The 144,179-nt window shown below is 35.9% G+C and overlaps 1 protein-coding gene across 1 annotated transcript; it reads left to right on the forward strand.

Annotated features, from left to right (window-relative positions):
* The first annotated feature begins 32,279 nt into the window (after window positions 1-32,279).
* On the forward strand, window positions 32,280-116,330 carry ITGB8 (integrin subunit beta 8). The gene is made up of 14 exons (XM_049641601.1): window positions 32,280-33,287; window positions 58,010-58,095; window positions 63,508-63,679; window positions 78,395-78,641; window positions 79,973-80,138; window positions 80,737-80,895; window positions 91,124-91,219; window positions 94,477-94,566; window positions 98,660-98,794; window positions 101,583-101,988; window positions 104,488-104,713; window positions 107,397-107,503; window positions 110,452-110,615; window positions 110,712-116,330. Exons 1-14 carry the CDS (start codon window positions 33,161-33,163, stop codon window positions 110,832-110,834), a joined length of 2,304 nt encoding a protein of 767 aa, XP_049497558.1. The 5' UTR covers window positions 32,280-33,160; the 3' UTR covers window positions 110,835-116,330.
* Window positions 116,331-144,179: the final 27,849 nt, after the last annotated feature.

A 144,179-nucleotide genomic window follows, 5' to 3' on the forward strand; every position in this document is an offset into this window, starting at 1 on the left:
AGAAAAGTAATGTTATTCATAGAAAAGCTTTATTCCATCTCCTATTGCCTCTGCTTTGTTCCTATTCTTATCCCTCCTATCTCTTAATTCTGTCCTCTGCTCCATTGTATAGAATCTTATCTTTATATCACACACATGATCCATGAACCTTTAGTAAGGCCAACATCATACCTGCAAAAACTTACCTCATCCAAAAACTTACCAAGAGCTTTGCAAATAAATTGTGTTCTCCATCTACTAAGCAGTTAAAAATTGCTCCGTCTTATCATGTGTATAATACATTGTGAATGCAGAAGACATCTTGCCTAATGGGGTCTGATATTTTACCCAGATCATAATCTGTTTAGTATTTGCCATTATCCAGCATTTTCTCTTACTACCTACCACTCATCTTAGATTTTATCACATTATCTTCCATCAAGAAATGGATGACATGGAGGAGAAAATATTTTCTGTTTCTTCCACGGAAGGAAAGGGGGATGAAATAGAGAGTTTGGGGTAAAACAAAAACCCAACTATACACTAGGTGACATCTGAGGCATTTTATAAATATTACCACATTCAATAAACTTCTTAATTGAATCTTCACAATAAATAAAGAAGGTATTATAATTCCTCTTTGTTCAGATGGGAATCCTAAGGCTGAGTAACTTTCTCAAGGTCTCAATAGCTAGTAAGTAGAATGGGTGAAGTCCACATTTATTCTGCTAAAATGCTGAATTACAGATTGGAATAGATGTGTAAGTTTTCTTTAACATCCTTTTTGTTATAGCTATATCACTCTTCCACTGAAATTCTTATCCTATTGACCAAAAGTGACCAAAAATTACACAAAGAAGATGGGCCTTAGGAAAAATTTAGGTTCATTACAGTCCCATGGAAAAGAATTTCATAAACTCAAGGTGTGGGATATCAACTGTTTCTACTAGAGATAGTAACAGGAGAAAGAGTTAAATTTTTACCTACTAAATCAGTCATTCCTTCATTGCTTTATCTGAATAAGCTCCTCACCTGATTTCAAAGTCAAGTTGAAATTTGAAACTGAACTTGGATCCTGTACTCTAACAAATGTGTGAGGCCTTAACATATTTTCCCAGATTTTTACCACTCACAGTCATGCCCCAGACAGAGGAAATGACTCATCTTTTTTAAAAACTGGAAGTGTAAAAGTTAACATAAAATATGCCAAGACAAATTTTTAAAAATATATGTTATAGGAAGTAAGTATTTGTGTTTTTATAAGTCTAATCCATTTGCATACCTTTGGTTCTTGGGTATCTATGTAAAATTCAGTCAAAGGAAACCCATAATTGAAAACTGGAATAATAGAAGAAATGGGTTCCTATTCTTGAGTTTAATTATATTTAATTATACCTATAAATTTCATATGAAATTTTAAAATTGTACTTATTTAAAAACATGCATTACTATACCTCCAAATGTAACAAAATTTCTAAAAATGTTGAAAAATCATGAGAAACCATGAAGTACTTTATTTGACTACAAATAATGCATGATGAATTGAAAATATGATGGTGCTAATTTTTCACTTAAAGACAAGTTTATTTAAGACTCAGTTTGAAAAGTCCGTTGATTAAAAGGCAGACTGTCTTCACAATGGACATTCAGCAGGGACAATCCATCAAGGATGTGTACCTAGCACATGGTATATATTTTTGATATGATAAAGCACAGCATCTCAGAAGATAAAGAGAACAGCTTGAGGCGCATGCCTCAAAGAGAAACTCAAAAGGAAAAGAAATCCATTTCAAAAGGAAGAAACAAAAATATGACATCTTGCTCCAAAAGAGAGATTTTGCTTTAAACTACTCAAAAAAAAAAAAAAAAAAAAAAAAAAAAAAAAAAAAAAAAAAAAAAAGAAAATGGCTGCCTGATATCTGAAGGTGAAGAAAACTTTGTCATTCTTGACCTTGGAAACCTTAATGCACGATACACATATATCACAAAGTCCCAATTCTAAGCCCCCATTCAAGAGGGAGGGATCATCCTGTGAAGGAGATGGTACATACATAAGACAACCTTTTACTGGAGGGGTGTTGGTACCAGCATCTGAGACACAGGGGTCCAAAGTTCGGCTAGATAGAATATTCCAGAAGTGCTCAGAGGTTAAAGCAGTTATATAAAGACCAAAGAAAATCCTGATGTTATGGCTAAGACCAAAGTATAGTAGGAACCAAAGGCATAACCTAGAATTAATGCCTGGCAGAACAAAGAGTAACCTAAGCACACTGTAGATGAAGCAAAGCAGTGAGAAGGCAAGCTTTGCAAATGAGGTTGTTTTTATGGCTTGCTTTTATTAGCTGTACAGTAGAGAATGTGAAGGTGTGTTGGGTACGACCTCAAAGTAAAGGGATATTGGAAGACAATAGGGTCTAAATAAACTTTGCTGGGCATTCAATAATAACAGACAAGGCACTTATTCTTGGTTTTTATTTTCCTTTGCTTTGCTCTGGCTATTTTCCTGTAACTCCTGTTTTGGTTAATAACACCCCACTCCCCTCTTTGAGCAACCCAAAAGGAAGGGAATCATCTTGATTCTTCTTCCTGATACTATACTTATTATTTGTCTTTAAATAGACTCAGCATTCATTTAACTTAAATGTATTTAAAAGGAAATCACATTATTAATTAAAAACCGCTAGTTACTAAAAGTTACTAAAACCATTGGTTTCTAAAAAAGAAATATATTTTTGAAAATTCGATGAAAAATTTTAAATGTCATTGAATTTTAGCAGAAATCTACTCCTTCTTTGTTAAAAGGACTGATTAGCAAATACCATTTAACACACAGATTGGTATGAATGTAAGACTTTCTCCTTAAATTAGAGAGATTAAAATATAACCGAAAATAAAAGTATTTTTTATTGTGTGATTTAATTATGATTTATGCTGCATCCTTGTACCAACAAAATGTCATCTATAGGCAAATCCCACACTTTGGGAAGCAATGAACTATGGGATAGAATCCAAACTCAATAGCCTGGTATGATCTCACTCCTGAATACCTTTCAAGCTCATTTCCTGCCACTGCACAAGCTACATATCCTGACTATATTTGGCTTCATTAACTTCCCCATTGTATCTGCTTGAAATACTCTTACGCCTCCTTCAAGAATTTCAATTGTGAACTCTTGAGAGACTTCCCAGGTCCATTTCTCCTTAGCACTGACAAGGATTCTTCCTTGACCAAACTCTAGTGGGTTCTTCTAAGTCCTCTTCTTAGCTATGCTTCCACCTATGAAGACTTAAATAAGCACTAATATAGTTTCTAACAGCTCAAGGCTGCATCTCTAGGATAACCCTAGCCCCCTTAAAGTCTGCATAAGAAAACTCGTGGCAGCCAAAAGAATTCACTGTTTGTTCCAGTCAACTTGAAAACATAGGGTTCCTGTCTCCCAGTCTCTTTGGGAGAGAAGGAGTCTAACTTTGATAAGTGCCAGCTAGCAAACTCAGATGGATTTTACATGGACTAAATCCTTCCTTCCCACTTTTTGTAATTTTTACTTCCCTGAAAAACTGTATTGAGCCCTTGCTTGCTTTCTCTACTGCCTCATTGTCTCTTTAAACACCCATCACCCATGTGGAAATCAAAGTTGAATTCCACTCATGCTGGACTCATTTCCCTATTGCAAAAGTTTTTACTGATTAAAATCCATCTCCACCCCTTTAACTAGTGTCTGCCTTTATTTTTATTTATTTATTTATTTATTTAATTTTTTTTGTTTAACATTTATTTTTGGGGCAGAAAGAGACAGAACATGAATGGGGGAGGGGCAGAGAGAGGGAGACACAGAATGGGAAGCAGGCTCCAGGCTCTGAGCCATCAGCCCAGAGCCTGACGCGGGGCTCAAACTCACAGACCGTGAGATCATGACCTGAGCTGAAGTTGGACGCTTAACCGACTGAGCCACCCAGGCGCCCCGTGTCTGCCTTTATTTTTGACAGCACTTCGTATCTGCCTCTAATTCTCTATGTTATTAGTACTGAACTATCCCTCTTTCTTACTATGTTGTACTCATGTGTGTACTCCAAGTGCCCAAATCAGTACTGTACAGCGTCTCCCACATTAGACATGGCAAACCTTTTTTTACACAAGGTTAGTCAAGTAAAATGGTTAAACAACGTTTTGTCAGATTTTTGCATTGTATGTGTATTACATATGAAACAACTAAATGATATCTTGTCACATAGATACTCAACCACCACTGTGGTGGTGGTAATTTCTTGAGAGCAATCTTTAGACTTAAATAATTGTGAATACAGAACAAGGGTACCAAGTTATCGAACTAGTGTGAACAGGACCACGTGGAGATCTAATATATTGCTTTAGTTTTTGTTCCAACTTATAAACCATAAGAGGGACATCAACACTGCATTCAGTTTAGTTTAAAAATAGTTTAGGGCCCCTGGGTGGCTCACTTGGTAAGTGTAAAACTCTTGATTGCAGCTCATGGTCATGGGATCAAGCCCCGAGTTGGGCTCCATGCTAAGGGTGGAGCCTGCTTGGGATTCTTTCTCTCCCTCCCTCTCAGCCCCTCCCCCGCTCATGCTCTTTATCTTTCTCTCTCAAAATAAATAAATAAACATTTAAAAATAATTTAAAAATCTTTTTCAGCTTATTTTCCTTCTTTCTCAGCTTTGTCAGTACCATTTTGTATTCCATCATTTTCTATAACCTCCCATCTTTCTCTTTTGGATGTCTGAAAGGGCGGACCTACGCCGGCCAACTCCATCTTGTTCTGTGTCCTCCACCTTGACCACGCCTCCTCCCCTTGAGTAACCTCCCGCTCACCCGTTCAAACTTCTCCATCAAAACATGCCCGGTGACCTGCGTAACAGGACTCCAACCCTTCCCCAGCCAATCGGTCGGGCCACGACCTTTCCCCAGCCAATCGGCTGAGGCGACAGCCATTACCTCACCAACTGCCCCTAGACCCCAATAAAATCTTTGTGCTTTTGAAACTCGCTCTTTCTCCCCGGCATCTCACTGCTGCGTCGGTGCAGGTAGGGGACTGAGCTCGAGCTAGCTCGAATAAAGGCTCTTTGCTTTTGCATCGGACTCGGCTCCCTGGTGGTCTTTGGGGGTCACGAATTCTGGGCATAACATGTCCACTTCCCTCTTAAAATATCAATTGCCTATTATCACTCCTATCTTTTGTTTTATATTAGTAATAGCACTTCTATAGCTATAGCACTGGGAATTTACATGCAAGCTGCAGCAGACACTGGGCTTTTACTTCAAAATTAGTTTTGTTTTATTTGCTTCTTACAGGTGAAAATGCTACTTTACAAAGAAGCCTATTTTATTTCATAAAATTAAATGAACCAAAACCCCAAAGTGCAATGAGACATACACACCATGACCACACTATTTCAGAAAGCTGAAGGGTTGCCAGTCCATTGATCTCAGACTTCATGAACCACAGTGCAGCTCAAATTGGTTCTCTGCAGAAGCTTTGAGTTTCTGCCAAAACAGCCAGTGCAGAACTCTGAAAACCACAAGGTACGGAGATGGCATCTAGGCACATTTTTTAAACCTGTTAACTCTTTCATTGAAGTTTACTTTGTTACTTTACTAAAGGGGCTAGTATCACATCAGACATTTTTCTTGCTTAAAGGCAATATGCAGTAATTGTTAGGATAGCATATTACTGAAAACATGAAACTAAATGTGGGGCCTGTGTGAGCTTCCTTCTTTTGCCAATGGATTACAAATGCTTCTTCCTGTATACAATAGTGCCAACATTAAACAATAAATGTAGAATTCCTATTGTGGGTTGATTTGGGGCATATCAAGTCTCTTTTTTTGTTTCCAATTGCTACCTGTAGCAGCATCACCCAGTAGCCTAAAACCATTCAGTCAACGCCCCACCCAGCCTCAGAGTCAATCCTAATGTAACCAGGCAATATATTAAGAGCTCCATCCACAATCATTAAATGGAATCTGAAATTAACTGCACATTCCTGGGTCCAGAATCCAGAACGAAGTGTCCTATGCATTCATACACGCAGTCAACTGCAGCCCCTCTCCCATCCAACAATTCTGTTGCCCAATCTTCACTGCTGGATGTCCGTCCTTAAAGACAGCCTCCACTCCTGGGTTGTAACTGATATCCTAAGCTAAACTACCACTGGTTTAACAGGGGCTCTGCCCCCTCACTAAAATCTGGGCTGACACCTCTCACCCTGTTCCTAGAACTGGTTGGAGCTTTGCTTCTAACTCAATGAGCTCTTTCCTTCCCTTATCTGGAGTGAAAACACTAGCACTGCCAGAAATGCCTTTTGCCATATCCTCCCCTAACTTGATTCCAACTCCTTGTAAATCATTCCTGGCTCAGGAGCTCACACCCCTTACTCTCAATAATGCGACTGGAAACGCTGGTCACTCACTTACTTTAGAACCTTGGTCCCAGCTCCGTTTTTCTTGCTTCCTTCTCTTTTCTTAACCTGAGGCCCAGAACATCTCATAGTAGGTGTATTACATGGAATAAGACAATGTCAGTGTGTAAAAAGTACTTATTATATAAAGGATATCTTGAAGGCATCTTTTTTATTCAATGCAAATAACCACCACAATCATTCTTTTTGGTGGTTTCTGATTTTTTTTTAATGAAAAATAAACCTTTACATTTTCCTAACGAGAAAACAGTATAGTTTCCTTATATTCCAAAATCTGATAAAACACGGGATCAAGTTATTCTTTTTGAGATGCTGTTAATGTTAGGTTTTGGAGAGCCCAACTAGTACCTGCATTAAGTAGTTAACTTTGTGTTTGAGCTTGATTCTTTCTATAAAGGTTTCCGTACTATCTACATTTTGTGCTACCCAGTTTCCATGGCAACATGTTTGTTCCCATGGAGAAACAAAAGTGAACACCTTAACAGAGTTGAAGATATAAAACCTCACTCAGTGGATAGTTTGCTCAGAGGTTATTCCAGAACAAAACAAAAAGATAGAAAAGCAGAAAATATATCCAGGTTTCAAATTCCAGCTCAAAACTAAGAAAATACTTCTGATTTTTTTTGACCTGCCAAGTAACAAATCATTTTGGTGTCCTTAACAGCAACTTCTTTTTTTAATATAATTTATTGTCAAGTTAGCTAACATACATTGCATACATTGTGCTCTTGGTTTCGGGGGTAGTGTCCCCTGATTCATCACTTACATACAACACTTAGAGCTCATCCCAACAAATGCCCTCAAGGCCCATCACCCATTTTTCTCCTCTCCTCCACCCCCTCCATCAACCTTCAGCTTGTTCTCTTATAGGTTTGTCTCCTTCTCTGTTTGAAACTATTTTTTCCCCTTCCCTTCCCCCATGGTCTTCTGTTAAGTTTCTCAAGTTCCACATGAGTGAAAACATATAATACCTGTCTTTCTCTGACTGACTTACTTCACTTAGCATAATACCCTCCAGTTCCATCCATTTTATTGCAAATGGCAGGATTTCATTCTTTCTCATTGCCAAGTAGTATTCCATTGTATGTATGGCTTAATAGCAACTTTAAACTGATTGTTTTTTCCCCAAAAGCACTTTTTAAAACTCACTACTTAGACAAAGAGCCTTTTTAATGGTGATTTGATGGTTTGTTTTATTTTGGCAATTTGGTTCTCATAGTAGCAATTTGCATTTACATATTTCAAGAATTTTTGAATTTTCATGAAACTCCCTAAATTTAAACCAACCTGATTGAAACAAAACAAAACAAAACAAAATAAAACAAAACAAAACAACTATACACTAAGGCAATGACATTCTGAGCAAATGATTACAAGGTTACTTTTTAATAAAAACAAATTCTTTTTGTTTTTTCTTTAATGTCCGTATCTTTCCTAGTGTATCTATTTGTCTGTATATGTCATTTCAATAGAGCCCGCAGACTGCAAATGGGTGGGAATTTGGCTGCTTTGATTGAATATGAAGGGAAGTTGGTAGCCTTAGTTAGGCTGCTACTATTATGCCAAATTCCTAACACCCTTACAGCAGGACTTTGGATGATACTAGTAAAATAATTCACACCCATTTGCAAGCTCCATTCAAGTGGCATAAACTTTACTTGTAAAAGACAAAGCAAAATCACTTGGCTCCAGTGGCTCTTTGCTGTGTCACCTCCCTGTCTCCTGCCTGCCTACTTTCCCTCCCACTTATAATCCAGACACTGCTCCCTTTCCATTTCTATCCCACGTCTTTGTCTGCTGTTCCCCCTTTGTGCTTTTTTTTTTTTTTTAATCTTTAAGCCTTGACCTCCTTTTCCCCTCTGTTCTGCTATTTCTACCCTACAATGTCATCACTTTTTCTGGCTTCACTCTTGTTTCTTATACCTTGCCCTCTTCAATCTTTAACTTTTTTTGGGGGTGGGGGGGGGATTATCCTTATTTGCAGTCTTCTCTCCTGCTTTTAGTCTACTTTTCATTCTTGACAGCTTTTCTTACTCTTTGTACTCCCTCTTCTAGAAGTTTGCACAAGTTGCTCTTTTAAAATTTTTAGGGATTGTACCCTGGCGATTTTTTTTCTCCCCTTCCATGTTTTTTTTTTTTTTCCTGATTACTTGAATCCCAGTCCCATGGACTTTGTGCAAAATATTACAACTGAAACAATTAAAATATTTCTTTCATATAATAAAAGTTAGAAGACAATCCTTAGAAATTACCATCTTAAACAGTAGACTGCTTTTGTTTTTTCTCCTTGTCCCCTCTGTAAGTTCACAGTGAATAGAATCAATGAGATTTGTCATCTACTAGATTTGTCTAGATCAGGCATTATTCACTTGAATCAAGTAGGAAAGAGCAGGACTCTGAAATCAGCTAGTCCAGCATGCTGAATTGTTGCCACTCAAGATAAAATAACTTTTGTACATTACGTGGTCGACTGACAAGGAGCAGAAAAAAGACGTGGCTCAGGATTAATTATAGTTTTTACGGCAATAGTTATAAGAAACAAGAACCAAAGGTTTTTCTCCTACTTATTTTCATATGGTATGGGGGTAAATGCACTTGGGCACTTCCATCATTTTATACTGTTTATTTCATATGGCAGATAAAATAATAAAAATTTCTTGAGTATAGAGATTTCTTCTGCTTCCCTATCATCAAAAGAGCATACAGTTTGAGTTGTTTATTTGTTTGTTTTGGGAATTGGATGTTCATCTTTCTTTTATAGACTTTCACCTAATTTCCAAAAGTATGCAATAGTGTATTGCATGTAAAGATAAGTGGTCCATTCAGGTTTAAATGCATTGCTTTATTTATTTTATTTTTTATTTTTTTTTAACGTTTATTTATTTTTGAGACAGAGAGAGACAGAGCATGAACGGGGGAGGGTCAGAGAGAGAGGGAGACACAGAATCTGAAACAGGCTCCAGGCTCTGAGCTGTCAGCACAGAGCCCGATGCGGGGCTCGAACTCACGGACCGCGAGATCATGACCTGAGCCGAAGTCGGCCGCTTAACCGACTGAGCCACCCAGGCGCCCCTAAATGCATTGCTTTAAACTAAGGAGATATATATCTTAATATCTGAATTATTCATGACCATATAGTTACATAAATTATATGAGATATACATATATAACTAAATCCATTAGCATAGTGGCAGATTCTTTATTTATGCTTTCGCAAACTTGTAATTAAAAATTATATAAAAATTTTATTACAGAGGAATTTTCCACATCTTCTTTTCTTCACTATTGATATAATTATAGCACCAACACATAGTCATGCATGTTGAGCATTGCACAATGTTAGGGGGCCATTCTTGACCTACGTGTGGGGCCCTATATACAGTGGATTCATTTTGCAATTCTCACTGAAACTATGCTGTGCTTTTACTTGTTAGATGAACAAAATTTTCTATATCAATAATGTTGAATTATATTTGGTTTTACTCTCTAAAAATCCTGAAAAAAAATGTAACATTTTATAGCTAAGAGGAAATGTACAGACCATCCACTTTTTCTCTTTCATGTTCTAAAGAAGAAAAATGTTTCCAGAGAAGTGATGTATCCTGACTATAATTTTATCACCATATATACCATCAGAATCATGTTAGAGCCAGCTCTCCTAATTCCTATCCTCAAGAATATCATTTTGAATATTCATGGTGACAAGAAGAATATATGTTTACCACATTAATCCCATAGGTCCAACTTTCTAGATTTTTAGCCTAACTTTACTCATAGACAATTTTACATTGTAAACTGCTAGAGGAATGAAGTTTGCTACGTAATCAAACAACATATGAAATGTTTTTTTGAGAGGGGATGTCACCTTGCCATTGACTAACATAGTCGAGAATATTTAGAATAAGAACAATTCAATGCTACTGTTACATCTATATTACTACACTACAGTTTTGGAATATGAACATTCAGTAATTGAAATAGAGTTTCTTTGGGATTAAAATGATTCCCTTCCCAATAATGCACTGGGAAATCACCAGTTTACTTATCTTCTCTATAGAGCTTTTCTTTATTAATATCAACCCACACTTTTCCTTCTTTTTTTTATTGCTCAACAATAACGTGTGGTTTTTGCTATAGTATTTTAATTTGTTTCTGTACTCTTATTGCATCTTGAAACCTGTCAACTCCATGTGTTCTAAGTTTGTCTTTTACTTGTTCTCCCTCCTCCATGATCTTGAGTGTGCATATATTGATGTTAAATGTGCTATTTAGGGGGACAAGAATTGAACTAGAGATACGTCATCACAGAAGTCCTGATTAATTGGAAACAAATATCCAAATTTAGTCTATCTTGCCAAAAGTGTTGTTGTCAACGTGTACATCATGAATCTAAATGCTAATAGATGAATCATTAATAATAACTTTAAGTGAAAATTACTACCAAGAAATTTCTAATAATGATGCTTAAATTTGTTTCTTCTGGTAGATTAAAGCATATTGATAAAAAGAACAAACAGAGAGGAAAACCTAGTGCATACCATCAAAAAATCATAACACTTTAAAATTATTTTTATTTCCCCCCTTTTTTCCTAGAATTTAAAGAGGTATATGATGGATTTGATCATCAACTTTCATTTGAGAGAGTAATGCAAGAGAAAAAGAACACAGTACTCCAAGAAGCCATAGCTTCTGGCAGATGTTGCAAGAATGAGTTAGATCATTGACCTTTTTTTCTGGGGCATTGTGTCAATTTTGAGTGGAGTTTCCAATTGCACAATAGCATCTGGACAGTTTTGACATCTTTATTACACTCTGTGAGTTCTTAAAATGCTACCATTTTGTTTTAAAGATGATTTGTTTCAAAATTAAAATAATTATTTAACTGCCAAGAGTAATTAATCCCATGACTGAATTCCAATAAAATTCTCTTCCCAGATCTGGCTTCCTAACGAATATTCATAATCAGAATACCCATTGTTTAATCAAAATCAGGATTTGATTAATGATATTAACACTCAAATCCATTTCTTTGAAGACCTAATTTTGTTTCTTGTATTTGCTTTGCACTCAATTACTGTGGTTTAAATAGTCTGTTTAACATGACCACTTTCAAACAAGATCATAAATTCTCATAAAAGCAGCCTAAGGAATTCATAATCATAGCTCTTGGCCGCCACCTAAAGGTTTCTTTTTTATTTTATTTTACATAAGACCTACTGTGCATTCCTTTAATAATAAAATTGTTGCCTGTATCATCACATATTTCTACATAAGTGTAAAGAGATCTATTTCAGCATGTTTGTTCACTTTTGCGTATTTGCATTAGAAGCCTACATTATTATATCTGCTTCTCAATCTATTTGGTACACAAAAGTAATTTAAAATAGATCCCCTAGGTGGTCTGAAATATTTCCATTCCTTCAAAAAATATAATTTATTTCTGTTTTTATTGTGTACCACTTCCATTCCTAGGCCCATCTTGAAAATGGAAAAAAAATTAAGTCATGGTATCCGGCTTCAAGAAGCATGCACCACTTATGAATGTAAGAAACCAACATCTTTTTTGTCATAATCTATATTAAAATTATCATTAATTGGATGCCATGGAGTAAATCTAGAAGCCTGAACAAAGATAAATGTATCTCATTTCCAACTTTACAAGGTAAATTCAATTAAACTCATGTTTATTGAACCATTACTGAATGTAATGTATATGCTAAACTCTGCAAATTCCATAGAGAACATTCATGACAGGTGTAATCTCTTAATTGTGCTTGAGGGTAAATGGGATACAGAATTAATAATTCCCAGCTTTGTATCTCCATATCCATAACCTCACTCCTTTTATTCTCTTCTGAAGAAACACTTGATTGAATCAGGCCAAACATTTCTAACACCCTACTTGTATTATGAAAAAGTCATGTTTGGAGAAGGGAATCAATACAATCTATAATATCACAGTGAGAAATTAGTTATGAACTCTACAAACTTCTCATCTCAAAATCCATATTGATAGAACATCTATGAATCACCTCAATTTTTCTTAAAGATGCAGAAAAGTTTATTAGCATACTCACCTGCCATTATAAATTCCAAGCATTTAGCTCTTGATTTATTTATAGGCCACTATTCACTTATTTATTATTTCAAAAAATATTTATTACACACCTACTATGTGCCAGGTATTCGCCATTATCAATGTTTAATAAAACAAACTGGTATTTGCCATCATGAGGCTTGTGAGGGAAACAAAATAAATAAGTAAACAAAATGCATTATGATACAAACTACAAAAGAACTTAAACACACTGTACTGTAATAAAGAATAACGGTGAGGAAAGACAGACCTGCATTAGGTAGCATAATCAAGAAAGGCCTCTTGGAGGGGGCAATACTCAAACTGACACCTGAGGAACAAGGGGCCAGCTCTGCCAAGAATATAGAGAAAAGGCATAAGGAATTGTCTATACAAAGGCCAAAACACTTAGTGAGGGCCAAAGGATCTAGAGCAGAGTGAGCAAAGGGGACTTTCGTGAGATGTGGAGAAGTAAGACGAAAGTCCATCATTCAGGATGGTGAAGGAGAAGCTAAGGGCTTTAGTTTTATTTGAAAAAGAATGGAAAGTCACAGTAATAGACTGGAAAAGGAACTGATTTGATCTGATGGCTGCATGGAGAAGGGATTGGGGGCAGCCAAGAGAAATGGGAGAAAGAAGCCTATTGAGGAAACGTAGGTGGGAGAAATGATGTGACATGGACAAGGCTGGTGGCAGTGGAGTCAGAGAAGTGAATATATCTGAAAGGAATTCTGGAACAAAATTCAATAGGACTTGGTGGTAGATTAGATGACTCCTTTGGTTCTTGTGTTGCTTCCCAGCTTATTAGCATTTGCTGATATGAATATAACTCTGAAATGTTGATATAGTTTATTAGATTTAGAATGCCATATTACATTTTATGTCACACCTAAGCTTTTATTTTTGTAAAAAAAATTAAGAAAAATCTTAATAGAATGAATTATTTGCATGTCAATAAGGAAACACTTATTATCTAGCACCTTCTACAAATGAGGCAATCTACAAAAAATAATTTTATACATAATGGAAGTTCATCTACTAAATCACCAAAGCTTATTTAATTTTAACCACTTAGAAGAAATTTTTTTCTCAAATTGTTAAATATTTTCCTGATCTCTTAAACAGAATATATTTAATATCAGTTAAGCTTTTCAAAAAGTCAGACTTACTATGATGAAAAAATAGTTGCTGGACCTCTGTACTAGAATGGTGCCCTTAAAAAGAGTGAGATATAAAAGTGGGTTTCCTATACTCTGAAAAACTACTCTGCTTTGAAATAATTAAATTTTTGTTGTTGCCTCAGTTCTACTTCTCATTGTGCCAGATTGTAGTCATTCACTTCTGACGCATTCTAACGTGATGTTTTTCCTTTGCTGTAAGGTGGGAACCTTGCTATCAGACTTTCATGCAAGTTAATAGCATGTAAACCAAGTAAAGTATAAACTTTTGTATTCTATTTTGATTGCACAGAGGCTTTTTTTACATGCTGCTTTCTCAAGTATATTTTAGGTCATTGAAGTTGCTTGATCAGCAAAGTTCAGGGAGATGTCTTCTACTAGCATTTATTTCCCACATATTTCATGAGGTTCCTGAAAATGGAATTCCCATCACCATATACATTATCATGTCAAGTTTCTACAAAGAATCCTTCCTTATGACACAAGTTCAACTACATCATTATAAATGTTGCTTTTTCTTTTGATGCCTAACATAAAAGCATATAAAATTTGATCATAAAACTAGACTTAAAAAAAACAGATTTCTTGATTGTGACTATAATGTAATCTCTTTCCTTTTTTTTTTTCCATTTTGACATGTGTGGAAACTAAAATCAAATGTCCACAAAACTCCAATCAACAACACTACTTTCAAAGTGTCTCTTGACAAGTAACATGTGCATATTACAAACACAAAGGCATGTCTGAAGTGATTCTTCTGGAGACTTACATTCCTCAAAGCTCTCTCTCTCCTCAAAGTATCACCACTTTGTTTCAGAGAAGAAAATGTGTAAATGTGTAATGGAAATGTGTAAATGATTAAAGCATCTGTATAAACAAAGAACATTCTTAACACGCATAAGAATTATTTTGAGGACTTCTCGAAAAACCAGACACCAGATGCCTAAATCTGATCTGCCAAATGAGAATCCTTGAGAGAGAGGTCCAGATATTGGCATTTAAAACAATTAGTAACCAGCTTATTGATATATGTGGTCCTTAGGAAAATCCTTAGATAACAGTGTCATAGACTCCAGATAACCAATTCTAAATGATTTGCCATTTCAAATTTGTGGCAGTTTGTATTTTCCAAAGATGACTATGGCAATACATACCATCTTATGTGCTCTTCCTATAAAGTGACATGGACATCTCTTCACCAAAAAATGGGGTTTATGTTTCCTCTTCTTGAATCTGGGCAGACTTTTGACCACAATGGAAGTGATGTTATGTGACTTCCAAGACCAACTCATAAAATGCAAAACAGCTTCTGCGTGGTTCTCTCGAGACACTTGCCCTTGGAATCCAGCCACCATGCTGTGAGAAAGCCAAGCAGCCACATGAAAAGGCCACGTGTAGGTCTTTCAGCCATAGCTCCTGCTGAAGGCCCTGTTGACAGCCAGCCATCAGCCAGCAGAGTTGTGAGTGAGTTTTCAGATGATTCTAGCCCCCAGTTTTTGTGCCACCCCAGTAGAGCAAAAACCACCTCTCTCCTTTAGCCCTGGCAAAATTGCAGATTTATGAATAAAATTAATGTTGTCACTATTCTAAGCCACTATTCTTTACATTTTTTTTTTTTTAATGCAGCAACAGATAACCAGAAAAAATCCCAAATAGTTCTGTGACTTCTTTGGATAAGAAGTAAAGCCCCAGATAAGCCTTTATGCATTCCAGTTTGCATTTAAGGATATCTAATTCTATCCAGCTAGATCCATCCCTGAATCATTGCTAGGTCCTGCTTTAGTTTATTGCCTAGATCTGTGGTTCTCAGCCAGAAGTGATTTTGCCCGCTAGGGGACACTTGGCAATGTCTGGAGACATTTAATGGTAGGCCCAGTTTGTGGGGGGGGGGGGGGGAGAGGTGGGTAGAAAAGAGAGGGGGGGGGGGGGGGGGGGGGGGAGGTTGGAAAGAAATGCAATTGGCTTCTAGTGGGTAGAAGCTAGGGATGATAGTCAACAGCCTACAATGTACATCACCGCCCCACTCCCCAACAATAGTTACCAAACCTAAATAGTGCAAAGGTTGAGAAACTCAGACCTAGATCTGCTTCAGCAGTGGGGTATTCCATTCTTACCCATGATTCTCTTCATCATCATATAAATCTGATGTTCTCAATCATGAGAAAATGGTGCATGTGTTGAGGGCAGGAGGAGTGCAATGAGTTAGAATATCAGGATTTTCAACCTATACAAGTGAGCCTGTGATGTTCAACTCTGGAAACAAATTAGAATAATTTGCCAAATTTTTACTTTTTGTTTTGAAATACTAACTCTGTTTAAATACCAGCTCAATCCCCAACTCTAAGGATTCTAGTTCAAAAAATTCTCAATGCCAGTAGTTTTTAAAAGTATTTTAGGTGATTCTAATGTGCAGCTAAGCATGAGAACCAGAGACACTGGCCCTTTTACCTGGAGACTGTGACTCTTAACTTGGAGAGAAATGTTTGTAGAGTCTAGAGAGTAAAATTAGAAAATTTCAATAGGTGATTCTGTTGGTACCCCTCTGCCCCTTCCTCCACTGAAAACCTTTGGCCACCATGCATACCTGAACTTAGCCTGCCAGGTTCAGCAAGAAAAAGGACCTATGCCAGACTCTCATTTCATTCTTCTGCACTTATCTGGAAGGGAAGCAAACCCTAAGGCTTCATTAATTCTTGTTAAGCCAGTAAACAGAACCATTTAGTAAATGCTGAACAGCCAATTCAGATTGAATGGGCTCGGTCTGCTATGTACCCCTCCACTGATAAAATCAGTTCTATTTACTGGATTTTCCATTAATTCCCTAAGGTGTATATAAAGACATCAGTCAATATTCTTAGAATGTTACTACTGGAGTGTCAAGCTAAATCAAATAATTTATATCAAATCAAAAATAATATGTATGATTTACATAGTTCAAGATGATAAAGTTCTTGATAAGTTTTGAACTTGCCTTGCTACCCCACCCCCCAAAAAACAACCAGTTACGCAAATACATTGCCATCTGCCTCAGATGCTAAGCAGATGAAAGTCTGCTTATTAAAAAAAAAAATGACTTGGGTGGAGGAGGGAAAAATGTGAAATAGCCTATTATTATAATAATTACCTTGGCAAAAATGTGTTATTTCATCATGGACAATAAGCTTTTCCAAACATGTTATTATTACATTACATTTGTGGTAAAAAGAAAAAATCAAAATTATGTTTTTCCTTTCAAAATCTATTTGTTGAAGGAAAACACCAATTTATTAATTCAATTTCTCAATTATTGCATTGTAACTTTTCTGTTTTTAACCCTTTCCTCATTAAAGCCAAAACCAGAGTCTTTAATGCCATACGTATGATCCTTATCTATAAAACAAAAAGCTGAATGTCTCTAACAGTTTCAAGTAATAATTATACAGTGTGCCTATATCTGGTAGAAGATGGTCATGATTAAAAGCATTTCCCTCTTAGTTAGATCACCTACGTTTAAATGCTAACTCCACCATTTACAAAGTGATCTTGGACATTATTTTAGCTCTTGTGACTAAGTTTCCTCTTCTCCAAAATGTAATAATAAAAGTACTGAGGTAATAACTGCCTTTGAAGATTAAAAGATAAAATGAATAGAAAGTGTTTAGCATAGTCCCTGGCACATAAGATGCACTAAATGAATGAGAATCAAATTTAACTGTGAAATATAACTAATGCTGGTTTATGTTACTTATTCATTGAGCAATTTTGATTAAATCACATTACCTTTCTACTACCCAATTTTTCATTCATATTATAAAAGGCTTAATTCCTAAAATTCAATTCAACAATTACCCAGTGTGCCAGGTTCCTTCTAGCTCTTTATGTCTAAGAATCTGGCCTCTAAAGCAGATCTTTACCTATTTTCCCTATATCAGAGTGTCAAACTTACACAAATATGTTTTATTTTGTCTGTTATTTTAATGATTGTACTGCAAATTCTGTTTCTATAGCTTCCATTTCTTATATCAAGTATGGCTTGAAATACAGGGGTGTTTGTATTTCCCTATCAAGTGTTATATATATTACTTATTTCCTCTTAGACTGAAATCTGAAATGTCAATTCCTACCCCCAGGAAGGCTGACAACAGATAAACTGTCCTACAGACATGGCTTATGTTGTAATACAAAACAAAAGTTTCCATATTGATTTTATAAAAATATGAATATGGCAGCATATGTAAAGATTCTTTGAGAAATGCAGAAGTTCCTGTCAGGTTATTCTGTCCTCTTTCATCCTCTTCTAATGTCAGTATCTCAAAAGATGTCTCCAACTTGTTCATGTAGTACAGTTTGGCTTCTAACTCACCCTTCACAGAGGATGCTCTCCCTGACAACAGCAGTGATCTCCTGGGTTCCAATCAAGTAGGGCATTTGAAGCCCTTATGAGAATTGACTTTTCTATAGCATTTGGCCTTCTAATCACTGCTTCCTTTTAGAAATGTTGCAGCTTTTCTTGGTTTCTATCAATGAATCTCTACTATCTTTGTTTTCCTGCCTCACTGACCACCTTGTCTCAGCCTTCAAGTGCTATTTCCCAGACTCCTCTTCTTGGCCATAAACTGTAATCCTTCTAAATATTTCCCCAAAGAATGTCCATGACTTCATATATCACCTAGAATATTTTTACTTTCAAATCTATAATAACAGTATATACTTCTCTTTTAAGCTTCAAACCTATATTCCCAACTTCCTCCTGGATATCTCCATCTGAAATTCCTACAGGCCATTTCTAAATTATCTTCCCCAGTATATCTTAGTTTTCCTCTTATATTCCTTAACTAATCACAAAATTTATCATAAATATCTCTTTTTTTAACCTCCTAAATATCTCTCAAATCTATTACCTCCTCTCCATCACCAAATACCACTTTCTTGGTCCAGGTCCTTTGCACATGTCACCTAATCCTGCTCCATTCTCATCCTCTGAAATTCACTCCCCACACTAACCAGAGTGATAAATCCAAAATGCAAGTCTAACCAAACCATCTGCCTGCTTAGAACTTTGCAATGACTCCCCATCATCTTAGGAGAAAGCCTAAGCTCCTTGGCCAATGGGGTGTTCCATGGTCTATTTCTACACACCTCTCTAGTCTCATTATTGGCTACTTCCTCCCACCATCAAACTGGAACCCACTACAAAACTTAATAGCTCTGGGCCCTTGCACATTCTGTTCCATCCACTTCATTACTCCAGTATCCATTCCTCGTTCTTCAAAACCCTTCCCAGACTTCTCTCATGTAAAGCCATTCCCAATTCTCTGATGGAGTAAACTTTTCACTTCCCTATACTACTCTATATATTCCAAACATATTGTTTTTATAATCAATATAGGATTATATTGTAGTTATATTTTAATTTTTTAAGTTTATCTATTTACTTTGAGAGAGACGGTGGACAGGAGGGGCAGAGAGAGAGAGAGACAGACAGGGAGAATCCCAAGCTGACGGCACAGAGCTCAATGTGGGGCTCAAACTCACAACCCTGAGGTCATGATATGAGCTGAAATCAAGAGTTGGAGGCTTATCTGACTGAGCCACCCAGGTGCCCCTGTAGTTATATTTTAAATGACTATCACCCTCAGTGTACCATGAAGTCCTAGGACACAAATACTATGTCTTATTCATTATTGTATCCTAGAATTTAGAAGAAAGATAGATGTACACCAGAGCTCTATAATGTTTCTTGATTTAGTAATAGAATAAAGATATAAATTGGTTCACTAATGATTTACTCGGTATAAAATGTATAATAATAAAAACCTAAGATAAATATTGTATTAAGGTTAAAATCTTACTTGCGAAAAAAATTTCAGTTTCATTGAGTTAATTGGCATACAAAATTATAACATATTTAAAGTGTACATCATGGTGATCTGACGTAGGTATACATTGTGAAAGAATTCCCCCCATCTAGGTAATTAACACATCAATCACCTCACATATTCATCTTTTTGTATGAGAATATTTTTCTACCCCCTTAGCAAATTTCAGTTATACAATACAGTGGTATCAATTATAGTTACCATGTTTTACATTAGACTCTCAGACCTTATACATTTTCCCAAAGCTCTTACTTTTAATTTGTCCTTACACTTTTCATTCATACCTGGCTTTTTATCTCTTACCTGCACTGAGGTACCACCTCTAATCTTCCTGACCCTGTTCACTCAACTGCTCTAGGTTCTTTTCCATCTCAGGATGACTGAGCCTTGAGAGAACTTCTTATGTTATGCTGAAAGGGCTTTAGTCACTTACTTAATCTAATATGTCCTACCAAGAAGTTTATCTCTTTGAATCCTTCTTAGTCTTAAGAATCTGGTTCCCTGTCAGCAAAAATTATTTTCCACCTTCCTCAAAACATAAAGATATATGTTTTCCAACATGTCTCTGAATCTTCTGTACTGGGGTCTAAAATAGATAAGAGAAAATGAAGACAGAGTAAGGTTGTTGGACTGATTTTTCAAGCTCTGTTGATCTTTTCAAGTAAAGTCATGTGGCCATTGTGCCTCCAGTTGTTATTTCTCTTCCTTCTTTAGACACAGATTGTTTGCTATTAGGGTAAAATATTTAAAATAAATCTTTAAGTTCTTCAAACTCTTGTTATCTTTTAACCTTCCTAATAATCTAAGGAGTGTTGACAAATAGTTCTAGGGCTAAAATCCTACTAAATATTTTATGCAAATAACAAAACTCGATATTGTTCAGTTGTATGTATACCTCTGCTTGAGCATCGCTCCAATAGCATCTTCAGTGTCCATAATGAAGAGTCATACTATTATTTAGTTTCAGGACTTAAAACCATCCGAGAAGTGTCTAATTTCACAAAAATAAATCTGTTTTAATGAGAGAAAAGCTATTATAATTCCAACCAACTTCCTGCAGGTCAGGTAAAACTCAGAGAGAAGAAGCATAATGGAAAGTGGTGAGGTCGAGGACACACAACAGGTAACAGGCACTCACTATTTGGTAAAAGGAATTGTGGAAACATTGCCAGTAATTTTACTTATGCCACATTCCACTGGTGATAATGTAGTTCCTGCTGCATTGAGATTAAATGGACATTTGATCCTAAGAAAATAAAGAACCGGAGGCTGAAATGGTCATTTGATCCTAAGAAAATAAAGAAATAGGAGGCTGGGCACTGCCTCCTTTGTCCATGAGTCACTAGTGCAGGGACCGCAAACTCCAATGACTATACGACTTGGGCATGGAACATATACGAACAAACCCAGCCCAGGTATATGAGAAGCAGTAACATGATCACGTTGCAAAATGATAACTGACTATCATAAACAGAGCAGGAGTGGTGAGGACTGTGGCAAAGTGAAGCGCCTGGCAGCTCCTTCTTAGGTGGTAGCAGATATACAGCTCCAGCTCAGTGCCTTGGAGAAATGTAGGTCCAGTTGTGTTCAATAGTCTGACTGGTCAAGAGAAGCTAAAAGTAGGATTTTTTGAGATCTCCTGGCTTTATAGCATCGGCAAAAAAAAATTTTAAACAATTAAATCACTCTATAGGCAGATAGTATGAGGGCCAAACAAAACATGTGTTCACATTTGATTCTGAAACTGTGTTTCACAGTGAATCAAGAAGATCCAGTGAACTCAAACAAATAATTAGGGGTATATCTAAGAGGAAATTGACTTTTTCTAGCATCCATAAAAACACTTAATAATTAGGCAGAGATGTGAAATGTAAAGGGCAATTTTCATGTTTCTTTTGCTAATCTTGCCAAGATAGTTTATGGCAATCTTAATAAAGCCAATCTCCTTTCCTTTGGCCATTTGATTGCCTTTGAATTAAACACATTGGATATTTTCCATTTACCTATCCAGTTCCCTCTCTACCCTCTTTGTCTCCCAGGAAACTGGCCAGTGTAGATTGCATTAAAGGGCTACTTTAATTCTGGTTTTCATTGGGTTTGGTCCCTCTGAGGCACGGTCAGGAGTTTGGACAGTAGGAATTGATATCAAGGTCTTTATTTGCCCTTCTTTTGCCCTGCTGGTTTACTAACTGGTTGGTTCCTTTCTTCCAGTCTGGAGGCTTTCTTTATACAGTTCCTTCATGCCCTTTGTGTGTGTTCCTTGAAATAACACCTCTTCTTAACCCTACAAGCCAAAGGTGCTAAAAATTCCTCACTGCTATCAGCCCCAGAAGACCACACTATTACTTGTTCCCTTCCATAAAACCTGCCTTTAGGCTTCAATTATCCAGCTTAACTGTGCTTTCCATTTCCTGCTGGGAGCCTCCCTTAAGATGCCATTTCCAAAGACACAATGATTTCCCAGGGTTGGGCTCTTCACTGGGCAAAACTTCTCAAGTCCTTTCATTCTTATTCTTCTGGGTCCTTTGGAAAAGCAAAGCTATTCGGCAGGAAGTATCAAGAGCCTCAAGAATGTATCTAATCTTTGACCCAGTAACCTTCACCTTGAATTTTCCTAAGAAAAGAATCTTTAAATATTTAATAATTTAAATAAATATTTATGCAAGTATGTTTATTATTAAAATGGTCAAAAACCATAAACGACCTACATCCCATCCTAAGGGTATGCCAGGTATCTTTTGCTTGCCCCACCAGCTTTCCACTCCACTATGTTGTCTGCCATAAGGGGCCAGCCTGCCTGGACCCTGGCTATGGCTCCACTATCCTCTTCTATCCTTCTATCCTAAGGGATAGGCTTCGCCCATGGTATGTCTTATAGGACACCGGAGAAGAGAAAAAGAATGAAGTGGGGGCAATTATTCTTCCTGTCCCTTCTATGCAGATGACCTCAGGCTGGCTGTGACTCTTGAATGAAGGTACCAGAACTTGTCACGTGATATCCACACACTCAATACCTCTGGGGTTTAGTAATTCACCCTTCTTTTACTCTTTGAATCCTAAGGATAGTGATGCATCTCCTCACTGTTTCTAACTCAAGAATACAGCATTGTCACTGACACTCTATCCCCATGTTTATAAATAGTCCCTTTATTAACAAATTCTCCTCAAATTATCCAGTTTGAGTAAGCTATCTGTTTCCCTGCCAAGAATCTGGTAGAATCAAGGAGCATATTTAAGTAAACTGAATAACAAACTCACTAGGGAATAATATATAACATAGAAAGATATTCATGAAGAATGCATATTAAAAACAAAAATGGTAGATCCAGTATGAAAAAAGCCACATAAAAAAAAGCAAATAAAATTCACCATGAAAATGCAATATATTCTTCAAATTTTCTAAAATAAAAACATGCTACTTTTTTAATGAAAATTTTTTTACAGATTACTAAAAACGAAAGATATTGTAGATTATGCCAAGAGAAATTCTGAAAGATTTTGTAGAAGTGGCATTAGAAATGATTCTCAACAATTAAGTTAAGGTCTCTTTCATGTCTTAGAGAAAGGATGGGGAATAGCATAAGATGAACCATAGAAAGGTTTAAGAAAATAATAACAAGTTTAGATTCGTATTTCAGAAGGAAAACTCCTATGGCATTGTGGGGATGAGAAGGCTGGGTGTTCAAGAGAAGGATTAGGAAAGCCTGAGCTGAGGCAGCAGTAAAAGCATTAAATAGGAAGGAAAAGATTATGGACATTTCACTAAAGTGAGATTAATATAATTTGTTAACTAATGAAAGACAGGTGTTATGTAGCATACATCTCTGAGAGAGAACAATAATACCTAGGGCACACTGAAAAACTTGATAATCTTCTCATTAATTTAGCTTGAAAAAGGTTCACATGGCCAAAAATATCATTTGCATTTTTTTGTTGTTATTGTATATTATACTGAAATGTGCATCTTTATAAACAATTTTCCTATATTTCTGCATATTTGCAGGACTAACTTCCCAGACATGAAATTAGTGTTGCACATATATCTATTGTAAACTAAATATTTTCTTATTGATTTGTATGAACACATGCTATGGTGTATGTTTTTTACCCTTTTATAAAGTAAGTATAAACACTTAGGTTTTAAAGAAATCATCATCAAATTTGTTGATTTGCTCTTTCGAAATTGGATTAACAATCTTTACAGTTTAGAAAGAAATTTTATTGTCAATATCAGAAAAAAAAGAAATATATAGTCTTGTAGTTTTACACTAAGCCCTTTAATCCATCCTGAATTTATTCTGGTATAAAGTAAGTTTCTAAATTAATATTGTTTTTTCCCAAATAGCAAAAATGATCCTGATACCATTTATTAAATTATTTATTCCTTCTCCATCAATTTTCAAAGGATATTTTGCGTTGTATTAAGTTTTTATTGATGTTAAGGTCTACTTCTGACCTATCCTATTTACCAACTCAGTCACCTTTTTTTATTATTACATATTATTTCCAAATCAGATTAAATAATATCTTTGAGAAAATGATAGGATTATCACTTTACACATAGCAAATGTTCAATAAATATTTACATATTTATTAAATGAATGTTGAAATTGAATATCCTGTGCCTAATTTACAAAGAATTTCCTTACTATGTGAAAAGGTCACATTCTTCAAGGTGAAGCATGAAGTAATTCTGAAATTGGAGAAGGGGGACAAGAATGGAAGCATTCCAAGTATAAAAATGCCATGTGAATCTGATTAGAATAATTTAAATTTTGTAGTGACTTCATTCTCCAGAGGCTATGTGATCATGAGAAAACTCTGAGAGAGAAAATGTTAGTAGTGGGCTTACTCTGAGTTATTGAAGTTCAGAAAGGCCTTTAGCTGTGTAATGACGTGCAAATCAGTCCACATACCATCAAGGCTCAACAGATGAACAATGTCAGTGGTGACATGTTGTCTTTTTAATATCTGCTGATACCTTTATTTGGGAGAACCAGCTGTGGATCCTTAACATTGCTATACATTTAGAGTACTGAGCAATAAAGCAATAACATTTAAAATATACTACATATACATATTACCCTCCTGACCACATATAAGTTTAAACGTTGGATTTTAAATAAAAGGCCGTATTAAGTATATTGCCCCTGTCATGTACAAATGAATGAAGCTTTCATATAGTCTTATGTCAAACTGCACAAGGATGACTTCAGGCTGAAAGACTGCAGAACAATTTTGTTTGCTTAAGGAGACTTAAAATGAGACCATCATATGGGGCGCCTGGGTGGCTCAGTCGGTTAAACATCCAACTTTGGCTCAGGTCATGATCTCGTGGTTTGTGAGTTCGAGCCCCGCATCGGGCCCTGTGCTGACAGCTTGGAGCCTGGAGCCTGCTTCAGATTCTGTGTATCCCTCTCTGGCCCTTCCCCTCTCGAGCTCTGTCTCTCTCTCTATTTCTCTCTCTCTCTCAAAAATAAATAAACATTAAAAAAATTAAAAAAAAAAAACTAGACCATCATAAAGAATGCTAGGAATACAGGTGTCTATATAAAAACATGCTCACTACATCCACTGATGTACGTAAAGAATTGTATAGTTACCAGAAAAGAGTTATGTATTCAGCAAAATCAAAATTTGGGGTGATATTTTTATGATAAGATCCAAGTCTTGAAATGAGTATGTATGTATTTTCAAAGTTGTTTATATTGTGAAGTTTAAATAATCTAAATTGCTACTGCAAAAACCCTTGAAATAATATATGGTGAATTCTAACATGTTTCATTTGTGACCTCTCCTTTGATTCTCATAATAATCTTATTTGGCAGGTGTGTGTGTGTGTGTGTGTGTGTGTGTGTGTGCGCGCGCGCGCTATATAAACTTGAGTATTTTTAGTTTCACTGCAAAAATGAATGGAAAATACAGAGGGTTCCCATATGCCTCCTAGCTCCCTGATACACACAGCCTTCCCCACTGTCAAAATCCCATATCACAGCGGTACACTTGAAACAATGGCTGAACTATACTGACACATCATTATCACCCAAAGTCCATAGTTAACATTAGGATTCACTCTTGATGTTGTATATGCTACAGGTTTTGACAAACGTACTATGACATATATCCACCATTGTAGTATTATATGGAATAGGTTCACTGCCATAAAAATACCCTGTGCGCCATCGATTTATCCTTCCCTTCCCCCTTACCCTACCAACCATCTTTCTACTATTTCTACACTTTTGCCTTTCCAGAATGTCATATAGTTAAAAGTCAGACATTATGTAGACTTTTCACATTGGCTTGCTTCATTTAGCAATATGCATTTAAGGTTCCTTCATATCTTTTCATGGCTTGATAGCTCATTTCTTTTTAGCACTGAATAATATTCTGTTGTTTGGATATAACCACAGTTTATTTACCCATTCACCTATGGAAGAGCATCTTGATTGCTTGCAAGTTTTGGCTATTATGAATAGAACTGCAATATACATCCACGTGCAGGTTTTTGTGTAGACATAAATTTTCAACTTCTTTGGGTAAATACCAAGGAGTGCAATTGCTGAATTATATGGTAAGAGGTGTCTTAGTTTTGTAAGAAATCATGAAACTCTCTCAAAGTGGCTCTACCATTTTGCATGTCATGCCAACAACGAATGAGGGTTCCTATTGCCCCATATCTTTGCCATTTGTCAGTGTTCTGGATTTTAGACATTCCACTAGAAGTACAGTGGGGTCTCATTGTTTTAATTTGATATTCTTGTAGTTATCTTAATTTTGTTGTGCATAAGTGAATAAATCAAGGCTCAGAGAAGGTAAATTAATTAATTAATTGCTCATGATTCCACAGCTACTAAGTAACAGATTCAAATTTAGATTTTTCAGACCTCAAAGCTCCTGTACTTTTTCTTCTGTGGGTTGCCTTATAGCTAGACAAGAATAAAATTCAAATTCATACATGGAGGAGTCCAGAGAGTGGTTTTTCAGGCTCATTTATTATTTTTCTTAGTTTAGGTTCCTCCAGAAGAGGACCCTGAGACAAGGAAATACTAGGGAACAGTGGAGAAATGAGGGAGGAAAAAGTGGCCAATGAAGAATATGTCTGAATACAGTTATCTCTGTGGACATCTGTGGCTTACTTCTATAGGGGAACCTGGGAAAATGGTGCTCAATATTGCTCAGAATGTGGTGTGTGATGGTACCAATGTCTGCACCTTCCTAGACTGCTTCAGGATAAAACACGTATAAAAAATAAAAGTTTGTATTGAGGAACTTTTATAAAAATTTGACATTTGGGTGGCATCCATTTTTCTAGTAATTCATTATGTTTTATTGTTTAAAGTACTAATCAATAATGGATTGAAAATTTCAAAACTGGTCCAAAACTAGTGTGAGAAGCACTAGTATAGAACACAAGTCCCAAAGTGATTCCATACAAAGAGCAAGGAAGCTAGAGTATTTATTTCTCCATTCCTATTAGGTCAGTCCTTGGTTGAGACAGGGGCCATGAGTGTTCAGTCCCCAGCACTTCTGGCCATGTGGAATGAAGTAGTGTGGCTGGAAGGACACAGAAAGGTCAACAATAGGATCTGCTATAGACTTGACCAATAAAGAATTTCACACAGCTCAAAAATTAATTCAAACATCATCATATCTCTATAACGATTCTGAGGAGTTAAAGGCTGAATAAGCATTAGTTTGCTGCATATGCTAAAGAAAGATAACAGAAAGCTAGGATTAGACTGTGCACATATAAAATGTTTCATTCACAAGTACTCATGAAGATAACTAATACCACTAACCAAAGCATTAGTTAGTAGGCAAGGTAGTTAAATTAAAGCTGCATCATTACCCAAAATCCATCTGTAATGCAAAGCAGTTGCCTGTGGAAGCCAAGATATGTGAGTGATGAGCGTTTGTCACTTTACAGGGCTCCCTTCATCAACCTAAGGCGGCTTCATGTCATTTTGATGGGAAATGGTATTATATTTTCCACTGAGGAAGCCAAAGGCCAAATATCCTCCCCACTGCCCTCTACCCCCAGAAGGCCAGGGGACTGGCATGTGACTAAAATTCTGAAAATTAGACATTCCCAACCAGGATTCTGAATGTGCAAGTTGTATAAAGATGAAGGACTGCTTAGAAAAGCATTCTTGTTTGCTGGACCCTTACTGCCATTGCTTATGCCTCCCTTGGTTTTTGACCTTGTTCAGTCCTGGTCACTCAGCCTCCTGCTGATTCTGTGAGCTCTCAAATTCCTTCCAATAACTTCCCTTTTCACTTATGGCAGTCACAGTCTGAGTCTGTTACTTGAAACAAAAAGTAATCACTGATATGAGGTGGTGGACAAGACCCAGGGCTCTGATTATGTCTGCTCAATAATTCTCTTCAAGAAGGTCGGTCTCCTCACCAATATGGTTCTTAGTTTCCACATTTATAAGATAGGATTCATTCAGCAGTGTGCTTTATGGAAAATTAGTCTGTGAAATGTTCTCTGAATAAAGGGTTCTTCTTTTGAATAATCCAGTTGCATTTTAGCCTGTATAAGTTCCCGGAAAATCCTCCCATAAAGGATTTAACTTTAACTCAGCATTTCCCAAACTTAGTCATGTAAGTCTGTTTCTGAAAACACTAACATCTCATAGAGTTAATCATCCATAGGATACCTTGAGAAGAGTCATTGGCGCCAGAAATTCTTGTGTCTTTGGCTTTGCCTCTGACACTGGAGTTTGTCTATAAGCACACGTGAGACCTTTGAGGAGTTTCTGTATTAATGCATTATGGCAGAGGTTCTTAAACCCCATTGCATGAAAAATCATTTGAGGATCTTATAATAATAAATACTGCTGGATACCACACCAGATCTGTGAATTCAGAATCTCCTGGAATAGAACTAAAGAATCACTTGGTAGGTAATCATGTTGTAGGCAGTCTTCAGTTCTCAGTATGAGTAACACTACCTTATGGAATATTTCAGTGAAAACTGTCTTGCAGTAGCTTATGTTCTTTATCATTGGAAGACGCTAGAAGACATGGTTACAACAATACATCCCACTTACTGGATCATTCATCATCTCCTAAGAGCTGTAGATGAAGCAAGCTCATAGATAATTTGTGAACTTCTGCTTAAAACATACTGAACATCTGATCCTAACTTCAGAAAGATATAATATTAAAATATGTATATGGTTTAACTGTAACCATGAGGTCAATAACTTGGACAAAATCTAGTCAAAGGTGGAACACATGACAAAAGAAGCAGTCTCTCTTAGGTCTCTCGCTGTTGCTATCCATCCATAGCCTATCCGTTGCTAGAAATCAAAGGAGCGGGAAAAAAACTGAATTCATCTAATTTTATGACTTTTAGCAACTAAAAGAATCTGATGATAGGAAGACTGGAATGAATAGCTAAAATGATATTTTTAGACTATCTGTGAATTTCATTTGCTCTCATTACCACAAATGATGAAAAATTAGCCGTCATAAATTTCAAAGCAAGACAGCAGAACATGCTAGAAACAGGAATTAATCAACTATCTTCTGGAACTTTTTTTCCTCTGTTAGAAGCCTTCAGGTAACATGATAAATATAACAATATTCTACTTCTTCACAGTATCTTGTATATTTTATTATAGAAAAAAAAGGATTAAGTTGTGGTTGACCAATGGTACTTATTGGAAATAAGCAAAATTTGTGCCTGGGTCCTAATTATTCTTATTGAAAGAAAACCCTACAGATGATTTGCAGGACTCAGGAGAATTCACTTATATATGTATAGCCCAGAATGTACATTTAACTTGTTTGTAAATAACCTGCTAGGATCCCGGTCTCAGCTGGGATACTGTTTTATTTTATTTTGATAACCAGAATTATAACCTCTTTACAAATAGGAAGTGTTGATAAATGGCACTGATATTACTCTTCAACAACTCCATAAAACTGGCATCCTGATATATATTTGCATGGGTTTCATATAACAAAACATGGAAGTCTTTCTTTTTAAATGACTTCAAAATCTCCTGCAACAAATTTACAAACTTTATTTTGTTCCTCTTGCTACACAGTTCTTTTGGCCTAGCATATAAAATATCTAGACATCTAACAATACCGGCAGTCCCTGACTTAACGATGGTTTGACTTAAAATTTTCTGGCCTTACAACAGTGCAAAAGTGATATGAGTTCAGTAGAAACCATATTCAGATCTTTTCCCAGGCTAGTGACATGTGGTAGGATACCTACCTCTCATGCTGGCAGCACCAGCGGGCTGCTGTTCCCAGTCAGCCACACAACCACAACGGTAAACAGTCAATATACCTACCACCATTCTGTACCCATACGACCATTCTTCTCACTCTCAATACAGTATTCAATAGATTGGATGAGATGTTCCATACTTTATTATAAAACAGGCTTTGTGTAACATGGTATCGCACAACTGCAGGCGAATGTACAAGTTCTGAGCATGTTTAATTAAGGTAGGCTAGGCCAAGCTGTGACATTCAGGTTAGGTGTATTGATGCATTTCCAACTCACAGTAGTTTCAACTTATTATGGATTTATGAACATGTAACCCCACCATACATTAAAGAAGATACAGAGAGAGAGTTAAAACTTAGTGCATACCTCTTTAATGTCACAAAACTATACCCATTATTTACATACATTTATATTTCATTTAATATTCTAATTTCCATTTACATTTCCAACACGAAGAATTAGATTATTAAATATGTCATATAACGCTGATGTGATAGTCACTTTACAATGTAGAGGGCACCTATACACACTTCCTTACAGGGGTTACGAACTGACTTTTTCTCGTCATTGTAGCACTACACGGTCTCAATGGTGGCTACATTCCTTGGGACTGTGAAATACTCTCTGGAAAATACACATGCTCCCCCACTGAAGAATTATTAACGGGAGTTAGAATATGCTCCTTTTAGGTTCAAATTTAATGTCTTCACACCATCCCAGCCAGTTTCCAGGCCTTTCCTTTAAGATCACCTAAAGCAAAACTAGAGCTGTTCAAACTTGTAACTAAAGAAAGAAAATAAGTTATGAAGCTGGGCTAGATTTAACTCTATCTATTTAGAGTACATTGCCTATGGTGAATTGTGTTTATAAGGATCATTTTTTCAGGTTCAGATCATTCATTCATTCGGTCTCTCAAAAGGACCCTCTTTGTAGATCTAGGGCAATTTTAATTTTCCAGCTGGGTTCTGGGTTTGCTTAGCTAATTCTGTGGGTCCCAATGTGCAGTCCACACCTGAAAAGGGGGAGTTTTCAATGCTGTGGCTTATTAACCAGGTACTTTCCATTCACTGGGTTAACAATTAGAAAACAGAAAAAAAAAAAGAGAGAGAGAAAGAGAGAAAGCTTCCTACTTGTTTTTTTACTCCAAATATGGAGATGGAAACTATTAAACAAATAAGAAGGAGGGGAAACTCCCACATATTTCACCTTGACCTGGCTAGACTGGTCTGATGTCTGTATGAGGTGGGTGCTCTATGAAAGACGTCGCGCAGGCTGCTAGTGGAAAAATGAGAGGTCAGACTTTACCACAGGGAACCACTCCTGCCGCTAGAGGAAAAAGAAAACCATCACTCTGTGTCTCAGAATACGAACAGTGCCTTGTTTTCAATCCGGGGGGACTGGGTTCCCTCCCTCGGTCTAGAGTGGTAGTGACAAGATCCGAGGAGGCGCGCGGCTTCTCTGACAGTTGCCCAGCTTAATACCCGCTCCCTTTTTGCACCTAAATTTCTGAACTTCAAGCAGGCGGAAATGCCCTCTCTCACCATCTCCTTAGCTTCTCTCTCCTGCTTCGTTCGCCGCACTTCATAACTTCTTTGTTCCGTTTATTTGAAAGGTGACGCTTAAGGTCAAAAGACTCACTGTAACTAGCAAAAACCCAGAGCCACCACCAGACCCTGGGAAGAGCAAGGCTGGACAGCTAAGGACTGAGGCTCCGCGAGAAGGAGCGAGAAATTTCAGCTAGCAGCTCCGGGTACAGCCTCTGCGGACTGGCCCAATTCGAAGTGTTGGGAAGATGCCGGATGGTCTTGGGGTGGGGTGAATAGTGAGCTCCTAAATCTGCAAGCGAAGTTGGCAGTGCGCACCCGCGGAACAGAGGGTGTTGGGGGCGGGGAGAGGCCCCTGTGTTCCACTTGGTACGCTGCAGCTGCCGGGCAGTGAGTATTTCGGAACAAAGAAGCGCAGAGTGCCCGGGTGAGAGGCTGGGATCTGCGCGCAGCTGCCATTAGTACTTATCAAGTCTCCACGCCGGCTAGGAGAGCGTTGGGGTGTAGGCATTCGGCGAGGAGGGGGAGAGGAAACAGGGCGAGCGATTCCCGTTGCGCAGCTACGCATCAGGAGCTCTGGTGAACGATGGGAATGGCAACTATCAGAGCCAAGGGGGAGAAAAAGAGCTGGAGTGAGCAAAACAAAGAGCGAGTGTGGGCCGCGGTGACTTCATGCCTCACCAATGTCCCGCCCACGCTGCTCGGAGCTGTTGCTGCTGCTGCCGCCGGAGCCGCCGCTGCGCCTGCAGGCGGCCGGGGCGAGGCGCCGGGTAGCGTGGGGCGGTTTCCTAGCAACTCGCGGCCCCGAGCGCGCCCAGCTATCAGCACTTCGGGAGCCCCCCCAACCCGGGGGCCGGAGCGGGACCACTGCTCCCCCGCCCCTCGCCAGCCTCGCTTCCCTCGCCTGCTCGCGGGGTGTACCCCGGAGTGCGCCAGCTGCCCGGGTTCTGGACGGTGGGACGCCTGAACCGCACACCGGGGCCAGAAGGACGAGGGTACGAAGCTCCCGCCCCGCAAGGCTAGGCTACTGCACCCTCGCGGAACCTCCTCTCCTGTGCTAGAGGCCGTGCGCTCCACTCCCGGCGAAGCGGGGAGCTGCTATGCCTCGCTCTGTGTCCGCGGGCGCCGGCGGGGGCTTCTAGGGTGCTGCCGGAGCCGGCTCCCCCAGCTACCGGCACCCCGAGCTTCCTCCCTCGCCAGCCCGGACGCTGCCGTTCTGACTTTGCCCGCCGCTCAGCTGACGAGGCTGCAAAGCTGTAACTAAGTGGAGTTGGCCTCCCTGCCCACCTGTGGAAGAAGCTCGCGCTGATTGATGCGCCATCGACTTTTTTCCCCCTCGGCCTCGCCGGCGTCCCCTCCCACAGATGCAGCATCACCCAGTGATAGTACTTTAGGCTGGTTTTTCCCCCCAGGCTTCGGGCTTTGTTTGGGTTTGATTCTGTTTGGCTGTTCACTAAGCTGATTTATGCAGCAGAAGCCCCATCGGCTGGAGAGAAACAAAAGCTCTTTTCTTTGTCCCAGAGCGGGCTGCGGAGCCTTCGCTCGCGTCGCCGCCCCGGGCCACTGACCGTCAGAGGAGGTGCTTCTCGCGGAGATCGCGGGACCGCGGAGCAGAGCTGGCAGGGCCGGGGGGGCCCTGAGATGCCAAGCGGTGCCGGGGCCAGCATACCTGCACCGCTTGCTACGAGCCGCGGGGTCCGCCTGCTGGGCCTTCGGGAAACGTCTTAGCGACACTTGGCCGGCGGGCCCCGAGGTGCGCCCGTGAGTCGCCAGCGCGCATCCGGATAGCAGCCAGGCGGCGGGCGCTGTGCGGGCTGCTTTGCATTATGTGCCGCTCCGCCCTGGCTTTCTTTACTGCCGCATTTGTCTGCCTGCAAAACTGCCGGCCAGGTCCTGCCCCATTCCTTCGGGCGGCCTGGGTGTTTTTAGTTGTTCTTGGACTGGGCCAGAGTGGTAAGTTGTTTTGTTTTCTTTTGTTTTCTTCTCTTTCCCAAAGGTCTTGGGCTGTGACGAAGCATATCCCGGCCAGGTAAGTGGCCCAGTGTCAGCCTCCTTGCCCTAAGAACTTCAGAAGGGCGGGTGCGTGGCAGCGTCCTCCCTTCAGGCGGCCTGAGGGAGGCCAGGTGTGAAGTGTTTCCGCCCCGGAGTGACAGCAATAACTAATTACACGAGGAGACTCTGTGTGTTGCTCCCGGTTTGGGGCAAGCAGTAATAGAATGTAAGTTTGGACGAGTGGAAGGCCATATTTACATAAGTCACTTTAGGGGTTCTGCTCCATCCTTGAAGGCATTCTTCTTTAAGTCATCTTTGAAGATGCCCCCATATTTCTGCATGTGGATCCACTAACCACTAACTTGCATTTGATTCAAGGCTGAGGATACATTGGTATAATGGGAGTGAGTTTTCTGGTTTTGAGTCCATGAGAAGATGGCTGCATACAAGTTGCTTCTATCATAGTGCTCAGCCTGAATGAATTAAATACACTACCGATATTCTTTAAGTCACCATTTTTTTTTTCAGCTTAAACAAAAAAAAAAAAAGTCCTAGCTGATTGATCCCTCAGTGAGATCAGCCCCTGAGACTGAAACACAGAGACAGAAATTTAAACCAGGATTGACTCCATTTAATCCAGGCAAGCCACCTCTATCAGAATTGTCTTGATTGGGAAAGGATACTTCTTTATAAAGTATATTGTCCTTATTTTACAAGTGAGGACAGTACCTCCCTCCCTAAATCACAAGGAATGCTCAAGTTGAATAGTGTATGAAAAGGTGTGGCACTTTTGAATTACATGCAAATTTAAGGTGGCTGTACTGGATTGTTGGCAAACAGTAAAACATACAGTAAGTAATAGTACTAATCAATTTGGGATGAGTTCTTCTTGGTTTTAAATATAGGCCAAACACTTTTGGTCATCAAGCCTTTAAATTCTGTTAGAGCCTTTCTCTGACCTCTACTGTTAAAGTAGGGTTGTAATTGTTTTGTAGACTAAAATTTTCTTTTATACTTTGAATTGATGTGCCATGTTTCCACCTGAAGCTCATAAAAACGATCAAGTCATAACCTTGTATGTTAGAGTTTATAATGGAAACATCCAGCTAGTTTCACTCATTTGTTGCATATATCATTGTCCAATATTTGTTTCAAAAAGAGATTTACCCAGTTATGTGAATGAGAGTAATTAGAGTAAATTTTTATCTTGTAGTTATATTTTGGTTAATATGTTTATTTCAAAATAAGTGAAATTTAAAGCAAAGGAAATAGTAACATTGTCAGTTATCTCTTCAGTGGAACATCCATTAACTGCAACAGATTTTCCACCAAGTATAATTCCATCTTCTGTTAATAAGTGACAAAGTATTTTTCTAGATTTAGTAAACACACACACACACACACACACACACACACACACACACTCAATAGTAAAATGACCAAGACTGTGTCAACAGAGTATATTTTGTCCCAAATACACTGACAAAGAAAAAAGTGCTACTTGCCTCTAGAATTTACTACTAATAACAATACTTTAAAAATATTCATGGGCGCCTGGGTAGCTCAGTCGGCTAAGTGTCCGACTTCAACTCAGGTCATGATCTCATGGTTCCTGGGTTCGAGCCTCGCATCTGCCTCTGTGCTGACAGCTCAAAGCCTGGAGTTTTCTTCAGATTCTTTGTCCCTCTCTCTCTCTGCTCTTCCCCCGCTTGCACTCTGTCTCTCAAAAATGAATAAACGTTAACTTTTTTTTTTCATGTGCTTGTAAAGATCAGTCAAGTTCTCATGTAATAGCATTGTATTTTCATCCAGTGCCTATAACTGGTTTGAAGCAAATGCTATGAATGGGCTCCCTTGCACCTGCAGTTGTGAAAAGGGAATGCTTATCTGAAATCAGAACAAGACATCCTTTTCCCAGTCTCTGTCAATATACAAAGGTTTCTGATGTATACTGGTTGGCAATGCAGTTAAAATCATGCAAAAAATTTAAATTATAGCCAGTACAACTCAGAAAATTAGAGATCGGCATAAACTGTTGTACTTCCATGATAGAGATACAAGTCTCAAATTATATGTCTTCACAGTGCAAATTAGATGCTTAAAGCAGAATAGAAATTTAGGTATCAGTTACAAAAGAAATCTTGTTCCCTTGTTCAGTAGTTTACACCAAGGAAATGTTTAGGGCAATAAAGGCATACACTAGGAACCATAAACTGCACAACAACATAACTCTGGGTTTAATTTTTGAAGTAGGGCTTATAGGTCCCACATACATAGTGGACTTTTAATAATGACTATATGGTGAGCAAGGGGATGTTGTTATAAAACCTGACCATTTTTCTAATCTACAAAAATGTTTTTCAACTTTCCCTGGTGGAAATCACCGACAATTGGAGAAACAATAACAGAATAAAATGGTTAATGAGTAACTGGAAAACACTAAAGAATACTTAGTAGTTAATATTTGAAGAGTTAATGTAGCAACACTGTTGTTTCTACATTTGCTCACTTTGCAAGGTTAAAAATCTATTTTGCCTAAATTTTTATACGGCAATATGAGTGACAAATTTCAGAAAGTATTTTCTTTAAAAAAAAAAGGTGTTAACTATTTTTGCAATGAAATTTTACCTTCGGCGCATAATCAACTATTCTTTTAAATAACAATCAAGTGGATTAGCATTATTTTGTAACTGTAATATTATTTTACCTTAGAACATATTTCATATCACAGGTGTTCTTAAATTTCTTTATGCTTACCTAAAGTAAGAGGATATTTAAGATTGTTGCACTATATGCTAATTTGGATGTAAATTTAACAAAATAAAACATAAAAAATAAAATTAAAATAAATAAATAAAATAAAATAGAAACAAAAAGAATCAAGGCTTCATTTTTAAAAGTCTAGTCTTCCAAATTATTTGCACAATAAACATCCAAATTAATTCTATCTTAATGCAACTAAGACACTTTCTGAGAAAAAAAAAGCTTGTGCTGTCTATGAAAAGTTTTTATGCTGTATAAGAAACAAACAAACAAAAAAACCTGATTATGACTTGGGAAAATTCCTGTGCCCCCAAATAGCTCCATCACCTGTTAATGAATGATCTAAAATTTCACCATTGTAATGGATTTCTTTGGATTAAGTGCAGTACTGACAGTAGGTTTCTTTTCACATTTCATATTTGGAAAATTTCAAACACATACAGAAGCAGAGAGAATGGTATAAGGAATGCCCATATGCCTATCACCAGGCTTCATCAACTATCAACGCAGGGCCCAGCTTCCTTCTTTCATCTCTTCTCCTACTCAGTTCATCTCCTTCCCCCAATAAGATTATTTTGAAGAAAACTTCATATCATTTTATCCCAAAATATTTCAGTAAATCAAAGTACTACTGGAGCAGAAACACTATCATTTGTTTCACAGCATGATTTTTTTAGCTGAAATTTCGGGCTATAGAAATGTTTACTATGTTTAAGGGAAGAAATGCAGAAGTGAGGGAAGAAGCAAAGATAAAGAGAGTTTGAACCATTTACTTTTCAGTGAGTCTGTTATGGCTGCATTAAAAATAGTTCTCTTAAAACTATGCCTATGTAACAGCTTTTTGGTATGCATGTATATGGAAAAGAAAAAAAAACAGCATGAGTACATCTACTTCCCCAGACAAACATCAATTATTTTATCACAGTGGAATCACAAGTGAGGAGTATTGCAGACAGAAAGAATGGACAACTCTTACAGGGCTTTTTGCTATAAAGGAGAATGAGAAATAGAAGACAAGAGGTATTACAACATGTATGGATATGCACATGCAATGGTCCAGTAGAGAGGAGAAAAACTCTCAATTGAAGAGACAGGAGGAACAACCCTTAAAACTGAAACTCAAAACAAGTTATACCTGAACTTTCTTTTCTATATATATATACTGGACTAATGCAGTCTTGGGTCTTAAATACCACTTGTATGCTAACAATTGCAGTCCTGACCTCTTCCCTGATCTCCAGAGAACATAGCAAACTGCCTCTTTGGCGTATCCACTGTATGTTTAAAGGCAAAACCCTAATGTATTCAAAACCAAATGTCCACTTTTCTCCCTCAAACTTGCTTCTTTAATACTCTTCCTCATCTCACTTTGTGATCAGCCATACTTCCAGTAGTCCAGTATCACACTTTGGTGGCATCCTTGATTTCTGTTTCTCTTACATTCCACAAGTCAGTTTACAACCTCCACTGCCATGGAGTAGTCCATGCCATTTTTTGCTTGAACTCTTGAATGGCTCTTAAACTGGCTTCTCTACCTCAAAGTGTAGCCAGGCTCACTTTCTAAAAATGTGCCTCGGGTTCTATCACTCCTCCCCTCAGAACTCTACATGTTTTTCATCTATCTCAAATTGAAGGCCACATCTTTATTTTACATGGCTTCCAAGATTCTGATGACTTCCTGACTTTACCTCCTAATCCTCTTTTCCTCTCTCACTTTGTTACAATAACGCTTGCTTGCTTCTTGCTATAGCTTGGATGTACCAAACATGATCCTACCTCCAATCCTGAACTCATTGTCCTGTGCCTGGAATGTGCTTCCATGAGATATATTTCTGATTCCCTCTCTCTCAGTTCTTTCAGATGTCTATTCAAATATCATCTTAAAAAGACCTTCCCTGCCTTCCTTATCAACACCATTTAGTTCCTTACCCTGCATCTTTTTTCTTTTATATATTTTAGCACCCTGATATATTATGTATTTGTTTGTTTTACTGTCTTTTAAAGCTTATGAGGAAGGTACTTTGTTCTTATTTTACTTATGGAAATGACAGCTACGTACAGGGTGCTAGGTACATATTTGTTGAGTGAATGAAAGAATGAATAAGTAAATTCTTCTTAATTTTTTCATCAGATTGATTATCTTGTTCACTCTAAGACAAGGCTTCATTTTTTTCCTATCAATCTCTAATCTTTGCAAAAAACAGATGAACTGAATAATCAAGTTCTACCACATTTACAAGACAATAACAGAATCTTCTTCCAGAAGAAAAATAAAGGTACTTCTATATTTAGTATAAACATGAAAAAATTGCCCAATGAGCCAATTTGGCTGTGATTTTTTTGTGTGTCCATTCACATTTGATAAAGTTGACTTAATATTGTAACCTCTTTTTTTTTGTTTGTTTGAAGTATACCATATCTTCAAGTAGAACCATTTATATAGGACTCTAAAAAATAGGACTGACCATGTATAAAAAAATTATCTCAGAATAATTCTGCCAGCTGATAATTTTTCCCAATGTATGTTTAAGGTTTAAAGGTAAATTATTTATTCATGAACATATACAACTGGTAAGCTAAAGCTAATTAAGCCTTGATTAGACTGAAAAAATTAGTTAATAATTTTAATGAATTCTTAAGGGGAGTCAGGAGATATTTTAATGAATTATTTGGGAATTATTTTAATTTTAATAAAGTATTAAGGGGAATCAGGAGATACTATTTAGGCAAGTAAGGGATATATTTGAATAGGTTTTAATATAGGTAATAACAAGATAAATATGATAATCAGTTTTCATTCCACTTTGATTTTTTTATGAGGCATGAGAAATATCATGATATAGCAACACCATATTGCCTTTTCAATTTTCCTGTTCACCATTTTGAAAGAACCTTCCTCAAAGCAAATAAAGTATTTGAGATAACCCAGTCTTTGTTGTTCAACAGTTTAGAGCCTTTTCTGCCCACCTGTGAAATAGCTGGGTGTTAAATTCCTCATTTTGTTCATCAGCACCAGCTCCCTGCAGTCATTTTACTGTTCACTAGCTGGGTGTCAGAGGGTATTGTTTTGATCTCAGCTTCTTTAGATGTTAATAAATAGGAGCCAATCCTTGGACTATCAGTTTTTTTGAAAAGTAATAAACTGTTTGCCTTGTTATGTAGCCTTTCGCCTGTTTGTATTTAATAAGTTCAGATGCTCAAAGTATCCCCCCTTGATAATACCTATTGTATAGCATTCTGCCATTTAAATGATGTCTTTGTGCTGGTTTCATAAGTCTCATTGAGTAACTGGCATAAAAATGGTATTACTTATGATATTATTGAATCTTACCTTATCTGACCTAAGGAAATAGTCTGTTTACATGTTCCTCAAATAACCTAACAACATCCATAACCAACTGTGTACTGTATATGATTAGTCCTTCTTGGTCCTCAATATTGGTCCCTGTTGCAGCCCAAGTCTATAAATTTAGAGTTTTGCCAGCATGAAAATGCTGAGCTCTATGTATCTTCTCTAATTATAGATGAAATATATTCTGTAAGCTGTATATTGATTATAAAAGAAGCCATAGGAAAAAATATTTTCTGATGATTCATTTTGCATTTTATTAAATTGAACAATTAAATACTGAGCTTAAGTAGGTGACCTAATCATTAATCTCTAAAAATGTCACTTTCCCAATTATATCCTAAAGAATTCATGTAAGTGTGGCTTCTATATGTAGTGGAAAGAACTCACATAATTTAACAAACTGTTGGGTAGCTCTTACTCTATATCATGCACTCATCTAAATGATTCACCATATTATTTTAATCTTCATACTAATACTATGAGAGAGGTAGAATTATTATCCTTGTTTTAGAAATGAGGAAACTGAAGCACAATGGAGATAAATAATTTGCTCCAAATCACTTAGCTAGTAAGTAGAAGAGATGAGATTTGAACTCTGTTATGTCGCCTCATACCTTCTTCAAAAGCTTCTGGATGTTACTCTAAGTTATACATTCAGTGTGACTATCACATGAAAGAGGACTTTCACATACTCCTTCTATGGGGATTCCTGGGTCCTGCCCTGTAACAATGTTACTAGCACAGAGTAACTACAGATGAGAGGATACTGATTTGCGAACTGGGGCAGGGTCAAAGCATACCTCCTGTGGAAGCCCCCAAACACTCTCAAGTCATCTTAAATATACCTTACAATGGTTAGTTTCTTATCATAGTGAGAATGAAGAGAAGAATGTGGCTTTATGAGAGTAACCTGGAATGTAACTCTGCCTTCTACAGGATCTCCAAAGTGTTACAGATGTGTATGACTTGTGGTTATGAGAGAGAACGAAAAAGAGACTAATCTACTAAATAGCTGGTTACCTGTTCAGCCAAAAGTGTTCAAAGGGACAAAATCATGGTATATGAGTCAGACTGTTGATTATCATAGGGCTTTGACATTCCTAGCTGCTTGGAGCTACTCTATTATAGCTTGATGCTCTATATTGTTTAATATATTCATATTACTTTTTCTCCATGAATTTTTACTGAAGTAAGTAGGCCTTCAGCTGTTAAATATCTGCGATGATTAGCCATGTCTAGCAGTATTGGTTAATGAGAGGATTTCCAATATATACTAGGCTAAAGGTATATAATAATATGCTTTCTTCAGGCAGAAGTTTTTGCTGTTGTTTTGTTTTGTTTATTGCAGTTTTATGACTTTGACAATCAGCAGTTAGTTTTCATCCATATTTACGGTCTATAGATTTTTGAAAGCTGTGACAGGTACATAGATGTACTAGAGCGCTTGTTTAGTGAATCTTCATCCTCATGTGTTCTGGACAACCAAATACAGATACTCTGTAGGACATTCCTTATTCCTTTGACTGAGAAAGCTCTGTTGAACCTGGTGTCGTTGCACACATCTGGAATTCCCTTCTCCTTGATGGCAAATTTCCAGGCACTCTTTTGAGTGCCTGAGGGGCATGGTTCTTAAAGCCCACTCCATGGATGCACTTGTGAATGCCCTTGGCAAATCGTTAGCAAAGATCAAAATAGAGACTTGGTATTTTTTAATCTACTTTTTACAAAGTTGTTTTCCTTTTGAATTTCTGTGATAATTATTTTCACTGCTGATAATTAAGTCTAAAAAGTAATCCTGATCCTTTATCCTCAGTGTGTATTTTAAAACTGATTTCTATTTAGATTATACAAACTGGAATTTATAATCATTTAACCAAATACCAAAAAAGATTTGAAGGGGGACTGTTCTAGTCCATTTAATCATTATTCATTCAGATTTTCTTAAGGCAAAAACAACTTTGTGTCAGGTACGGTTCTGGGTTCTAAAGTTAAAATAGTAACAATAGTTAACATTTGTGAAGTATTTTCTGTATGCCAGATACCCTTCTGTACATACAGAATAAAAATATGTCCTTGGGGGCACCTGGGTGACTCAGTTGGTTAAGTGTCCAACTCTTGATTTCGGCCTAAGTAATGATCCCATGGTTTGTGGGATCAAGCCCTGCTTTGGGCTCTGCACTGACAATGCAGAGCCTGCTTAGATTCTCTGGCTCCCCCTCTCTCTGCCTCCCCTCCCTCCTCTCAAAAATAAATAAACATAAAAAAACCCCACAACATATCCTTTAATGTTCACAGTCCTCTGAGGTATGTACACTGATCATTCCCATTTTATAGTTAAACAAATTAAAGAGATATTGAATAACTTCTTCAAGATCTCTTAACTAATAAATAAGTAATGGAACCAGAATTCACACCTGAGTGGACTGACTCTATACTCTGGATCATCATTACAGACTATCTTCCAGGAGGTGAGAAGAGTCCCTCTTCTGGCCCTCCCCAAAGGCAAGTTATCCAGTCTATATGACTATTCAGTCTTCAATCCCCTTTTAGATCATCTCCAGAATTCTCTGCCCAAACAGCCCCAACTTACTTTCAGGGCCATCCTGTGGGTAGACTGTATTCCAAACTCCAGGAGAGGGGGAGCAAACAGAGCTTGGAAATGTATGTTGGGAGTGTCCATGTTGGTAAGTGATAGGCTACTTGGCAATGTAGAAGAAAACTAGGAGTAAGAGAGAAGAGGAGCAGATCAAGCGCTGGAGGGGACAACACTTTACACACTGCCAGTTCCCAAACAGAAATCTAAAGAGTCAGAATTTCTAAATTCAGATCCAGCCTTGTAGAGCATTATCAATGCATATTTATCAAGATAGGAAAATAGAATTTAACTTTACTTAATGATTTCTTAGTCTGGGTTGTAACTTATTTGGTCATGTTATGCCCACCACTATTTTCACTCTTGCTTTTCACGCTAATGAAGTTAAGGACAGACTTGTCTACTAATTTATATATTACTATAGGAAAAGTAACAAACAAACAATGAAAACACCAGTGATTACTGCATAAGGAAAACTAACTCATGACAAGGTGCTTTTCTTTGTTAGTAACTAAATGCCTTTTGGTAAACTCAAAGATGTGAAGAGATTACACTGAATTCTATTTTCTTGCCAAGAGCATTATAGTAAGAGTCAAGTGTATGCATGTTTTTAGTTTTACTTTTTATTTCCCCTTATTAATTTAAAATATGTCACACACAGAAAAGAACATTTTACTGACATGAATTAGCCAAACTTTGTTGAATTAGTCAGCTGGCATATATTTAATATCTGTAAGTGAATGAATAGGTAAAATAAACATTTCCATACTACTTTCATGGACTAAAAGAACTATTTTTCATTTTAAAAATAAGTCTTGGGGCGCCTGGGTGGTTCGGTCGGTTAAGTGTCCGACTTCGGCTCAGGTCATGATCTCGCGGTCTGTGAGTTCGAGCCCCGCGTCGGGCTCTGTGCTGACAGCTCAGAGCCTGGAGCCTGTTTCGGATTCTCTGTCTCCCTCTCTCTCTGCCCCTCCCCTGTTCACGCTCTGTCTCTCTCTGTCTCAAAAATAAATAAACATTAAAAAAAAAAATTAAAAAAAAAATAAGTCTTAATGTGACCTCCTTTCTGTTTTCAGAGTAAGTAAATTAGCTTAATTTACATATCAGAGAAAAATGTAATGAAAGTCAAAATGGTTTCCATTGGGATTTTATAATTGAATTAACAAAAGTACTGGGATCAATTCTTGCTCCAAAACTACTAATATTAAACAGATTTATCAGAATTGCCTTCCCTAACTTATTTTTAAAAGCTCCCAATTATTTATTAGTTTAGGAGATAAGAATATGATCATTAAGTTAGAATTGTAGTGTTAAATTATAAGTGACATTACTGGATATATACTCAAGATGATTTTTAAAAATGTTTTTGAGTGCAGTTATTCAAAGTAATAAATGTTCATATTTTAAAACAGCTTATGCGGTCTTAAAAAGTGTCCTTTTCATGATAACCTTACCCATGAGCCAACCATCATTATCATAATGGTTTGGAGATGTCTTCTCTCTCATTCCTAGGTATTTTTGTTATTTTGTTTTACTTTGTTTTGTTTTAATCAGCAAACACTGTTACATTTGTCCAAGACAGAGTCTGTCGCCATTCCAGATCAGCACTGGTGCAGTTTCATTTAGAGAACTGCCCCCACCCCCCCAAATCACAGTCCCCAGGTTGTATGGAGTAAGGAATCAGAGTAGCTGCCAAGGACTAGTTCAAATCAAAGTTGATGGGAGAAACCAAGTTTAGAAATGGAGGGAAAGTCTAGTAATGAAGACAGGAGGATAAAAGACAAGAAATGTCAGCTCTAAAGAAATGGACCAAAGATGTCTTATTAGGTGTGTGATGTGGGCAGTGGCTTTTGGCCCAAGATATTTTGATGTTTTGCATGGTTTAGGGTCTACTTCCTTTTACAATGGAAAAAGTTGGTATTTCAAGATATGCCAGTGGTAAAATGCAGCTACAGTTGAGATACTGTTTGTTCCACATATACATATGGTACCAGGGTCCTATCCTAGGAATTGAACACAAACATTTTCCCAGATACAAGCCCTTTTCCTGCTCCCCAGGAGCATATATTTAGTACAATTCCCTAGTAACTGTTATAGATACTGAGTAGAGCAAGAAACTGGGTGGAAAGCTTCATCCTTATGGAATGAGGGATTATTGCTATGCTCCAAAACAGATTTAGAATATTTTGAGGCTGAACAAAGAAAAAAAATTAAAAGAAAATTTCAAAATTCTACAAGATTAGGCTGACAGAAGGTGCCTTAAGTAATGCCAAACTAGGAAATGTCTTTCCTTATTGCCAGCTTGCTAGGAGGCTGGACTGGCTATGTGGAGTGGTTGGTGTAAGGTATTATTTGACTGCAGTAGAACAAAGAATGCAAGCAAGTTTTGAGATGTGTAGGGATTGCTGTAGAACTGGCTGTTCTAGTTGGAAACAAAGAACTCATTATAGCAGAACTGTATTATTGGCCAAAAAAAAAAAAAAAGGAAAAAATGACCTAGCTGGTCTCTTTTTTAGTATAAGGCATACTTCCCAAGGTGTTGCTGTATTGTCTTTTTGTGCATTTTGGTTTGAACTTTTATTGAATTTATTGAGTTGAAGAAGAGTGGATTGTAATTGGCAAAAGAAACTCTCTAGAAATGATAGATGGGGCTCAAGTTCCAAGGGAATTCATTTGGAAGATAGTAACACGGATAAAAACACTCAAGAAGAGAGAAAGTTTCAGGCATTCTGAATTTTGATTAAAAAGATCCCTTTTGGTGAGTGTTTCAACCAAAACTATCTAGAACCAGAGCCTTAATGTGAGGGCCAATGTAATATAACCACATTGCCTAACCTCTGAGGTTGGTAAAGGAAACACAAGGACTAAATGATTATTAGTACCAGTTTCTAGTTTAGAGGATGTAGTTTGTTTGATGCCTCTTGAAGAATCCAAAGGCGCACAATGCGTGATGACATTTCATGGGACTATGATAGGATGAGAGAGGGGAGTGGGTTCCTCAGCATGTCCTGTGCCCTGCTGAAGGAAGCATGGCCCAGCTGGAGAATGAGGCCTAGTGTTCTCTGTCAGGGTGCACATGGTATTGGTCCAGGACCAATGGTTGGCTACTCTCGGAGGTCAGCATAGCATTGATGCCAGAGTTCAATGCTTTCTGAGAACAGGGCCACAGACTAGATTATCTGGTGATAGACATGTGGGGCAGAAATTGACTTCCAGGTGTTATGAAAAGTCAGATATTACTTTCATGATTTCATGATCCAATGGCCTCTCATGAGAATATACCTCATGAGAATTCCTTGCCACGGTCCCTGGCCCCAGGGATCACTAATGGTTCTGCCCAAAGTAGAGGTAGTGAGATATGTGGGTGATTTGGGTGATTACATGGGATCAGATGAGGCCAAAACCCAAAAGCAAGGGGTTGAATACATTGTAAAATTTAGGAAAGCATCTGGTAATAACAAAGATGAGGAGAGTCATATTGAATAAGAACTCTGGACTTCGAAAGAATAGAGGTTGATATTTTTGGGAGATGAGGAGGTAGGGAGTTAGGGGAGAGCCCTATAAGCAGGCAGTGAAAATGAGAACGTTAAAGCATTGGTTGAAGATTTACCCAAAGAAAGATGAACTCTGATAAAGCTGAGTTTTGATGAGGGAGAAGTAATAGCTGGGCCATTTGGGTACATATGGAGAATATGGAACAAGAATTTCATAGGACAATACAGACAATAAATTAGTTAGTTATATAGTATCACTATTAAATGTCCTGAATTCACCACCCTATGGTGGTTTTTATGGGGCGCCTGGGTGGTTCAGTTGATTAAGCATCCAGCTCTTGATTTTGGCTCAGGTCATGATCTCACAGTTTGTGGCTTTGAGCCCGGCATTGGGCTCTGCGGTGATGGTGCAGAGCCTGTGTGGGATTCTCTCTCTCTTTCTCTCTCTGCCCCTCCCCTGCTTGTGGTGTCTCTCTCCCAAAATAAATAAACAAACTTAAAAAAAAGAAGTATACACAAAAACTATGAGGTAAAGCCTTGTCATTTGACATACATGTATAAAGATGTACTTAGTCAACTTCCAGGAAATGAAGTTAAACTAGGCAATTATTAATTGAAATAGTTTAAGGTAATTGAAGTATTATAGAAGATTAAATTTCTATTCTATAGGGCAGGTGAAAATTTTCTCATTATAATTCAGAATTTTCTTTGTGTGAGCCCAAAAGTAAGATGAATTTTATAAAAGACACTCAAGTATTGAGGATCATCTTTGGCACTGAGCACAGAAGAAACTTTACTGTAGAGAACAGAATATAAAATATATTATTAGGGGTGTCTGGGTGGCCCTGGGTGAAATTAACTCTTGATTTCAGTTCAGGTCATGATCTCAAGGTTTGTGAGTTCGAGCCCCACAGTGGGCGCTGTGCTGACAGTGTGGAGCCTGCTTGGGATCCTGTCTCTCTCCCTCTCTCTCTGCCCCTCCTCTGCTCTATCAAAAATAAATAAATAAACTTAAAAAAAATAAAATATATTAATGTGTACTTCATGCTGTATTAGTATTATTAGCGATAATAGTATGAATTACTAAGATACTTAATTTTACATTTGGTATTAATACATTACTCCTTTCAATTTTTCATACTGATGAGGACTTATAAGAAGTTCCCAGTAGAATATAAAAACTCATTTTTGAATTGGAAAAATAATTTTATCATCCGATAACTGGGATCAGTCCATTTGAAAGAATATTAAAATAATATACCCCTTGATCTGAATAAAAATCATGCAAATCAGATAAGTACAGTAGGGATAAATGACTTTAGTTACCCACTAATGGACCTGTAAGTATCTGTAAGTCAAAGGATTTATGTAATATGTCATTGGCTTACTTTTTAAAAACCACATAATTTACTATTTTTGTATATACTATCAGGAAAGGAATATATTTCCTCACTGTGCACTGATTGTCCTTTAGCTAACAAAAAATACTCTGTCAAAGTTAATTTACAATGCTAATTTTAAATACGATGTATTGGCATAATTTACATCAATAAGCTGCATTTCTTTAAAGTGTCAGTGAGTTTTGACAGATGTATAGGCCTGTGGAACTACTGCTACAATCTGCATAAGGAACATTTCTATCCTTCAAGAAGATTGCATGTGCCTGTGTTCAAAGTGGTGAATGATTCTCTATTACCAGATTACTGATGGGCAACTGGATATACCTAACATACAGGGTTTGGGTGGCTTTTTTAAAATAAATCTTCCAGGAGTACCTGGGTGGCTCAGGTGGTTGAGCATCTGACTTCAGCTCAGGTCATGATCTCGTGGTCCATGAGTTCGAGCCCTGCGTCGGGCTCTGTGCTGACAGCTCAGAGCCTGGAGCCTGCTTCAGATCCTGTGTCTCCCTCTCTCTGTGCCCCTCCCCCACTCACACTATGTCTCTCAAAAATGAGTAAATGTTAAAAAATTTTTAAATAAGTCTTCCCATATTATAAATTGTATCTTAAAATATTCCCATAAATTAACAGGACTGTGCATGTTATAAAGCAAATGTCCTCTATCCAATCATGTCATTTTAACCCAGACTCTACATTTTGAAGTGTTTTTAGAGCACATAAAAAGGAGGAGGATTTTTTCTACTTCATCAGCAAGGAAGCAAAACCCCAGCAAAGTTAAATTATCAAGCCAAGGTCAGAGAATAGGCAGTTAGGACAAGAACAAGTTGCCGGCTTCCCTGTTCCAGATTTGGCTTCCAGGGCAGAACTGGAAATTCACAAATGGAAATAGCAACTGCAAACACCATCTCAAGTGCTTCTGCCTAATTAGCATGCAGCCCAGAGCTGTCCCCTGGCAAGAGGTTGGGGAAACACGGTTGTAAAAGAAGTTCTCCCTTGTGCTGAAAAAGTGCCAACCAATCTAATTTAGGCACTCAGCACTCAGTGAGATGTTCAGGCTGGAGCTTTGGTATTAAAACTCAAAGTCTCCTTGTGCGTGGAAATAAAATGAACTTTGAAAAGAGCACTGTAGTATTTAGGGAGGTCTTTGGTACTGAGGACAGAAAATAATCCTGCTGGGGGAATCTAACATCCTCATCCCGAGAGTGGGAATAATAATAGGAAAAATAATGACATACTACTTCTATGAAAGAACCATCTTGAGGTACATAGGAATTATTACTGAGTCATCACTTAAGGACTAATAATAGTTCAATTAGTGAGAGTTTTAAGTCATACTTTGGTATAACTGTCTTTATGTTATTCTCTATTCCATATAGGACATTATTTAAGAGAAAAGCCTCTATAATCAGAACAGGGTTCAAACTTGGTCTGTGTACTCACTAACTGTGTGACTTTAGGATGAGATTTTTCCCTAAGTTATAGTTCCCCATCTGTAAAATAGGCATATTAATGATTTCCTTATAGGATTTTTCTAAAGTTTCAATGAAATCATACACCTATTTTTGGTATTGTTACGTAGAAGAACACCAACTGGTAGAGGACCTAAAACAGTAATCACTTAATAAATATTTATTCTTTTTTTTATTTTCCCTAATTTATACAGTTGCATATATAGGTTTGCTTTTTTAAGTGACAGAGTAAAATATAAATACCTTTTTGGTCTTTGAAATGTAATTGCAGGAAAACCAAATGCTAAATGAACTAAATTTCACTTTGGGCTTTATTTTTTTTTATTTAGAACAAAATTGTTCACGATATAAAGTGTTTCTTTGCTGTTCTAATCAAGTGCATACCTGCAATGTGACTTCAGGTTAAAAAAAATAAGGTATAAAATGCATTCCTACTATTCTGGGGCATTCCTTTTACACACTTGAGTATGGCATTTGAGGTTTTGATGTGAATAGCAGTGTGATTTTTTTTTTAAGTGGGAGAAAGGAAATTCATACCTTGGAGAGGAAAATAGGAAGAGCCCCTGGAACTCTAGTGTGTTAGATTAAAAACATTATTTAGAGGAACAGAGTGGGAAACCGGTGAATATTTTGGCTTTTATAAAAAGGGAGTGTGCCTCATAAACAGGACAGTTGGAATGTATGGAAAAGTTCCAGTTAAAACAAGGCACAAAGCACATGACTAATATTGCTTTTCCAAGTTAGACAAATGCAGCTTTAACCAGAATATGCCTCAGAGGGGCCTCTGGAGCCCTCCCTGAATCTTGAGATTTTTGATCCTTGCTCAAGTTCCAAGTCTGAAGAAGAAAAACTATACTGAGAGATGCTGTGCCCTGACCCCTATCTTTCTTCTTGACTGAGTGTCTCTTACTTCCTCGCAAATTTCCCCCAGATGAATAAGTGTCAGAAGACAAACTGATGTGCTCAGGTAAGAGAGTGATTGCAAAAGTGAATTTGATCCTCTTCAGGAAAAATTCTTGTTACACATTGAAAACCTGCTTGGACCACCAAGAGAAACTTCCTGTCAAGAAAATAATATGAACTGCAAAGTCATTTTCAAGTGCAAACAAGTATTCTTCATATTCTTTCATCTCTTTCCCACATCTAAGAATATGTCAAAATACATGAAATATAAAATATAAACATATATGTTTATATACACATAAGCATATAAACATGTGTGTGTGTGTGTGTGTACACACAATCTAAAAACAATCACAATTTCAACAAGATTGCTGCATTGCACCTGTCTGGTCCTCCTTAATATGAAGAGATTACTTCATCACTAACTCATGGCATTCTCTTTCTCCTGACATTTTCTGTCACCTTAGCATGGATTTCCTTGTATATTGTTTTTATTTCTTGTTCTGCACCACCAAACTCAAGTACATTTAGGATGACCTTAGACTTCAGCTTACCTGAGAAGTTCCAATTTATACCCATTGCACCAGTGTACTTAATAGTGGCCTCTTTTGTGTTAAAAAGTGTTCTGATGTAGAGCATAATTTATACGATCACCCACTGTAAGCTGCAATAATTTTTTCAAAGCTAAGTTGACTGAAGTGTGTGTATATGAATCACAATGAAACATCAGTGATATGACCTCACCAGACCACCCTTCTTGTGATGGCCCATTTCAACACAAATGAGTGTCATCAGTGGCTTCATGATGGTTCTTCTTGTAAATTCCATCATGAACTAGCATTTTCATTTATGCCATCCCAGCCAACTTTAAATTCTGACTCATGATGGGATTGCCCCAAACAGGGCAGGGCAGACAAATGGAATGTGTAGTATTGCCCTAACATTTCTTAACCTGCCTGGCATTGAACATGGCTTTCTCCCCACTTTTGTTCTCCAAAAGTCTTTATGCTAGCATAAAACCCTATTGAGGTCACATGAATTTTTCCTGTGTAATGAGGGAGGTTGAAACTTGTCCTTGAAACATAAAGATTACAATAAAAACCTAATAAACCTGGTTAACAAGAAGAAAAGATTAGTGCTATTTCATAACATTGGCATTACAAGGAAATTCTGCTCAGTAAAAAAATACTCAACTTTACAGGGGCAAAGAACATTTGCCTAATTGAAACTTGATTTAGATCTGAGCCATAATGAAACATCAAGCGAATCTGGTGGTTTTGCATCTGATAATGGTAGCAATAAAAATGTGACTTCAATTCAGTATCATTCCCTTGACATATTCAGAATTCTTTTAGAAACTACCCTTGCTTTAACATAAATTAACAGAACTGTACATTATCAGAAAATTAGATGTAAAAAATTTGCCCCTATATGTAGGTTCATTTTTTTTCACATTTGAAAACATCAAGATGAGTTCATCCAGATATGTATCATTAAGTATAATTATATTGCCTTTTATAATAAATAGGTTTTAGAAATGAAGATTTCTTTAATGTAAATAATCAAGAGCTATAAAAGCCTCAGAAATTAAACTACCAGATCAACCTCCACTTAGACTAGCATTTATTCATCACACATTTACTGAGTGTGTATCAGATGCTATACTTGGATTTTGGGGATAGAAAGAAAATATATATAAGCACCTGCCCTCTACAGTCTAGTAGTCTTACTTTTCCAAGGGAAAACAAAATGTATCTCTTCAGAGTGGATGGTCTATGTCATGTAAAGTAATGTTATGCCTAACATTTCTAAAAAAGCATTTACATTAATCCTGCTCAAGTCTTTCTTCTATTATCTTTCAAACCCAGGTGAATTTTCCTCTTACTTCAGAAACAGCTCTGAGAGACAACCCAGAATGGGGGCAGCAACTCCATGGTGCTGTGAGGGGCTGGACCCTCTTTAACTTTGCCATTTAAAAAATTTTTTTAAATTATTTTAATGTTTTTTTTAAATTTATTTTTGAGAGAGACAGAGCACGAGTCGGGGAGGGGCAGAGAAAGAGGGAGAGACAGAATCTGAAGCAGGCTCCAGGTTTCGAGCTGCCAGCACAGAGCCTGACACAGGGCTCAAACTCATGAATCATGAGATCACTACCTGAGCCAAAGTCAGACACTTAAGTGACTGAGCCACCCAGACGCCCCTACCTTTGCCTTTCTTACCCTTGGCTTCCATTAGAAGGGTTCCCTCAGGGCTCAAGATGGCTGCTGCTAGTCTAGACATCCTTTTATAAGACTGGGGCACCATGCCCAGCTGCTCTGAGTTCTGGCCTGTTAACAGTTCACAGTTGCCACGTTGGTGGAAAATTGGCTTCCCTCCATCAAAGAGAGCCACATCCCAGCAATGTGTAAAGGTTAAGCCACCCCAAGTCTCAGCCCTCTCTGGACTGACATCAGTCAATGACTGACTTATGGGAGGGTATAAAAGCCAGACCCACTCCTTACCTCAAAGTGGGACAACTTTGGGGTATCATTTGTGCTCCAAGTTCTGGGTGGAATCAGGCTAAGACCAGAATTTGACTGCAGCGATATCTTTGTGCCTGGCCTTCCTGACCTTACCTTACTTCCCTTCTCAATAAATCACTTTCCAAGAACCTCTAGCTCAGGTTCTTTCTTTGGGGAGCTAATACAATTATTTTTCTCTTATAATGTCCTCATTTCCTCACCTTTTCTCTTGAGTCACAACATACATATTGAACATTATTGAACATATTGAACATACCATGACCTTTTCCTCCAAATATATTTTGAGACTATCAAACCTAATCACTGGAACAGCTAACAGTGAAGTCAAGAAAGAAAGGAATCCAAGCTGATTTTCACCAAATAAAAATATGGGTATATTTTTTAATTGCAAGTAGAAGCAAAATTATTTAGACAAAATGGTTTTTCCCATAAAGATACTCATTTTCATTTCCATGGCTTGAATGCTTGTTTGCTACAAGTTTGAAACAAGCAATATGGTAAAGGCAAAGGAGAGAGAAAAATGCTCTAGGTTGGGTATTATTGCTGCTAGACAATAGTAGTATTTTCTGAATGTATAATTTAGTACCAAATTACAAAGGTTAAAGTGAATTTTTCTACCAATTCTATATGAGTACGGAACTATGAACTATGCATTTGTTGCATAAAAATTATTGCAGTAAGCTGAAGTTCTGGCACAGATGCATTATTTTAATTTTTAATTATATCTGGTTCTTTGTCTATTCAACAGTAAAGTTATGTTTCATATAGCCTAAATGCTAAGTTAAAGAACAAATGCAAAATGTTAATAAGTAATGTGGTTCTGTATTATATTTATATGAAATCCAAGGGAAAAAAAAAAACAAAAAGAAAAATACAAGTACTTGTACTATTTCCTTGCTCCCTCTGTTTTGCAGTACTCCCTTAGTCACTAGCTTCCTCATGATACATCTCTAGCTCTTCAGAGCTTCCTTACTCAGATCTACCAAGAGCTTCCCATGCTTCTGCCTTTTCTTCCATGCCCCTTTACCTAATCTCTCTTAAAATTAAACTGACTTTGGTTTTGTTTCCTGTGCCTGATTTTCAAAGAAGTAGTCTTAACCACCTCTTCCCTCCCTATATTTTTGTAGGGTCATTTAAGAAACAGCACCTCAGTCAAAACTTGGAATAACTAGGTAACAGCAAGTGATTCAAACACTCATCTATTGCTTCATTTTTATTTTTACATCAAATGATAGCGTGCTAAATTTCTGTGCAAAAGAGAACTTTCAATAATCACGTAATATATTTTGAAGACATCTGTAACAATTACATGGCCATGATATACATCTAGAATAAGCAAACTCCAAAGTTCTATTCCAAACTTTATTCTATGTGTGCTCAATTTGTCTGGTTTTGACTGCTATCAAAGTAGAGTATGTATTCATTGTAACAGTGTTTATTTTTTTTAAGGAAGTAGCTTTAAATAATTATCCAAGTTTAATTTAATTTGTATAGTAAATGCAATTAAGAAAAGGATACTGCCTGGAAAAAAATGCATTTCTACATTCTTCACAAATCATTCTGTCTATTCCTAATAGGAGAATCTAGAATAATTGATTCTGAATTTAAAATACTAAAATCTGTATCAGTTTTAATTGTTGGTTCTTCCAGATAACTTTGGGCATCCTTTAAATTTTGTTGAAATTTTGTGGTGTAGACTGTAGAGCAGAAAAACATTAGAAATGTTTCCTAAAACTTTCACTTTCTCTGATCACTTGACTTACAGAAAGATCCCAATGTAAACATTGAACCTTATGTTCTTTTTTAGTTACTTTTTTGGTCCATTTCCCTTCTCTTCTTACTTCTATAGATTTAACATTCTCAAAATAATATGAATAAACGTATCATCCAAAACAAAGAATACTTAAGTGACAGTCACAAATATGTAGTTTCCTGATTTTTGTGTACTTTATCCTGTTGTTGATGGATATTTATTACACTTTATGACAGACTGTTATAAAGGTCATTTCACATGCGTCAGAAACATTTAATTCTGGGAAATAATTAGAAAAATATTCAGATTAAGTCAAGGTACCCTTTGAAGAATGTGAACAAAATGAAGGTGTTGTAAGAGATTTTCAGTAACCCAGTATAGTTATGCCAAAATTGTATTTGTAACAGATTGGATTGATGTGTGTATATTTGACTAAATTGGCTTTTAAGAATCATCTTAAATAACTAAAATAAAAGCAGTAGCTTTTTATTTTTATATATTAGCTATATTTTTAAAACTGTTAAAGGGGCACCTGGGTGACTCAGTCAGATAAGCATCTGCCTTCGGCTCAGGTCATGATCTCATGGTTTGTGGGTTTGAGCCCCACATTGGGTTCTGTGCTGACAGCTCAGAGTCTGGAGCCTGCTTCGGATTCTGTGTTTCACTCTCTCTCTCTATGCCCCTCCCCTGCTCATGCTCTGTCTCTCTCTCTCTCTCTCTCTCTCTCTCTCGAAAATAAACACTAAGAAAAATTTAAAAATAAGTAAATAAAAATGTGTTCATGACCCAAAGGACTTTCATTTGAAAGATGATTAATTACATTTATGACAAATTTAAAGACATAAAACACCTCCCTTTTCTTTGAAGCTGGATCTAAATATGCATACAATATATGTATACACATATAATAACTTACACATGTAAGTTATTATAACACTAATTATAATAACATTGCAATAAGCCCTTTGCTGAGTGTCTATTATATCCTACACACTATGCGTGGCATGCTTATGCTTGCTCATTTCATCTCATATCAGTATTTTGATATAGGTATAATTAGCTCTGCATTACAGTGGAGGAAATGGAAGCCTCAGAATTTAGGTAACTAGCCTAAGAACACATCGCTGTTGAGTCACAGTGCTATGGAAATTGGGAACTTTATTTCTAGTGACTATTTAGCAATGGTACCTCATCACATCTGTTACCTCTAGTTGTAACATGAGTAAAAGTAAGACTCTCAGCCTATGCTCAGAGATCAAGGAATAGAAATTTTCAGAATGTACACACTTACATGACATTAAATTCTTTGCTAATTTCTGTTTTGGTAGCACACTTTTTAATTACATGGGGTTTGTGAGGCAGTTAGGAATAAAGCAAATGAGCATAAAAGAGGGTTCTGAAGATACATGGTATAAAATATGATTCTGCTTCTATTGTCTTTCCTAATTTCCATTAGGATCCACAAAAAAAGTGTCTTTAATAAAAACACAATGCTAAAGAATACAGTGCTATGCCACATCACTAGATGGGCAGCTACCACTCTCATAGAGTGGGAAGAAGAACCACTCAAGCACATCCTCTAATAAGGTGTCAGTGCTGAGGACTGCTAGGAAACCTCCACTGGAAAGCAGCCTCCTGTGATGTTGCATCTGTAATGGGGCAGCGAATGGACTGAGTAGACCTAGAGGCTGATGACAAACTGCTTATGTCTGTAAACAGCACTCATGCATTGATGTGTGTTCAGTGTAATATTTCTACTTACATGAAAGTGCCTGGCAGACACACACACACACACACACACACACACACACATCCCTTTAGCACACATTGACTAACTGCCTCCCTAGTAGCATGTCCATTCAGTGTAAAGAACTGCTTTAATTGGTGTGATATTTGCATGTTAGGTATTCCCTTAATGTGTATTTAAAATTAAAAAGAAAAATCCTTAAGATTCTGCTTAGCAGAGTGTGTCTGGTTTGTCTTCTCTAAAGTCTCACCATGACACTTTCCGGCAGTTAACATTTGACATTATTCCCATGGAGTTCAATTTATGGCCTTCCTCCAGTTCTGCAGAATCATAAGGCCTATGCCATCCATATCCATTTATGGGATCATTTTACCTATAATTATATAGACTGAGAAATGTCAACCCTGGAACCTAAGAAGTATTGACAGGACCAAAGTTTGTAGCCCTGTTGGTCATCATTCTTAGGTATCTGAAGTTTGAGAACAGAAGTTGGCACTAGAACTTTTTTAAACAAATGGTCAGAAGGCAGACTGTAAAGAAAACAGATTTTTGCTTGTAAACTCGTTATTTACAACTTGTGTCTTGGAAGTAGGAGACTGACCTGACCTTGAATCTGGGTTAACTTAGGACACAGTCTAACAACTATTAGAAACAAAGACTATAGTCATAGAAGCTTCAGCTTCCCTTCCAACAGAGTGCAATCTTAACTGCCAACGTCCTACCTATTGAGTGAAAGAGCTAGTCAAGTCTGAACTGAAATAGACTTAATTCCACATTCCAGTCAGGTCAAGTTTAAGAGTTAGTGAAGGCTAAGTTAGGTCTGCAAATGTGCTTGATTTCTTTCTGAGAACAAAACTAAGAAGGTTACTTTCTCCTCTGAATACTTCAGAAATAAGCACCTTTTATAGGTTGGCAGGCTAAGCCAGATGGAAGGATTTTAGGCTATGGAGTTTTCATAGTTAGGTGGCCACCCTAGTAGTAAAGGCAGCCCAAACATCAGTTATTTTAGCTAGGCCAGGCTGGGACAGATCAGTAAAGAAGTTCTAGATAATGTTTATTAAAAGCTGGTATAAAGCCAAGGACAAAGGCTGCAAGGGGACACAGAGAGGAGATAATGGAACTGCCGTTAAGTGTTCAGGAAGGACAGTTTTGGCTTAACCTGTTGGTTGTCTGGGGAAATACAGAGAAAGGGTGCTCGCTATTACCCCATTTAGTACCTCTCTGCTATATTTACTCTCTTGGAGTTTCTCTTTTTATCTTCCCACTGCCAAAGCCCACCACATGCCACCTCTAGGTCACAGCAGCTTTAATCCTGTATTGTAGAATGTTGGGGCAAGTTGAGAGAGAAGAAAAAGAAAAACTGATTGGATGGGGACAACCAGAAATTTTGTGGGTTCCATCCCTTTTCAAACTACCACATCCCTGTGTGATTGTATATACACACACAAACACACATGGCCCTCTTTCATTACATTTTTTAAAAAGATAAACACAGATTAGAAGAAAAAAAGTGAAATGTCAAAGAGACATACTAGATATCACTGCCTTTATGGAGTCATCCTTAAACATACCCTCTCCCCCCAACCCCTATCCTTCCCTCCAGAGCAGAGAAGCCCCTAACTGTGTGCCCATAGTGCCTTGGTGATATCTCTCGTTGTGCTTATCACATTGTATTTTACTGTTTGCCTATATAGTTATCTCCTCACCCAGACTGTGAACTACTTACAGCTAGAATGTCTGTGTTATTTACTGTATGCCTGTGGGTGAGATGAATAAAATGCTGTGATTTCCAGTGTCTAGTGATTTCATAGTAAAGGCTGGACTGTAGGAAGTATGTGATTATTCCACTAAAAACTCACGGTAAAATAATTTATGACTCATGCTTTATTATATTTTATGTGTTTAAGCTCATAATGATGAGCCTCCTTATAATGATACAAGTAGTTAGTGGCTAGGGGTAAAGGTAAATAGTTTCCAGGCACAGCCACGTTACTAAAATGTCACAGCCAAGTGGGAATCTATGGACAAGTGAATTGGTCACAATCTGGAAGTGATCTAGTAAGAAAAATTACATTGGGTAAACTAAACTCATTCAGGTACTTTGTATCTAAAATGCTGAGTCATGCTGCTACATTTGGTTCTGATATTCATCAAGCCAAAATAATCAATATTAACACAATCAGAATCCCCATTTATTCTATATGTCATCATTTCTCAAGAAATCAAGATCATTTTTCAGAAAGTTAATTTACTATAACCCAACATGGATTGACATGTTCAGATTGGGGTCAGTGTATGACTATTTTTACAGGGAAAAATTCTAGTTCCAAAAATGCCTCATTAGTTCAGATAATATGAAATATAGTGAAATTTTAGCACACTAAAAAAATGTGGATCGTCTTTACTATTGTAGTAGAATTCAAGCCAAACCCCAAACCTACCTAAATTACATTTTAATCACCCTACTTTTTTCCAACCTTATAAAACCAAATAGTAACTATCCAGGAAATGTATCTGTTAATTGTTATGTAGTTAACCTTACCCCTTCCCAAAGAAATTATGTATTTTTTAGTGTCATGTACTTAAAACTATTGGTCAGCTTATTTCGGTTTTCAAGATACATTTGGTTTAGAATTGTATATACTTCTCAATATGAGAGTAACACCTCATTTTATCCTCCATTACAGAAGACAATAGATGTACATCCTCGAATGCAGCTTCCTGCACCAAGTGCCTTGCTCTGGGTCCGGAATGTGGATGGTGTGCTCAAGAGGTGTGCCTTTTTCTTTCTTATTTTCTTTCTTCTTTCTTCCTTTCTCTTCTCTTCTCTTTTCTCTTCTTTTCTCTTTCCCTGTTCTTCACAGTTGACTTCTCTAGGCATGATTTTATTGCCCTAATATTTTGTGCTTTGAAGGTGCATCAGGAAAAAGAAAGACACTGCTGAGCATCAGGAAAATTTTATTTGGTTGTATGCTTAGAAACAGCATATCTGACTAACTATAAAATAACCTTTTCATTAGGAAAATTATGGTAATTTTGAAATGAAGTGCAAGCCATTTTATGTTTTCCATCTGTCCTATAGAGAGAATTGGCAAACACAGATAGTGACTTTTGATAGGTCAGTAGGTTTTGTGTGAAATTCTTGCTACAGCTTGGGGCATTAGGTTATATATCCTAGTTGGATTGTAGTCTTGTACTTGCTTATTAAAGAAAAGCAAGTTAGTTTATAGGGCTGTTTCATTTGTTTTTATTTGAAATACTTAAAGATAAGTTATTTACTCCATTTCATAACATTGTATATCAATTCATTAGTTACTTATGAAAAATGGGATGCTTTTCCTTTGACATGTGACCCTGTTTGTGTGATACTGTGTACATTTAAATTCTGTGGAATGGAAAATAAATCAGAAATCTTTTATTGTTCAAGATTAGTGTTTTTATATTCTAACAAGAGAAACGTACCCCAATAACAAACTTCTTAGTAAAACAAATATAATGCATTCCTTCTTTCCTGGCTGTGAAGTTGTTTTGTGAATTTTTTCTTTTGTTGATATTCTTCCATCAGAACTACTTTACATAATAAGTTGCAATGAAGAAGCCATCTATAATCTGGGGTTCTTTTGTGAAATTACAGAGATAACTTTACATTTGTTTATGTAGCTCTTGGGAATTGGAACAAAGAGATATTTAATGACCTTTTGCTTGCTATGAAGATCTCTAGCTTTTGCCTTCTCTGATTTTGCTCAAAAACTGCACCTACCATCATCTTTCCAACCTCTCCTGTTACTACTTGCCTATAACTTATGCATCTCCCAGAAGGAAAAAGAAAGCTGAAAAGTAGCAAAGGATGGTGGACATTACTTTCTTCTAAAGCAAGTCAGTAAAGAGACAGAGGAGGGGTTCACAAAGTAGTCTTAGCCATGTCTGAAAGTGTCTCCTACTGACAACCCAAAGGCTTCTTGGATATACTCTAGCCTTTACCAGTGAGGAATCAGATGTCACTCGAAACTAGGCAGTGCTTCACCAGAACCCATGGAGTGTGGCAATGTCAGAGAGAGGACAATTCCAGAATTTCTATGACAAGTCCCATCACCTCCTATGAGCCAAATGACCAGACAGAACTCACTCTATTCTCTGAGACTACCTTTCCTCATTTCTATAACCCTGAGTTTGGAATTTACTTCTAGGTTTTTCTGTCAAGAGTGTTTCATGGCTTTATATTTCCTGACCCTAGGCCAATACTCCATTTTAGATTTTCACTAAGGAAGCCATGAAGTTTGTGTCAACTTGATGTCAGCTGCTCAGAACTTTAGTAAGTGTAGCTTAGAGGAACTCTCAAAAGATGATTAAGAAACCCAGCTGTCAGCCAAATGTAACATGCCAGCCATATAAAATTCCAAGTTCCAGAGAGACCCCTTTATCTGATATCGCCGCTGGCACAGAAAATCTGGAGAGGCTCAGTTATGGGAATAGCAAATGTCAGTCCTGACACAAAAGGAAAGATGTTGAGTATTCAGAGAAATTGGTGGCCAAATGTCAAGAGGTAATCCAAGGAGAAATGTGAGGTGGCTGCCAGAGCACAGGAGGCAAACCCATGTCTGCTGTTGATCAAATATTTCAGAAGAGGATCTCAGAAAACATTTGGAAATCACTTGGCTGTTTGTGTTCCAGAATATCCTTCTTGTAGTACAGGGTCATCTAATTCATGTGTTGAAAATGCAGGCTCTGAAATGAGGTCAACTTGGGTTCAAATCCCAGGACCATCAGTTTCTAACCATATAAACTTGCATACATTACTCTAACTACTCTGAACCTCAGTTTTCCTTAGCTCTAAAATGGAAATAAAAATTGTACCTATGACATACTATTGTGAGGATTAAATGAAACAGTATGTGACAAGCATTTGTCACAGGCATTGCTTAAGAAATGGAGTTGTTACTAAAAGAACTTGAGTGAGACTCCAAAGCAACTCATTCAGGTTTAGGAAACCAAGAGGACTGTGTTAAGAACACAACTTAGGGGGAAGCAACCAGTGTTAGGACTCAGCTACTAGCCACATCATTAACAGAAGGAGCTGTCCACTCCCTGCAGGCTGACCTGACATCCTTGAGAAGAAGAATACAATGATTAATTTTGAAAGATTACCCACCATTAGACAACTGATGTCTAGAAAATTTGGACAGGGTATATTCAATTTGCCTACATTCTTGTATAGCATGTTAACCTGATGTTCTAGATGTTTTGCCTGCTCTTTCTCTCCATGTTACATAAAAATAATTGTAAAATAATTAGGATGGAAAAGACCTTATCAGTATTGCCTAGTTTAACGCATCAAGCTCCTTTTTAACATATGTAAAAGACTTGATGAGTTTTGAAGAATTCTCTTCTTCTTCTGCATGCTATGTCATACACAGATTGTGATCACATAGTCAGAAGTTCAGAGGGCAGCCTTCGAACATAATTATACTAAAATGCAACACAAAGGTATTCACCGTCAAAAGGAACATGATAGAGTTCTTTCATTTCCGTGCAGATTGCCATGTTTGGAAATCAGAAAGACTCAGAAATAAGAAGAAAAAACTTTTCTTATTTTTTCCACAAATAATTATATTGAATGGATAAAAGTAACAAATGATGAAAAGCTACCTGAGGTAACTTCAAACCTGGGCTTTCATTTACAAATGGGATTTAGATGCAGAAGGAGTATGGTTTTGCTTGTGTATTTCGTGTAGAAAAAATAAAACACAAGCATTAGAAGAAATTAAAATGACACAAAACACCACAAATTAAAAGGGTGTGGTTTCAAATTCTTTTCTTTTATACAAAGTGGAAAGTAGGCCGCAGTGGGCAGGGGCAGCATTCCATTCTTTATTTTGATGTCACGGTCTTTTCTTCCCTTCTCAAACCTAATTGTCAAATTGGCAGTGCTTTTCTAACTCAGTTTTTACAGCAGAGTAAAAACAGCCATGCTGATTCAGACATTGCAAAATAATTGAGACTATTTTGCCTATTTCAGCAAAATGATTTGACATTTAAAGGTCAAATGGCATAGCGTGATGTATAGTTGCAGTGAATTAACCGTACTCCCTTCTTTTCCATTTCTGTGTACACAAATAACAGAATCCCTAGATGAAAAGAAAAATCAGAATTACTTGTATTTTATTTCTTTTCTTGATTTGAAGTCTTGGTGTTTTTACATCTATTAAATGCATGTAGCCCTTTGTCTGTGGCCTGTCATGAACATAGAGGTACCAAGTCTTAAGTACCCTCAATATTGCTCAAACTCTAGGACAGGAAGGATCCTCTCATCTATCTTGGAGCTTTCTGAAGGAAAGTGATACATATGATAGCAATATATGCCATCGTTCTTTGAGCTTAATCTTATATTGAGTACCTCTAAGTTTTATCAATGGACAGAATAAATTTGGATACAAGAAATTAAGGCTTTGGAGATTTTTAAACATCATGATAAAAATCTGGGTGTATGGTCAATAGCAAAGCAAATTGAATTTTTCTATTCCCATGAAGCCATTTACCAAATGACAGCTGGAAATCTTGATTGAAAAGAATATATCCTCTTAATATATCCTCTTAATATCTCTTAATATACTTATATTACAAGGGTGCTTCACACTCTAATTCAGGATCAGTACTGTAAATATCAGTACAGTAAATATTTTTTAAGTTTTATGGGCCACATACTGTTTCTCTTGTATGTTCTTTTTTAATTACTTAACAGCATTTTTTTAAAAGGTAGAATGCATTTTTTTTAGCACTCAAGGAATACAAAAACAGGGCATGGATTATTGTATTTGTACCACCATGCCTAGTTTTTGAACCCCTGTTCTAAATTAAGAGAGGAATTAAAATCTTTGTGTGAATGTTTTTATATTGCCTATCACCATCCCATCTAATACCAGTGCCACAGATGTTACTATTCATAATTAGTGATCTAATATTCAACTAATAGTGAACTTGATAATTTCCTTCTTCCATAACCCTTTGAAATTCTATGTTTCCCCTAAATCTAATGCCTATAATAATTACATTTACTTGTTTAATGGCTGGATTCATCAATGGCCTATTGACACTTTGACAAGGTCTCTGTCTTCTTCCATTCTGTATCTTTAGCACCTAAAAACTACTGACCCTGTGTAAGTATTCAATCTGTATTCTTTGATTGAATGATTAATTGGAAACCCAATTCCCTGGATCAGCTGAACTAAAGGAGGAATGACTGAATGTCAGATCATAATAGCCACTGCCAGTAAAATCACTGAGCAAATAATCTAGCTACTGTGTAAGCAAATGTTCCAAATAATTCAGGCCAACATTATATATAATAAAATATATTTCTATACTTTTTAATACATTTCCTGTTCTTAGGGGAAAACATGAATGGTTACATGAAAAATAAAAATATCAAATTTTTTCTCAGGATAAGTTAAATTTTAAGCTTGTTCCACTAATTCCAAGTTTCTTGGATGGCTATTGAATAAAGATCAACTAACCAATGCTGAATGGTAATAAAAGTTCTAGATTCACTTGCAAATCCAGTATAATTTTAGCTCCAATTTTCTATCTTCCAGCCTCCTTATGAACATCTTTCTTGGTTTATTAAATTATTTATAGGCTATTGTGTGTCTAAGATGGGGGATTTCGTGGTCTAAGAAATATACATCTCCAGTTCATCCTTTTGTGAATTTTCAGTACCTTACATTGGGCATGTGACTCCTGAGGACCCTCTCTCATATTCCGAACATAAAAATTTATAATGCATACACCAATTGGGTTATTTGAGAACTGAGACTTACATTTGGAATGAATGAATGGTCTATTTTGGATAAATTTTCTTTTGAAGCAGTTTTTGCAATGTAAAATATTTAGAAAGAATTAAGTTGGAATGATTTTACAGTGATCAGTTAACAATATTTAAAGTACTTGGTTTAAATCTCCTCTTTAATATTCATTTTCTTCTTTTTAGATAAGATTTAGGAATTAAAGCTTTATTTAAGACAAATTTTTTTAGTATTCTTTTTGGAAACAAGCAGATATTTTGAATAGTTGCATAAGTTTTGTGACATTGGAAGATGGCTTCTTTACAATATTTGCTGTGTGGTTTTCTTTGGTTATAATTGAGACGGTATGCACTGAAAACATCAGTGATTTTCCTTCTTTTAAACAGGATTTCATTTCAGGTGGATCAAGAAGTGAACGTTGTGATATTATTTCCAATTTAATAAGCAAAGGCTGCTCAATTGATTCGATAGAATACCCATCTGTGCATGTAATACCAAGTGAAAATGAAATGAATACGCAGGTGACACCAGGAGAAGTGTTGATCCAGCTGCGTCCAGGTTTGGTGATTTTCAAATAAATCTTGATGATTCAGACTTTAAATTACATTTAGCTTTATTTGCTTATATTTAATATTTTGTGAAAGGCAATATTATTGTAGTAGAAATAACAGTGGGCTCAGAATAAAGAAATCAGAATTCTGATCTTTTTTTGTGCCTACAGCTAGCTAGCTGTGTGGCCTCGGACACTCTGCAAACCTGACCACATTATATTATAATTATGTGTTTCCAGACTTGATCACATTGTAGTGTAATTGTGTTCCAATTCCATTGCCAGCTCTTGAAGAAAGAGAACATGTTTTATTCCCCTTTTTCTCCAAAGCCTCACAGAGTGCTGGCTTTTAGTAAGCACTCTGTAAGTATATGTTGACTTGATTAGTTGATTAATTAATTAGTAAGAGATGTAAATTAAGCTAAGTCCTTAGAGCCTTTGTGATAAACTTTTAAACACAAAACTACAATTCATAATTATCATAATTGAGCTGCTTTGTGATGGCTCCTGAGAGTAACACATAGTTCTCCTATACCTCTCTTATACTTGCCATTTCATCACATTGTATTACACAGTTTGGCACATGTAGTAGTCCACCGGAAATTATTCATTTTCTTCCACTGCTAGAAAATCCCAGTGTACAAGCTACATATGACAAGGTAATTTCAGGTACATAGGTATGCATCAGTCAATTAGATGCATTTAGATTTAAGCAGTATGCAATTGCCTTTAAGTCTTCATTATTTCATTCTGGGTGGTCTTGTCCTGGCATTAAATTTTTAAATAACCATTATTGATACATGACCTCCCTTTTCCAAAGCTGAGCTATTTCTCCAGATTCTTCAATTACCAGAAAAACAAAGTGTATTTCTTTCTTGGCGTCAGGCATATTCCCAGCTTCCAATTAAAACTATGCTCTTCACCATATAAAACAATTATACAGCCCAGTATGGACATATACAAGCAACAGTTGGAAAGGGATACACAAAAATGAAGGTAATTAGGTTGGTAAGATTATGCCATTCACCATCTTCTATTGCTACCATAATAAAATTGTGTACACTAGGGGACGTAAATGACAGAAATTTATTTTCTCACAGTCCTGGAAGTTAGAAAGTACAAGATCAAGGTACTGGCTGATTTCGTTCCTGGGGAGGGAGAAAAAGAGACACACAGAGAGAAGAAGATGGAGATGAAGGTCTCTGGTGTCTCTTCCCATAAGGGCACTAATCTCATTACGAGGGCCCCACCCTCATTACCTCATCGAAACCTAATTATCTCCAAAGGCTCCATCTCCAAACAACATCACATTGTGGTTTAGGGATTCAACATGTAAATTTGGAGGGAACACAAATTGGTCCATAGCTCTTGATATATAAAATAACATTTTCAAAGGCCATGGAGTAATTTTAGATATTAGTCATATTTTAGGCAAGAATATTTAATTCCAAAAAGCGAAAAATATTTTTATAGGTCAATATGTGTGTACATTGTGCTATAATATTTGAAGTCAGTATAAGAGAATAAACAAATATTAAATAACAAAGAAAAGTTTCTCCTAAATAAAGTCTGTCTCCAAGAATAAATCAAAACTCTAGTCATAGACCATTTAATAATAACAATAACAACAACTGACATCAAAATACATGGGATGTTGGGCACCTAGGTGGCTCAGTTGGTTAAGCATCCAACTTCGGCTCAGGTCATGATCTCACAGTTTGAGTTCGAGCCCCACGTCGGGCTCTATGCTGTCAGCTCAGAGCCTGGAGCCTGCTTCCAATTCTGTGTCTCCTTCTCTCTCTGCCCCTCCCCCACTTGTGCTCTGTCTCTCTCTGTCTCTCAAAAATAAATGTAAAAAAAAAATTAAAAAAAAATACATGGGATGTGAATAAAGTTGCTCCCAGAAAAATTAAGATCTTTAAATACTTTTATTATTAAAGAAGAATGAACAAAAATTAACTAAGCATCCAAATTAAGATATAGGAGTAAAAAAAGGCCATAAGGAAAACAAGGGGAAGGAATTAATAAGTTAAGAAAAAAAATTAACAAAATGAAAAAGAGAAATAAAAAAAGAAAATGAATGTATAAATCCAAGAGCTAGTTCTTTTTAAAGTCCAATAAATAGACAAATTGCTGGCATAGCTAATTAAGAAAAGAAGAAAAGAAGTAAATAACCCAGTTATATAGATCATAGCCAGAGAAACAAATATTAAGGGAAAAAAGCCATTAAGAAAAAATTAATCACAAAAATCTGTGGTAAAATGTATAAATCTTAATAATATAGGTAATTTTAAGGAACATATGCATGACTAATATTGACTCAAGAAGGAGTGAGCCCTAAGAAACCTAATAAAAGATCAAAGAAATTAATAACATTATAAAATTATAAAATACTCACATTAGGTCTAAATGTTTTCTTCAGAATAAATGATTTAATGTTCACCCAAACATTAGGAAATGCATTATCCCTGTACTACATAAACTCTTCCATTAGTTTTAGAAAAGCCCTAGAAGCTACTCAGTTTGTACAAGGTTAGCATAACCCTAGTATTAAACCCTTAACATATTAGGAAATCACATTAAACCATATGTGATAAGAAAAACAATGCCAAAAGGAAAAAATACATGTTTTGTTATCTCAACAGATGCTGAAAAATTATACAATAAAATTTAGTGTCTATTCTGCCAAAATAAAAATTTAAGAATAGTTCCTTAATATATATTAAAATCCTTCTGGAAGTTTTATGTAAAAGCAGTTAGACAAGAAAACCAAATATGAGTTATAAATATTTTTAGAAGATAAAGCAAAATTATCATCATATGTCTATCTCATAAATCCAAGCAAATCAACCAAAAATAATTTTTAAAATAGAAAACAAAAAATAGGTGCACCTAGCTGGCTCAGTCCACAAAGCATTCAACTCTTGATCAGGGCCATGAGTTTGAGCTCCACCTTGGACCTAGAGTTTACTTAAAAAAAAAAAATGAATAAAAAAAAATACCTCAGCCTTTGTTATATAAATAAGGTATGCATATTAAAATAAATATATAAATATGCACATTAATTAATTAATTAAATGGCAGGTTTTTTAAAATATTCAAATCAATGGATTTCTTACATAATATTAAATATAATTTAAAAAAGGATAAACTCCTAGCAGCAACCTAAAACACAAACTGTCTAGGGATAAACTTTAAAAAGAAAATGTATAAGATCCACTGTGCTACCTAGAAGATATGAATAAATGCAGAAGAATTTTATGTTGCTGATTAGGAAGACAATATTATGGCAGAAAGAGTTAAGATGCCAGAGTAGTAAGGGGATCCTGGGCTTCTCTCTTCTCTTGAACACAGCTAGATCAACATCAAACCATTTTGGATACCTAGGAAATTGATCTGAGGATTAACAGAACAATCTTCGTAATTTGAGAGAAAGAACGTGGCAGCTTCTCTTAACAAGCAAACCAAAACACACCTAGGATCTAGGACCTAAGGAATTATTTTTAATTTTTTAATTTTTATTTCATTCTATTATTACTGTTGTTGTTTCTTCCTCCAAAATGACAAGATGGAGGAATTCCCCTCAAAAGAAAGAACAGGAAGAAATTATGACCAGAGATTTAATCAATGCAAATGTAAGTAAGGTGTCAGAACTAGAATTTAAAACAATGATTTTAAGGATAGTAGCTGGGGTTGAAAAAAGCATAGAAGACACCAGAGAGTCCCTTCCTGCAGAGATAAAAGAACTAAAATCTAGTCAGGCCAAAATTAAAAATACTATAACCAAGATGCAAACCCAAATGGAGGCCATAAAAATGAGGATGGATAAGGCAGAGGAGTGAAAGAACAATAGAGAAGATAAAATTATGCAAAATAATGAAGCTCAAACAAGAGGGAAGCAAAGATCAGGGATCATGAAGACAGACTTAGGAAATTCAGTGATTTATTAAAATGTAATAACATTTGTATCACAGGAATCCCAGAAGACAAAAAGAGAGAAAAAGGGGCAAAAGTTTATGTGAGTAAATTATTGCTGAAACCTTCTGTAATTTGGGGAGGGTGACAGACATCAAAAGTCAAGAAGCACAGAGAACTCTCATTAAATGCAACAAAAGCTCATTATCTCTAATACATATCATAGTCAAATTCACAAAATACACAGACAAGGAAAGAATCCTGAAAGCAGCAAGGGGAAAAAAAAAGCCCTTAACCTACAGGGGAAGACAGATCAGGTTTGCAACAGATCTGTCCACAGAAACATGGCAGGCCAGAAAGGAGTTGCAAAAGATATTCAGTGTGCAGAATGTGAAAAAAATATGCAGCCAAGAACACTCTATCCAGCAAGGCCATCATTCAGAATAGGAGAAATAAAAAGGTCCCAGACAAAAACTAAAAGAGTTTGTGACCACTAAACCAGAACTACGATAAATTTTAAGGGGAACTCTGAGTGGAGGAAAAAAAAAAAGCAACAAAGACTAGAAAGGACCATAGAGCATCACCAGAAATATCAACTCCATAGGTAACACAATGGTACTAAATTCATATATTTCAATACTTACTCTGAATGAAAATGGATTAAATGCTCCAATCAAAAGACATAGGGTATCAGAATAGTTAAAAAAAGAAGATCTGTCTTTATGCTGCCTGTAAGAGACTCATTTTAGACCTAAAGACACCTGCAGATTCAAAGTGAGGGGATGGAGAACCATCTGTCATGCTAATGGACATCAATAGAAAGCTGGAGTAGCCATACTTATATCCGACAAACTAGATTTTAAAACAAAAGACTGTAACAAGAGATGAAGAAAGGCATTATATTGTAATTCACGGTCTATCCATCAAGAAGATCTAACACTTGTAAATATTTATGCCCCCAACTTGAAGGAAACCAAATATATAAACCAATTAATAACAAACATAAACACACTGATAATAATCCAATAATAGTGTGGGACTTTAACACCCCACTCACAGCAATGGATAGAACATTGAAGTAGAAAATCAACAAGGAAGCAATGGCTTTGAATAACACACTGGACTTAACGAATGGACTTAACAAATATATTCAGAACATTTCATCTAAAGCAGAATACACATTCTTCTTGAGTGCACATGGAACATTCTCCAGAATAGATCGCACACTGTGTCATAAATCAACCCTCAACAAGTACAAAAAGACAGAGATCATACCATGCATGTTTTCAGATCACAGCACTATAAAATTTGAAGTCGACCACCAGAAAAATTTGGAAAGCCCTCAAATATATGAGGTTAAAGAACATCTACTAAAGAATGAATGGGTTAACCAGGAAATTAAAGAAGAAATAAAAAAAAATACATGGAAGCCAATGAAAATGAAAATACGACAGTCTAAACCCTTTGGAATGCAGCAAAGGCAGTCCTAAGAGGGAAGTATATTGCAATTCAGATGACATGATACTCTATGTAGAAAACCTGAAACCAAAATTTTCCAGAAATGTCCCAAATACATAGCCTAACCTTAGGCTATGTAAAACTAGAACAACAGACAAAAATAAAAACAAAAAACTATCAAATAAAGTCGAAAGCCAGCAGAGGAAGGGGAATAATAAAGATCAGAGCAGAAATAAATGATATAGAAGGAAAAAAAACACACAACAGAACAGATCAATGAAACTAAGAGCTGGTTCTTTGAAAAAATAAACAAAATTAATAAACCCCTGGAAAGACTTATCAAAATGAAAGAGAAAGAACCCAAATAGGTAAAATCACAAATGAAAGAGGAGAGATCACAACCAACACCACAGAAATACAATTAGAATACTTTGAAAAATTATATGCCAACAAACTGGAAAATGTAGAAGAAATGGACAAATTCCCAAATACTCACAAACTACCAAAAATGAAAACTGGAAGAAACAGAAAAACTTGAACAGAACCATAACTAAAAAATGAGAATGATTCAGTAATAAAAAAAATCTCTCAACAAACAAGAGTCCAGGGCCAAATGGCTTCCCAAGGGAATTCTACCAGACTTCTAAAGAAGAGTTAATACCTATTCTTCTCATAATGTTTCAAAAGATAGAAATAGAAAGGAAACCTCCAAACCCATTCTATAAAGCCACCATTACCTTGATTCCAAAACCAGACAAAGACTCCACTAAAAAGGAGACTTATAGGCCAAAATGAATAAGGATGCAAAAATTCTCAACAAGATACTAGCAAAATGAATTCAACAGTACATTAAAATAATTATTCACCATGATCAAGAGGGATTTATTCCTGGGCTGCAGGACTAGTTCAATATTCACAAATCAGTCAAGGTGATACATCACATTAATAAAAGAAAGGATAAGAACCATATGATCCTGTCAATAGATGCAGAAAAAGTATTTGACAAAATATAGTAAGTGTTCTTGATATAAACCCTAAACAAAGTAGGGATAGATGAAACATACCTCAACGTCATAAAGGCCATATACTAAAGACCCACAACTAATATCATCCACAATGGGAAAAACAGATCCTTTCCCCTATGGTCAGGAACAAGACAGGGATGTCCACTCTCACCACTACTATTTAATACAGTACTGGAAGTTGTAACCTTTGCAATCAGACAACAAAAAGAAATAAAAGTATCCAAATCCACCAGGGAAAAGCCAAACTTTCACTATTTGCAGATGACATGATAACTCTATGTAGAAAACCTGAAACCAAAAATTTGCTAGAACTAATACATGAATTGAGCAAAGCTGCAGGATATAAAATCAACATGCAGAAACCTGTTGCATTTCTATACACCAATAAAGAAGCAGCAGAAAAAGAAATCAAGGAATAGATCCCATTTGCAAATGTACCAAAAACAATAAGATACCCAGAAATAAACCTAGCTAAAAAGATAAAAGATTTGTACTCTGAAAACTACAAGAACACTTATGAAAGAAATTGAAGAGTACATAAAGAAATGGAAAGCATTTCATGCTCATGGATTGGAAGAACAAACATTGTTAAAATGTCTGTACTACTCAAATCAATCTACACATTAAATACAATCACTATCAAAATACTAGCAGCATTTTTCACAGAGCTAGAACAAACTATCCTAAAATTTGTATGGAACCACAAAAGACCCTGAATAACCAAAGCAATCCTAAAAAAGAAAAACAAAACTGGAGGCATCACTATTCCAGATTTCAAGCTATAATACAAAGTAATAGTCATCAAAACAGTATAGTACTGGCACAAAAACAGATACATAGATCAATGGAGCAAAGAAGAAAACCCAGAAGTGGACCCACAACTACATGGTCAACTCATCTTCAACAAAGCAGGAAAGAATATCCAATGGAAAAAAGAGTCTCTTCAACAAATGGTGTTGGGAAAACTAGAGGGCAACATGCAGAAGAATGAAATTGGATCACTTTCTTACACCATACTCAAAAATTAAATCGATGAAAGACTTAAATGTGAGACGAGAAGCCATCAAAATCTTACAGGAGAACACAGGCAGCAACCACTTTGACATCAGCCAGAGCTACTTCTTATTAGGCACATTGCTGAAGGCAAGGGAAACAAAAGCAAACATGAACTATTGGGACTTCAGCAAGAAAAAAAATTCTGCACAGCGAAGGAAACAGTGAACAAAACTAAAAGGAAGCCTATTGAACGGGAGAAGATATTTGCAAATGATATGTCTGAAAAAGGGTTCACATCCAAAATCTATAAAGAACTTAACAAACTCAACACCCAAAAAACAAATAATCCAGTTAAGAACTGTGCAAAAGACATGAATAGACACTTTTCCAAAGAAATGGCCAACAGATACATGAAAAGATGCTTAACATCACTCATCATCAGAGAAATACAAATCAAAATCACAATGAGATACTATCTACACCTTTCAGAAAGGCTAAAATTAACAACACAAGAAACAACAGGTGTTGGTGAGGGTGTGGAGAAAGGGTAACCCTCTTACACTGTTGGTAGGAATGCAAAGTGGTACAGCCACTCTGGAGAGCAGTATGGAGGTTCCTCAAAAAACCAGATATAGAACAACCTTACAGTCTAGCAATTGCACTATTAGGTATTTACCCCAAAAATACAAAAATATAGATTTGAAGAAGTACTCAAACCCCAATGTTTATAGCAACATTATCAACAATAACCAAACTATGGAGAAAACCCAAATGTCCATTGACTGATGAATGGATAAAGAAGATGTGGTGGTAAATATATATATATAGAGAGAGAGGGAGAGAGAGAGAGGGAGGAATATTACTCAGCCATCAAAAAGAATAAAATCTTCCCATTTGCAAGGATGTGGATAGAGCTAGAATGTGTTACGCTAAACGAAATAAGTCAATCAAGAAGGACAAATTCCATATGATTTCATTCCTATGTGGAATTTAAGAAACAAACAGATGAACATATGGGGGGCAGAGAGAATAGAGGGAAACAAACCACAAGAGACTCCTAATGATAGAGAACAAACTGTGGTTTCATGGAGGGAAGTGGCTGGGAGATGGGCTAGATGGGTGATGGCTACTAAGGAGAGCACTTGTGATGAGCACTGGGTGCACTGCATTCTACTTCTCAAACTAATATTGCCCTGTAAGTTAACTAAAATTTAAATTAAAAAAAAAGGAAGACAATATTACAGCAATGGCAGTTTTCTATAAACATACTCTATAAATGTAACAAATCCAAATGAATCAATAAATAAGACAATCCCAATCCAATTTGAATGAAGGTTTTTAAAGCAAATCTTCAGTGATACTCATTATGCATGTATCTTTGTATAAAATAGAATATTCATATAGGATAAATTCTTATAAATAGATTTACCTAAATTTATTTAGGTTCCCAATGTATATTATCAGGTTATTTATAAGAAAAATGGATGTCCAGTTAAAGCTTTCAGAGTCAACCTTGCCTTTTCATTCTTTTTAATCTCTTAAATTTTTACATGTAACTCGTCTGTTAGCTGTTTTCTTTTCCCTTTATCCTAGAATTAAAAAGCTGCAACATTTTTCCTAAGCTTATTTTAACCATCTTTAGTTCTTTTTGTGTGTGTGTGATTTGCCTTTCATACAAATTTTCCTGTTTTTCTAACTGAACATTAATTTTCAGTAGCTTATACATGAAGCTTATCATATATTATTTGCCTCAAATAAATATGACTATATCCTCTCAAAATGTCTTTCTCTGTTTTAAATACTCGGGATTTGAAAATTATAAGGTGAATTTTTTTTCTATTATTGTGTTACACTTAAATATATACATTTAAATGAATTTAAATTTAGTTTGTTCCTTTTTGTATATATAATGGTGGTTGATTCTTCCTGAGACTAAAAATTAACAGTTCAGAAGGTGGGTAACAGTTTCAGTGCTATAGATAAACAATGATAGTAATGGTGATGAGGCAGGAGAAAAATGGACAGGCATGAGAGATAATGTCTCTCATTAGCATGCCCAGGGGTTGGTGATTGATGAGCAAGGAGACACTGGAGCTGTGGCTTAAGTAACAAGGTGAGAGGTATGGCTGCCTTCTGTGGAAGGTTGGTACTGAGTTCAAACTGAGACATCTTAATTTGAGGTAGTGACTTACTGTATTTAAAGCTGAAGTTCAGCAGGAGGTACAGGTTGGATAAAGATGTGGGAGACCTCAACGTGAGTTCTTAACTAAGGTCACTGAAGGCAGTATGGGGAGTAGAAGAGTGAAAAGAGACATGCTTAATGTCTATGTCAATCACTATGGGGCTTGATTCTGTTTAGTTTCCCACTACTATTTGGATTTCTGTATGCAAATTAGTGTAATTGTCTAATGGGTGTAAGCCATCTTTCCAACATAGCTATGACAGAACTCTGTATTATAATATACATATACAACAAGTAGTTATTAAATTACATTTAATAAGTTCATCTAAAAAATGCATATGATGGGGCACCTGGGTGCTTTAGTCAGTTAAACATCAGACTCTTGATTTCAGCTTAGGTCATGATCTCACAGTTCATGAGATTGATTCCCACATTGGGCTCTGTGCTGACAGTGCAGAAATAACCTTTAAAATAAATGCACATGGCACCAGTTGTTTTGTTTTGTTTTGTTTTAAGTTCATTTATTTATTTTGGGAGAGAGCTCAGGGGAGAAGCGGAGGGAGTGGGAAAGAGAATCCCAAGCAGGCTCTGTGCTGTCAGCGCAGACCCAACTCAGGGCTCAATCCCATGTCTCTGGGATCATGACCTGAGCCAAAATCAAGAGTTGGATGCTTAACTGACTGAGCCACCCATGCACCCTGACATGCCAGCTTTGAAGCATAACATATAAAGCTACACTTTACCAACTCCAGATATATAGAAACATCACTCCTCATGATATGAAAGTCCTCTCTACCATGACACATATAATGCATACCTAAGTGTAAAATGAATTTATCCCTTAATATTGATATTGATTTGATTTATTTATAATCACTTATTCTTATCTTATAAAATTCATTATGTTCAATGTAGCATCTATTAAGAATCTAAAATTTTTTTCATGAATACTTCTATTATATCATATACTAACTAAACTTTTTAAACAATGTTAGGATTCTATTGTATATTTAATATATGTAATATATATTATTGAATCTTTAAAATTTTAAAAATTTAAAAGTGACACTTTCTTTTACTTTTTACTTCTTAAACTATACTTTTTTTCTTATTTTTACCTATCAATCTTATGGAAAAATAGTAACAGAAGCTACTGATCCTACTTGATGTTCCCTAAGAACACTGAAATGAAATCTTTAGGAAGGTAGGAGAGAGAAAGAAATCCTCTAATTCTACTTCAGAAGTAATATAATGTATATGATAAGGATAAGTATAATCTATACCTCACTAACTTAAGAAAATGTTTCAACATTAATTTATTTTTGTATTGTAAAAAAAAATCCCTTTAATTTAGTGTAGCTTAATTTAAAATATAAGATTTTTCAGGTATTCTTCTTAAATTAAAAAAAATTAACCATAAAAAATATAGAAGTCATTCATTCTTTTCCCCTCTACCCCTTGGCACAATCCCTTATTTTATCCCCCACAGAAATTCAGAAACGTGCTGGAGTCTGTGCCTTGATGTTTCAAACCCATCTCATTCTGGGGCCTTCTTCCCCCACCCAAGTACAAGAAATTGGCTCTTCTTTCTTCCTGCTAGTTTTCCACATTTTCTTATAGTTTTTCAATTTCATCTTATGTAGAACGTTTTTAGTTATCTTTTCTTAATGTCCCATCATGGTTGTTTCAGCCAAATCTTCCGAGATGTTAACACCATTATTTGAGTGATTTAAAACTCATTCTCACTACTTTTCATTCTTTGAACTATTAACACCAATACTGGCAATAGCTCTAAGTAGGTCTCAGCTTTCCCCCAAGTCCTATTTCTTATTCTATGTCACAGACTCACTTCTTCCCTTTGAAGTTAATTGACAGAAGAAAGGATCTGAGCTTTTAGAATCTCAAAAGGTATAAGAATGAAACTTTCTTGGAAATAATATAAGTAGTAGCATAAACATTTGGGGCCAGATGATATTCTTTCCTCCTCTGTGGGAAAGAAGTCATAGATATTAGCATCTCAGGAAGGTAAATATGTGGACCTTTTGAAATGCTGTATCAAAATGTGCTTCAGTGTAGTTTAGTTAAACACATCTATGAGTGCCTATGCATGTACCAAATCCAGAGGCTTCAGAGATAAATGAATAGTTTTTACCCTAATGAGGCTTATAATTTAGTAATAGTAATAATGATAATTACTAATGTGTGTGTGTATATATACACACACACACACATATATATATATATATATATATATTTACATTGTACCAAATACTGCAGTAAATATTTTATGTAGATTATGTTACTTAGTAGCTCTTAGCCACTAAAAGAACCCACCTCTCTCAGAGTAGCATTTATGACATTACTGCCTACATTGATAACCTCAAAGCAAAGATGATCACAGATACCAAATCTTATTTTTACATGTGTTTCTTTCTCATCCATTATATTCAAAATTTCTAATGTCATCTGTCTTTTGAGCCCTGTGTTGGTGGCACCCCAGTATGAACTGAGTGGAGATTTTATATGGGGACACAGTATCCATGTCCCCATGAAAAGGTATTTCTACTACCTCCAAGAGAATGTTTCTTCCTCCTATATAAATGAAGCCAAAACCCAGCTAGAAAGCATATATGGAAATATCTCAAGCTTATGGGAAAAACAATAATCCAAGCATGGCCCCTTCAGTCTCCTCCTTAACATACTTAAATACTTAAATTTGGGATTAGTCTATCTAGGGCTGCCTACTTGAGCTGACAACTAGAACCTTACAGGAACCTCAAATGCCTTGCAGTTTAAAAGGGGTAATGTTTGTTTTCTCCAGCAATGACTAAAAAGCCTGTGCGTGGGAAGAGTCTCTTTTCCCCTTTATTAGAAACTTGTCTTACTGAGGCCTCAGCCCAAGCTGAGGTCTATATACTTCAAAATCAAGCTAGAGAAGCCTAAACCCTCCAGCCCTGACCATTTGGCAAGGCTTCTATACAGCCATCTTCTCTGAGGCCAGTGAGACCACGATTTGCTTGCAAGGCTAAGAGCAGCTACTGTATGCTGAGAGCTCTTGTATGGCTAACATTTGGTTGGACCTCCCCTAATATCTTAGTCCTCTAAGGAACTATGCCTTTGCAGATTCTGTTGGCTAAGATAACGAACCAACTTTATAACAACCTGCACAATACACTAAATATCTAGGGCATTATTCAATAACTCCATGAAAACACACAGACTTTCATCTTTAGACAGAGACACAATAAACTGTAATGATCACCAAGATGAAAATACCATGTGGTCAGTGCCTAAGGTCTTCAGCTTATACCCAAGTCAACAGTTAAAAAACAATTACACAACTGGTAAAAAATAAAAAAAAAAAAGGAAGAAGCTGATCCACACATTAAACCACATGAACCACACTCCCCACTTATGTTCCATTTCTATTTCTTATCAACTTGGCTCTGTCTAGATTTCTGACATTCTCCTGAATTGAACCTCTCCATCCAAAGAGCAAGACATTTCCACAGGGACAGGCATTCTCGCTAGACATTGGGAAAGCAGAGCTGAATATACGCTCTTTGGAGGCAGCCCAGCTCCTAAAGGGAAGGAGTGAGGGAGTGGGATGGGTGGCCTTCACATGCCAAATTCTCCTTCCAAAAGCTTGGACCCAAAATAAGAGTGTTACAGTAAAGGGATTTCCAGCATATGCAGGCAAATTAGTAATGAGTAATTTCTCCCATCATTATTATTACATGCCAGAAAAACCTTATTATTTTGAATACATTCTGTAACTGACTTGAAAATATCTGACTTATAAAATAATTTGCAAGAAATTATTGCTACTTCTGAAAATATGATTTGATAAATTAGAGGATTCTTTTGATAGGTAGATCAGGCTACCTATTGTATTTACAAATTGGTGTTTATTAAAAAAATTTTCTGCTCAAATTATTCTCCACTGATACTTAATGACTTACAAAGCACTTACTTTATTGTTTAAAAATGTAAATTCACAAATTACCTGTATTTAAATTGAGGACTTTTTACCATATACTTACAGGCTTCCAATTATGGGATGAATAAGTCATGGGAATAAAAGGCACAGCATAAGGAATACAGTCAATACTGTAATAACAATGTAACAGTACGGATGGTAGCTACACAGCATAACATAAAAACTTGACAAATCACTAAGTTGTACACCTAAAACTAATGTAACATTGTGTGTCAACTATACTCAAATAAAATAAGTAAATAATAAATAAAAATAAGTTAAAAATAATTACAGAACTACCAACTCCATAGAGTACTATATCCTTATATACAATGATACAGATCCTTGTAGCAAATGATAATGGATAGAGAATTAAATAAAATTGCACTGCAGACAGTTGTTGGGAAGCTCCCACATTTCTCCTCATGGTGACCCTCTCCTCTCATCTAGTTCCTTGGCCTCCATGATCCCTCCTCAACATATGTTTATCAAGTATCCACTATGCATTAGACAAATTGTGTTCCCTACATTGCCCAGGTGCCCAGTGGGGCACTGCTGGGTACCATTCTTTAGATCACTGTCTCGTTCCTTCTCACGATTAACTGTCGGGAAGAATCTCATTATCTAATTCATAATGACATACTACTTATTTTGAATAGGTTAACATACTGCTAAGTACTAGAGTTTTCACATCTCATATGTAAATATGCCTTAACCCAAAGGGATAAATTTGCATCTGCATACAGTGAGAGGTAACTTTTCTTAAGATGCCTTTCTAGTTTCCCTCAAACCAAAAGCCACTTTCAAACCAATACAGCCACCTACTCTTGAGACAGAATGCTACTTGCTATACTGTGCTATGCTTTCCTAGATACTAAGGGAAACACAGGTTCATGTGGCAATATATTTCCTATTGCATTTATACTGGCCCATATGTTATTATCTCTGCACTACAGAATTGTGACAAATCCATCGTAGAAGCTGGAAACAAATAAATTGATGAAGTTTTCAAACTGTTTTAAAATTATTCCAGGATGTTCCTAACTTCATTCATTATGTACAAATTTGTGGTAGTTGTTCTGTATATAAAATATAACCGGTTCATTGAGAGCTTATCCTGAAATGTTTAAAATGAATATTATATGACGTTTGTGTTTCTTTGAACTAGAAGCGGAAGCTAATTTTATGCTGAAAATTCATCCTCTGAAGAAATACCCTGTGGATCTTTATTACCTGGTTGATGTCTCAGCATCAATGCATAATAATATTGAAAAATTAAATTCCGTTGGAAATGATTTATCTAGAAAAATGTCATATTTCTCCCGTGACTTCCGCCTTGGATTTGGCTCATATGTTGATAAAACAGTTTCACCATACATTAGCATCCACCCAGAAAGGATTCATAATCAATGCAGGTATCTAGAGGTTGATGTGAATTTCACAATGCCAAATTAATTTTTTTCTTAGAAAATCTATTTGTTTTTATATAAATGACTTACTAAATTTTATATTTGTTTTATTAAGTGAGAAATGAAAATATTTGGAGAGGAAGTATGTTTTTATCCGAAAACTTATGAGCTTATAACTTGGGACTTCTTGTTTTATGTTTTTTCAAATATGATTCAGTTTTATCACAAAAAAAACCCTACAAATAATATTAGTAATTTTAGACAAAACCCCAATATTCAGGCTACTATGTATAGCAATACCTGTTTGAGAATTCTGTTTTTGTCCTTTTTGATTGCTCCAAATTTGTTAAATGAAGGTTGGTCAAATTTAAAGTGCTTATATTGCCAGTACTGCCACTGTCTTTCCTTTACTGTGTTGTGACTAGGTTTGTAATTTTGTTGTTTAAGATGTGACTTCAAAGAAAGCTCTGCTGAAAGAGCCTCTTTTCTTATCATTTTGAAACTCTGATTCTAAATAGCATATGCTCCACTATGAAACAAGAACTAACCTTAAAAATAAAAGTTTCTCACACAGTATCCTAATTATCCTGTCGAGTGCTGAGAGAGAAATATGTTCAGTTCTTCGTTAATATAACATTTCATTTTAACATCTTTCCTATTTCCATAATCTGCCCAGATCACTTTAGAGTGTACACTCTAATCTGCCCAAACAACTCTGCTAACTGTTGTAATGGATGCATCTCCTCATGGAGCTGTGTGCACCTTCTCCTGAACGTGCATGTGCCTGAGAAATTGTTCGCACTTTGGGGGACATCATGGGATTCTCAAAACAATTTTAATAAACTTTCATGATTCATTGATACTTTCACCCCAATTATCACTTTAAAAACTAGCATAATATTTTAAATATCAAACAATGGTATAATGTTTTCACTAAGTTCCTAAAAAAACATTTCCCAAAAAGTGTTTTTCAACTATTCCATGGTCAAATATGATAGGAAAGCACTGCAAATTCTTATCTCCTCTTAAAAACTAGCCATGCATATTAGCATAACAAAAGCTCTGTAGGTGTCCTATATTGAACACGTTTAGTCTTTAGTTTTTGGATACCAAACCATTATATTCCTATTTCCTACTTGCAAAGAAACATCCAACAGTATTGAACTTTTCTGTGATTTTATAAAGTACTGCTTTTCTCTAATAAAAGTTCCTTGGCAAAAAAATTATTCTATGTTCTTTTTTTACACCAAACCACACAATTTTACTGTGAGTAGTATTTTGGATCTTTGAATGAAGCATAGCAAAATAGAATTTGCATTTCTTCTTTTTTTACACAGCGACTACAATTTAGACTGTATGCCTCCCCATGGATATATCCATGTACTATCTTTGACAGAGAACATTACTGAGTTTGAAAAAGCAGTTCACAGACAAAAGATCTCCGGAAATATAGATACACCTGAAGGAGGTTTTGATGCCATGCTTCAGGCAGCTGTCTGTGAGGTAAGAAGTTTCATATCATTTTGCTCAGATACAAAATTCCCCAAGAATTTAATATTTTTTTTTCCTCTTTGGTGTATAGAGTCAGAACATAATATAGAAGAATACATTCTTCTGACTCTTACTTGTCACCAGTGTTATTCATTTTGGTATGTGTTCAGGACAGAGGGGCTAAATTGGGAGAGGGAATAATAGGGAATAAATAGGAAAATATAAAAGGGAAAGAATAACTTACACACTTGGAAAATCCTTTCCAAAAGGGCTACTCTTTTTCACTTACCACTTTCCAAAGAAGAGCCCGAAATAGCCTGTTTTCCTACTCACATTGTGTTGGTGCTCTGCACTTTGTAGCCCTGGCTTGTTCTTCCTCTGGGGGAGTGCCAGAAATCTCTAGCTGTGAGATGTGCAGTCAAATGGCTATGGTAAAATAGAGGGTATACAAATAAAAGGTAGTGCTATTTAGGAAACAGCATTGTATTTACACACATCATTCTAGCCTGACTTAATGTTTGTTAAATTCCGAACTTTACATTTCTTGAGATCGAGACCACAGTACAGATCTATGGTATGGTACAAGATCTAATTACATGTTTATTTTAAGAGTCATATTGGATGGCGAAAAGAAGCTAAAAGATTGCTGCTGGTGATGACAGATCAGACATCTCATCTTGCTCTTGATAGCAAATTGGCAGGCATAGTGGTGCCAAATGACGGAAACTGCCATCTGAAAAACAACATCTACGTCAGATCTACAAGCATGGTAACATAGCAATAGATTCTTAGTAGTTATGATTCTTTTGGCCAAGATATAGGTTTAAATTGACAATTCACCTGTTCTTGTACCAAGAAATTACCTGAATGGGCATGATCCAGAGTTAGGATACACCATGAGAGAAAAGTTATGTAATAATGCAATCGGTAAATGCTGATTGATATATTAAGACTAAAACACTTTAACAACATCTAGTAGCTGAGTCTCTGATATGCTAAAATGAAAGTGATATAGGAGCTTACTGTGTATGGAATTAAATAACATTAAAAGGAAACGTGTGTATATGTATGTGTGTGTGTGTGTATGTGTGTGTGTGTGTGTGTGTGTGTATACATATATATGTATACACTTTTTGCTTTATATTAAAAACAACTGGATCTGCATAGTGGGTATCTAAAAACAATATTAAGGATTGGTAAGAAAAGTGTATTTGGCCTGAAGAATCCTCACAGTATAATAGGGAGAACTAAATACAGACTAAGAAAAAAAGGAATAAAACAAGGTTGGCTTTCAATATTCTGGACCTCACACCTTCCCTCTGAAGCTTATCTATATTTAGGGGATCTTTTTTTAAATCAGTGGATAACTGGATTGCTTCCTGAGGATTAGCTTCAGCTCTGAATCATATACTTAATACAATCTCCTAGAACCACATCTTTCCCAGCATTAGCTACTCTACATGTGGAAAATCAACTGTATGAAGCATCATTTATTTCTGATGCAAACTTATTTATACACAATGTTAGAACAGAGCTTCCAACTTACTCAGATCTTGGTATCCCAGTGTCTACATATTTTTTTCCCCTGGTTTTATAGGAAAAAAAATCCGACAGTTCTGTTCATTAAGTAGTTAGATCCAAAAAACTTAACTATTTATGTCCTAAGAACATAGTAGCCAATTAAAAATAATATACATGAATCATCAAAAAATACATGTGTGTATATTTATGTCATTCGTAGTAATGAACTTAAGAATAGAAATCTGCCAAGCCTCAGAATCAGACTAGACATCACCACCCTCATTTCCTGTTCCACATTGATTTTCATGCTGCCCAGTTTTGAAAGATACGATATCATCTAAAGGAACAAAGCCAAATGTAATCTTAAAAACACAAACTACCTCCAGCTAGTAGTTCATGGCTACCTGACAGGTGTCAAATTATCACCTTGAAATTTAAAGATATTCCAAGGCGCTCTGGTAAGTGTACCGTAGTGCTCCAAGGCACCTCATCCTCAAACACACTTTGGGAATTTCAATATTAGAAGCATATAAGTTATGTAGAAATTTGTGTGGTTCCCATGAGTCAAATTTAAATAGTTTAAATTTAGTTAATCTGGAGCATCTTACCAGACTTACTAAATATCTAGAGGAGCAAATATTACTGCATAGAATAAGTTCATCCCTTGGTTGGTTTAGCCCTCGATAGCAGCCTCAAAATTTAAAGATTTTAAAAGGTAACTAGAGTTTGAATTTTAAAATTGGGGATTTGGAATTATTCCAATAATGTCTTTCCCTTTTCTAATTCTCTTCTATTCAGTCACATTTCACTTTGGTAGACCCACCCATTTTAATTTAGTCATTTCTTATCTTTCCTTCCTTCTATTTAACCTTTTAAATCTGAGATAGAGTTCTAATTATTTACCAGGGAGTGGAGGAGGAGACAAGAGTAACTATTCTATTGTGAGCCAAGGAGAAGCATTTTTTTAAAGAAAAAATAATAATCACATTATTCTCAAATTGCATTGCATTATCCTTTTGAATTTTTGCCAAGTCACTGAAGTCATGTCTTTATAATTATATTTAGAGGGTGCTGCTGTCCATCTTGGAAAGATTCCTTAAGGCAAAGAAATGCTCTCATAATTTTAGACATATACCATGCCATATAACCTTATGGAAATTAATTATAATTCTGGTGGAATTTTGCACCGTGTTTGGGCTCTTATGACATCAGGAATTTGGATAATCTGTCATCAACTGCATTTGCCTTCTTGAACTTTGTTCCACCTACTTAACAGAATGAAACTTCCACATGTCACTGATGTATATTGAGTAAACCAAGGAGCAGTGTGTTTGTTAATACCTTAGAAGAATATATTTATCTCATTTATCCCAGGTCTTTGTTTTAAGGGATCTTCTTCCTAAGAATTCTCATTCCCTTCATTTCCAGGGACACTGCCCTAAAACAAAAGAAGTTGAAGCATATTGATTGATCCCTCGACTATGCATTTATATCTGCAAGATGTGCTACTGCTCTGAACCTTCCTATATCCAAAGCTACCCTGAACCTGACTCTAAGCAGATTTACCTGCTTATTTTAAAATGATCTCCATCTCTCTCCTATTTGGCCATTATAGAGGAAATTAAAAAGGTATAAGTTAGACAAGCAATTAAACACTTCACTTACTGGCTCTACCTCCTGCAGCCAACACCAGCAACGTTGAATGGTATCTGGGCTTCTTGGTCTAAGACTCTGGTTGTTTTATTTATAAAAGGAAATAACTGATAAAAGACCTTTTATATGACTAAATAACATGGGCCAGAGTTCTGCTACTTGTACACATAGCTATTTCATGAGGGTCAATGTGACTTCCAAAATAACAACAACTACCATGTTTGGGGTATTTATTAACTGAAACCACTATAGCAAACACTGCATACAGCATTGAATTTATCTTTACAGCAACTGTAGAGTAGTCATAATTAGCCTTTTTTTTTTTAACAAACAGAAAAACTGAGGGTAGAAGTACTTAAGTAAGTTGACTAAGGACAGACAGCTAAGAAGTTTTAATAAGTAGCAGAGGTGGGGCTCAAGTAGCTCAGTCCAGTTCAATCTTAAATTAAAATCTGTATTCTTTGCCACAGTGTCTCAAGGGAAAAGTACAAGAAATACAGCAGTGAAGTCCTTGGTGTAATTTCTGATCTAATTTCCTGGTTGCAGTCTTACTTATGAAAGACATAAAGCACATAATTTGGCTTACATGAATAAAGAAGACAGAATTAAAAATAGTTTCTATTTACACATTATTAAAATTAGTATATGGATATTGGAAAATAATATCATACTATTGAATAAATTACATTTTCCACTGCTTTTTCTCTAATTCCAGAATGAAAACTTGAGTAATATAGTTTTATAATTTATCCAGTAATAATGGCTGTTTAAAATATGGCATTCTTTCTAAAATAGTAGGTATTAGTATAAAAATCATTAATGGTATAGAAGAAAGTTATTAATACTGGGTCTAGAATTTCAACCTGTTTCTCCACCCAGCTCCTCCAGGATGATTCTCAGCCTCCCTCAGAGACTTCCTTACAGTATTCACCCCATGCTTGGCAGTGGCCAAGAATAACACCAAGGTCTACAGTAACAGTGAAAGGGAGCTGAGGAGCAAAAGTTGGAAGAGGCACACCAGCCATGCAATGAACCCTTCCTTATTCGTGGATTTTTAAAGGTTGTTATGACTGTCTGTTCTGGATGGAGATATGCAAATTGGCAAAAATCCTACCATAGTCCTAAATGTATTTAGTAGCTTAGATTTGGTGTTTCTTTTTCTATCCAGCCTTTTTTTTTTCTTTTTTTGTCTCATCATATTATGGTTCAGGGATTCTTCATCTTTCCTATCACATAACTCCTCAGAATCCCCTTGCTTCAGGATTCATAGTTCATTCCCTCCCCTGAAGCCTCAATTGGATATACTCACTGCTGAACTGGTCACCATCTTAGAGGACAGAAGCTGAACTGCAGAAGGCATATTAGGCATTACTAAAGAGTTTTGCTTCTTTATGGGTGAAAACGGTCAATATTCTGCTTGTGATTTCTCATGTAACTTTATTTAACATGTTATTCACTTATAGTAAGCCAGTTAGGAAGGCTTTTTTTCCTCCATGTATCTCAACTACTTGGAATTATATTCAGTTTTTCCAGAGCTGCTGCTGAAGATAGGGAGCCTGACAAGATGCTTGACTAATTTAATCTATAACTTTGTTGAGTTAACAAAAGTTAAAGTTATTATATTTATTTGTGTTCCTATTTTTCTGACAGGGCTATTTCTGACATTTTCAAATGTCTGAGAGCGTCATTTATAATTAATGCTATTATATAGCATTCCATGTAAGGAGACAATATTAATCTTTTAGTAAAGAGACTTTTTACTTATTTTTGCTGCTCTGTGACTAAGAAGTAACTTAGAAATAACCTCAGAAAGTGTTAAATGTTTCCCTTTTTCTGCTTCTCATCTTCTTTGTCTCAGACACATATCAATAAAAATGCTAATTCATTGAGCACTTATTTTATGCTGGCACATTGTTGAGCATATTGTTTATGCTATCTCATTCATATCTCTTCAACCCATTTTATAAACAAGGAAGCTGAAACTTAGAGACCTCAAGTTAATTTATGCAAGGTCACTGAGGTACTACAAATATCAGTCAAGATCCACACCTATGCTGTCTAATAGCAGAATCCATTGCTGTGCTTATGCTGACTGCCTCCATTTATTACCCCCAACCCTAAGCTCTATGATCTATCTGCTGGACCCTCCACATACCTTAGCTCATTAAATCTCCGAATCAACCCAACAGAGTAAGCATCATATACCCATCCACAATGAAGTGGAGAGGGAGGGCAAATATCTTGCTCTGGGTACTTGATTCTCAGACCTCTAGCTTGCCCCCTATACCATAGTCTTCATACTGAGTACTGACTGCTTTTCAGAAGACCAATGAATGTGAGTAATTTTGGTGACACTGAAAGAAACCTAAATTAGGAGTCATTTAAAAAATAGTTTTAAGCATATTCAACCCTGAAGTCTTCCCAAAATAATTATTCTAAATGTTTTGAACACCTAAAAATATACTTTCCAAGCCTAAGTTTATACAATAGTCCTGATTTTGCATGATACTGAATGCTGTTTCTAATGAAAAATAAATCTAGAATAACCCCTAATCTTCTACCTTTTGTCACAGACTGAGGCATAACAGCACAATAACTATTTAAAGTAAAATGGAGAGACTGTCTAAACCAAAACCATCCTTTTAAGAGCATTAGTATCTATTTAGTCGCAGGGAAATTACCGATTTGTAATTATGGGAATAATAATAACAGTAATTCTAATATGGCTCCACTAAAGCATGTAATAATACTTTTCACCTTATTTCTTACTTTTTTCTCTGTGTTTAAAACTACCTAAAACTATAACTTCTAAAATCAATTAAAGAGATAAGACCAGTTTAAAGTTTTTTAGCACCTTTGGGCTTTACGAATATGCAAAATCAGGAAAGTAAAGGAAATGTCACCTGGGCAGAATGCACCTAGAAAATTTTATATCCTGTTTTAAGTCCACGTGCAGTTGAGTTTTTTTTAAATAGTGTTAAAACTTTTAAAACTAACAAAATGCCTCTGTTCAGCTTACTGCTCTCTTAACTTTTAAATTATAAATGCCATAAGAACAATAATGACTTCAATAATAACTTTAGAATAGATCTAATCTGAATGTTTCTCATGCTCAAAGAAAAATAGCCAGAGAATGATCTCTGCAAACAATATTTAGTTTTTTTTTTTTTTTCTTTTAAATTGAAAGCAAAGGCTGCACACAGAAACACCTGGGTTAGGCTTAGAGTAGTCTGGCACTGCTTTTATAATGGCTTTGAAAATGAGCTCTGAAAAATATAATGGTTTGCAAAAGTGGCACAATAAAAATAAAATGTGATGAAAATATTTATGAAATAGAATGTTCCAATTAAATGATATGTTTCAGTTCAATCATGTTTAAGCAGAAAATTTTTATTACCACTCTTCATTGAAAAGCTTACAAAAGTTATCAGTCCATCCCCCTCCTTCAGTAATTGGGATAGCATGATTACAATGATAGTGTGTTTGCCAAGAGCCACAAATTCAAACATTTGAGGGGCCAGGTACAAAGGCAAAACCAATGAAGCAAATGAAGCATAGCTTATCCAAGCATAGCCCACTATCTAACCTTTAGTAATGTCCTCCAAATGGCTTTTACTAAGCAGTATTTTCTTGAAAGCTATCTTTTATTAAGTCCTATGGTACTTGTCACATTACGTTATATAACATCACCCAACATCATAGTGAGATAGATATTGCTAGTGCCTCCATTTTATAAATAAGAAAATGGGGGCACTATAGGGATCAGGAATTAGTCTGTGGTCACACAGCCTTATATATAGTAGTGCCTACAGTAAATGCCATGAAGTGTCACATCAGGACATGAGTTCCTATTCACCATTAATCTGAATTTAATAATTACAGAATGGTAAGTAAAAGCCTTTATACATATTAACTCACGTAATCCCCACTGTAACTATGAAGGGTAGGTACTAATATTCATACCTGTTTCATAGATATGGAAACTGGATCACAGAAAAGTTACAACAGTTATCCAGCATCACATAGCTAGTAAATGCAGAACCAGGAATTAAAGCCCAGGTGGTCTGTTTCCAGAGCCCCTGCTCTTGGTACGGTTCTCAACTGGAGTGATTTTGCCCTCCAGAGGACATGTCAATCTCCAGAGACATTTTGGTTGTTACAAACAACTGGGGAAGGCAGGAGATACTGACATCTAGTAGGTAGAGGCCAGGGATGTTGCTAAATACCCACAGTACACAGGACACCAGTACACCCACAACACGGAATACATAGCCCAAAATGTCAATAGAGCCACTGATAAGAAACCCTGGTCTATGTGATTACTACTGTGCAACTATGCAAATGGAAAATAGGCTATTGCCAGAGATGGAGATTGACAACACATAATTTAAAGTCTTTATCTCTAAATAAATCTCTGCTATCAGAGTACTTTCATTTTATCTCTTTCTTCTAAAACGTGAACTGTAAAAATATAATCCAGATAATTGCGTACTTTATTTAACAAGACATTGGTCTTTTTTCATCTTATGATGATATTCACTACTGCAAATTCTCTATTAGCTTATAAAAATTTTTATCATCAAGTTCAGTTTTATGAAAAGAATCTTAAACACTTCTCTTTTTCGTCACTATTTATGCACATTATTAAAATTCTCCCATACACTTCTACACAACTATCTCTTTAACTGGAATTGCTCCCAATGAATCTTTCTTACCTCCTCTTTCCTTCTGACATTTATAAGTTATTTCCCACAAGTCACAGCGAAGGTGTTGGTGAAGAAGAAAAATGTGAAAGGAATCCTTTTGCCCTTAATTACTTAGCAGCTGTCTTGGCACATTGCTTTCCCTTTTCCCTTTTGCCCCTGAAATGCCTGTTATCTCTATTAATTATTTTCAGAGTTTAGAGAAACAATATGTAATGGGTTGGACAGAGGGGGAGTTAGAGATGAGGAGCACTGACGTCACCAGAATTGGACATCTGGCTGAGAGGGAGTGTTCTGTTAGTGAAATACAAGACAGAAAAGATAAAATATTTAAAAGATAATATGCTTCATGGAGGAAAGGGGAAGGGGCTTCAAAAGCGGCCATTAATCCACAGTTCTCCTGTCAACAGTGGTTTATTTAAACATCTGTTAAACATTTGTAATTTTAACAAATCTACCTCGAAGTAGCTGGAATTTTCTTTTAAAACAGATTTCTTTGTAGGGTTCAAAAAAATGTGTCTTTTAAACTTAAAATCCAACTGACCTCTTAATGAGCTTCTGACCAAGCTAGAACCTTCTAGATTTAAATTTTGTGTACTTTTGGTCAATGTGACTTCCTGTTTTTGAAAAGGGAAAAAAGATTAAGAAGGCTCCAAAAGCTGCTTACATTTGGAACTGTTCTTTAAATATTGATTTTATGTGAGTTAAGTATAAACTGGTTAAAAACATATGGATTAAATTATCCTTAAAATATGAATGGTTTCAAAAACTAAGGGGGAATGCTTGGCAAACTGGTTATTTTTTGTCAAAGTGAAACTATTTCAAAAGTAGTTGTTACCATTAAAAAATATATTCCCAATACAAATAGATTTGTTGTTTCCTTCCTGGACTTGTTCTCTTTAATTCACTAGCATTATGGAAATTGTCAGAAATGTATTTTAAGAGTATACATAGTATCAACAAGGCATAAGAATTTATCTAGCAGAACTTATATTTTGGGAATTGTTTTTCTATTAGTTTACAATTATATTCTTAAGAATTGCTCTGCGAAGAATTTTTTTCTGATGCAAATCCATGTGGTAATACTTCTTAAACCTCTTCATAAATTAGTTTCATATCACATTTAAATGAAGTTCATGTAAATTTGATTTGTTTTTTTACCACAATAATAGGTTATATAGAAATGAGATGTATTTGTTATGGTTATTATCTTAGTCCATTCTGTCTGCTGTAACAAAACACCATAAACTGGGTGACTTGTAAACAATAAAAATTTATTCCTCACAGTTCTAGAAGGTTGGGATCTAAGATCAAGGCACTGGCAGATTCTGGGATCTGGTGAGAGACCCTTTCCTAGTTCATACATGACACCTTCTATCTGTAATGTTTTCACCACCTCACATGGTGGAAGGGTCTCCAGTGACCCTCTTTTTCTTTTTTTTTTTTTTTTTAAGTTTATTTATTTTGAGAGAGAGGGCACATGTGCGAGCTGGGGAGGGGTAGAGGGGAACAAAGAGAATCCTAAGCGAGTGCCATGCTCTATCTCACAACCATGAGATCATGACCTGAGCCAAAATCAAGAGTCAGATGCCCAAAAGACTGAGTCCCCCAGGCATCCTATGGCCCTCTTTTATAATAGGACTAATCCCATTCATGAGGACTCCACCACCTTCATGATCCAATCATCTCCCAAAGGCCCACTTCTTAACACTATCACCTTAGGGGTTAGGATTTCAATGTATGAATTTGGAGAGGAGGACACAAATATTCAGATCATAGCATGTTAGTGATAGTAGTTTTAACAACAAGGCTGTTATCTTATATCTATGTATGTAAGTTTAATATGTGGGTATCAGCTTAGGCTATAAGAGAAACTGGTCAAATTAATTCTTTTACTAAGTTCACATAGTTTGCCAAAACACAGAAATGTTAACCAAGATGGTTTAGCAAAATCTCCTCTTAAAGAAAACACAATTAGCATTGGAAGGTGAAAGGAGGAGTAAAAACTACAGAGGAATTTGAATTTGAATCACATGATATGTATTAGGTTCAGCCACATGATCCTTAGTTGCAACTTAGCTAATGCAACTAAGTACCAACGAACAGGTGAAGACCACTGCAGATGAAGTTTGACATCATCCCTCTGAGAACTGTCTAGTTATGAAGTTGTTATTTGAGATCATCACTTTAATTTCTGGAAGACCATTTATATAAAGAAAAAATAAAGTACTATGTCTAACTGTATAACTTTAGATACCATTCGATAGTTGGCAGATTTCTCATATTTACTAAATTGTATACCCTTTCTCCTACTCTTCCCCAGCTTTCTCACTAACACAAGAATAAGTATAGCTCAGCACAAGTTTTATTTATCAAAGTAAAACAGATTTATCATATATCACATGATGAAAAGGTTAAGTGTACTGATAAGCTGAGAGATCTGAATACCTCTTGTACAAGCTGCTGGAAATAAAAAATCATAACTGCTATTAGTTTTGAGTACCTATCATATGTAAGAAGCTGAACTAAATAGATCACATGCAATTGGTATCTTTTTAATCTTGCTTGCAATCATGGAAGGCAGAAACCACTGACATGTTACAGAGGATGGACTTGAGATAGAATTTGTACCATAAAGTGACAACCTGGGATTTGAGTGCAAGGTTTTCTGCTTTTGTACTATGTTATATATCAATTATACATGTATTTATGTTTATACATGCATATATTTGTATTTCAGCACTTGTTACTAAATTTCAGAATGTGACTGTCACTAATGTGTCTCTATTTCTGAATAGTACATTATCTTTTAGTGATAACACTGTGAGACCAAAGTTAATCTAAAGAGGTGCTGAACACACTTTGCATAATGTTGATTTAACCTTCTTCATTTTTCTGACTTACAGGTTTATATAGGGCTTTTATCTAGAAAATATCCTTAATATGTTGATATTGATCTTATTTTTTTTAAATTTAAACGTCTCTAATAAAATCTTAATCCTTCCCAACACAATATATTTTTATGTCAGTCATATGGTTTTCCTCATAATAGATGTTTGGGTATGTATGGGATTGAGCTAATAAATTTCAATCCCTTCTTTTTTTCATTATCTTTTTCAGGAACATCCCTCACTAGGCCAACTTTCTGAGAAGTTAATAGACAACAACATTAATGTCATCTTTGCCGTTCAAGGAAAACAGTTTCATTGGTATAAGGTGCGTGAATTCCAAAATATAAAAACTAAAATGTTTGCATTGGTAGTTAGAATACTTCTTGGGTCCCCAGGTAAGGAGTCTGGAGTTATTATACTTTTTACTATCTGAATTTTATAAAGTAGTAGCTAACGTATACTACACAGTGTCTTAAGTAAACATTTATGTATAAATTCTTTGTTTACAACACTTAGAACCAAGTGTGGGCACTGATACTTAATGTGTTACTGTGACATTAATGGAGAAGACTTTTATCAGGTAAAAAGTGGTTCACATTCCAACTGCACCTTTCATGTATGGATTCCTGCTTCTATTCAATCCCTGGGCATATTCTTATAATAGATTAGGTTGGGGAACATCAGCTTAGTTTTCACTGGTAACAACATACCTAGATTTGGTCTAGGCCTCCAACAAAGGAACAAGAGGAGTCACTGAAGTGGCTGATCCAGTTAGAGCTTTCCTATTGAAGAAGAATCTTGGTTTTGTCCACAATCCTTCAGGCCAGATCAGACCCACAAACAGAACAGATGTTTGGCAAAACCATGTCACTCTGGCAGCATTGTGGGACCCACCCCCAACAAAAAATTGCTTCTGTGACCCTGCTGTCATATTCTTTTCACAGTCTTTTAGGTTCTTTTTTCCAGAAAACTCTCTTTTCTTCATTTTCATGATGTGACTCCTTGATTTTCATTGCACGTGTCTGTTCACTGGATCTCCATCTCCTTTGTTATCTCTGCCTCTTCTTTCCACTCTCACTGTCCTTTACTTATTTCTTTTGTAAAAAAAATTTAATGTTTAGTTTTTTTGAGAGAGAGCATGAGTGGGGGAAGGGCAGAGAGAGAGGGAGAAACAGAATCCAAAGCAGGCTCCAGGCTCTGAGCTGGCAGCACAGAGCCCAACGTGGGGCTCGAACTCACGGACCACAAGATCATGACCTGAGCCAAAGTTGGACGCTCAACTGACTGAGCCACCCAGGCACCCCTACTTATTTCTTTCAATACTTCAGAAAAACTAAATATCCTTCGGTTTCAATAAATGCTTGAATCAATTTGCATTAGCCACAAAGCTGGTATTCCCTCCACCAATTTCCCCAATACCTGACCACTTCTATGTATCATCTGAAAGCACTACTTTAATCATGCCACTTCTTCCCTTAGAAATCTACAGTGAAACTTTAATCAATTCCCTGTTTTCCCAAGCTGATACACCATGGAACCCCTTTTTAATGTGACAATTATTAATAGTCACAGAAGTAGGGCTCTACTCCAAATTAAATGCCCAAACTACTTTATTAACAATAGTAACAGATTCCACTTACTGAGTTCTTACTATGGTATGGCACTGAGTTTATTAACATGAATTCATATAATACTCATAACAACAAGGGAAGTATTACTAATTTAAAGCCCACTTTAAAGTTGAGAAAACACATTCAGAGAGGTTACATATTTGCCCAAACTTTCCTAACAGCTTAAATCCTGTGTTCTTAACCTCTAAGTTTAATAGTTGAATTTCAAATTATCGTGTAGCTTGTTACTGCTCTAGCCTCTTCCTGCTTTGCTACGGATTACTTAATACTTGCTGCTCTTATTGGCTTTAGCAGTTTCTCCCTACTCCTTTAAACAGATTTTCATTGACTGATAAAACCATAAAACCAGGTTTATTATTAATTGAATTCTGTGCAAAGTAGGATCTGTGCAAAGTAGGAATCAACAGGCTCCAGAAGCCGGATGAGTCCTGTGAGGAGGCCTGTGTCTACCCTTGGAGTCACCTACTTTGGCTGCCCAGACATATTTTTATCAGTCACTTCCATCTGGGTTGTAACAGCCTCCTAATCCATGTCGCACATTCATCCTCCACTTGGCTGCAGAATGATCTATTAAATCACAATTGTGACCACAGTTCTCCCTACAGCAAAATATTCCAGTGGTTCATTCTGATTTAAAGGATCAAGTCTTTAATGTGGCATATGAGCTCATCTCGTTCCTGCTTGCCTCTGTGCACATATACTCACCCACTCACCAGGCTCTTTCTTTCCTTTGTGCCTTTGTTCTTGTTATGTATCCCCCATGCCTGGAAGTCTCTTTCCCTCATTACTTGGCTCACTCTTAGTCATCCTTTAAGATACAGCTCATGAGTCACCGCCTCCAGGTAACAATCCCTGACAACTTTTGCAGCCCTCAAATACTTGCTGGGTATCCCTCTCCTTCAGGTCTCTGCATATCTCTATTACTTCATGTGTACATTGTTTTTTGAAGTTGTCATTTATATACCTATGAAATCCTTAAGGATGGAAACTCCAAAGTGGTACATAATAGGTATACAATAAAGGTTAAATGATTGGCTTTTAAAAATCTGTAAGTGATAAATTTTCCCTATGATCTAAGATAACAAATTGTTAATGTCCAAGTAGTGGCTGGCATATGGCAGGAATTTAATGATATTTGTGAATGGTAAAATGTGTGTATAAATGGATTTCAAGTCTTTCTATAATCTGATTCCTTATAAATATGCAGCCTTCACTCCAGTCAGACTGGTTTCTTCTCTTTTCTTACTTCATCTAAACCAGTAAACCTTTAAGCCTTCACTAATTCTCACTTTCTCACTAGGAATACCTAGAGTTTTCTCCATAATTGTTAAATCCCATCCATCAAGAATACCCACTCCATGAAGGCTCCACTTGTGACAATGATTTTTTCTCCAGTCTGGGACAACATGTCCTATAGGTCACTCCACAAAATAGTAGTTCTGCAAAATATTTATATATGTTACATGAGAAAAAGTTTTGTGACTTAAAAATGTTGGAAATGCTGCAACAAATGCTGCTAAATTATTTCCAAATTGCAGGACTTCTCTGAACCTTTACTTTGCAGGTGTGCATTTTGAGTACTTAAAGGGAAGAAACCATATGAAGAACTTTCCAAACTTACTTGCCCTCAGAACCCTTTTGATAACTATGTTTCATGGAACATGAGAAATAATTTGGGAAATGCTGGTCTGTATTTGATTGGGTTTTTAGATCAATATGTAATTTGTGCATGCATACAGTCTCATGCATATACACATACACACACTCCCATTTCAGATGTATGTGTTTTGGCTGCCCTACTTGGTTGCTCACATTTTTCTTGTATCTTATATTTTGTTTCATTCATGTAATGGCTCAACTTCCACTAATAACTATAAAAATGTTTAATATTTGTTGATTGCTGAACCACCATATACCACTGTCATGTAACTGCTATTGGTATGTTTTCTAGGACCTTCTACCCCTCTTGCCTGGCACCATTGCTGGTGAAATAGAATCAAAGGCTGCAAACCTCAATAATTTGGTAGTAGAAGCCTATCAGGTATGTATATATTAAACACTATTTTTTTTCATGTAAACTCTTAACCCCAATTTCTGCAGCAGGATACAAATTAAGGCCTTATCATCTTGAGAGGAATGGTGGACAGAAAATCAGGTTAAAAGTTAGGAATTTTAATTTAGCCCTGGCTCTACTACTAACTAGTCATGAAACCTTGGGAAAGTCAGTTCAGCTTTCTGTACCTCACTGTCTCATTGACAGTAAACGCGGGTCAGGCTAGAGCCTATCTAAATTTCCTTCCAAATCAAATGTTAAGTAAGTCACTAAATCACGGCTATAGAATATACTTTATTACCATAAATGTCACAATTTCCTATGTTGTAAAGGTCAAGAAATCCACACTATTTAAAGCAGCAACCTGTCAGGTTGAATAATCTGGGATATAGAGATGACTGAGAGGACTCTGTTGGGGTTTCCTAGGTCAGTCACTTGATTGTTTAATCAGTTATTTTAGCAGTTTTATCAAACTAATTTGATTAAAAGAATCACCTTAAGAGGTATACTATTTTATTGAATTACAGTTGTATGCTCTTCCCAGTCTAACGAAGAGTGAGTACCAAATGTAAAGTTTTACAGAAACATCTGCTCTCAACACAGGTCATTACTGGATACAATAATCATTGTTAAGATGTTGTAATAATTTTGATTGTTACTTTAATACCACTGAGAATCAGATACTTTCCATACATGACCTCATTTAATCCAGACAACTGATCCATAAGCGAGATGTTATACTCCCATTATGTATTTATAGAACCTCAAAGAAGGGAAGCAAGCTAACCAAAGGTGAAACAAGCAGGAGAAGCAGGATCAGAACCCAGGTCTTCCTTAATTCTAGTTGCCAGGTGCTTCCTTCTGTGTGATACCACCTGTTTTTCTTTCTTCCTTCCTTCCTTCCTTCCTCCCTCCCTCCCTCTCTTTTCTTTTCCTTTCTTTTCTTTTTTCTTTTCTTTTCTTTTTTCTTTCCTCTTCTCTTTTCTTTCTTTCTTTCTTTCTTTCTTTCTTTCTTTCTTTCATTCTTTCTTTCTTTCTTTCTCTTTTTTCCAAACTATCCAAAGATAGGCTTATTCTATCTTGGATTTATGGGCCATTGATAAAGTCTCACTTCCCAAATTCTCTGATTCTCTTCCTGACACATAGAGATGAATAATGTTAATAGTAGCTCAAGCATTATAAGAAATCTCAGGCTTCTCATTTTCTCCATGAAGCATCTGTCTTCAACTTGAGCACAGAAGGTAAAGTCAGGAAGCAGGCACATGATAGAAAATGACTGGTTTAAACTTTTTTCTTTTAAAAATGTTTTTAAATGTTTATTTTTGTGAGAGAGGAGAGACAGAGAGAGAGAGAAAGCACACGAGCAGGGAGGGGCAGAGAAAGGGAGACAGAGGATCCAAACCGGGCTCCTCACTGACAGCAGAGAGCCCAATGCAAGGCTCAAACCCACAAACCATGAGGTCATGACCTGAGCCCAAGTCAGATTCTTAACTGACTGAGCCACCCATGTGACCCTCAACTTTATTCTTTTAAAAGAAAAATAGGTGTGCCTGGGTGGCTCAGTCGGTTAAGCGGCGGACTTTGGCTCAGGTCATGATCTTGTGGTCCGTGAGTTCGACCCCACGTCAGGCTCTGTGCTGGCAGCTCAGAGCCTGGAGCCTGTTTCAGATTCTGTGTCTCCCTCTCTCTGACCCTCCCCCGTTCATGCTTTGTCTCTCTCTGTCTCAAAAATAAATAAACGTTAAAAAAATTTTTTAATTAAAAAAAAGAAGAAAAATAAATCTTGTAAGACTTTTTTTTTTTTTTTTTTGCCAAGGAATTGTTCTATGCCTCAAAAATACATTGGATGAAATAAGGAAGACCATCTTTAATTATTTTTATTTCTCACTATTACAAAAGAACATTAAGTCTGGGGAAACTTCTCATCAAGGAATATCAAACATATACAATTCATTCCCATCTGCAGTTTGTTCCCAGGAATAATCAAAATAAGGAAGGGATTTACAGTGTTAGAAATCACCCCAGTTTTTATAGTATGAACACATTTGCTAGTCCAAACAAGAAATATAAATTGACAAACTTGCCTGTGTGTCAGACTATGCCAATAGAAAGGGAAACAGCAGCATTTGGTTTTATATTCTTTATTTACCAAGGTTAGGTATCCAATGCCTTAGCAAACTGCAGTTCTGACTGATCTTAAACAATGGGAAAATACTAGCAAATCCAACGAGACTCACTCTGGCTAACTAATCTCCTTTATGTTAGGATTCTATTATTATTTTATACATTTTTATAATTTTCAAAATTCTTCTGAAGTTTTATTTTGTCTTCACAGTCCAACAGAAATAATTCACAATGCATTGAAGAATAAAAATACTTCACTCTAACTTTTAAGTTTTTGCATTTCCTTTGTAAGAATTTTATAAAATTTACATACAAATTTAGTGTATGGTGAATGTGACCACAATTTAATTTTATCCTTTACAATAGCACTGCCATTAGAGTTAAGATTAAATAAAAATCATGACTATAATAACTTAAACTGAAATTAAGATATTAAAAATAAGTTATATTTAATACAAACAGAATTAAATATTGAAAAATAAATTCTGCCTCTGTATCTATTAGATATTAAAAAGAATCTTGATATTGTGTTTGGAACCTAATTTCTAAATCTCAAAACCGGGCAAAATTTTAGATATTTGTCTTCACACCTTGCTTAAGTGAAAAACATTAGCGTAACAAGCTTAACTTTTTAACAGAAAGAATTTCAGAAGAGCAAACTGAGAACACTCATTATATTAGGAATGTCCTTCTGATCTGTCAAACCATCACCATATCAACACCATTTGTATACCATTAGAAGTCTCAGTTAGTTTGCTAAGCATGTCCAAGTAAGTGATTACAATGGATGAGCTCTCTGGGAGATTTAAAAATTTGGCTGACACAGTCTTCTCTAATCCAAATAAAATTTACTAATTTGAAAAAGTATCTTGTTCTAGATTTACCACTGTGGTCAATTATTAGTAAGTATACATCTCTTTATTGATTATACAGTTGAAAATTAAAATTTACTCAAGTAAAAAATTAGAAGCCTTTGGAAAAATTGTCTGTCTTCATATCTTGCTGTTCATCTTTCCTTAGGTATATATTTCATCTTTTCTCCTTCCTTTTGTTTACAAGTATAAGTTAAGGACTTTTTCATGTGGTAGACTGTTTTATGAGATCAAATACACACAGATCTTTAGTACTTATTTAAGGCAGCTAGAAATGTTTGTAACCAAAGATTTGTGATGGAAGAAATTAGTGTGTGCTTGATACATGATAAGCATTACATAAACATTTTTGAATAATTATATAAATGAGTGAATAAATGAGTGAATGGTTTTCCTGTCTAGTAAATGTCCCCACTGTCCCACTTCAGTATCAAGGATTAGAACAAATTTGATTAACACAAGTAAGCCCCAGGGACTTGGCAAAATTCCTAGGGCATGCTTGGAAAATTTACAGGACATATCTGGCAGGTAATTCTTAGGCCTACAGTACAGAAATGCTCTCCCCAAAATTTACCTTTGAATTCTGTATCAGTAAGGTGTTTTAAGTTTCATGATAGCCTAAAGTGTTTGAAACTGAAATATTTATTTATATATACCATAAATGTCAGGAGTGTGTTTCAGATTTTAAGCTGTTAAGATTTACCCTCTGTGATGATATATGTGTTCTCAATGTTTTATTCAAATTTTGTCACAAAATATAAACATTATTGGATTTAAAATGATTATTTCTGTAACACAGGCTGAACGAGAAATGTCTCCAAAGTGATCGAAATGCATAGTCATGGAAATATGTGAAAAAAATAGAACAATTTAAATGCATATGGTCTAATCCTTCAGTATTTCTTATGTATATCAAATATAATTGGGTCATTATGTGGAAACAGTATATTTATTCATCCTTTCATAGGGAGAGACTCTTTGATTTAGCTAAAAATTAAATCTAGAATCATTTAATAAGCTTGACTGTTTAGTTGTTTACATTTGAAATTTCTATGATATACAATTAAAAAATGATGTCTCTGCAGAAACTCATTTCAGAAGTGAAAGTTCAGGTGGAAAACCAGGTAAAAGGAGTCTATTTTAATATTACTGCCATCTGTCCAGATGGGACCCGAAAAGCAGGCACAGACGGATGTGGAAATGTGACAAGCAATGACGAAGTATGTGGGTGTGCATTTTTCCCATTTTAAAATAAACTAAGTTGTTTGGCAAGTTTTCTCACAGAAAAATCAAACCATTCTGGAAAACTTTATTTACTACTGACTCCAAGGATCATATTTATATAGTTCAAAGTAATTTTTATTGTCTCTTTATAAAGTTCCTACTTGTTTTAACTCCATTTATTTGTCTTAAACTCTCAAATTAAGTAAATATATATTATATTAAATACTTATTTAATGATAATAACTTTAAACTTCTGTGTCACAGCCAGTATATATCAGTAAAGCACATCTTTTCAAACAAGTAGTGTTTACACTTATGATGATGATGATACCTACCTTTTTGGTTGCAAATCTCAGAATAAATTTGAAATTGAAGGTAATAAGCCACAAAAAGAATGAGAGTGATGGAGCAACTGATAAGGGCTATGAATTCCAAAATCTTTCACTGTGCTATTGTCCCAGTACTCACAATGATCTAGGATGAAGTGGGGACATTTATTAAGAACAATAGGGGCGCCTGGGTGGCGCAGTCGGTTAAGCGTCCGACTTCAGCCAGGTCACGATCTCGCGGTCCGTGAGTTCGAGCCCCGCGTCAGGCTCTGGGCTGATGGCTCGGAGCCTGGAGCCTGTTTCCGATTCTGTGTCTCCCTCTCTCTCTGCCCCTCCCCCGTTCATGCTCTGTCTCTCTCTGTCCCAAAAATAAATAAAAACGTTGAAAAAAAAAATTAAAAAAAAAAAAAAGAACAATAAAAAAGAAGTGTCATTTAATTAAAAAGGGATAACCTGGAAAACAGAGGGTCCAGATTATTGCAGTGTTAAGAAATAGGACCAGGGGTGATAGGAATTCTCCCAGTATCAGCACAGTAGAGGGTAAACACACAGAAATATGCTCTTCAAGGGAATTCTTGTTAGATGAAGTGATTTTCAGTGAGCCACCTTGAGGCATCAGTTGCCTAATTTTTAAATGAACAGATTACAAAATTTAGAATCCCTTTTCCTTTCATCTCTAAAGTTCTATGGTGTTGTTATTTTAGTGTCATGCTGTAGTTCAGAAGTATGGTAGTATGGTTGCTCCAACAAGCTAGCTATTTGAAATCAATTATGGCTAGTTTCTAATTCTGTAGGTCCCTGCATAATCACTTTTTGGATTTTGTTAAAAAGACATTATATAAAAAATATATATTTGGTTTATAAAATATACAATTATAACATATAATTTTCATATAATATATAAATATATATTTGATTTCCATTAAATATAGAAAAACTGTGCTAGCAAAAGTTTCTGAGAAAGGGTTAGCCTTTTAGAAGTAGTTCTTTCTTTCAAAATCAGTTTTGGCAGAAAGGTTTTCCTTCTTACATTTTTTTTTCTTTTACTTTGTCTATAATCCCTTTTTCACCCTCACTTTCAACTAAGCAGTATAAACAGTTTGACTCTCAGAAAGAGTCATATGACCTCTTAATTATATAAACCCCAAATTTTGCTTTATTAATATTGGCAATGGCCACATTATCCTACACATCTGTTAATCCTTAACATTCTTTAAGACAAAAAAACATTTCAAGTAAAATACCAACTGCATTAATTTTAATATTATGAAACTGATGTTAATTTCTGATGCATATATGTAATATAAAAGCCTAAACTTAGATCTTTCATACCTTGTGTGTGTGTGTGTGTGTGTGTGTGTGTGTGTGTATTTGTGCTAGGCTTTTTGGTCAGAGTGAATTTATATATATGGATATATCCCCACCCACATATATTCATCCCAACAAAAAAGGCTACCACAAATTTTTTAAGTTGTAATGGATCTTAATCTAAGATGGAAAAAAAAAACATACAAGCTTATTTGCCAAAGTACCTGAAAATTATAAGGTAGGCTAACAAATCCAAAAAAGGCACATTAAACCAATCATGTTGTGCAAAAAGAAAAAAATAGAGAGAAAGGAAAAACTTGGCAGGATCTGTTGTTTCACAAGGGAAACAAACTCCTGCCAACCCAGATCTTTAGTTGTATGCTCATGTCTCCACTGAGACAAATGTAGGACCCTGTATTGAGATCTTAAGATCTGAGAGAGTCCTAAATCTTATTCCCTTAAGTAGCATCAGAGAAAGCCTCATGTTTTCCTTCATTAACACCATGTATAAACTAAAATTTAACCCTGAATCTTTACTTGGGGTTTATATATATTATATATTATTATAAGTAAAAATAATTTATTATAAATAAATTTATTTATGCATTATGTATTGTTTATATATTAATATTTATATGTCACATATTTATATATTTATATATTATAAATAAAAATTGTTCATCTGAACATCCTAATTCAAGGTTTAAACCAGTAGAGCAGTAGTCCTTTAGTTTATTTGATCTCTCCCTTGTGCCAAATATTCGTTAACCCCACATTTTAAGGACTTAATTCAGAAAATGGTCTATTCTCTCTCAAATTTGCTAAGAAATCAATTGAGAACATCAGTTAGTCATTGGAAGTGGAGTAGATGTTTCAAATAGACTTAAACCCATGTCCATTTAATGGTACAATATAGACAAGTAGCAGTCATTGCAACTTTTGACTCTCTGGTTCATTAATTAGGAAATAAATGAAATGGAAAAGGGATGTTACATCTATATATGAAAGAGTGCCTGTGTAATTTACAAGTGTTATAAATTTCTATAAGATGGTATATTATTGATTCAAAAAATCATTCACACATAAAGAGTGGTGATAAAAATAATCAAGACATATAAATATATTTTCTTTCTCTCCCTCCATTTAGGTTCTTTTCAATGTCACAGTTACAATGAAAAAATGTGATGTCACAGGAGGAAAAAGCTATGCAATCATCAAACCTATTGGTTTCAATGAAACCACTAAAATTCATATACACAGAAACTGCAGCTGTCAGTGTGAGGACAGCAGAGGACCTAAACGAAAGTGTATAGATGAAATTTTTCTAGATGCCAAATGTTTCCAATGTAATGAGAATAAATGTCATTTTGATGAAGATCAGTTTCCTTCTGAGAGTTGCAAGTCACATAAAGATCAACCTGTTTGCAGTGGCCGAGGAGTTTGTGTTTGTGGGAAATGTTTATGTCACAAAATTAAGCTTGGGAAAGTGTATGGAAAATATTGTGAAAAGGATGACTTTTCTTGTCCATATCACCATGGAAATCTGTGTGCTGGTAAGTGTAAGTAAATGTATACATGTAGTTTTTACTAGTTACTATTAAACTAGCATATATATCAAAGTCTCTTTAAGTCACATCTTTATAATTACCAACCCTGAATCTGAATTTAATATTCAAAATTTCAAAGTCTATGAAATTAGGCCATGGCAATGCATTTATGGCACATGATTCTGCTATTTATATTTTAAATTATTTTTGTACAGAAAATAATTGAAAATAAAAACCAAAAATTAAGTGTTATTCTCAACCATGCCTTGATTTTATAAAGATAAATATCAGAAAAGGAAATTTCTGATGTCTGGCAGGTTGTCTATAATCAGAGTATTCTTCTAGAAAAGACTTGATTCATTCTCATAAGTAGTCACTCCCTCTAGCTTTCTCAAAGGATAGTGAGCTTTAAAAACACAGTTTCCATTCATTGGAAAATTCTTAATGCATTATTATAGATGGTATTATAAATTTGTAATAATTTAAACCTATCCAGTTTATTTTTGGAACAATGCAAGCAACAGAATTATCAGAGGACAGCATTCTTCAAGAGAATACAGGTTTTGTAAGTAATCTAGAAGATTAGTACCAGAGGCCACACACAGACCACGTTTAAAAATGAAATAATTTAAAATAAAAATATCAAAAGTACTTTTTGGCTAATTCAGTTTACTGCCACCTAGAGGTTAGATTCTAGAAAATCTATGCAACATTTGAAATTTAATACAAAATACTGTTTTCAAATGAATTAATTTTTCTATGACAGTGTGCCAAATCCACTTACTGTTACAACACCATTTTAAAAATGTTTGCATTTTGGTAAGCAAATATTAATTAAATTATTAATGAACTAAAATATTTCATTATCATAACCATATGGAAAAGTAACAAGCCTATACAAAATGAATTTTCTATTCTTGTGTCAGCTATAAATTTGCCATATATCACATAAATATGCAATGAAAAATTGACTTTTTATTCTGTTATATACACAAAATATTTTATATGCCAAACATGTATCCTGCTATATCTTGTATCATTGGTAGAATATAGATAAGAACAAGCCAGCAATTATCTTCTAATATTTAGAACTAATCCTATTTGGAACAGGGAAGAGGAAGAATTCTGATATCCCACAGATATTGGGATAGCAGCTTGAAATACATTGGGAATCTCAGTCTCTATTTATAGTAAACTATTAAAAATCAATATACTAGCTCTTCTGTATGACTATTCTACCAGCCCACAGGCAGTTGAAAATCTGCTTTGAATTATTTGTGTATAAGTTATAAGTGCAAAATGTAGCTGACAAACATTTTCTTCACTAGTTTCCTTTGAGAATAAAAACATATGTTCACAGGTCAGCTGGCTAGGATTGGGCGTGCAGCCTACATATAGGGAACAGGGTCTGGCAGGCATTTGTTTGGCCTGGACCTCATTAGTTTTACATTTAGCAATTGAGTTGATCCAACAGTAGACTCTATGGAGCAGTTACCCTGTGAGGTGCTTGCAATAAGGGGAGAGAGGGAAGGAGGGAGGAAGGAAGCCAGGAAGCAAAAGAAGGAAGGAAAGAAGACTCTGTAGCCAAATAAGCTTGAGAAACACTGCGTAACCCTGTAATATATACTCCTTCTTGAGGATTTCTAATCCACATGGGCATATTAAATTTTGGATGCTTCCTGAAGTCTAAAACCCATTTAACTACATATAACCAATGTTTCTCCTCAACTTACTTGTCTACATGCATGCCCCCAACCCCAACACACATGCACACACACACACACACACACACACACACACACACACATGCACGCACACACATGCACGCACACACATGCATGCACACACATACATACATACATACACCCACACTCCACCTTGCTTTCTCTCATTTACCACCTAATAACAACTCACAGCATACTTTAGGACATGCCTCTCTAACCTGCTAAATAATGTCTTCAAGATGTGAAGAGATCAGTTCAACTCCGCCAGAGATCTTATCTTTAAACATGGCACTAACAGAACTGAAGCACTAGAAGGGTTTGCCTTAACAGACCTTCAAAAGTATCCCAGGCCCTTAGCAATAATGAGAAACTAAGAGAATGATTATGGAAGCTATTAATCAAATACCCCTGGTTTTTGGATTTCAAGACTGACAATTAACATTACTTCAGCCTTTGTAGCTTTTTTATATTTGTGTGCTTTTAATTTAAAACTGAATGCACAGCGACCTTCAGGTAGTCAGGCAGCCACTGCAGTGGGGCATATGTCACAACTGTCAGCACAAGAGATTAGCATCATGGGGTTTATCTACAACAGAACAGCTTCAAAAATAGACGCTCCTAAAACCTCTCGTTGTTTATGTCGGACGAATAGAAAACGATGCTGTTTCCATTCAGTTGACTGTCAGTGTGTTTCCATGGATATGGGAGGGGAATTTATGTTTGGAAACACTGCACAAAGTCAGTGGCTCCAATAACTTAGGTCCTGGAGTGTCTGTTGCAGGGCATGGAGAGTGTGAAGCGGGCAGATGCCAGTGCTTCAGTGGCTGGGAAGGAGATCGGTGCCAGTGCCCATCAGCATCAGCCCAGCACTGTGTCAATCCAAAGGGCCAAGTGTGTAGTGGAAGAGGCACATGTGTATGTGGCAAGTGTCAGTGCACTGATCCCAGGAGCATCGGCCGCTTCTGTGAACACTGCCCCACGTGTCACACAGCCTGCAGCGAAAACTGGTATGTGTTCTCCAACTCCAAACATACATGAAGCAGTCCTTCACCATAGCTATGTTCATCCTTTTATTTTGCCTTCCTTAATCTTAGAAGTTGCTGGATCTTCTCTACCAGATAAATTTGTTATCATCATGCTAAAAAGGAACTGAATAGGGACTTTAGGAACAAGAAAACTTAGATTCTAACTTTTGGCCACTAGATAGCTGTGAAAGCATTGGAATTGATCTAGGCATTCACTGCTTTACTCTTTTTTTTTTTTTAACGTTTATTTATTTATTTTAGGAGAGAGAGAGAGAGAGAGAGAGCGAGCGAGCACATAAGCAGGGGGAGGGGCAGAGAATCCCAAGCAGGCTCCACGCTATCCCCAACATGGGGATATCCCCAAGGGGATATCCCCAACATGGGGCTCCACATCCCAACATGGGGCTTGATCTCATGAAACGTGAGATCATGACCTGAGCCAAAACCAAGAGTCTGAGGCTTAACCGACTGAGCCACCTAGGTGCCCCTGCTTTAGCTTTGTTGAAACAGGTTTGTTGTTTTGAAGAATAAGATTTGGTGTTCATAAGGACTCACTGTTTTTTACCCAGCTTTCATGAGATATAACTGACATATAGCCTTGTTTACACAAGGCTTAAGGTATACAACATGATGATAATTGATGGCAATTTACCATCAATTAGCTGTTTGATCTAGGGTATGTTGTCAAAATTCTCTGTGCCTCAGTTTCTTGATATTGAAAGTGATGATTATAATAATAATACTTTGCTATATAGTTCTGTGACAGAATTAAGTTAGATGATTCATGTGAAAAAAACCCCAACATTTTTTACTTGGTGCATAATAATCCTAGAATAAATATTAGCTATTATTACTGGGTTTTTAAATTTTTTTTATTTTTGAATTTTTTAAATTATTTTAAAAATAAAGAAAGATACTGGCTATGAAGCACCCCTGGAAAAAAGTGATGTATAAGTAATAGGTGATATGTTAAGTGAAGATGGCATTATTGTTTTGTGACAGTAACTAATTTTCCAGTAACAATTTGAGCCTGCTCAAAGACCACTACTCTAAACATCATTGTGCCTTCTAATTTGTTTTATTCAAAAATTTTAAGACATTCACTTTCTCAGATTGGTAGCTCAAGTAAAATTTTTAAAATTATACATGGTAATTTATGTAACTCTCTTGGAAGTGCAGTACTTAAACATAATGATGGAGTTATTTCTAATGAACCCAAGTGAAACTTGAATTGTGTATTCACTGCTAAATTTTTCTAGTAGTATAACATTTATCTTCTAAAATATTTTTGCTAATTTTATTTGTAATAAAAGTTTCTTATGTATTTCTTGGGTATTTTCTTCTCAATACAAAAAAATCATTATTTTGACTGTACACATTATTAAAATAGTTTTAGTGATTAGAATATAATTTTGCATGGTATTAAATTCAGCCAGTATTACAAATAAATATTTTAGCTTTCTTTCCCAGTTTTACAAGACTACTATCCTAAAACAGTACTCTATTTTGATATTTTATGTCTTGCAAAAAATACTATGGGCTTACAACTGCCGGAGTCCAGCTCCAGCAGGTCCAGGGGTTCCAGAAGGATGAACAGCGTCGGAGAAAAAGTGAAAATAAAACAAAATTAAAACAAAAATAAAAATAAAAAACTGAAATAAAAAGCTAAAATAAAAAACTAAAATAAAAATGGACACAGACAACAGCAGTGTGTTGAACTGGCCGATTTATTGCAGTAAACATGGCATTATATATAGTAGTGATTTCCTTGTAGCATACATCAACTATGTTTTTCTAACATTACCTAATTTTGAAAATGTTCCTATGTATAAACGACCTTTAAGAAATAACATGGTGATTTTCCCCTAACTTTCCCGCATACACTTTGATTATAGATTAATTTCTTACATTATTCCATTATGCACCTGCGTTTATCTATAATCTACAAAGCATTTGCTTTGCTGTTCTCGTGAAAGGCCCTCCATTTCTCAACACCTCAATTGGAACAGTTACAGGGACATGACCTCCTAACCACTTGAAGCCAGAAGAACAATGTATTTGCCTCAGTCCGAGGTGCCAGAAAGGGGCTGAAAAAGCCTTAGAAACCCATGCCTCATACATTCTCAGAGAGACAATGCACTTAGGAACCAATGAACCATTCTGTAGTTTAACAGACTGGGTTCAGTCATCATCTGGAATGCCTCCAGGGGGCCAGGTGGGCCTAGGGGTTGAAGTCACCTGTGTCGAGAGATACACTCGTTAGTTGCCAGAGTGAGGCTTTCAAATCCTTATGTCTCTCCTTTACAGGCCCTCTTTGCTGGCAAAGGTATGAGGCTATCCTTCCTGTAAGTAGAGGAGTCTCCATAGGGGATGGCAAGGGCTAAACCTAAGGCTGCACAATTTCTTGGGGAACCTTATTTTCTTCCCTAATGGTTCTTTTCCCAGGGGGCCTGCCAAGGGCAATTCCCCAACAGACAATACCCCAGGTGGTTTTAAGGCCAAATTACGTAAAAGCGGGAGGACAAGAAGCTTCACTGTCAGTGGGCTGCCTTGCAGTCACCAATCTGTCCACAGCCTGGGCCCTGCCACTCAGGCTGGGATAGCTCGGCTTCCAGCATACAACATATTCAAAGATTAAATGTTTCGTTTCTGTTTGTCTTTATAGGAATTGTGTGCAATGTCTTCACCCTCATAATCTATCTCAAGCTATACTTGATCATTGTAAAACTTCATGTGCTCTCACAGAACAGCATTATATGGACCAAACATCAGGTAAACCAAAGCTTACTAATGAAAGCACTGGAGAGTATCTGTAGAGAATCATATTCCCCCAAAGAGCCCACAATCAATCATCCTAAAGAAAGGAAAAACTGCTTCAGTGTTTTCAGTCTTCTAGAGGTGGTACTTTATAAAAAGCAGCTGAGTATATTTGCCATAGTTCAGCTGAATGAGTAGATCTCCTGTCTCAGTTATCCAGCTAAATGTCCATGCTGGGCCCCGCTATGGAAGCACACCAAGCAGAGTGTCTACAGAGGCCTCAGTGAGCCAAGAATGGAAATTTCCTATGTACAGTCCGTTTCACCCTTAGACATAAACTCTATGGAGACATTCTTCTCTTTCATAACCCAGCTTCCTTCCAGTTACAACCTTCCTCATGTAAAACCAAAACTCTCCTTTATGTTTCAGGTGAACCAAAAATTCTAAGTAGCAATTACATGCTTTTGCAAAATATATGTCCTAAAAAGGGCCATCCCTTTCTGGTGTTTTTCATTCTGAAATAAATATAATTTATGGGTAAGTGATTATAAAGGCAGCCTAATGGAAAGGGCATGAAAACTTTTAAGCTTAAAGCATGTTCCTTGACACCAATAAGAAATACCAGCCCTCTTACAAAATTTCCCTGAGCCTCAGTTTCCTCATCTGTAATGGAGATGATAATACCAACCTCAAATATTGTATGACAGCAAATGAGCCAGTGAACATGACATAAATATTTAAATTAAAAGATGACACACAAATGGGAGAAACATGTGAAAGCTGTGTTCAAAGACCACTTTAAGACAAAACTTCATTAGAACTCAAAAGCCAGTATCTGACTTTGCTCAGGTGTTAAGGTGTTGAAGTACACATGAATTAGAACCTAAGCTTTAAATTATGTCTTCTTTGAAAGAATTTCTACTGCTACTATTATTTCTAGTCTCTCCTCCAACCTATGAAAATAATTCCAGCTCTTACAGAGCCTGCACAGAAGAATAAAGTTTCTCCAGTTTTGTTTCCTTCTTCTCTTGCATCCACACTGATCTTAGTCCATAATAAATTTGGCTTTGAAAACAGCCCATGTGCTGCCAGCTGGGGCTGCAGCAATCACTCCAGAAAGCCAAGTGCCTTTTCTAATAAATAGAGCCCTTCCTGTCAACATGTCATGTATTATGTTAAGTAAACAAACCTACTCTGACCTAAGTGTGGTTACAAAAAGTATTCCCTTAAAGGTCCTTAGGAAAAGCCCTTGCTTGACCTAAACCAAGATGAGAGTCATGGCCAAGGCTAAAAGTTTGGCTATCCAAAATGATATTCTAACATTTTAAAATGCATGCAGACTTGAGCCTTGAAAATGTCCTCTATCCTAACCCATTAGAAATATTTGTAAAATGTAACAGTAGCTAGGGGGCTCCCCTCCCTTTCACAACTATGGTGGAAGGAGAGAAAAAGGACATTTGTTAGCCACCCCTATTATCTATCCACTCAATCACACTTAAAGGGTGTTTTGGTCTTCTGGCTAAGCTCCTCCTAGGCAAGAAGCCAAAAAGTGGGATCAAGCCACGTGTCCCCTTTAAGGATCTGCTTTAGCCTGATGGACTAGTTCTAAGACAGCCAGAGGAAATGACAGTCTGTCAGGATGAAAGGCATGCATGTCATAGACCTGAAGGTCACTCTGGAAGACTCCAAGGGCACCACTTTTGAATAGAGCATCTTGGATTGTCTCTGTGTGTGAGAACAGTAACAAAGGGAGACTTGTACTCTCATTTGGTGTTTCTATTCCAATTAGTAGCCCTCCGGACTCCCTTTACCCTTTCTTTCAAGGACCCTTGTCATTGACCAAAAGAAAACTGGCTCGAAGTGTTCTCACTTGGTGAGGAGCCCTTACATTGTTCCTGAGCTCTTGGTTTATTCAAAAGCATGCTTGGTCATCCCTTGGGAATTCAGACAGAAATTACCCATGTTTGGGTAAGGTCTAAGACTTGGAAGGTCCCCTCTCAAAAGGCCCTCTCAGGGAGACCTTCATACATTTAGGTGAAGTCCCCAAAGTCTGGAGAATGGGTAGAAAATACTTGCCTCTTTAAGCCAGGAGGTAATTTTGTGAATCTGGGGCAGCTGGTGAGTTCTGTGGAATACTGACATATTGTGCAATGTTCCCCTTAAAATAGGGTAATACTTCTGGCATCCACAGAGCCTGCAGACTTTCCAACTAGAGTTTGCCAAAGGTCTGGTACTAAAACAGAGACCTAGTATGTTCCTCCTCTTAATGCAGCATTTTCTTCGCCAGCTAGTAATTATTTGTTCTTGAAAAAAATACACAGTGAATTTTTAGAAGCAAAACATGACAGATTTGGTTAATGGACAAGTAAAAACCAAATTAATAAAAATTGAGGAAAGAGATTTGCATATTGCCCCGAGTTGGACACTCCTACTCCCTGGAGAAGCTACTTGTAATAATAACGGAAATTTACACTATAGTTTCAAAGGAAATAGCTATTCATCTATTAGAGTAGTACTGCTTTTAGCTTCAGCATTGTTTACTTTACTTTCCATTACTGATGTGCAACAAATGAAGAGCAAGCATAACCAGAGAAACATATGCTAATGCACAGAGCTGTTAAATAATTTTTAAATCCTGTTTCCCACTTAGTGACCAACAGTACACACCACAAAAACTGTCTCTTCTCTGCTACAGGTAAAATGTTATTTGTTTAAGGGATTTGGACACATTCCAGTTAATACAATTAAAGAATGTCTCTTGGAAACATTTTAATAATAAATGTGTAATAAAAAAATTATGGAGTTTATTTTTGAATCAAAAATGGCATTCTCCTGTTTTAAAAATGCAGGTTTGAAAATATCTCTGGTCCTATTAATTGAGACGGAGAACATTGTTTGCTTGTTAGAATCCTTTGATTTACTCATTCTAGTTTTAATCCATTTATTTGTTTGCTTCATTACAGAATGTTTCTCTAGCCCAAGCTATTTAAGAATATTTTTCATCATCTTCATAGTTACATTCTTGATTGGGTTGCTTAAAGTCCTTATCATTAGACAGGTGATACTACAATGGAACAGTAATAAAATTAAGTCCTCGGCAGATTACAGGGTGTCAGCCTCAAAAAAGGTCAGTGAATTCTACAAAAGAATTACTATCAGTATGTCACTGTCCACTTCCAATATTTAGGCTGTTAATTAACGATAGTATTTTTTCTCCATCAAGGACAAGTTGATTCTGCAAAGCGTTTGCACAAGAACAGTAACCTACCGACGTGAGAAACCTGAAGAAATAAAAATGGATATCAGCAAATTAAATGCTCATGAAACTTTCAGGTGCAACTTCTAAAGAGATAAAAAGTACTTTATGGGAAACTGGATTTTTAATAATTGCTCCTAGAAAATATACTGTTAGAAGTCACAGGAGGAGACAAACTGTTCTAGATCATGCTGGTTGCTGGTTGTCCACTTGAATGAAGACTGACAAGCATCCTCATCATCATGTGACTCACATCGCTGCTGAATTTTTCAGAGAAAAATGTGTCTTACTACTGTTTGAGACTAGTGTCATTGTAGCACTTTACTGTAATATATAACTTATTTAGATCAGCATAGAATGTAGATCATCTGAAGAGCACTGATTACACTTTACAGGTACCTGCCATTCCTGTGCTTCCCAGAGAGAGACAATGCTGTGAGATAGTTTGGGCACTGTGTCACTACAAGGGTACAGTAATCCCTCCACCGAACATGTGGATGAAAAAAATAACAGGCAGTTATAGTACTGTTGCCAAACACTTCTACAACTGGCAGTGACTAGACAAGAACATCTAGATGAATAAATGGTTAGTGTTTCACTCATTCAAGAGGTTAATAGATAAAACCTTAATCTTGAGGTAAACTTCTTTCGAAACTGTGTAGTGTTATGCATCTGTTTATGTTTTCTGCTTTTTACAAGATACTAATCCCAACATTCTCTCCTCTTTGCCTTCATGTTTTTTCTTTCTTACAGGATAAGTTTATATTATGTCACAGATGACTGGATTAAATAAGTGCTAAGTTACTACTGCCATAAAAACCTAATAATACAATGTCACTTTATTAGAATACTGATGTTTTAAAAGCTGAATGTTTAATAAGGGACACTGTAAAGTCACATCAAAATCAGAACAGCTTCGTTGTGTGCAGACGTGGAGTCTTATATCTTCTTACCTGATAAACTGGATGTTCCACCATTTCATTTGTCTAATCATCAGGTTGAAGTTCACAAGGTATTTAGAAACTCTGCCTCAAGCAAAGTACCACATTTTTTAGTGCACTCTCTCAGATATTAAATCCAAGTAGATATGAGCATTTTTCAAATTAAAAGCTATAGTAAGCTCTATTCTTTTTTGCATTTCAGTACAGCCTAAGAGATTCTGTCCCTGAATCACCTCAACCCTACTCACCAGAATTTTAAAGGTATACAGTGGGAGGAGGATAGACAATAGCTTAGAAGTAAGCTAATTCATCCTCTTAGTCAGGGAACTGAGGCTCACAAAGTTTAAATGATTTCTTAAAAAACACCCAAGTGATTAAGTGGCAGCATTTGAAGAGAAATTCTATCTTCGGATTGCCAGGCTAGTGTTCGTTGCACAATATCATGCTACCTCTTGAATCTTTAAAATATTTGATTGGCAAGTATTTTTAAATGTGATTTACTGAAGTCTTAAGTATATGAGCATGAGAAAATTTCAAAGGAAAGCAGAAAAGAGTAATTCAAACAATTCCACGACTGGCTTGTAATCTTTCTTGCTAATCAGCTTCTAAGAGAATTCAGCATGGCCTAAGTACAGGGAAGTCCATTCAAACGACAGCCTGTGAGTTGTGTAGTGCTCAGCCTGAGAGCTTGATATAGAGGCCATCAGCTTTTGTCTTCCCCAGTGGAAACTTCTTCACAATTACCATATCCCTACAGACTCATTTGGTCTGATTTTATTGGCTAGAAGTCCAATAGTCCTGTGTGTAGTACAGAGCTTTGCCTATGAGAACAAAGGAATTTATTTAAAATGCTTTCTTATAATTAACTTCCCAAATTTGCTGTCTTCAAGCACTGGAAGAAATGCCAGGATATTTGCATTTTAATGAGACTAACTCCCACCCCTTATTTTACCACAAAGAGGATTTAAAAACATATAAGTGTTCTGGAGCAAACACAGCAGTCCCATTAAATGTCCCCTCCAGCCACGCAATTATGATGCTAAGTTGAACTGTATTTCCTTCCCCAAATGAAATTGGGGACATTGACATAATTCAGTACTGTGACTCACTTGTGTGAGATACCTTTGATCACCAAGGATAACATAAAAATCGTATTTTGCAGCCTGCCTGTCACACATAGCATCCATTTTAAAAAGAAAAAATATGGATACACTATAGCTCCCCAAAAGGAAAAAGTGGAAATTATCCATTTATTAAAATGCCAACAATTTTAAAAATTAACATTATAATGTTCATAAACTAATCTCCATGTAGAATGAGTTATCCAAAGGAGCATAATAAAATGAAACCCTTAAAAACCGAGGGTTTCTGTTTTTATGCTGTCACTAGTTTGCACTAATATAATGGACCAACGCTGTTATAGGAAAAGACAGACTTCCTCATAGGCAGTTCAAGGCTTGATGATGATTGTAGTTATGCTTGTGATGTCTTGTGCTTTCTTTTTTTACTTAAAGACCTAATTCTTAAAGATTTTAGAGCTTATATTTTACTTGAATAATGGATATTTTCCTATAAAATGGCTTTGAGAAGAGAATTAATATTTGACTAGTTAGAATTAATTAAAAGGTAAGGGAAAACAGGGTATGCTTAGATTAAATAATTTATGTAAATAGAGCCTATTTTCAACTAATACGACCATAGGAACCTTTTGAGATTCATGATATTAAACAAGTAATGAAATTTTAAATAATTAACAAAGAACTTGAACACTTTTGGTACGATAGCATTTTTGTGCCCTAAAGTATGTAATGATTTAGACATGTGCCATATATACACTACAATATAACTGTATGCATTTTGTTTCTCTGGGGACATCTTTACACCACAGTGTACATGGATTTCTAAACATTTGAAACCTTTTTTTGAAACTTGTTAGTATGTATGAAGTCATAGACATTCTCTGAAAGACTCAAAAATTCACCAAAAATCTGACTATGTACTGAATGTTCAATACAGCTTTGATTTATAAGGATAAAAAGGAAATCTAAGGTTATCAGAATAGATTTATTTGGAGGCAAATTTTTCAAAACTCAAAATTAGTGGGTGAAAAAGATGCAAAACTTCACCAAAGAATAAATTCCAGATTAAAAAAAAACATATACTTAATTCCACTAACGATATTCTTGTATATGACAATAGGTATCCATGAGACACTGAAATATGATCATGATGAACTATGAAAATTTTTCTCCATAGAATTATATTCCTTCTGGTACCTGGTATAGTTAAATTATACTCAATGACTTTTCCTTCCTTTCCTTACTCCTAGTTTTCCTACTCACTTTTCCTAAGAGCTTGCCTAAAACTCCAAGCTCAATAAGGCTAATCATGAAAAATAACTGAATGTAATGATATAATGAAGTTCTTCATTTCCAAAAATCTCTTAATGATTTCAAAATTCATTATGCACCTGAGCCAACACACACCCATTAAAATTAAGAATTTAAAATTTTCACAACCATTTGAGCTTCTTTCAGGTCTAAAGGATTTGAGATCTAGATCTTTTAATATAAGTATCAAGTGAAATATAGCTAGTTGGGAGTTCAATCATGTGCACATTGTATTCTGTTTTATATACTCTTAACATTTAACTTATGATGATCCTTATTTATATTGACCTTATGAACTCCAATTCATGCAATGTAAACTGAGATATATTTTCAGAGAAATATAGAATTAGCATTCTTTCAGATAATTTCCTTTTTCTTTTATAATTACTCTATGGCAATTTTTTTATGGGTAACTGATTATACATATTCGTATTTCATTGATTCTAAGATTTCTACTTTTTCAATTCGCATCTCTAAAATTGTGATTATATCTTATAATCATTGGCATCTTAGATGCAGTGTTTAAAGTTGTTCTTATATAACATTACACTAATTCATCTTTAAATGTTCATGGGGATAGGGACATTCCTTTTCTTATAAATATTTCAGAACCAATTTATGGTAACATGTGAAGCCAATTTTCAGGACAACTGAATCACATACAACTCATCATGGAGCCTATCTGATTATGAGCTCAGATCCTGCAAACCTTTAGGTTGTAAAAGCTCTTTCATCTTCCTATTTATACTTTATGCTACTGGCTACGATTTCAGCATACCTACCTTAACTAATAAGAATGGGTGGGTTTCTCCCAATTTTGCTAACAAATTTTTAATCTCTCTATGCCTTTCTAAAGAATACTTTCATATGATCATCTCAGTTTTAAACAGAATTAACTGGAAAATACATGAAACCATTGTAATTAGATTTTGTAGTATCTTGTATGTCTGATGTCAATAACAAAAGAAAAATATGATACAACCAATCAGTACTGTAGGAAAAAAACAAACTGTCCCCTCAAGTCCTCCTACAATTTTATTCTTTCTCATTTCTGCTCTTTGGTTTGATTTTTTCTTTGGCTCTGATAAATTTACCTTCAAGCCCATGTAATGACTGTCATTAAACTGCATATTTAAGTTATTTGAATTATGTAAAACAATTGTTCAGCTATCTGGGCAGCTGTTAATGAAACACCTGAGAGTAATAACACTACTCTTTTATCTACCTGCATACTTTCCTGCATAAAATCTATCTTCATAAGCTAACTCTATTATTCAGATTTCCAACCTCTATGGCCTACTTCAGTTAAAATTATTTAACCCAACAATAAAAAAAAAAACCCCTGCAGTTATCAAGGATGGAAAATGTGTGATTTATGTAAAGAACATTTACTAACTTTACACTATACCACAGATAAATGTGATTTTGATAAGAATTCTCCACAATAACAAAATTTATGGTACATAAATTTTATTAAGAATATTGAATATGAAATATTTTAATTCTAAATTGTAAGAAAATATAAATTTGCACATAATATAGAAATTCATTTTATGTATATTTAATACAACTTTAAAAACTATTTTACATTTACCAGCTACTTCATTAAAGTTTTTTAAAACCTCTGCAAAAATAAAATTTAGAAATGTTTTTAAATTATCAGTAATAAAACCTTATTTGTCTCCTTTAACAAATCCCACCTTTGTAAAAAAAAATAATATAGAGTGTATTTTTAAATTAAAATATTTGAATATAAAATAGCTCTTAAGAAAAACAAATTCTCATTAAACAAATTTCTTATTATTTCTGGCTTTAAATTATACATAAAGTTAAATTGCCTTAAATGACACAGAAAATTGGGAAATATGATAATTTCACAAAATATACTATGAAACTGTTCATGTAATTCTAATTGACTACTAACTTCTGTTTTATGTATTTATTAAAGAGCTGACACTGTAGTTTGTTGTGAGATGTTTATTTTTCTAACAGAGCTTATAACAGTTATGACCAGGCATTTAATTAATGCATCATTCTGTTTAATATAGATATTAATCAATGTGAAATTTTATGTTTTAAAATAAAAATGTAAAGATCTAAGAATGCACAAAATGCTTCTTTGTTTACCATTGTGTGTTACATGACCCTTGGAGCTGCCAGACAATAGCATTCTCACATGAGGAAATGTAGTAACATCCATACATTGTCATTGGTAGAGGACATTACATAATTCCAAAAAGCTACTTGAAGAAAGTTGTAAAGCCGATGATACTGAAAGATGTAGGGCCATCCAAATTTCTCTATTCCCTTTTGATAGCTGCTCAGCCAACAGTGGAAGTAGAAAGAATATCCAAATTATAAAGAACTGAAAAATTAGCTAAAAGATAAATCAGGCTTTCTTTACTAGCCAGAGACTTCTACCATCACTTTGATACAAATGTAACATGTTCATAAATTTCAGTCACACATTCTGGAGAGCCATATTTAACAACTGAAATTTATGGAATACCCTTGTGTGTTTGTGATTGTGATTGTTGTGTTGTGATCTGAGGGCCGAGAGTAAAGCACATGAGGGGACAAGTTAAAAGTTAAATAAGACATGTAGACAGATTGCCTGTCATTAGGAATTTTAATAGTTTGAAGGAAAATGTATATGTAGCACATCTATAAGTAGAAGTTGCACTAGAAAGATCAGATGGAAGCTATAAGTAGGTCCCACAAGGACTTTATTTTTGAGGATACATCCCAGTTGGGTTTGGGACTAGTCTTTCAGTCTCAGAATCATGATTTTGTTGAGTGCCATTTGGTCCCATTTTTTCCCTTCTATCTTCGATAATAGGACCTGAGTTTCAGTAGAGCACACAGCTAAGACTGAACTACCTAGACTCCTTTGCAGCTAAATGTGTTACAGGACTAAATGATGCCAGTGAAACGTGCAACTCTGGATCTCACTTCCTCTTTCCCTCTTTTTATTGTCTGGATCTCACTTCCTCTTTTCCTCTTTTTGTTGTCTGAAACAACTGGAGCAGCTGTCTTAGCAAAGGAAGCCCTATACTTAAATTGTCAGAGCGGCCCCTTCAATCATCTGCTCACCTCAAGACTGACACCTGGTGGGGAAACAATCTTTATAGCTAAACCACTGTATTAGATGTTCTATCAGATAATCTGCACTCTAACAATGTATGCTTTATATAATTGTTTCACTGATTATTCAGCAATACTAATACCACTTCCCTCAATTTTTCAAATAAGAAAAACAAGGCACGGAGATATTAAGGACTTTGTATACATACACACAGCCAGCAAGTTACCAAGGCAGAATTCATACCCAGATCTGTTTTACGCTCCATAAATGACTGATCATGTTTTGTGAGGACAGATTTTACTAGTTTAATTAGCTTTACTAATTTATTTCTCCATACCACTCCCAAATGTGCAATAAATTAAGTTGGAGAGTTAATGTATGTGCAAAAGTACTACACAGGAAGGAGTGAATAGGCTTTAAAAACGAAAAAAAAAAATTTTGGTAATGTACTCAGATGCTGGAGCTAAACTGGAGCAGGTCTATAGAAGAGAGCATTTGGCCTAGACTTTGAAGAAAAGATGAGTGTGGACATGCAGAAAGGCAATGTCACGGAGAGTTAGGGGAATGGTAAAGCAGACAAGACTGGGAATTCCATGTAATACCACTGAAATCTTGTTGAGATACAACATTAGATAATGAAAGGCAGTAGCCTACAGGTGCTAAGTTATGGAGAACTTGATTCCCAGGGTTAGAAGTTTGAATTTGGGGTAGGGAAAAGCAAGCTCTAAAGCTTAAGAAGAGTGATGTTGTCGGAACTATATATAGCTTGGCATATACTTATATAAAACAAATATATTTTTTAAATTAAGCATTAATTTCATATCCTTTAATACTAAATGTCAATATTCAATTCTATTAATGTTGAATCACTATGTTGTACACCTGAAACTAATGTAACATGTGTCAACTATACTCAATTAAAAGTTTCTTTTTAAGTATTATTAAGTATTAATGGTATTAAATGCTTTTTATACCAAATTTAAATATTATTTAGTACTAATATAAAAAAATTGGAAGTATACAAAATCAGGAAAAAAAATATTAATTCTAACTTCCTAACATCAATCACTTTCACATCTAAGCATATTTTCATTTCATTTTTCTCTGTACTTTTATCACTTCTATTGTGCAGATAATGCATATTTATTATAAAACATCCAAAAACACCTAGACACTACAACTTAAATAAATATTTCTCTGGTCTGACCACCCAGCATTAAACATTGCCATATATTTTCCAGACAGATATACGTGTTCGTACCTAAGACAGAAATATGCTACGGACAGTCTAGTATAAAAATACTTTTGTTCAAAGCATTTCAAGTATTTTTCCATGTCAATATTTTAACAATCATTTTAATAAGTGTATGTTATCCCATCCATAAATGTGCCACTATCTCTTATATGCACTGAGTAAAGAATGAGCAGGATATAATACCAAGTATAAAATCTTGGTTAAAAACTTCAGTATTCAACAAGAGGAGATTGGTTAAATAAGTTGCTTTTGAATGGGTGAGATCTACATATTTATAATGGCAGAGAAGAAGGAACCAATGTAGAGAGAAATGTTTATGTTGGGAAGGTTTGAATTGGTCGAGGGTATAATAGGGAAGCATTTCAAACTGTGACAAAGAGGAGTCAGTGAAACGAGCTTAAAAATTTTTTAAGAAGTAAAAATCTAGAGAAAAGTACAAAGGGAGTTGAATATGAGCTACTATTGCAAAGAATATTTGAGAGAATTTGGAGACTGGCTAGATAATCAGTGATAAGAAAAGAAATTAGTCGAAGAGAATTCCAATGCCAACTCTGAAAGTCACTACAGACTTCTATCCAAATTGGATAAACCTTCCAATCTGGTCTCACAGACCACATTGTTCTTGCCAATTCATGACTTTTAGACTAAATTCTAACTTCATCAAAATATTTGGCCAGACGAAACTAAAGCTGTGAATATTTAAACCATGTCAATGATCATGTTTTCAAAATCATCAAAATGGGCCTAACTGCAAGATAGACAGGATTTCCTTAAAGCAGTTGTTTGTATATGAAAAATTTGATCAGAATTAGAAGTAATGGTAGGCTGCACAAGAAAAATAAATGATACCTTGGCTTTCAACTTGGCAGTCCTTTAGCTCTTATTTGGACTGGTGCATTATTTAGTGCTTAGGACCTGGTACTGTTTAGACTTCTTCCAGTGAATTGCTTTAAGCTTCAAAAAATATCCTCAGACTATAGTAGTGAGAGGAAAACACTTACTTCCTTTATTGGGCTTTGTCATATTCTGTGCTGTTTTTTTCATTGTTATGACTACAAACTACACTCTCACCATCATTAAGGTCACGAAAGATCATTATCCACATAAGAAAACCTTAATTTGACATTAGCAACAATTATTTTTTCCATTTCCCCCTATTAATTATAATCTATAAGTCCATGGTTCTCAAAGGGCAGTCCCCAGACCAGCAGCATCAATGTCACATGAAAATTTACTAGAAACTCCAAATATTCTGAACCAGAAACTTGGAATGGGGCCCACTGATCTGTGTTTTAACCTGCTCTCTAACTAATTCTAATGTGTGCCAAAGTTTAAGAACCATTTCCATAAAGAGTGAAAACTAGCATCAACAGACCATAAGCTATGGGTTATGCTTACTAATCAGTACCTGATAATCAATATTCAGTACAGGCACTCAGTAAATAACTGCTGAGAGAGTCAATGATGTTCTGTTTTCTCTGAGCCCCTGAGACATGTCCCTGAGAAAAACCTGTGCTCAAAATTTCCCTGTCATTTGTTATAGTTAAAATCAAAGTAATAAAATGATTGTCTTGCATGTTATTTTTAAAAATAAGGTTGACTTCAATTACTTTTTATAGGAAACCTAACATCTCCAGTGCATGTAGAGGCCCACATTAAATATTTTGATTATCTATAGCCAAGATATCTATATATCTTTTTCTGTCACTGTTTTTTTCCAAAAAACAAAAAAACCTCTCTGTTTTTTTCCAAAAACTAAATGCATTTATATTTGTGTGCATTGTAAACAGTGGAGGATCTCCATCATTACCCAAATTAACAGGGGAATTCCTAACATGGCCTTTGGAATTCCATCCTGGTCAGAGGACTCAATCAAATCTTCTCTTCACACCCTCATCCCCACCAAAGTATACAACGTATCTCCTTCTTCTCTGTTTAGTGACACAAGTATCCAGGTCTATTTGTTGTATTCAGGAAATACAAGGAGGACGGCCACACCAAGGACAGCTAGGCACAGCATCCCTTCTATTCTATTCCCTGGTCACTGGAGTAGAAAATGCTTATGTTCCCTCTTACTTTGAGGAATCACATCTATTTACTCTTCTCTCAGGTCTAATTCACTTCTTTCTCCCTTGCCCTAGACCTAGTGTAGCAGGATTCTCACACAGAGAGTCATGACATCGAGGCTTTTCTTCTAGGAAGCAACTTAATTCATGCAGCACTGCTCAGTTGGGTTTGTACCCGAAAAACAGAGCCTGGAATGTCATGTGACATAGTTTTTTAAACACATTTTCTGTTTCTTTGTTTCCCATATACGGTAACACACAAACATGCCATCTGATTAAGTGTCTCTTGTTACAAGGTTGTGAGGGATGTTGTCAAGTACATGTATAGCCAAGTTGCCTTGAGGTTTTATTTTGTTTTGTTTTTTCTCTCCTTAGGGAGGGAACCCTACCACACTAGGTTTATATTCTCTTGAAAAAAAAGTAGATCTATGGACATGTATCCACATTTGTCTCTAGTCCACTAAATTTTGCACTTGTTTTGGTAGTATTTCTGCTTTTGTGTGGGCTTGAAAAAGGGAAAACAATGCTTATATTGCCAATGAATAGCAAAATGGAAAAGAAATACATATGTATGTGTATTTAACAGACAGACCCAAAATAAAATAAAAAATGGTACTGAAAATTGGTTCTGGGACTCTGGATCCTTTGAGCCATGGAAAATATAGAGAGGGCAGAGATGGTAGGGATAAAAAGATCGGTTAAAAAGATTTTTTTTTACAGATCTCTGCTTTGAGTCTCTATTTCACCTCTCTCCAGGGATAGGGTAAAACATATTCCCTCTAACTGCCAGCCTAGTGGGACTTCAAGGGACCCACCAGAGGCTCTGAAATGTGTTCCTGCATCTGGGAGACAGAGAAGTCTGATGTCTGGCTCATGCCAGAAAAAGAGGCTCCATCAGGAACACCGGCGTGGCTTAGTCGGTTCAGCATCCGACTCTTGATTTCAGGTTACATCATGATCTCATAGTTCCTGGGTTTGAGCCCCGCGTTGGGCTCTGCTCTGACAGAGCAGAGCCTACTTGGGATTCTGTCTCTTCTCTCTCTGCACTTCCCCCTCTCTCCTGGTCTTTCAAAATAAATAAATATTTTAAAAATTAAAGAAAAAAGAGAGACTTCAACATAGATTGGTGCTGATAACATATAAGGCTATGCTCCGGGTCTTATCTTCTCCTAGGATGAATGGCTAGCACTAGGTATGTCTACCTATTTCTAACTGTCTATTCTTACTCTATAGGTTAGAGTATAACTTGAAACAGAATAAGTAAGTGCCATTTTTCTTCCTTTCAAATATCAAAACAATAATCTCAGACTCTTCTCAAGAATGATTTTGGATATAATTTACAACTCCCTCTCCCTGACCACAGAATCTGAAAACTACAAATAACATGTATTGAAAACTTTTCCCCAAATACTGTTTATTATGTTTTTTAAAAGGAATTAGAGGAGGGTGTCTAAGATGGCAGCATTTAAAGATCCTGAACTTGCCTCCTCCCACAGACACACCAAATCTACAACTATAAATGGATCAATTCCCTCTGAAAAAGATCTCAAAACTAGATGAACTGCTCTGTACAACAAAGAACAAAGGAACATATTGAGAGAGGTAGGCGAGGCAAACACACAGTCTTATTTAAAAAAAAAAAACAACAACAAAAAACAACAACAACAAAAAAACACCTACCCCTAATAGAGGGACACACAATAAAAAGGGATCTCACCTGAGAGGAACTTCTCTCAGAGGAGCAAGGGGTTGGTGCCCCACACTGGGGACCCCTACTCCTAGGATCTGCACCAGAGAGACAGCCCCAGGATATCTGGCTTAGAAAACCAATAGGGCTGATATCTGGAAGTCCCAAAGTGCTAAAGGAAACAGAATTCCCCCTCGTGGATGACTCACATTCAGTCTTGCTCATCCTGAGATGCAGTGAAAAAATAGCAGCTTGAAAAGCACTTAGACTATATGAGAAGGAGATTCACTTCCTGATTTGAGGGCATCAGCTAAAGGGGCTGCTGAATCAGTTGAGACAGTCCCAGAAGGGGGAAACTCTGGTGGGTGCCATTGCTACATTCTCCACACAGCCTGCTAGCACAGATGGGTGAACTTGGATAGAGCACCCTCCTGCCACTTTGCTGGGATAGGTGAGACAAGCAATCATAATATTTGCTGAGGCCAGAGAGTGTGGGTGGTTGCAGCACTCCCCTATTCCTAACTAGGGCAGATCAGAGAGTTCTTCTGCTCCCCAGCTAAAGTCTGCAGGTGCAGCCAATTGCAACATTCTCCCTCCCCCTGGCTGGGGCTGGCCAATATGAGAGCTCAGAGCATTCTCTTGCTCTCAGCCTAAAGCTGGTGCATGTAGAATCAAGGCACTTCCCTGCTGCACTGCTGAATCCAACAGAAGGGTGCACTCAAGACATTATTCCCCTGCCTTTCAGAAGCCAGCAAGCCTGCCCACCCCCATCCCCCACTCTCCAGCTGCCTTGCAAAAGCCAGCAGGCACATGCAATCCACACAAGGGATATTCCTTGATTGCCTGGCCCTGGTGGCCAAGGGGGCTGGCATTCCAGAGCTCCATGGGACTGTAACAATTGGAAAGACAGTTCTTGGCAGGCCACCACACCCAGGGCACTGCACAGACAGCAGACTGAAACACAAGTCCAGTCTTCCTGTAAAAAAGGCCCATTTATTTAGCCTGGAGTTTCAGTATGAGGGATAAGCCTCAGGATTTCCACACATCTAGATACTAAGGAGGCACTCACTCCCAGGGAACATAAACAGTGAAAAGCCATCTTTGCATACCCATTGACCTCATTACAGCTCAAGGAGACTTCCCAGAAATAGCCTATACACAACTGTCACACAGAGGACACCTCCATATCTAGTTTGCAGACCAGTAGAGATTACAATTGTAGCCATACAGAATTGTATATGTGTGCATACTTTAAAAGCTGCTGCTTAAGGGTCTGGCTTCCAATCAGCAATGAAAATAGGTGCTAAATGAGATTCCTTCCTTTGGATCACTAACAAATCTTGGCACACCCTCAACAATGGGGACATATCAGGAATAAATCAGGTGGTTCAGACAAACACAAAGGTTCCAAAGACAACCAAGAGCTAGGGCAAGGTTAAAGAAGGATCATCACCTGCACCAGGCCACTCTTTCAAGACTGAGAGAGGTAGCTCTTTCACCTAATACATAGAAACAAACACAGAGAATCAAATAAAATAAGGAAGCAGGAGAAATATGTTCCAAATGAAAGAATAAGATAAATTCTCAGAAAAGGACCTTAATGATATGGAGATAAGTACTCTACCTGATAAAGAATTCAAAGTAATAGTCATAAATATGGTTACTAAACTCAGGAAAAGAATGGATGAACACAAGAGAACATTAACAAAGAGATAGCAAACAGAAGTACTAAACAGAAGTCACAAAGCTGAAGAATACCAACACTGAACTGAAAAATACACTAGAGAGAATCAACAGACTGGATGAAGTAAAAAAAAAAAAAAAATGGATCAGTGAGCTGTAAGATAAAGTACTGGAATTCACCCAGACAAAGAAGAAAACAAAAAAGAATTTTTTTAAGATAATTTAAGGGATATCTAGGCTATCAAGAGGAATAACATTCACATTATTGGGGTCCCAGAAGGAGAAGAGAGAGAGAAGAGGGGCAGAAAATTTATTTGAAGAAATAATGGCTGAAAACTTCCCCAACCTAGGAAGAAAAAAAGCAAATATCCAAGTCCAGGAATCCCAAAGAGTTTTAGATAATATGAACCCAAAGAGAGCTACATCAAGACATTATAATTAAAATATCAAAAGTCATGTTAATCTGGTTTGTTTCTTAAATTCCACATATGAGTGAAATCATATGTTATTTATCTTTCACTGATGGACTTATTTTGCTTAGCATAATACTCTCCAACTCTATCCACATTGTAAAAATGTTTCATTCTTTTTTATTGTTGAGTAATATTCCATGTCTTCTTCATGCAGTCATCAGTTGATGGACATTTGGGCTCTTTCCATAATTTAGCTATTGTTGGTAATATTGTTATAAACATTGAGGTTCATGTATCTCTTCGAATCAGGACATTTGTATCCTTTTGCTAAATACCTAGTAGTGCAATTGCTGGATCATAGGTGAACCCAGGGGAAGGGGGCGGGGGGCAAAGTGGGGAGGAGAGGCAATCCAGGAAACACATTCTTAACTATAGAGAACAAACTGAGGGTTACTGGATGGGAGATGGGCAGGGGGTTAGCTTAAACAGGTGATGGGTTTTAGGAAGCACATTTGTTATGATGAGCACTGGGTGTTGATGAGTCACTAAATTCTACCCCTAGAACTAATATTATACTGTATGTCAACTTATTGGAATTTAAATGACAATTTGGGGGGAAAAAAGAAAAAAAAACATGTCAAAAGTTAAAAAAAAAAAAGGTAAACAGAGAATCTGTTTTTTATTATGTATTTTTAAATTTTTTTTTAAGAGAGGGAGAGAGTGTGCATGGGGGAGGAGGGACAGAAGGAGAAAGAGAGAGAATCATAAGCAGGCTCCACACCCAGCATGGAGCCTGACATGGGGCTTGACACAGGATTCAATTTCAGGAACCATGAGATCATGACCTGAGTCAAAATCTAGTGTCAGATGCTTAACCAACTGAGCCACTCAGGCACCCTGCAAGAGAGAATCTTAAAAGCAACAAAAGAAAACCAAATTGTTATGTACAAGGGAAACCCGAAAAGGCTATTAGAATATTTCTCAGTAGAAACTTGGCAAGCCAGAAAAGAGTGGCATGTCATATTCAAAGTGCTAAAAAGAAAAAATTTCCAATCAAGAATACTCTACATGGTAAGGAGACCATTCAGGTTTGAAGGAGAGATAGAGTTACCAGATAAGCAAAAGCTAAAGGTATTCACCACTACTAAACTGGCCATACAATAAATATTACAGGGACCTCTTTAACCTGAAAAGAAATGGCATTATTAGTAACAAGAAAATACACAAAGGTAAAAATCTCACTGGAAAAGGTAAATATTTGGTAAAAGCATGGATTAATCCCTTATAAAGCTACTAAGAACACTAAAAGTCAAAAGTAGTAAAAATTAACTAAAAATATAGTAATTAGCTAATGGATACATAAAATAGAAAAATGTGAAAAGTGACATCAAAAACATAGAATGTGGTGGGTGGAGTAAAAATGTAGAGTTTAGGAAAGTGTTCAAATTTAAGCTGTTATCAATTTAAAATATACTGCTATATTCACAGGATGATACATGTGAACTGCATGATAAGCACAGGGCAAAAAATGATGGTAAATACAGAAAAGAAAAAAAGCAATCTAAACATAATACTAAAGAAAGTCACCAAATCAGAAAGGAAGAGAGAAAAGAAAAGAAAAAAAAAAAAAAAGGAATAGAGAGGAACTACAAAAGCAGCCAGAAAACAATTAACAACATGGCAGTAAATACACACCTATCAATCATTACTTTAAATATAAATGTGCTAAATTCTCTCATCAAAAGACATAGAGTGGCTAAATAGATTAAAAACCAAAACCAAAACCAAACACACAAACAAAAACCAAGACACACATATAAACTGACTATAAGAGACTCATTTTATAAGTAAAGACACACACACACACTGAAGGTGAAGGGATGGAAAAACATATTCCATGCAAATTAAAATGAAAAGAAACCTGGTATATTTATATTCAGACAAAATAGACTTTAAAACAAGGAATGTAATAAAAGACAAAGGGAGCACTACATAATGATAACATAGGAACATCAAAATTTATAAAGTAAATATTAACAGATCTAAAGGGAGAAATTAACAGCAGTACAATAGTTGGAGATTTTAACACCCCACTTACATCAACAGATAGATCATCCAGATAGAAAATCAATAAGGAAACACTGACCTTAAGCAACATATTAGACCAAATAGACTTATAGATATATACAGAATATTTTATACAAAAGCAGCAAAATAAACATGCTTCTCAAGGAGCATATGGAACATCGTCCAAGACAGATCACATGTTCTACCACAAAAGAAATTTCAGTAAGTTCAAGAAAACTGAAATCATATCAAACATCTTTTCCAACCATAATAATCTAAAACTGAAAATCAATTCTAAGTATAAAACTGTGAAAACTACAAGTATGTGGAGATTAAAAAATATGTTACTGAAAACTACTGGGTTATAAAGGAAGCTAAAAAAAAAAAACCTAGAGACAAATGAACACAGAAATATGACCTACCAAAATCTATGGGATACAGCAAAAGCAATTATAAGAGGGAAGCTCACAGTAATACAGGCCTACCTCAAGAAACAAGAGAAATCTTAAATAAACTTTACACATAAATAACTAGAAAAAGAACAAACAAAACACAAGGTTAGAAGGAAAAATTAGAAAGGTGAAAGCAAAACTAAATGAAATAGAGAGTAGAATAACAGTAGAAAATATCAATTAAACTAAGAGTTGGTTCTTTGAAAGACAAACAAAACTGACAAACCTTCAGCCAGACCCACCAAAAAAAAGAGAGAGAGAGAGAGCTCAAATAAATAAAATTAGAAATCAAAGATAACAGTTATAACTGATACCATATTAATATAAAGGATCAAATAAGACTACTATGAAAAATTATATTGCCAGTGAACTGAACCACTAGAAAAAAGTGGATACATTCATAGAAATTTAAAATACTTTAAGACTGAATCGTGAAGGGAAAAAAAAACATGATTACAAGAATTACTAACAAGGAGATTGAGTCAGTAATCAAAACCCTCCCAACAAACAAAAGTCAAGGACCAGACACCTTCATTGGTGTTCTGCCAAATATTCAAAGAAGACTTAATACCGATCCTTATCAAACTCTTCCAAAACGCTCAAGAAAAAAAAGCTTCCAAACTTACTTTATAAAGCCAACTTGGCCTTGATACTGAAACCAGACAAGGACATCACAAAAAAAGAAAATTATAGGCCAAAATCCCTGATGAACATAGATGCAGAAATTCACAACAAAATTTTAGCAAAAAGAATTTAAAAATACATTTTAAAATAATACCATAATGAAGTAGGATTTATTCTGGGGATGCAAGGATGGTTCAACATGTCTAAATGAATCAACATGACATACTACATTTTAAAAAGACCAAAGCAACAAAGACTAGAAAGTACCAGAGAATATCACCAGAAACACCAACTCTATAGGTAACACAATGGCACTAAATTCGTATCTTACAAAAATCACTCTGAATGGAAATGGACTAAAAGCTCCAATCAAAAGACAAAAGGTATCAGAATGGTTTAAAAAAAAGATCCATCTATATGCTGACTACAAGAGACTCACTTTAGACCTAAAGACACATTCAGATTGAAAGTGAAGGGATGGAGGGGTGCCTGGGTGGCTCAGTCGGATGAGCATCTGACTTCGGCTCAGGTCATGATCTCACGGGTCTGTGAGTTTGAGCCCCGTGTTGGGCTCTGTGCTGACAGCTCAGAGCTTGGAGCCTGTTTCAGATTCTGTGTCTTCCTCTTTCTCTCTCCTCCCCCGCTCATGCTCTGTCTCTCTCTTCTCAAAAATAAATAAACGTTAAAAAAAATTTTTTTAAAGAAAGTGAGGGGATAGAGAACCATCTATCATGTTAATGGATGTCAAAAGAAAGCTAGATATAAGATATAAGATAGCCATACTTATATCACACAAACTAGATTTTAAAACAAAGATTATAATAAGAGATAAAGAAGGACATTATATCATAGTTCAGGGGTCTATCTGTCAAGAAGATCTAACAGTTGTAAATATTTATGCTCCCAACTTGTGAGAACCCAAATATATAAATCAATTAATAACAAACATAAACTCACTGATAATAATACAATAATAGTAGAGGACTTTAACATCCCACTTACGGCAACAGACAGATCATCTAAGCAGAAAATCAACAGGGAAACAAAAACAAAGGATATGGCTTTGAATGACACACTGGACTGGGTGGAGTTAACACATATATTCAGAACATTTCATCCTAAAGCCGCAGAATACACATTATTCTCAAGTGCACATGGAACATTCTCCAGAACAGAGCACATACTGAGTCACAAATCAGCCCTCAACAAAGTACAAAAAGATCAAGAACATACCATACATATTTTCTGACCACAACCCTATGAAACTTGAAGTCAGCCACAAGAAAAATTTGGAAAGCCCTGAAATACGTGGATGTTAAAGAACATCCTACTAAATAATGAATGGGTTAACCAGGAAATTAAAGAAGAAATAAAAGAAAATAATGAAGCCAATCAAAATGAAAACACAACAGTCCAAACACTTTGGGATGAAGCAAAGGCAATCCTAAGAGGGAAGTATATTGCAATTCAGACCTATCTCAAGAATCAAGAAAGGTCCCAAACATGCAATCTAATCTTGCCCCTAAAAATGAAAGATAAAAATGATACAGTCATCTCAATAAATGTAGAAAAATCATTTGACAAAATTCAACATTCAATTACGATAAAAACTCTCAACAAAGTGGTTATAAAAAGAACATAGCTCAACCTAATAAAAGCCACATATAACAGACCCACAGAAAATCATACTCAGCAGAGAAAACCTTCAAGCTTTTTCTTTAAGATTAGGAACAAGGCAAGGATGCCCACTATTCCCAGTTTTATTCAACATAGTATTGGAAGTCCTAGCCACAGCCATTAGGTAAGAAAAAGAAATAAAAGACATACAAATCAAAAAGAAAGTAAAACTGTCACTACTTGCAAATGATGTGATAAAACCCTCAATACTACACACACACACACACACACACACACAATCTGTTAGAACTAATAAGTGAATTCAGTAAAGTTACAGGATATAAAATTAATACACAGAAATGTGTGGCATTTCTATACATTAATAATTGACTATCAGAAAGATAAATCAAGAAAACAATCTCATGTACATTCACATCAAAAAGATTAATATGGGAATGCAAGCTGGTGCAGCGACTCTGGAAAACAGTATGGAGGTTCCTCAAAAAACTAAATATAGAACTACCCTACGACCCAGCAATTGCACTACTAGGCACTCATCCAAGGGATACAGGTGTGCTGTTTTGAAGGGACACATGCACCCCCATGTTTATAGCAGCACTATCAACAATGGCCAAAGTGTGGAAAGAGCCCAAATGTCCATCAATAGATGAATGGATAAAGAAGATGTGGTGTATATATATACAATGGAGTATTACTTGGCAATCAAAAAGAATGAAATCTTGCCATTTGCAACTACGTGGATGGAACTAGAGGGTATTATGCTAAGTAAAATTAGTCAGAGAAAGACAAAAATCATATGACTTCACTCATATGAGGACTTTAAGAGACAAAACAAACATAAGGGAAGGGAAACAAAATAATATAAAAACAGGGAGGGGGACAAAACAGAAGACACTCATAAATATGGAGAATAAACTGAGGGTTATGGGAGGCGTTATGGGAGGGGGATGGGCTAAATGGGTAAGGGGCACTAAGGAATCTACTCCTGAAATCATTGTTGCACCATATGCTAACTAATCTGGATGTAAATTAAAAAAAAAAAGTATATACATTGGACGCATGAAAAAAAAATTCCCATCTCAGGAAAGCACTCAATGATTCATTCAAGTTAACAGACATTTTATTAAACTTTATGAATTTGCATTTTAACATAGGACAACATCTAATTTTGCTGACACCAATAAATAAAATTCAAATTAGGCAAAATTGGAGTAGATAAATTTGGGGGAAATTTAAACTTACCATTGAGCTCAAAATCACCCAATAAATGACTACTTAATCTAAAAAAAAGAGTAAAATAACTAGGAATTAATTTAACCAAAAACATGAAAAACCTGTACATTGAAAACTATGAGATGTTGATGAATGAAACTGAAGAAGACAAAAATAGATAGAAAGATAGTCCATGCTGATGGAATGGAAAAACATACATTGTCTACACTATTCAAAGCAATTTACAGATTCAATGCAATGTATATCAAACTTCCAATGACATTTTTCACAGAACTAAAACAAATAATTCTAAAATTTGTATGGAACCACATAAGACCCTGGAAAGGCAAAACAATCTTGAGAAAGAGGAATGAACCTGGAGGCAACACACTCCCTGGTTTCAAACTATACTACAAAGCTATTGTATGTTATTAACACAAAAACAGACACATGGATAAATGGAACAGAACAAAGAGCCCAGAAATAAACTCATGAATACATGGTCAATTAATTTATAGCAAAGGAGGCAAGAACATACAGTGGCAAAACAACAGTCTTTTCATTAAAAGGTGTTGGGAAAAATATACAGCTATCTGCAAAAGAATGAAACTGGACCACTATCTTACATCCTACACAAAGATTATCTCAAAATGTATTAAAAACATTAGTGTAAGACCTGAAAAATGAAACCCATAAAAGAAAACATAGACGGCAAGCTTCTTGACATTGGTCTTGGCAAAAATAAACAAATGAGACTGCATCAAATTAAGAAGCTTCTGCACAGCAAAGGAAGCCATCAACAAAACAAAAAGGCAACCTACTTATTGGACAAAGTATTTGCAAGGTAAGGAATTAATATCCAAAATATACAAAGAACTCATATGCCTCAATAACAAAAAGGCAAGCAAGCTGATTAAAAAATGGGTAGAGTATCTAAATAGATACATTTTCCAACAAAGACATACACATGACCAACAGGCACATGAAAAGGTGCTCAATCTCAGAAATTATTAGGCATATGCAAATTGGAATGACAATGAGATATCACCGTCTGCCTGTCAGAATGGCTATTATCCAAAGACAAGAAAAAAACAAATGTTGGTGAGGATGTGGAGAAAAGAGAACCCTCATGCACTGTTGATGAGAACATAAGTTGGTGAAGTCACTATGGAAAATTTTATAGAAGTTCCTCAAAAAGTTTAAAAAAGGAGTACCATGTGATCCAGCAATTCCACTACTGGTTATCAAACTGAAGAAAACAAAATACAAATTGGAAAAGATATATGCAACACAAGTTCATTGCAGCATTATTTACAATAGCCAAGATATGGAAAGAAACTAAGCATGAATGCATGGATAAAATGAATGGATTAAAAAGAAGTGAGATATATATTATATGTCACTGCTATGACATGAATGAACCTTGACAGTATCATGCTAAGTGAAATAAGTCAGACAGAGGAAGACAAGCATCTCATGATTTCACTTATATGTAGAAACTCAAAATCAAAACAAAGAAAACAAAAATGCGGACTCATAGACACAGAGAACAGATTGGTGATTGCCAGAGGGGAGGGAGGTTGAGGGCAAGAAGTGGGCAAGAAATTTTATAACTTCCAGTTATAAAATATGTAATTACATGGAGACACAATGTACAGCATGGGGAATATAGCCAATGTTTTATTAATACTTCATAAGGTAACAGATGGCAACCAGACTTACTGTGGTAGCCATTTCATAATGTATACAAATGTCAAATAATGATGTTGTGCATTTGAAACTAATATAATATTGCATGTCAATTGTACCTCAATAAACTAAATAATTAATTAAAGTTTATATTTCAATGCATTTAAAATATATGAGATTAATTTGCATAAAAATATTAACTTTAATCTGCAGATTGATTTTGCAAGTATTGGTTACTTTTCACTAGGCAATTTCCTAGCTTCCTGGTATTCGACGACCATGGTTCTCCCCTTTATCCTTGGATAAATTGTGAAAAGACCAATTATTAAACTTCAAGATTTCATTGCATTGTCTCCTGATTACATGGAGTCTATTTGGGTAAGTATATAAGTCATATATATATATATATACATATATATATATACACACACACACATATATATGTATATATATATATGTAATATATATGCATACGTGTATGTATGTGTTTGTGTGTATATATATATGTATATATATGTATATATATATATATATATATATATATATATATACACATATATATATACATGTCTTTGAGTCACAATTGGATTTCTAGAATGGTAACTATACGTATCATTTTAAATTTTTTCTATTAATAAAAGATAAATATGCAATTTAAGTTTCTTCCTAGCTCCTTAGTCATTCAGTAAGAATAAGCATACATCTTAACTCTCTATTCTGCTAATGGATAGATAAGGGCCTAATTGGTCAGCAATGATTTGAAAACAGGAGCAGAATAGAAGAAGAAACCTACACACTTCCAATGAACTGGGGATAAAGTAAATGCATTCTTAAAAATGATGGTGAGTGAAGGTGTCAGTTGAGTCTTTATGATGGGTGTGGGTGGCTCAAAAATAAAGGAGAGAAATGAAGAACAAAATGTCACAGCAGGAAAAATTTCTATCACTTATCTGGCAGCTCCCCTCACCAACGCACACACACTCTCATACACACATACACACACTCATATACATAAACTCTGTATGAGTATTAACAGTCACAATACAGCTGCCCAAGGCCCCTTTTGGATGTTTTCCTCTATGTATAATTTACATATAATATAATGCATGGATCTTAAGTTTACAACTTGATGAGTTTTGACAAATGTATACACCTATGGAACTACCAACTCAATGAAGATATAGAACATTTCTCATTTCAGAAAGTTCTTTATTCCCGATATTCGATCAAGCATTTTTCTGGATATTTCTGTGAGGGTGTTTAGGGGTAAAATTTACATTTAAATTAGTGGGCTTTGAGTAAAGCAGATTGTCCTCCATAATGTGACTGGTCCTCATTCAATTAGCTGAAGTGGAAGTTGAATCAGCTTGTTCTATCACTGAATAGAACAAAGGACTGGCCTCCCTCAAGGGAGAGGGAACTCTCCAGTAGGCTGCCTTTGGAGCAAAATCAGCAGTTTGGACTTCATCTGCAAATCAGCATTTCCTGGTTCTCCAGAAGACTGCCGTTAGACTCCAAATGAAACTCTTTCCTGAGACTCAGGCTTGCTGGCCTCCTCCATTAGATTTTGGACTTACTAAGCCTCAAAATTACATGAGCCAATTCCAGTAAACAAACAAATAAATGCATGTAAACATAAAATATATATTCATCCTAGTGGAGAGAGAAAGTTGTATTTCCATCCTATTGTTTCTGTTCCTATGGAAAATCCAGTACATCCCTTTCATGCAATCACCGATTTCACTTATAGCCAAACAACTTTCTTACTTGCAATTTTCCTCTGAATTAATAGCCCCTCTCCAGACATTTACCCAAACACAATCTTCTCATAGCAATACTAAAGTATGGAAGCTAGCATAATATTTAAATACATTATTTTGGCTTTTTTAAAAGTCAGGTTCATTATAGTATAATTTCCCTATAGAAAAATTCACTCTTTTCAGATGGATCTTAATAAATACATGCATATAGTTGTATAACCACTACAACAAACAAGATACAGAATATTACCATCATGCCCAAAAGTTTCTAATGCGGCTTAATAGTCAATTCTCTCTTCGTATCCCCAGGTCCCAACAACCACTAATGATTCCTAACCCTATAGTCTCCTTTTTCCAGAATGTCATATAAATGGAATTATACCATACAGTAGCCTTTTGTGTATGTTTTTTTTTTCACTTAGCATAATGCTTTTGAGATTCAGCCATGTTGACCTGTGTAAGTAATTCCTTTTATTGCTGAATTCCACTGTATGGATGTACCACAATTTGATGATCCATTCATTCATTAGTTTACAAGCCTTTGGACTATTTCCAGGTTTTAGTGATTATAATAACACTGCTGTCTGCATTCTCAAAAATGTATCATACAGATACATTTTTTATTTCTCATTTAAATACCTAGACAGAGAATTTCTGGGGCAAATGGTAAATGTGTGATTAACTTTATCAGAAACCACCAAACTATTCTGCAAAGTGGCTGTACCATTTTACATTCCCAGCTGCAATACACAAGTGTTCCAGTTGCTCTGTATCCTTGTTAGGACTTTGTAGTGTTAGGTTTCTAAGAGTCATTCTAATAGGTGTGTACTGCTCACTGCTCTATCTTTGTGGTTTTCATTTGTACTTCCTTAATGCCTAAAGATGTGGAGCATCTTTTCATGTGTTTCTTTGCTATCTGTAGTAGTCAGTGTCTACTGATGTCCGCCCCCCAAATAATCCAGAGATATTGATATTCACATCTCTATGTTGCACTCTTCTAAATTTAATAAGGCTGTGTAACAAGTAGTATACTCTGGAACTGATGGTGTGTAACTTCTAAGGCTACATCATGATAGCTATTGCTGCTTCCTCCTTGATGTATCTTGGCTCACTCACTTTGAGGTAAGCCAGCTGCCAGGTAATGAGGGAATTCAAAAATACCTAGGGAGAGATCCACACGGTGAAGAATTCAGGTCTCCTGATAACAGCCAATATCAACTTGTCAGCCATGTGACTCAACCATATTGAAAGCAGATCTTCTAGCCCTTAGGTAAGGCTTCAGATGACACTCAAACAAACAACCCTAGCTAAGCTGCTTCTTATTTTCTGACCTACAAACACTGTAATAAATGTAATAAATGTTTATTATTTTAAGCCAGCAAGTTGTTCAGTAAATTGTTAAGCAGTAATAATTAACACACGATTCATATGTTTTCTTTGGTAAAATGTCTGTCCAAACCTTTAGTCTATTTTTAAAAATGGGTTGTCTTCTTGTTACTGAGTTAAAAGTTCTTCATATACTTTGGCATAAATTGTTTATAAGGTGTTATTCAAGTATTTTCTTCCAGAGTTTGGCTTATTTTTTTTATTTTCTTAATAGAATCTTTCAAGAGAATAGATTTTATATTTTGATGTTAAATTTGAGTGTGTATGAGACAGAGAGAGACAGAGAGGGAGAGATTCATGCTTTCGGAGAGATTCATATCTAAGAAATCTCGACCTAATGAAAAGTCAAAGGATTTTTTTCCCATTTTTCCTTCCAGAAGTTTTATAAATTTAGGTTTTACTTTTAGATATATAATTCATTTTCGATTTAAAAATATGATGTGAGTTCATTTTTTGAAAGCCTAATTGTTTCAGCACCATTTCTTAAAAAGACCATTCTTTCTCTATAAATAAGCTTGGCACTTTGTAAAACAAATCATTTGATTAGGACTCTATTGAATATATAAATCAATTTAGAGAGAGAATTGACATTTTAATAGTTTTGATTCCTCTGGTGCATGAACAAGATATATTCTCTCCATTTATTGAAATGTTCTTTGATTTCTCTCATTAATAATTTATAACTTTCAACATAAAAATCTTACACATATTTTGTTAGATTTATTCTTATGCATTTTATATTTTGATTCAATATTTATGGCAGTGTTTATTAATTTCAAATTTTAATTTTCCATTGTCAGTATAGACAAATGTAGTTGATTTTTATGTATTGACCTTTTATCTTGTGACCTTACTTAAACTCACTTATAAATTTTAGTATCTTGGGGTGCCTGGGTGACTCAGTAGGTCAAGCGACTGACTTCAGCTCAGGTTATGATCTTGCTGTTTGTGGGTTCAAGCCCCACATCAGGCTCTGTGCTGACAGCTCAGAGCCTAGAGCCTGCTTTGGATTCTGTGTCTCTCTCCCTCTCTCAAAAATAAATAAACATAAAAAAAAATTTTTAAATAAGTTTTAGTGGCTTTTGTTGTAGATTTTTAGGGATTTTCTATTTAGACAATTATGTCACCTATAAATAAAAATAATATTATTTCTTCTTTTGTAATCTGTATGTCATTTATTTATTTTTTTAATTAAAAATTTTTTCAATGTTTATTTATTTTGAGACAGACACAGAGCACGAGTGGGAGGAGGGGCAGAGAGAGTGGGAAACACAAAATCCGAAGCAGGGTCCAGGCTCTGAGCTATCAGCACAGAACCCAACTCGGGACTCCAGCCATGAGATCGTGACCTGAGCCAAAGTTGGACGCTTAACTGACTGAGTCACCCAGGCATTCCTGTATGGCATTTATTTATCTTACTCCACTGTACCAGCTAGGACTGCCAGTACAATGTTAAATAAGAATGATGAGAGGAGACACTTTGCATTGTCTCCAATTCTTGGGTGAAGGCATTCACAGTCTTTCATCATTAAGTAAACTACTAGCTGTAGATTTTTATATTTATGCCCTTTATGAAGGTGAGGAAATCTCTTTCTGTGCCTCATTTGCTGAGAGTTCTTTAATGATGGATGTTGAACTTTTCCAAATGTTTTTACTTCATCTACTGACATGATCAATTTTTTTTCTTTGTTTTTTCTTTGTTGATATCACTTACATTTATTTTTTTTTTCAATGCTGAACTAACCCAGCTGCTTTTAAACACCCTACACAGTATAACCTCACATATTCTACCATATTTTGCACATGGTGCAATCACAAAACCTAATCTGTGGTACCTCACTACCTTCTTAACGATGCTCATCCTCTGACCCACAATGCTCTTTTCTCTTCACCTATCTGAATCCCTGTTTTCTTTCAAGGTCAAGTTTAATTTCACCTCCTCCATAATCCTTTCTCCAGTTATCTAAATTCCCTTTCCATGGGCTAATCATTGGATGTAAGCACTCTTTCAATCCATTTTTTACCAGCAAAAGCCATGTCCAGAAGAGCAAGAAACTGCTTGGGATCAGGGGATAGAGACAAGAGTCAGTGGAGGAGAGTAATGATGAGGCAAGGTGGCATAATATTTCAGTATCACAATTGGTGTTTTTCTCCTGGTATAATAATACAGGGAATTTCTTGTTCTAGTTATGGGGAGATTCCAGTAATGTTATGCTCATAGATAATCCTCCTCCCACCCTTACTGCTCTTGGAACAATTCTGGAAGACTGTAGTCCTTTATTTATGGTGGAACTGCAAAGATAAAAAGAACCTCCTGTTTCTCTGAAAATCCTTTGTAAAAATATATATAAAAGAATAAGATAAAATGTTACATTTATTCACTCACTAAATCCTCAGCAGTACCTTGTGTGAAACACTGTGTTAAGCTTTGTTGGAGATATAAAAACAAACTCTATTTGACGTATCTAAATTTAAATTACATGTAAAATACTGAATCTACTTATACTTTCTTGTACTGAAATCTCTATTTCTTTGTAATTCCCCACCTCAGACACACACTCAGCTTCCTTCTACCCAAGGAAAAAGGGCTATTTAATACACAAATACTAAAATATATGGTCACATAAATAAATATTGTTAACATAAAGTTAACACTATTTTGAATAGTTTTACACAACTAGTTCCACTATCAAACAATTGTGAAATATAATATTTAATTTTTAAAAATCAGTTTGAATATTTTTTCATAATCTCTGAATAGAAAACCCATTTGAAATGTAGCCAACTGGTTTTCATTAAAAATTAAAAATGAAAAGCATCATGGTTAAAGTGGGTTTCAGAATTAAAACCGTATGGGAGCTCTGAACAGTACAACTTTTGGCACTGTCAGGATTTCTTGTGATGAAACTGGCACCTGTTTTCATGGAAGTATTTTGCCACCTACGCATTTGGACATTTTCAGTTTTGGCCTTAATAACAGTATCCAGATGATTATTAAATTACCTAGGTAAGGAATTTCAAGTTGTTAAATATTCCTTTTTAAAATGTATTTGTCTTCGTATAGCAGACATAGTACAGAGTAATTGCCTGGGAAAACAGAAATCGCCAAATATTGGGCTAGTATCACCCCCACTCAGATCAGAATCTTAAGAGACAAGAGTAAAACTTTGGTGATTTCCATGCTCCAAGATGAAAAACAAAGAAGATAGTCTTATACTGTAAATGACAGTGGGGATTTTTCTCCCTTATATTAGAACTCAGCTAATTAAAATTCAGCTGGAATTTACAGTACTCAATGGTCAAAATCAAATGTATGCCTTGAACTTCAAACACAAGTTGAATGCAATAGGAATTACAGAGTAAAATACTGGATGAATCCCAGTTTTATGTTACCCACAGTCAAATTCTGTGTGCAAGTCTTAACTCTACCTTGAATAATTTAGGAGCCATCTGCCTGAGAATGTCTGTGTATCCCCCTTTCTTCTATCCTTTGATATTCTGATTTTTGATATGCTTTTCTAGTTAAGCCTTGTCAGCCTAAAGTAAACAATTTATTAGTTTTAGTAAAGATGTGATGGTAGAAGAATAAACAGCATAAAACAGTTTAAAAAGGAATGTTTTCAATGTATAAAGCTATATAAAGAGTATTCTTCAGTGCCTTTTTATAATCATCCATGAAAAAGTACAGTAGTGCCCCCTCCTTACCCACAGGTCACCAAGCCCCCCAGTGGATGCCTGTAACAGGAGATAGTACTGAACCCTGTACATACACTGTTTTCCCTATACATACATACATACATACATACATACCTAAAATAAAGTTTAATTTGAAAATTCTAGCACAGTAATAGATTAACCACAATTATTAATAAAATAGAACAATATATTTTAATAAAAATTATATGAATGTGGTCTCTGTCTCTCTCTCTCTCTCTCTCAAAATCTCTTATTGTACTGCACTCACTCTTCTTGTAATGAGGCCAGGTAATAAAATGCCTACATGATGAGATGAAGTGAAGTGAATGATGTAAACATTGTGATGTAGCATTAGGTCCTACTGATACTCTGAGGAGAAGTCAGAAGGAGGATCATCTGCTTCCAGACTGTGGTTGACTACGGGTAACTGAAAGTATGGAAAGCAAAACCACAGATAAGGGAGGACAACTGTATAAACAGTCCAGTGTATTGGAGCTAAGAGGGAATGCAGGAAATACCCAGAGGGAAGAAGAATACCTTGTTCACCTTTTGCTAGGTCCTGCAGACCATACCAACGAACTACCTCCACAGATACACAGAAATCTTCCCTCTGTATAACCCCTGATCCTTCTTTGTATCCTTCTTCACACCCTCCCCTTTGCAAGGTGTGTTTGCTGTATTATTTGAGAATATTCAGATCTCCTATAGAAGACAGGAAAAGCAAATGGAATCAGTAAAACTCATGAGAAACATTAAACATAATAAGTATAAAAGTAGCTTGTGAGACACAAGAAAAACTCATAATATGTTAAGCAAAGACACTAAGTTAATAACATGTGAAATACGTTAGACATAAATAAAGTAAAAAGACCACTAGTGATAAACATAGGTGGAGATGGAAAGATCAAAGGCATCAAATACTAGTATGGCACATGAGATACCAAATCTTAATGTTCTACTAATGTCCTACAAATGTTCATAAGATTTTTAATTACCCTCCATCTCTTGGTGACATCCATTCTGGTTCATGTGTCTTCTGCCTGAGACATGCAGATTAAAATCTACAACTGTTAAGACAAGACAATGGGCAAGCTATAGTTGTGGTCAGGTATATTTGCCCCCGTGTCTCCCATAGCACAAGCATTTATTGATTTCAAGCACCTTCCATTGGCTGAGTTCCTTGTTCATTCTCAATACTATTCCTTTTAACCACACTAACAGTGGGGGGTGGGGGGCTGATAACTTAGAGAGAAGGATAAGACAGAGAAGCACTGTATAACACTGAAGTCACATCATGTGGTCCTTCTAACCCCTTTACCCTTTCCCAAGTGTGTTAACGTACCCCATCTCTTTTCTCTGGCTTCTTACTCTTTGCTTTATGTTGATTCAATAAATAGTGAGCTTTGATAATTTTAGTTTAGTCTCTGAGTGTTTCTGTTCTGTGACCTTTGGGAAAGCTTCTCTGATTGTATGCTTGTAGACTTCATTATATCAAGGCAATTTTCCATGTGACACCCCATTACCAACCACCTCCAAGGTTGCTCTCAGCTTCACTGTCCTGGCTGGTAAGAATAATGACAGGTATCCAAGGATTCCAGAAGTCCCTCAATGCTTTTGAGCTCCCCAGACTTAAAACCTTTTGCTGTCATGTACACCTAAACAAGTGCCTCCCTATACTTGAGACTTCTGTGAGTAGATTAATTTTCTTTACATAAACTCTCATTTTTGTCTGACCTTTAGGTTGTCATTTTTCTCTTTTATTAGTTTTATCATGAATAATATCTCTACTCTATACTATTACTTGAAAATGTTGTATTATTATTGAGAGTGTTCCTCTGATTCCTGCCCTACACCCAGTTCCCTTCTCCACAAACACCAGATATTTTCAGCTGCCCAAGTCTGGTGAGGACAAAAGGAAATAACCAATTTCCATTGAAAAATATTTAATATATTATTAATAATAAAGTAATTATAAAAATAATTAAAATTTCTTTGGAACTCTGAATTAGGTAAAGGAATTTTCAAACTATATTTTTTTGATAATCACTGAAACTCCTTGAGAAATAAATATAATACTAGATGTGTGACCACTGACAAGTTCCTCAACCCCCTGTGCCTCAGTTTCCTCATCTCATAAAAATAAAAAATAACAAATGTGCCTATCCTATAGGATTATTGTAAGTATTAAAATAACAAACTCACGTAAAGTGCTTAGAATAAATCACTAGCACTTAATCATTTCAATCTCTTATTTTGTAAATTGTTTTTTATTCTTTCTGTCACATTCATCTTTTATAAAGAATAAATAGCACTGTAAGTATTCACTATTTATAAAAAATGTAGACCAGTTTTAAAGACAATAATACTTAGAATGAGACTTTATTGAACTCTTACCATATTTCAGGCATTCTGCAAAGTACTTTATCTAGATAATCTCATTTAATGGTCAAAACAACCTTAAGTTGTTTGGATATATTATTATGATACATTTGATATACAATTATCTCCTTTTAGTACATAAGAAAACAGAGACTTACCATGATTAGTTTGCCCAAGATCACACAGTTAGCAAATATAGCCAAACCTTAAAGTAGTGAAATGATCCATTTCTATCTCTCTGAAGTCCATAATGTTAAAATTGTGTTTTAGTACCTTTGCCAAAACTTCTTAAAATACCTCTCCACTCTATAATTTCCTTCTTAGTTTTGTTTACATTACTCGCAACACAGAAATATTTCATTTTTATGTAGTAATATCTAACAATGTTTTGCAGTTTCCTTCACTGTTTTTATGGTTAGAAAGTCATTCCCCACTCCCAAGACAACATAGTCTGCAGTACTTTCTAGTTGTTTTAGAGTATTTTTTCTTTATTTACATATTTAACTTATTGATGAATTTGGTATTTATTTTTGTTTTTGTTTTAAGTTTACTAATTTATTTTGAGAGTGCACGTGCATGCACAAATGCACATGCAAGCAGAAGAAGAGCAGAGAGAGGGTGAGAGAAAATTCCAAGCCAGCCTTGGACTGTCAGTGCCACTATTTTTGTTTTTATTATGAGGTTGGGGATAACTTGATTCTCTCCCCATATAATTATCTAATTGTCATTTCTTGGTAATATGTGAATTCATCATAATCACACAAACTGAAGATGTATTTTTGCTTATAAATTTAAATTATGGCAATTTGAAAACATACTCTACTATGATGTTAATAAAGCATCATTTTTGTGCAGAAAATTTAATACCTTCACTCTAAATTAAAACTCTCTCAAGAATATGTTAATTCCAAGGGGGCTCCTGGGTAGTTCAGTTGGTTGAGCATCTGACTCTTGATTTTGGCTCAAATCATGATCTTGAGGTATGAGAGATCAAGCCCTTCATAAGGCTCTGCAATGACCACACAAAGCCTTGTTGGGATTTTCTCTCTTCCTCTCTCTCTGCCCCTCCACCCCCCAAAATAAATAAATAAATAAACATTAAAAAAAGAATATACTAATTCTAAAAAAAAAAAGTAAGAAAAATAATAAACCACCCATTTCCCCGTGTTGTGCAATATGATGGTGGCACCTATAGCATAGCACTGTGTATTCTAGAAAATTATACCCGTGGTCTGTGCAGCTCTGGTTTGTGAAACCCTATAGCCAGCTGTAATCTTAGCTGGTGGGTCAATTTGGACTCCTGCAGAAGCTGCCTCCTCCACCCCCAAAGATTCAAGTGGATATAATTTATTTGGGAGGTGATCTGAAAAGATCCTGATAGGGAAATAGGGAAGAGAAACAAACATGGAAAATGACCAACAAAGAATGTCCTATCAAACTCTTTACCACTGTGAGCAACTGGAACTTATGTCTGAGACAGTGTAGACCTCATTCCTTCCTGTCCACACTAGGAAGGAGGGAACTGGAGATTTTAGGCAGCAACTCCAGTCAGCCTATGGTTGAAAGCTACTAGCTGTGGGGCTAATTTTCCAAGATTTCCAGAATCCTCTGGAGGCAGACCTGGCTTCAGCGGCCAGATGAGGGGACACAAGTTTGGGTGGTGTACTATAATAGAGAGGTCCAGAGGATTAGGATGGGGACTGATGACTTCCGCTTCAGTTGGTAAACAAATGTCATTAGTCAGGGTTCACCTTGAATAAGTTGCTGAATTAAGGGAACTCTTGGGGCACATTGGTGGCTCAGTTGGTTAAGCATCTGATTTTGGCTCAGGTCATGATCTCACAGTTCGTGGGTTCAATGCTCGCATCAGGCTCTGTGCTCAGAACCTGGAGCCTCTTTCAATTTCTGTGTCTCCCTCTCTCTCTGCCCTTCTCCCACTTGGGATCTTTCTCTCTCTCTCAAAAATAAACAATCAACGAAACTAAAAGGCAACCAACAGAATGGGAAAAGATATTTGCAAATGACATATCGGATAAAGGGCTAATATGCAAAATCTATAAAGAACTCACTAAACTCCACACCCGGAAAACAAATAATCCAGTGAAGAAACAGGCAGAAGACATGAACAGACATTTTTCCAAAGAAGACGTCCAGATGGCCAACAGACACACTCATCATCAGGGAAATAAATATCAGAAGCCACACTGAGATACCACGTCACACCTGTCACAGTGGCTAAAATTAACAACTCAGGAAACTATAGATGCTGGCAAGGATGTGGAGAACAGGAACCCTCTTGCACTGTTGGTAGGAATACAAACTGGTGCAGCTGCTCTGGAAAACAGTGTGGAGGTTCCTCAAAAAATTAAAAATAGAACTACCCTACGACCCAGAATAGCACTTCTAGTGATTCGTCCAAGGGATACAGGAGTACTGATGCATAGGGGCACATGTACCCCCAATGTTTATAGCAGTGCTTTCAACAATAGCCAAATTATGGAAAGAGCCTAAATGTCCATCAACTGATGAATGGATACAGAAGATGTGGTTTATATATACAATGGAATACTACTTGGCAATGAGAAAGAATAAAATCATGCCATTTTCAGCAATGTGGATGGAACTGGAGGGTATTATGCTAAGTGAAATAAGTCAGTAAGAGAAAGACAGATGCCATATATTTTCACTCATATGTGGATCTTGAGAAACTTAACAGAAGACCATGGGGGAAGGGAAGGGGGAAAAAAACCAGTTACAAACAGAGAGGGAGACAGGCAAACCATAAGAGAGTCTTAATTACACAGAACAAACTGAGGGTGGATGGGGGGCTGGGGGAGAGGGGGAAATGGGTGATGGGCACTGAGGAGGGCACTTGTTGGGATGAGCACTGGGTGCTGTGTGTGAGTCAATTTGACAATAAATTATATTAAAAAATAATAAAAAATAAAATAAACATTAAAAAAATTAAGAAAATGGGAAATCTTCAGGCATGACTCCTTTGTGATCACTGTG

The sequence above is a fragment of the Panthera uncia genome, chromosome A2, assembly GCF_023721935.1.
Source record: "Panthera uncia isolate 11264 chromosome A2, Puncia_PCG_1.0, whole genome shotgun sequence".
NCBI classification, from domain to species: domain Eukaryota; kingdom Metazoa; phylum Chordata; class Mammalia; order Carnivora; family Felidae; genus Panthera; species Panthera uncia.

What these genes read in the sequence shown, in the direction of transcription:
- ITGB8 (XM_049641601.1), top strand. Translation starts at nt 33,161, where the DNA reads ATGTGCCGCTCCGCCCTGGCTTTCTTTACTGCCGCATTTGTCTGCCTG. An exon ending in ATGTGACAAGCAATGACGAA is followed by an intron (nt 98,795 to 101,582) that starts GTATGTGGGTGT and finishes CCCTCCATTTAG; the next exon opens with GTTCTTTTCAATGTCACAGT. An exon ending in ACAGCCTGCAGCGAAAACTG is followed by an intron (nt 104,714 to 107,396) that starts GTATGTGTTCTC and finishes TTGTCTTTATAG; the next exon opens with GAATTGTGTGCAATGTCTTC.